Below are 135,518 nucleotides of genomic sequence, written 5' to 3'. Positions count from 1 at the left end.
TCAGGATGGTAAGGGCTAGAGACCTGGTGCAAGATAGACAGATTCCTTAACACAGCAGAGAACAACTTGGACATGAAGTTTGTCCCTTGGTCAGTCTGGACCACTGTAGGAAGTCCAAACGTGGAAAAGAACTTAACCAACGCCTTAACCACGGTCTTAGCCGTGATGTTACGAAGTGGGACAGCCTCTGGGTACCTAGTGGCACAACACATGATGGTGAGCAGATATTGGTTACCTGACCGAATTTTTGGTAGCGGACCAACACAATCGAGGATCACTCGCTCAAACAGTTCCCCGACTACAGGAATCGGATGAAGTGGCACACGAGGAACAGGCTGGTTTGCTTGTCCTGCAAGCCGGCACACATGACACGTCTTACAGTACTGTACAACATCAGATTTTAAACCCGGCCAGAAAAAATTTCGGAGGACCCTGTTGTATGTCTTAGTTATCCCTAAGTGTCCAGACCAAGCAGGGTCATGAGCCAGGGACAGCACCTGCTGTCGTAACGGGGTAGGAACAACCACTTGCCTAACCGTATCCCAGTCCTGACCTGTTGTTAAGATGATTTTCTGTCGGAGGTCGGAGGATGGGCCAAGGAATGCACCACAATGAAAAAGAGTTGACTTCGTTTATTAATCGAGCTGCTCGGATCAGGTCACCACGACAGTCAAAGTGGTTGGCATGACTGACAAACATGTCTCTCAGATGAACATTATATGCATGAGCTGGACCATACAAATATAGTAACCACCAAAACATATCCTTAAACAGTAGACATTCCACAACTTAAGGCATAGGAAGAACAACACACAGGTGGTGCAGTCATCACTCATCGTTTATACTATTTTCTGCAGGTTGCTCTTTCCAAAGGTTAAAGTGCACATTCTCCTATCTATATGTGTATTGTCTGAGACCTGCTGCTTGACCTCTTGACCACAGCAAGAGACAACCTCACACATGTATAGAAAACCCGCGTATCACCTGTTCTATGCGCGGCCCATCTACGCATTAACACACCCGCGTCTACGAAGTACGAAGCGTCCCTCTGTTCTGTTTCAGAGGAGACAACTGCGTCAAAACACTGGCGAAGGCTAAGGTCTTCTTTTCGCCATTTAATCAGCTTGTCTAGGGTGATCGACAACTGGGTGTCGTGCAACAGGGGTGCGACTCCGCATTCCACACCCGTTTGTTGCACTCGAGAAGACTGTTCCTGCGACAGATGAAGGTGCCTTTAGGGCTGGCTCAACAAAAAACGAATCGGACAAGTCCACCACGTCTCCCAGCTTACGAGACTGTGCCCTTGTTAGGACACAGGCCGGAAAAACATGGGGAAAAGCTTGAATCATTTTGTCGTTGGCTGTTTCGGGCTTTGTGCTGTCTACAACCTCCAACACTGGAGACACATTTCCACCTGCAATATCGTTCCCCAGCAACAGGGTGACTCCTTCCACCGGCAACCGAGGCACCACACCAACTCGGAAACGTCCCGACACCGTGTCTGACGCTAAATGGACCCAGTGTAACGGAACAGACACCGTTTTCATTTCGAAACCCTGTAGGACAGGGGTGTCGAACTCCGGTCCTCGAGGGCCGCTGTCCTGCATGTTTTAGATGTTTCCCTGCTCCAACACACCTGATTCAATTAAAAGGGTTGTTATAACGACCATTCATTCGAATCAGGTGAGCTGGATCAGGGAAACATCTAAAACATGCAGGACAGCGGCCCTCGAGGACCGGAGTTCGACACCCCTGCTGTAGGAGGACACGCGAGCCACAGTACCCCTTACGGAAGGAAAATATATTGCAGTATAATGGAAAATATCATGTGATATATTAGGCAATATATGTCCATATATGGGATGTAATATTTATATTGTATGGAAATACATATATAATATATTGATGATAAATATATAACTAATATATTATAAACTATAATATATATTCATGTAATATATTGCAATATACTGCAGAATACAGCAATGATTGCCGTTTTCCATATATTGCAACATATTCAACATGAATATATAATATATGTGTTTATATATCCCAAAATATATGCAATTTTATATCTATAAATACTACCATAATGTATTCCGATTTATATGGGAAAATGTATTGGTAATATATGTAAAGATATAGTGTCACATGTATGTTTAATATATGGTAGAATATATTTGAATTATATGTAAAAAATATAGCTGCAAGCAGCAATGGCGAATTCCTCCTTCAAAATGGCAAAATATTGTAAAATTGACATAATAGATGGTTACTCCGGGATTACCCAGAAAACCAAAAACTGTTTTGTAAAAAAAAAAAAAAGCCTATGTCTGGAGTTGAACCTGGAACCCTTCGTTTACCAGCACAACCTCTCATATAATTGAGCCATTCCAAGATCTAGATTATGCAGTGTTCAGTTACTGAACAATAAAATAAGACGTTTCTCCTATGGCAATCATAGTCACATTTGGTCCAAGCTCAAACAGCTCAAATTCAGTCATATTTTCACATATTAAGGTGAAACTTTGCAGGGTACTTCAGGCGGAAGTCACCTTAAAGCCTATTCCTGACGGGGGAATCCTAATTATATGGAAAGATATACATGAAATAAATGTACAGATATGTGTTCAATATATTGTGGAATACATTTTTTATATACTTAAAATTACATGGAAAAATATTTAAAATATATAATGACAATGATTGCTTCCAGCAAACTTCTTTTGAATTAGCCATTTCCCACTAAATAAATGTCGATCTTACGGTATTTATGTTTTTGGGGGCACATTTTCAGTTAGCAGGTGGTACTGTTTGAATCGGGATTCCATTCGCAATACTGCCGTTGACAACCTTCTTAGAATACCTTCTAGATCTATTAATCAGAAGGTTGCCGGTTCGATTCCCGGAACCGCAAAAATGAAGCTATTTCCTTGGGCAAGGCAATTCACCCTACTTGCCTCGGGGTATGTCCCTGTACTTACTGTAACTTACCTGTAAGTCACTGTGGATAAGATTGTCTGCTAAAGGACTAAATGTAAATATCACCATATATGTCTGTACATTGTATGGGCATGTTCTCATTTATATACACATGCATTGTACAATATATCTTTCCATATAATTTTACATATATTTAAAATAAATTCTACCATATATGAAGCATACATGTGACACTATATCTTTAGATATATTACCCATACATGTTCCCATATAAAGCGGGATATAAATTGCATATATTTTGGGATATATGACCACATATATTATATATTAATGTTCCATATATTGCAATATATGGAAAATGGCAATCAATGTATTCTGCAATATATTGCAATATATTACATGAATATATATTATAGTTTATAATATATTAGCAATATATTTATCATCAATATATTATCCCATGTATTTCCATACATTATATATTGGTCAATGTAATGGAAAATAATATATTACAATATATTAAAATGTATTTCAAATCATATATTGGTATATATATTTTCTTTCCGTAAGGGTTAGTTCAACAAAAAACTGAAAATGTCATTAATTACTCAAACACATTACTTAATACCTCCGTTCAGCTTCGGAAAGGCAGATGAAGATATTTCTGATGGAATCAGAGCTTTCTGAACCATCCATAGGCAGCTACATCATGCAACTTTCAAGGCCTAGTGCTGTGCTGCCCTATACTAATTAGATGGTGTAATGGAAAGTCATGGGAATGATATTGTTGAATAAAGTAGTTATTTTAGCCCACTGAAAGTATTCCTGTCACTTCTTAACATTAAAGTTGAACCACTGGAGTCACACGGACTATTTTAATGTCTTTACTACTTTTCTGTGCCTTGAAAGTGGTAATTATGTTGCTGCACATGATCTCGGATTTCATCAAAAATCTCTTCATTTGTGTTCTGAAGATGAACGAAGGTTTTACGGGTTTGGAACAACATGAGGGTGAGTAATTAATGACATTTTCATTTTTGGGTGAACTAACCCTTAAAAAATATATTTTTTAAGATACACCCTTGTAAGTTCTCATTCTGCTATATCTAGCTGCAGTGATACCAGATCTTTTTGTCCACTTTTTCATCACTGGATCTCAAACTCAAGTTCCCTGTTTTATATAATAACCCAAACAAATCTGTGACAATATTTATTAACTGCTAAAAACTCATAAGTGAGCACTTAATCAAATCAAATGTATTTGTATAGCCCTTTTTGCACGCAGGCATGTCACAGAGGGCTTCACATGCACCCATAGAACTGCCCCTCAACCAACCTAAACCCTCAAGGAAGACAAGGAAAAACTCCCAGAAAAACTCCCAACGGGAGAAAAAATTTAAGAAACCTTGGGAGGAGCAATTCAGAGAGGGATCACCTCCTCCACAGACGGTTGGTAGGAGAGAGGAGCAGAACACAAGCTAAACATAGTCATACAGTGTAAATGGGTTTTGAAACACCAAAACCCATTGTTTGCCTTTATAGACGTTGGATGGGACCGGGAAACTCGCTGTTGGCCGTCATGGAGACTGGATTCTGGGTGACGACCTGGTTCAACGTTGGCAGACCGACGACCAAGCAGGTCCTGACAGCTCAAACCCCCCACACCACAGGGAATGTGTGGGGGGGGACAGAGAGAGGAGAGCAGGGATTAGAGAATGCCAGGAGCAGCTAACAGTTACAGTCATAATAGAATGAGATCCCCACCGGTCAAGTGTGGACTAGTGCAGCAATTTAACAGAGCTAAAAAGGGTATTTGATGCAGCCCCACACACCAAAACAGCGACAGCCCCCCTCGGTTGGAATATGAAATCTGTTCCAGGGGAAAGAACTCTAAAATAGGTTATACTTATACGAATAAGGATGAAAACAACCAGTCCCCCGTTGTCTCCAACTAGTAATAAAAACTATAATAGTAACAAGATACAGTAACCGGTTTACTTTAATTGTAACATCTAGATGGGCAATGTGAACATAAGCTATAATTACAATTTAAAAGTGACATGTGATACACACATAGGCAAGCACACACCCCAGGTTTACATAGAAAGTACACACATAGAAAGTACACACATACTTGTACAGTCATAGAATTGACTAAACAAGAACGTTTTTAATATAGTTTTAAATGTCGAAACAGTATCAGCCTCCTTAATTGAGATGGGTAATTTGTTCCAGAGAAGAGGTGCTCTATATGAGAACGCCCTACCTCCAGCTGTTTTTTTCTTAACTTTGGGTATTACCAGATAGCCGGCATCTTGAGATCTTAGAGTCCTAGCGGGGCAATAGGGTGCAAGGAGACCAGAGAGGTACAGTGGTGCCAATCCATGCAGAGATTTGTAAGTTAGTAGTAAAACTTTGAAATCAGCTCTGGCTTGGATAGGGAGCCAGTGTAAAGAGATAAGAGTATATGTTATATGATCAAACTTTCTTGTTTTAGTCAATAGTCTAGCAGCAGCATTTTGCACCCGCTGTAAATTTTTTAGATAGGTAATTGGGAGGCCAGAGAACAACACATTGCAGTAGTCCAATCTGGATGTAACAAAAGCATGTATTAGTTTTTCAGCATCATCCTTTGAGAGGAATTTTCGTATTTTGGCAATATTACGTAGATGGAAAAATGCGGTTCTGGTGATTTGCTTAATATGGTACTCAAACGAAAGGTCTGGGTCCAATGTGACTCTTAGATTTTTTACCAGCTGGCTTTGAGATACATTGACACCGTCTAAGTCTAATGTCAGATTGGATAAATTATTTCTGTGCTTTTTTGGGCCAAAAATTTGAACCTCGGTTTTATCCGAATGAAGAAGAAGGAAATTTGCTGTCATCCAAGTTTTCAAAAGAAACACATTTTTCCATAGCATGTGGAAATTCTCCAGGCTTTATAGACATGTATAGCTGAGTATCATCTGCATAACAGTGAAAATTTACCCCAAAACTTCTAATTATGTTTCCTAAAGGCAACATATAGAGTGAAAATAACAGAGGGCCTAGAACTGAACCCTGTGGTACTCCGTATTTTACAGTGGAGCTCCTGGATGAGCAACCATCATAGTGGACATATTGTGATCTATCAGATAGATAAGATCTAAACCACTGAAGTGAAGTACCAGAAATCCCAACATAGTTCTCCATACGTTCCAGGAGAATCTCATGATCCACAGTGTCAAAAGCTGCACTTAGGTCTAGAAGAACCAGGACAGAGCTGAAGCCCGCATCAGAGGCTAATAATAGATCATTGACTACCTTGGCTAATGCAGTTTCAGTGCTGTGGTGAAGACGAAATCCAGACTGGAGAGGTTCATAGATCTGATTTGAGGAGAGGTGCTCAGTAAGCTGTTTTGCCACAGCTTTTTCTAAGATTTTGGAGAGAAATGGCAAATTTGAAATTGGCCTGTAATTGCTAAGACAACCTGGATCCAGGTTTGTTTTTTTAAGAAGGGGCTTAATAATAGCTTGTTTGAAATCGTCAGGGACTTGTCCAGTTACAATAGATTTATTGGGGTGTGCTTGCCTTCGGCGAGCACAAACCATTGTAATCTCACATATATATTATTATTATTATTATTATTGTTTCTCTTCACACCCCTAAAACTCAGTAAATATTTGGACTACATAGACAACCTAGATGTCAAAAGTTTCGTCTTGGTAGCGATTGAGTTGCTTGTACGTTCCGTTGCACGGTTTAAGTAGACATTAAGAATTTGTGGCGAAAGGTGAAGCTAATGGTGGCTAACTTGCTAGCCACAGTCACTGACGCCACTAACGTCACGAGAGCTCGCGTGACTATCTCTAGCAGAACATTAGTTTAGCAGCTTGTTAACTTATGGGAGATGGCTAAGCTAACTGCTTTACTGCAAGGCAGCTGCAGAAACGCCACAAGCAAAGAGGTAGGGATGGGCGAACGATGCCTTGTGAAGCTTTGGTGGTTTCTTCCGGATTGTGCCGGCCCAAAGAGCCGAACTATCGGCGCTTTGAAAATGAACAGCGTCATCTAGCAGCCGTTTAAACTTGCTGAATGAGGCGTAGTGGTTGTCTCCGACGGTAGACTACCCTACGTTATTCAATATTTAATTAAGGCTACATGTGTTCATTTTGATTTGATATTAGTGCTCACACATTAAAATGTTGTGATACATCTGTAGGCCTTTAGAATTATGTCATTTTCTCACAGTAAAAGTTTAAGAATATCGTACGAGATTCACTGGACTGGGGCGCGAACTTGGGATCCCAGATTCGCATTAACAATATGTAGTCGTACAACGCTTTAACCAACTACACCACCGAAGAGATCATTACTTGTTAAAGCGGTTGGACGGACTTTATACGATATGGTCTTTATATCAATTAAACTAGATAACACAGATTTTTTCTTAACATTTGTTATATGTAGGTCTATTGTGAACTGGGGGAACTTTATTTTTACAAATTATTATTACTGTTGACAATGTTGACGAATCATCAACATTTGTTTTCTGGGCACTGTATAGACCTACCTAGTCCTATCATGTGACGTTTCATTTCAATAAAATAACACAACACAAATGCACGGATTTATAATTATTACTATACGGATTTGGCTAAATAATAATGACTGATGGAAGAAACTCTAGCGATGCCTGGTGCTGCTTCTCTGACAATGTGAGATTTGTCTTTAACAAGAAACGGTGGCTTCGTTCCTTCCATGGCTCTGGTTCAGAAGAGCGGCAAAACTTCGAACCAGTTCGTGACGTTTGAAGCATTGAACGTCATCTGTCACGTGGTTTCGTAATTTGATACAAGCTCCAAAACACTTTTTCGAAACTGTGCGTATTGGTTTTGCGACACAAGCATCGATGCGTCAGTGCCATACGTCCCATCCCTACAAAGAGGCCTGGGTGATAACTATTTGCTCATTTTACTTTGTGATACACAGTTGTAATGTGTAATGTACAATATAAGCTAATATTATTAAGGAAGTACATCTACTTTCGGAAACAGTCTACAATTTCACTGAAGCATTAGCATCATGACATTAGCCTCTGTTGCCCGGGAAACACATACTACAGCTGTCTATGATGCATCTGTTTTCAATCGTTAAAATAAACATTCCTCACACGGATATATTATGACAATAGATTACAAGTAAACGATTTGTGGGTGAAATTATCATTACCAGTGGTTTCAAACCAGTATAGCTCACGACACTGCAACGCTGTAGCCTAGTCTACTAACGCTAGCTAACAAAAACATCTCCACAGCTGTTTACAGTAGGAATTCAAACAGCGGCACATCCATTGCCACAACCTAAACTTTGTCAATCGGTTCATGAAAATAATTCATTTCAGCCTAGACCGTACAACGGATGTAACGTTAAATCGAATTCAACCAACGCAATCGCTACAGTACCAAGACAAACAGTCTAGTATGTAGTACAATCTACCGGGGCAGCTTCTCCACACAGGGCTTATCGCATTCTGCCTTGTGACTGACAATGATCGCTACCACTGACACTTTTATGAATGCAGGATTTCCCCCTAAATAAATGTCAAGCTTATTTACGTTTTGGGGGGCATATTTTCAGTTAGCAGATGGTACTATTTGAATCGCGATTCCATCTGAGATAGCTACTGCTGGTACAGTACAGTACAGTAACGTTTTTTAAAAGAAGCTTATGAATCAATGCAATGAGTAGGCTACTAATGCCTGAAAATATCACGAGAAGGGAAAAAAATGATGTTTAAATCATAGAGATTACGTCATTTTTTACACCGGTATATTTAGCCAATTTAAAACCTGCATGTAATAGCCTAATGTGTCACATTAAAGAGTTGTCTTAATAACAAATAGCCAGCTAGACCATATACTAGACGCCCAGCAGAAGTTTGTAGCCATATAAGGCCTATCTATATATATAGGCTACTTGATTTGGCTGCAAGATTCGCTGATTTTGGGTGTCCAAGATATGAAGGATTCTAATCTGTAGCAACAGTCTAGCCATGTAGCTAGCCTTCTCTGGGAAGAGTGGATTTTCGAAGTCTGGAAGCGAAATTTAGGCTAGTGCTACTTGCCCCACTGCACTGGACAAGTTATTAATACTCAAATAAAATGAAATGCAATGTTAGGCCTACTTCACGTTATGTGCCACTCATTAGGCTACGTCTATCGATTTTATATGACCGAATTCTGCATCAGTAAAACACCAAAAAAGTGGCTTTGTCCCAAGATCTCTACAGACCGGCTAATTCAATCAAGCAGCGCTGCAAGACCCAGTGAAATGTATATCCTAGCGGTTTAGGCTGAAATGAAGTATTTTCATGAACAGACAGTTTTGACATTGACAAAGTTGAGGCTGTGGCAATGAAGTTAAGTAACAACTTTGTTGCAGGAGCATTCTTTGTCTACGTTGCGAGCTAACAGTGTCCGGTAGGCTTCTTCGCTATAAATAATGATGTCGCTATAAATAATGATGTTAAACCGAGACCATAAGCCCTCAAAGAAAATGTAAGGTCAAAGAAACAAAAGAAAGGTTTGAGGTTACTCAAAAATTATCAACACAATAGGCTAATGTAATAATACAACTCCTAAATCCTTTTCTAACTAGACTCCTCTATCTTGCATAATGAAACATAATGTTTTTTAAGTAGTCTAATCAATAAGCCTGCGCTTGCCATCATTACTCAAATGATGCCATTCAGGGCGGTAAAATTACAAAATAGGACACAAGTGTCTCAGAAATAATAGAGAGCTATTTGTCTTCTAGGCCAACCAATGGGAATATTGTGAATAAAAACAACACAGACACAGGGAGCAAATAAACAGGCAGATGTTAGCCTTGCATTGTTTGAAAAAGAAGAAGCGGGAAGCCAGCTAGTATATAATAGGCAGATGTTGGATGTTGGATCATATCACACCATGGAAAACCAAAGTCGTCCCCACGTCTGGATCGTTGGCAGCTCGTTGATCTACTGGCTTGCGCGGCACGCGGAGGAGGTCGGACTGTACCCCGACCTTGCACTGGAGTGCCATATTGAATGGGTAGGGGTGAGGGGCATGAGGTGGGCAGACCTTGTGCCTAAGCTCCCTGAGAAGCGTGGCATGCTTCCCAGCCCGAACATAATGGTGCTCCACGTCGGGGGAAATGACCTCAGCCAAGTGACCGGGCTGGACCTGACGAGGCGGATGAAGCGAGACCTGGGGGCCATCATGGAGATGTTCCCAAACACTCTGCTGGTGTTTTCGGATATCCTGGAACGCTGCGTCTGGAGGTATCAGAGGAGCACCAGCGCTTCTGGTATCGACAGGGCAAGACGTCGAGTCAACGCAGCGGTGTCTAGCTTCCTGGCCGACCGTGGGATGGGGAGCATTCAACACCCCCAAATACGACACGGTTTCGTGGGGATGTACCGACCCGACAGTGTCCAGCTTGATCACGTTGGAAACAATGTGTTCTTGGGAAACATCCAAGACAGTCTCCGACGACTCCTGTGCTAGCCAAAGAGCAATTAGACCGTTCAAAGTGCCGTTGTAATTTTACAAACATGGGGTCTTACAGGGTTAAATGGTACCACATCTTTGAAGTGTGTCATAAAAAGTGGCGTCACGTAGGCTAGGCATTGCGAGCTCAGCTCACGGTGTAGGCTATACGGTAGGCTACTCCATATAGCGACCAACTCTACATTCATACGTCTCTGAGCTTGCTTTAAAATAACAGAAAACATTAATATATTGACGTTGATAGGCTACATTTAGATGCTCTTATGAATCAAAACATCCTACCACTTGAGAAATACGGTCCTACACATAATTAGACAAATGCAATATTAGATGTCCCATAGCCTACAACCTCATAACCAGGTGCAACAGTTGCCTCGAGAGGTTTAAGGAGTAGAAGAAGCAAATGCTGTGTCTTCCTCTTGTTGGGCAACCAACAAGTTGTTTATATCTGATTACAATTTAATAAGTTACCTAGCGCTGCATCTTCATGAGCTACATTTGGCCTCCTCCTTACCAGTATCACCTCTCCTCCATCTGAGTGATACATGTAATTTTTACAAAATTATCATCAAGGGAACACAATGGTCAGAACTGCAGTCATACATTTAAATGCTTTTTTAAATATTTAAACACCAGGAGACTATGGGCAGCTGGGGCAGCCGCAAGCACACCCTCACAATTTCCCCAGAAATTGTATGCTCTCTAGTTAATAATACTAAGCATGGGTGGTCCAATAATTAATAACTTAATTGTATGCTGGACTATTTTAGACAATATTTACATGACTAGCACCTCATGTTACTGCCGACTTGTGATGAATCCCTTGCTGTATTGGCGTCTGCTAAAGGTAAATGCGTTTTTGACCCCAGGATAATTACACTTGAGTCCTCGAACTTATGTCTCAAGGGTTATTACAGACTTACCCTCAAACAAACCAGCAATATTTTCCGGAGATCTTACAGTTAGGCATAAATGTGGACTGCCTTCGATCAATTCATGGAAGATGTCCTCTTCCACATTGGTGTCAGTGTCATCAAAGACTTGGTGTTCATGTTCATTAACAAGTAACATTTTCTAATACATTATTAAAATCAAAAGTTGTAGGCTTATCTGTAAACATAAATGCACTATGAAAAAAAAAGGTTGTATTTTTTGTAACTAATTCTAAAGTTAGTTAATGGTAAAGAAACACATAAAATTCTATGCTTTTTGGCGTAAACGTCATACCCAAATTAAGTGGTACAGCTCCCATATACTTTGACACTCTAGGGTGTTCCTGACATCATTGGAAAGGTAACATTCTCAATTTTTTTCACAAAAGTGTCATGGTGAGTCTAGGACTTAATGACAGAGAAACAGAGGCTTGGATGTCTAGAATAACTCTATAACAGATTAGAAATACCATATTTTGATTAAAAGTTATGACCATTCTAGTGACTAGTGGAGACATAGGGGAAACCGGAATTATCCTGTCCCAAAAGTAGCTAGCGCTATGGCTGGATACTCCTCTCTATGACTAAAAAACGTTCGAGTTTCTTCCACAATCGACTGAATTGATCAAACAAGGCATGTACATTTAGCTTACAGTGTACATATTCTACCCAGTTAATGTTGGATGTCCAAGTTTTTTAGAAATCTGCTCAAATCGAAGCTAAACAGTGCTACTACCATCATAGCTGCCTGTCACAAACGGCCAAGCCGGACACGTCATTCTTTCCTGAAAAAACTCGCTTCACTCCCACAAACAAATTCTTCGTAAGGAAAAAGTTTAGACTTTTAATTGACAATATTGACAACACATCTTAAGAAACTTGTCTTTACTCATAATATCGTCTCCGATTTCAATTCGAAGCTTAAATCTAACACTGTAGGCAATCTCTCATGGTCCCCGCTTTGGCTCCGCCTCGGAAAACAATGGCTGCCGTTGCTGACAACATTTTTTCCCCCCCTCCCAGTAACCCCTTAACCAATGATATGTACTTTGAGCTTAAGTTGTCATGAGTATCTGGCAGTTTCCAGAAATAAAATCGGTGATTGGACAGCGAAGATATTAAGGCGGGAACCATGGGAACAAAAGTTCCCATATTTGAATGGTCCGGCAGGAAAGGGTTTTAACCAGCATGATGAAAGCTCGATAAAAAAAACTTATTATGACGTTGTTAATAGCAAAGAAGTTCCCGTGAGCCCCCCAAAAATGTTACATTAAAGTGAAATTAGAGCAAATTAATTTGTATCTACTATCATGTAATTGTAGTAGCCTACATATTGAAGATAAAGTATGCACGTGGTCTCATATGATGAGCACATGTTAACTTAAGTCATACTGGCAGAGAGTTCAGCTAAACGCTTCTTGCTTGATTAATGGATAAATGATCTCCGCTGCCTTTTACATTCCAGAGAAGTATAATCGCTGTAGGTATAGACTTTGCTATACTTGTAAAATATTGACCATCCGAAGCTGCGCGTTTTAGGTGCACGTAAAAATAAATAAAGATTTGCGCGTTACTGCTGCTCACTTAAAAAGTCAAATAACGTTCAGTCATACTATAATATTGTATTAAAAACGCCTTATTTTAGCAGCACAACTAACGAGAGCACCGAGAAAGGAATGTGGGTGCTGTTATTTGCCTCATTAACCTGTTAAATTATTTAGCGTCACACATATGTGATCGTTCGAAAGCGGGCCCCACAGAGTCCCGTCACGTGTGATTCTAAACATTCCAACTGACTATTTTTCTATAGACAAAAACTATATGACAAACGCTGTATTATGGCTTTAAAATTTACAATTAGGAGGCTAACAAGCAGCACTAGTAGGTAGTAGCATAGCTACGAGTATTATGCTAGGTAACGGAACCTACCTAAAGCTAGCTAGCTTTCGTTTTGCAAAAATAACTCACTCTGGTGGAAGCGTCGGAAATATTTAGAACTCACTCATTAACAGGTTAAACAGTTAACATTAAGCTAAATCACAGACTTTATCCTGTTATTTATCACAGATTCTAAGATACAAGAAGAGTTCAAAACTGCTAGCTCAAATAAACTATGCAACTCTTACCTCAGTTTGCCTGCGAATTGTGGAGCTAGAAAGCTGACAAAAGTATCTGAATTTGAATATGAAAAATCTGAAATATATCTGAATTATTTGTATGCCGAATTTAATAAAACTGAATTATTTTGATCCAAAAATACAAATTTCTAAAATTCAGATTGCAGGAATTCAGATTCTTGAAATTCAGATTGCTGAAATTCAGATTCTTGAAATTCAGATTCTTGAAATTCAGATAGCTGAAATTCAGATTGCGGAAATTCAGATTCAGATTTTGTCTGAACTAGGCCAAAGGTGAAACAGCTTTCTTTCACAGGGAAAAGTAGACGATTTCAGAACGCCCGAATTTTACCTCAGAACAAACTGAGTTGCTAGTTGGAGGAATACCCAGATCACACATACGTATCTGGGATAGCACACATACGTCCCGATGTGTAGAAGATACGTCGGCAAGATCTAGTATGGAGATCGTTGGCATTTGATCGAAACTGACTTCCAGACAATGTGTGGACGATGAATCCAATCACACCCGGCCGCACTACAGATATATCCTGTTAACCATGGATAACTTTATGCTGTTAAATAATATGTCCGATCTCTCAGACAGCAAATATTTCACTATTCATAACCGATCTGAAATATCACTTAGGAAATGAACATAGCCTATAGGCTGAACATTGACTTTGATAGGAATAAGGAGACGATGAAAAATATGCTTGACCATCCAAAATTGGCTATTAGTAATACAGTAGCTAGCTAGCGTGACTTGATTCAACCTGGATTTTCTGTGTGGGTATTATAATTAAGAGACACAATTGAAGTTCATGATTTTATATCAGGCTGGATGTTGATGCCATCAAGCTCTTAAAAGAACTCCAACACAGAAAAGAGAACAACGGAAGATAAATATATAGGCTATAGCTTTGCCAGTTGTTCCGCGTCTTCCATCGGTCTCCGCCACCCTCTGACTCTATCTCGACGCACTTGGTAACAGTAACTGCCGATTTTGGCAGAGGAGAAGACACAAGTTTTAACAAGTTTCATAAGCACTTGCTCCATACTCTTCCTCCAACGAGCAACTCTTAGCGTTTGTTCTGGGGTAAAATTCGGTCAGAGAATGTCTAGATTCGTTCGTTCTGAAATTGTCTACTTTTCCCTGTGAAGGCAAGCTGTTTCACCTTTGGCCTAGTTCAGACAAAATCTGAATCTGAATTTCCGCAATCTGAATTTGAAGAATCTGAATTTCAGCAATCTGAATTTGAAGAATCTGAATTCCTGCAATCTGAATTTTAGAAATGTGTATTTTTGGATCAGAATAATTGTTTTATTAAATTCGCCAAACAAATAATTCAGATATATATTCAACAGCAAAATATTTCTGTTTTATGAAATTCGACACACAAATATTTCAGATCTTTCATATTCAAATTCAGATACTTTTGTCAGCTTTCTAGCTCCATAGCGAACTAGCAAAACGGCCTCAAGATCCTATTGATGGTCTGTCGTCGTACATGAAAGGAAATAAAGTTAGCACTCGGACAATGTTGAGAAACGTACTACTAATATTATTCTGAATTGTGAGAAATGTAAATGAAACATGAAAATGTGTAAAAACTTAAGTGGTTATCAAATATTATACCTGTTTGAACTCTCCTCTCCTCGTGGTTGCGTCCGCCATTAATCAAAAAGGAAACGATGTGCAAGAACCGGAAATCAGATCAACTCATCACCAGTGTCAATTATGTCAACTCGCTGTAATTACGCTGACTCCGACCACTGATTCACTCTGCAAGTGTTGATGCCATTCAAATCAACACCAGAATCAACACCTTTTTACTCTGAAAAATTAACACCATAAAAACAACTCTAAACAACACTGGATATTTTGGGTTAGGGTTAGTGTGTATGTTCATTTTACCCACTGAACTGTTGTTATTCAACTATGACAAGATAAAATCGGTTTTGCAATCAATCGCCCCTTTAAAGGGATGTAGCTAATAGAGCAAAATAAACATTTAGGGTGAGTTCAGGTAATGTGGGACATCAGGTACAGTGGGACAGTTAAGCATTTTGATGATTTAATATGTGCAAAACCAACATCCAATCACCAGATCTGATCTTCACTCGTAAATACAACACTAGTCACTATGCAGTGGTTTTTATTTATCTGACATCATCAGAGTAGGCGTGATCTGGCTGGACAAGAGGTCTATACAGAAAAAACGCATAAAAAGTTCAGCGGCATATTACATTATATTTCTCAATGATAAGGCTGGCAAAGGAATTTAAATTAAGTTACAATGAGTACTATTGCAGCATATTGAAGGGGTTTAACCACTGATTGAAACACACAAAAATGCGTAAAATAATGCTTTGTTAGAAGAAAAAAAACGTATATGACTGTCCCACATTACCTGATCATGTCAGTTAATATGGGACAGCATCTTTCAGGTAAAGTGGGACATCTAGTAATGCTGTGTTTATGCTATAAAAGTAATTTAATTCGACAGTTCTCAAATGTTTAATACCAATGCATCATACTGCACTTAAGTTCCCAACTAAATAACAACTTACACTGTCATCGAACCAGCGCTTTCAGACTTGTAAGCGTGACCGCTAACGCTAGTCCAACAAAATTCTAACGCAGCGGGTCTAGCTAGCTAGCACATAGTCTGCAGTTCACTAAGGTTTACATCAGTTACACTTTATGCCTATTGTCAGGGCCGGCCCAAGCCTTTATGGGGCCTTAAGCAGAATTGATTTAGGGGCTCCCCTGTGACGCAAATATTATTGATTATTTTTAATAGGGTTAGGGTTATTCGCACAGGGTTAGGGTTAACCCTAGGGTTATTAACCCTGATTATTCGCACACTATTAATCTAGTGCACTAATTAGCAATGTTATTAGTTGTGTTGCTTACATCATAACATTGATTTTACCCTTATACAGTTTTTAATTTGAACAGGAGCAAACCCACAAGATTGGTCAGGTGATGATTGGAACTTTTAAGTATTCAAAGTCTTACTTACTTACTAAGTGGTGTACTTAATGTGGCGTTGGTTGTGACCCAGTTCCAAAATATTTAAACAGTGCTCCCAGGGAAGATTCATGAATACATTTACATTTATGCATTTAGCAGACGCTTTTATCCAAAGCGACTTCCAAGAGAGAGCTTTACAAAAGAGTCACTGATCATAACAACGAGGTAGTCCCAAACATTGCAAGCAGCAAAAACATGAAGCATACATTGTGAAAAACTAAACAAGTGCCAAAAGGGAAGACCCATAAGAGCATGCAGTTATACAAGTTTACAAATTAAAACAACATGAACCACAAAAAGTGCAGGACTGTACCTATGGAAGAACAATCAATAGTAAAATATTTTACAGCGAGTACAAGACCTAACTTCGTTATAACTAACCTACAAGAACAACAAGTCACTCAATAAGAGTCATTGTGATCCTGGAGGAAACTAGCAACAGGTCCAAGCATTCCTAAGTGCCGTTGTACTCCCGGAGCAAGTGTGTCTTGAGCCTTTTCTTGAAGGTGGGGAGACAGTCGGTGTCCCTGATGGAGGTGGGGAGCTGGTTCCACCATTGGGGGGCCAGGCAGGAGAAGAGCTTGTGTTGGGACCTGGCAGTCTTGAGCGGTGGGACCACCAGACGGTTGTCTGAGGAAGACCGTAGGTGACGGGTGGGGGTGTAAGGTTGCGGGAAAGACTTGATGTAGTCAGGTGCAGTCCCGTTCACTGCTCGGAAGGTCAGTACCAGGGTCGTGAATCTGATACGGGCGTTGATGGGTAGCCAGTGGAGAGAGATGAGGAGCGGGGTAACATGGGAGCGTCTGGGTAGATTGTAGACCAGGCGGGCCGCTGCGTTCTGAATCCTCTGAAGAGGGCGGGTTGCACATGCTGGGAGACCAGCGAGCAGCGAGTTGCAGTATTCCAACTTGGAGAGGACCATTGCTTGGACTAGCAGCTGGGTGGAGTGCTCAGACAGGTATCTCCTGATCTACATAGGAGACGGATCAGAATATTAATTTAACAACTTAAATAATTTTACACAGCAGCAAGCCATATGTATACTTGAAACCACAACTCCTTATCTATAACTAGCAAATTGAGGCATAATGATATTAGAATATTATAACAATGACCCCAAAAGGGTAGGATCTAAGCAAGCTACTCTAGGCTAGCTTTGTTTCAGCTTAACTGTCAACTAGCCAGCTTATGTTAGCCCACAACGTAGCCTAGTAGTTAGCAAACCTACCTTGCAGCAAAGTTCAATGGCAATCGAAAAATTGGATTGCGATTGTAGACTGTTCTTTTCTGTTCTTGAACAATTGACAACGTTGTTGCTGCATGAGTGAGGACAAAGGCAGGCCCCCAAAATAATTTATTAAACCAGTAGTAGTAGGCTATTATCTTCCTTGCCAGCCGGTCAACATAATAATGAGTTTATTGCAAATTTGTACAATTACCATTAACATAATTTTAAAATTAAGCTGTATCTTAATGTGCTCTTTGGGGCCCCCTGGTTGCGATGGGGGCCCCAAGCAGCCGCTTAGTTCGCTTATGCCTTGGGTCGGCCCTGCCTATTGTATAAGTCAAACTGTTACGGACCCGTGTCCTTCATGTGTCTGTGTTGATATTGTGTCCGTGTGGGAATGTTTTGTGTGTCTGTTCTCCTCTGTTTTCCCCAGTGCAAGCGGGGTGTGTTTGTCCGGTGAGTCGGTGGTTGGACATCGGCGGACCAGCGGCCAGCCCCCATATCGGCCCACCTCCAATCAGCAGTCAGGCTGCCCACATAAAAGACCGACGCGGTTCGCTGTGGAAGGAGGGCGTTCTTTCGATTTTATCGCAAACTGTTGATTTTTGGGTGTTTGAGGAGTAAGAGATGTCACGGCCTGTGAGACCTTAGCTGTGTTTGCGGTCTATGAGACCTTAGTTGTTTTTCGTTTAGTCCTGTTACAAAGTAGCGCTGAAACCTTGTTGTTTTTTTTTGTTCTGTCAGAGACTCTGTATCATGTATTTTCTGTTTCGCCAGTTGTTCACTTGAACAGGGGGGGGGCTCTGGGATAGGCAAGCTGCCCATGGGTTTACACACCATCATGCAGTAAACCTCCTGTTAAACACACTAGGTAAGGAACGGGTCCCACCCCATGTATGTTTAGATAGGGATAATTATGGTTTTGTAGACAGGGCCCTTTTCTGGTTTTTCTTTGGCACCGTTCGTTGTTCCATTGTTTCTCCCCTGTGACGAAATAAATATATCTGTTTCCATTACCGCTGCGCTTCGTTTTATCCTCCCCACCAGTCCCTCTGTGTTAGGCCAGAAGGGTCGTAACATAAATGGGGGCTTGTCCGGGATCCCTTTGGATCTGTTGAGGTATAGTTAATGGGATTGGTGTAGTGCGGTGCAGCTGTTGGAATGGCTACCTCATTAGTGCAGCGTTTTTTCTGGACTGCCGTCGTTGGACCTCCTTGACCAGTGTCGTAAGGTAGACCTGTTTGCTGTAGCGGATCACTACGGCATTTCGGCGCCTAAAGTCATCGTCAAAGAGGAGCTCAAGCAGCTAGTGTTGACTGGGCTGGTCGCAGCCCAGGTTCTGGAGGCGCCAGTAAAGCCAGGTACTCCCGTCCCTAGTGTGCCGGGTAGTCCTCGCGGGTCTGTGTGTGACGAGGGAGTTTCTCCTCCTACCTTACCGCGGTTCGACCCTGGTTCTCCGTCTGCGTCTGTTGTTGGTTCAGGTGATGCTGCACGTATTCGAGTAAGGCTAGCTCGTCTCCAACAGGAAAGGGAGGAGAGAGAGCGTCAGATGGATATCGACTTTCGCCTAGAAGTCAAGCGCTTAAAACTAAATGAATCTTGCCACACCCTTGCACCTAGCATTGTTGTATATAAACAAATTATTATTATATTAGCAGACTAGGCTGAGAGACGATGACTGTCCCACTTTACCAGACAAGTTGTCCCACATTACCTGAAAATGCTGCCTGAGTGAGAGAGGGGGTCATGTTGTGTTTGAAAGTGTGTAGCTTCTAAAGTATTGTGTATTCCCATTTCATTCCAACATGAAAATGTTCCTAAGCCCTAAAACGATTTACAGAAACACCACTGGGGCGAATATTTTACTCAAGTAATTAAATTCTTCTAAATTATATTTTGATTGATAATGTGAGCTCAGTTGGACAGTAGTGTATTGCCGTTCGCCTCAGTCAGGCTCTTTCACTGGCAGTCTGATTCATTATTTACTGTCAAAGGTAATGGTATTCGTTTGCTAAATGTGTCAATTCAACCATTTGAAGCTAAATACTTTTGTCAGACACGGGGATTGAACTAGTGATAATTGTGAACTACAGAGGCATCCATCAGATGATCCACCAAATGAACAATTTGATTAATGTTGAACTAGTGCAACTATACTTACAAGCTAAAACTATCATTTGTATCACGTGTAGATGGAAACAGTTTGTTTCAAAGGGGGTTATTTATCAATGAATGAAGGCAACATGAGTAAATGCTTAAAAAGTTTAAGTCATATAGCCTAGGATAATTTTACACAAGATTGCCCAATTTCTTTGTTTTGATGTGTAACATACGTGGCTGCTCTCCTGTCAGAGGTACACTCGGCCGACGTTTGCTCGCAACTGGGATCAAACCCGCCACATCTGACATCCCAAGCGGGACCATTTCCAGCTACGTCAACGAAAAGCTAGCAATTTACAGGTGCGGGTGGCCTGTTACTTATCTGAGGAGTGAGATTAACTGATCTACACCGGCTTCACCAATGTAACATAAGTGGCCTCGCCCCCATCGGAGGTACACTCGGCCGACAATCACCCGCCACATCTGACATCCCGAGCGCTACACCAACATAAAGCGTACCTGAGGAGCAGTGGAGGCTCGTCAGGATCATCCTCCTCCTCATTGAAATGTCAATTAAAAAAACACATTTGAAACTTTTAAAAGTTGGAATTTTTAGATCAACCCATACTTAATATTAATATGTAACTATATATATATATTATACATAATATTGAACTGAAGGTCAAGCAATGGCGGTCAAAGGATTCTGTTCGTCCTGCTATCACGGCAACCCCGCCCCTACCCCTGACGCAAGCGGTACTTAATACTGACCAATCACAGCCAAGGGGGTCTCCGTAGCTGTCCGTCAGCCCTCGTAGAGCTTGGCGTGCACCTCCTTAATTAACTCCTTAACTATCCGTCGTAGCTACGGAGAGCTACAGAGACCCCCTTGGCTGTGATTGGTCAGTCAAAACCAAAAACACGGCTGTGGCCGTGACACTGCTAGAGCATTCCAGGTCTACCAACATTCAGGCGTATCATACATTTCAATGTAGTATGACACATCATTTGAAACCTTACAATCTGCACTTTCATAATCTGTAAGAAAACTGAGAAATTACCTGGGCCGATATCTGCACCTTTTCATCAGATAGTGTTGCATATTTAACTTTTGGTGGCAAAAAGTGCTGCTAACACTAGCTGTCTACTTAACCACAGACCCAAACATCCCAACGTCACATGACACGGCCTGTACACTGCAAGTCTAAAGTCATTTTGTTACCTGCTTAGCTAGCTACAGTTGACAAAAAACACAGACCAAGGTGATGTTATCGCAGGAAACAAGGCTGCCAACATCTGCAATGTTGCTTTTTGTTTTGCAGCTGTTTCTCACTTTTGTTAGCTAGCTAGTCAGTTTTCTGCCATGGCCATCTCCCCTGATCTAAATCCCATTGAAAACCTGTGGCCTGAGCTGAAGAGGAAAGTGCCTTGGTAGGTCCCTAGGACCATGGATTATCTAGAAAGAGTCAGTTATAGCAAAAATTGCTGAAACAGAAGTGGGTTCTCTTATTCTTCTAGTTAGCAATCCCACAGTAGTTTGAAGAACATTTTACTTTACTTTTTAGTCATTTAGCAGACGCTCTTATCCAGAGCGACTTACAGTAAGTACAGGGACATTCTCCCCAAGGCAAGTAGGGTGAAGTGCCTTGCCCAAGGACACAACATCATTTGGCACAGCCAGGAATCGAACCAACAACCTTCTGATTAATAGCCCGACTCCCTAACCGCTCAGCCATCTGACCCCTGATGCCGTGCTGTTAAGTTTGAATCAAACTAGGAAAGAGTTACAAACAGGATTCAGCATACTATGAGAGAGCCACAGCTTGGTGGAAGATTGGACATGAAAGCTGGATTGGAGACGGAGAGCATCAAGGCCGATTTATACTTCTGCGTCTCCGTTAACGGACAGATGTACGCACAGAGTCGGACGGAGTCAGACGGATTGGTTGAATTTATACTACTCCGACGGCTCTGCGTGCTGAAAGCAATTCACCGCCAGAACCGTAGATGGCGCTGCACTGCGATGCTAGCTAGGTTATCGAAAAGTCGGAGCAAATTTCACCATGAACTGTTTCATCAATAAAATAAGCACATTTTCAGCAACTACACTGCCCATTTATCGTTACATTTGAATTCAGATGCTGATTTACATGTACTGTTTAGCTGAAATATGAATTGTAAAAATTACAACAATGGCAGTCAAAGGACTCTGTTCTCTTGTTGGTCACGGCAACCCCGCCCCCACCCCTGACGCAAGCGGTTCTTAATACGGACCAATCACAGCCAAGGGGTATCCGTAAAATGACGGACGGACAGACGGATAGTCAGGAAAATCAGGAGGTGCACACAGAGCTCTGCGAGGGGCTCGGAGAGGACACGCAGAGGGCGTTTCTTGACGGAGAGGGCGTTCCCCGTGTGCGTGTGCGTTAAAACGCACAGCTGCGCTGTAGTGCCAAGAAACCTTGATTTAATGCAAGATGGCCTCATTTTGGTTGGTAGGAACAGAGCCATAGAGAAATGGTCTGGGTAGGACAAACCCATTTAAGCGATTTTTCAGAAAAACGGTTTGATAGTTATTCCTGGTGGAAATTATGGAATTACATTACAGATTAACTATCACAAAAACACATATTTAACACATTATAACATTTACAACATTTGCCATTTCATGCGTTTCTCTCAGACGCAGATGGCCAGACTTTGACTTTTAGTGTTGTCATCTACTCATACATTTTTGTGGAATAGCAGGTCCGTGTGAAATATTTCTGTAGTTAAATCAACAACCTCAATTCACTGTGTCATAGTCTATAATAAAATGTTAAACATATATTAAAATAAGTAGTCGCAAAACGTGAAATGCTTCAAACTTAGATTTTTGTTGGGCATCCCTGAAACTCTGGGAATTCCAAGACGTTATCCTATGGCGTTCAATGACTGTTAAAGTTTGAGTCTGTCTACATTCACTAACTACTTTAGTTGCTAAGTGTGTGTTTGTGTATTTGCGTAAAGAGGGATCCTGCATCTCTGTTGTGTAGTCTCAAATATGCCTTTTAGTTATCTTAGAAAACATAAATATGACTCATATGTCTCATTTACACTTTAAATTACACACTAGATAGACTCCAGTATAACGGCAGTGATGGTAAGTGACAGCTTCAGTATACATTTGTAAGGTGTAAAGGTAGTACCTCTTGTAAGGCACAAGACAGGTGTTGTCAACATCTGCACTATACAGCATTGGTAGTGATCTTTTGAGATAGATTAACTAAATCAAAGTTGTGATGAGTAATAATTTAAATAGGTTTGGAGGTAGAGGTTAAAAACACTGCCCCAGCACACCTCACAATTTCCCCAGAAAAGGGTACCCTCTGTAGTTAACTGTACACCTTAGCGGCACTCAAAGCTCTTGACATTTTTTGCCTCTCAGTCACCCATTCACACACCAACGCAAGACACTAGACTGCCCATCAGGAGAAACTTGGGGTTCAGAGTTTTGCTCAAGGACACTTGAGCACATGGCCTGGGGGAGTTGGGTATCGAACAGCCAACCTTGCAGTTAACAAAGACCCTCTCTGCCCCCTGAGCCACAGCGGCCCTGTGTAAACCGGTATGTGCTAGACAGTACTGTATATGTAACAGGGGGTAGTCGCACTGCTTGTCAGTCCTCCCAATCTTTCCCCTCACCGGTACTTGATCCAGGGACCTCTGACTCGCAAGACCAACCTTTACCAGCTACTCAAGTAAATAAATACATTTGGATCATGATGAACAATCAAGCACTGCATTTACAAAAATTTAGTTTAGTTTGGATCAAGGCATTCATATGGCCTATTTATAAGATGTGTCTAGATAATTTGTTCACAGTGTGATGATAGTGTGAAGAGAAGGTATATAAAAATCTGTCTTATTATCTGAAAATCTCAAAAAGGGGGCAATTTTTCAGTATTCTTGCCAATGCTAATTGCCCAGTTAATTTTTGGTGGGGCACTTGCACCAAGAATGAATTACGCTTCCTGACTAATTCTAAAGAGTCAGAGTTACAAATCATGGAAATGAAATGACGGAATGAAAAATAAAAAGTCACTCATAGCTATATCATCCAGAATCCAGAGTGGTCCCTTATAATGATCTGGAAATGTGCCAAAGCCTGAGCTGTTTGGCCTCTTGAGTGGTAGAATGTAATTCCTAACCACCTAAAACAGCATGCTACCCTAGAGAAACTAGCTTTTAGTGGATCCCAGTCTGTGTTGCTTGTCCATTAACAGAATGAACGTTAATATGGAAAATTTGAGTGATATCACATGAATTGTCAATCAATTCATATCAATATCAATATCAATTATGTCTCATTGGTTTTATGATATATTTTAGACCAAATAACTGTTCTCTTTGTAGTTGTTCAGCCTGGAGTATGTAACTGCAAAACATCAATCTTTCCACATACTATATACAAATCTGAATTTTGAATATGTTTCTTCCATGTTTGTCACTTTTAAATTGTTAGACATTATGCAGGGGTTTTAGATCATGACAACATTGATTAATGTTGGACATAGAATTGCCTATAGTTATGTTGGAGGTGATTTGACCTTGACTTTGTTTCACACAATGAGCACACACAGTTCCATTGGCCAAGACTCCTACAGTTTCACACATTTACCTCCTCGCATGATTGCTCTGCCTTGACTTGAAAGGAAGGAAGTGCAAACTAAATGACATACCTGTGCTTTTTATGACTCAAGGATTGTAGACCTCATTGTCTTGCCAAAACTGCAGGACACACCAATTGTATACAGTATATAGAAACGACTACACATTTCTAATAGTTTCTCCTTTATGTTTTCTCTTTACATACAATACCCTCTTACATGCTCTATGCCCAAGTGGACTTAGCATTATGTAATTTAATTTAGACCTGTGTGTATTAATATGTATGTGTAGGTGTACAGAGACAGGCAGGCAGGCACACTGTGTACCTGTGTAGTCAAGGGGCTAGGCGGAGTGTTAGTCGGGGCGACACCTGACAGTGGTGGGGTGGATGTGCCCTGGCAGTTCTGTGCATTGTTGTCACAGGGGATTAAGTCAGTGTCTTCGAGAGAAGGTGCTACAGGGGTGCTGCCATTGAGTGCTCACTGCAGGCCTAGCAGAGGAAGGAACTGTTCTGTTCTAGTGTCCTTCTATGTCTCACCCCTCAGTTTCCTGACCGGAATGGGCAGGTGGTGTGCACACGGGCTGACTGGCAATTTAGTCTTCATTTATTTATATATTTTAAAAACGGTATTAGAGTTTTGTATTGGAGGGAAGTGCACCAGGATTCCCACATAATCCTTGGAAAAGGAAGGTAGGACACCAACCATATTTTGTGCTCCTCTGAAGTTGTGCTCACTGTCCCATGTAAATAGAATGTGAAGACCTACACACAGCCAAAACAGTTGGAACTAAAGGGCCCCTGGTTGTTAACAAGGTCAGCAAACTTAACAGTTGAAGATTATTGAGTGAAAAGCGAAGGAATTTTCTCTTTCAAAGCGATCCAAAATCAGGCTTTCAGTAACAACCATAGCTAGATACCGACACCTGGTGGCTAATACATACTGTAGGTGTGAATAGGGTATCAAACCTCATGTTCCTATAGAAATAGATTTAGCAGATTTAGACCAAATTGGATCAAGTATATTTTTAGATATAGAAATGTAAAGCTTGTGAAAGTTTGCAATTTAAGTTAGTTGGTAAAAATCTGCTGCTGGCTGAAACTTTTTCACAACCCATGATATATAGCGTAAAAGAGAAGCCATTGTCTGTAGCATATGTTGTTTTTGCTTCTACACAGTAATGAAAATGAGGACTTCCCCAAACCTAATGCTGTAAGCAAATATAAACCACATCCAGATCTGTGGTTACACGGTGTGGAAAAACTCACCTTTAGTACAAGGGGAGGGGTGTGCAGGCATGAGTAGGAATGAGAGCACATATGCTGTGAATTAGGCCTTTGCGATGCAGGCTTCTGGTGGGAGTAACCTTGGAAACCAGTGTGGGTGTTTCTGCATGGCTGCAACACCCTGAGGTCTTACTGACCCGGGTGTAAGGGGGCTGAGAGTTACGCCCTCTCTTTTTCTTCTCTCTTTCATTCCCCTGCGGAGCCCTCGCACGCACCTACAGTAAGGTCTCTCCATGTGTGTCCTTATACAAGTTATCCCTCATTCCCCCACTACATGTTCGTGAGGCCCTCTATTATTCTCCCTTAGTCACTTAGGCCTTCCTCTTTAAGTGTTGGTCCTCCCTCTCTCATGCAGGACCGTGCACAAACATGCATCTGTTCCTCATGTACACTTAACTACAGATATATTCACACAGTGAAAGTATAAATGTTTTTTTTCTTCACACATTCCAATATTGTGACAAAAGAACAATTCAAAAGAATGCATTAATTTGAGCAAATTTATTTAACAGCACATACTACAGTGGGTTAAGTATGAAGAACATTGTGTACAGTCCAGAAACTAAAGCCTTGGAATCCAACTGTCTGCAGTATTAAAAAAAAAGTGTTGCTATAAAAATAGAACAGCTAAATGATCAGAGTTGAGGAATAGAGTTGACACAGCTAAGAAAAGGGGACTGCTAAAGTATGATAACTAGGCCTAAAGGTTTTTAATTTTTTTGCAGTTAGGCAGAGAGTGAAAAATAAGCATTAAGACGACAGAAATATTAACTGAAAGACAGAAGGGATGTAGATCAATTCATGTCTGTCGCTTTGCATTTACATCAAACATCACTAGGTTGTCAAAAACACCCAACATTTAAGAACAAAAACTTACTATGAGGGTATAATCCTCTTTATAAATTGGTCTCCAAATGTATTTTACTCTTAATACAGTGAATATCTGTATTATAGTTGAACTGTTTTCATAGTTTCTGGTTGTATTTCTATTAAGATTTGTTTATCACAGCTTTTGAAATGTTACAATATAAAAAAGAGGTATGGGGTTATGAGGTGTTCACTGTTGTATTTCTAAAACACTTACTCCCTCTAGTGTAATAAAACAGCAGCCCTCTTGTACACACATTGCTTCACCTAAACGGAGTAGGAGAAACCCACCCTTAGACAATTAACTCAAACCAGTTGTTTGTTTGTTTCTTTTTGGTTGAAGTTGGATTATTGGGAGGCTAAACTGATTGTAGTTCAGTGCCTTCACTAATTATTGAAATGAATAAGGTTAATTTGATCTACCCTTCAAGAAATGTATATATTTTAGAAGAAACTTTGGCTTATATAATAGTAGATCAGTACTTTTAATATTAATTGCATGCATATTTCTGTAATATTTCTCATTGCCAACAATGGCATTTTTCCTAGTCCATTTATAATAACTAAAGTTATAAAATTGTCCCTACACTATGCTTGTATAGTAATGGAATGGCTATATAGTATGACTATATCATTGTCTGAAAGGACATTTCAGACAATTTCCTTTTCCAAAAATTCCCAAATTAATCATGCACCAGTCATCCCCCTCAAAAAAGGTTAAAAAGTGGGATGTAAAAATGTGAAATCGCAGTCACTGGCCATAAAATTGTATATAGGTTCTCAAATAACAAAAATCATTACAACAGTCCTCAATCAGATAAATCAATCAATGTTTAAAAGAAAAGAATAAGGTGGGTAAAAACCTAGCAAATAAAACATGACCAAAAAGCACATTAAAATAAATCCAGTGCATTAGTTAAAATTATTAAAACAACAATAAAAGTATATTTCTTTTGAGTATTTGCTTGTGAAAAGTTCAACTATTTCCACATTCAAATAAAAAAAGACCAATAAATAACAGGCAAATATTTGATTAATAACGTTTGGACTCAGGCACAGTACAAACATGGTTTGACAGCTTTGGTCGAAATGAGCAACAGTTATACATAGATCCCATCAAATCATCTCAGACAAATTGAGTACAGTGTACATTACAGACTTGATGGTATGGCATCACTGACCAAAAGTCCATCCGAAACTAAATGTTATCCTCAGAGGGATCTGTCTCAAATGAGGAAAATTGATTAAATTCACAGTTTATTTGAATGCTAGTCAGTACTGTAAGTAAAGACATTAAATTAACTATACTTTAATGGGTCAGAGAGAGAAACCTGAAAAATTGTGAGTAAGCTTGATATTATTTTAAAATGTAAGAAAATTATAATTTACATTAAAACAGACAATAAGTTAAAACATTTTGTTAACATCAATAACCAAGCTATGTTAAGAAGATAAATTAGGTTATTATCCAGTTGGTACCAGACAGTACGTAACTGATCAAAACTTTGGATGAGTGTTCTATGGACATTCCTGTTCCAGACAAAAGCTTAACCTTGCATTGTACAATACAGCAATGGTTAGATACACTCCATTAAGCCATGGGAAAATGTAGTTAATAATCCCATCGGATGAACATTGGTTTAGATTTGGTTAGTTAGGCCATATTGGAACGGAGAAAGATTAGTTTATTCATCTCCTCAGGTGTGACAAGATGTCTCCTCTTCATGGCTAAGCTTTGCTCACACACACTAACACACTCGTTCCGCACACCCACAGCAGGCACTGCTAGCAGCCACAGCGCTAGACGTGCCAGTCTGGGGTACTTGTCTCCCACAGCCGAGCTCCAATACTGGAAAAGGTCTGGGGAGCCCTGTAGGAGGGGCTCGGCCAGGTACTGGAACATCTCCTGTCTGATCTGGGTCTGGCTGTCATCGCTATCTGAAACTGCACATGGCAACAACCCTGAGGGTACCTGGGCAATGCCACCAACACTACTTCCCTCTGTGCCCTCAACCCGGCTTCTTTTGGGTTTGGACGGATATTCACCATCCCGCTCCTCACCCCCAGACCCTCCACAGCTACCAGTGCCACTGAGGTTGGCATCTCGGAATTCTGTAGACATCTCACAGGCCCGAGCAATAATGTCCTCGTGTTGGTAAGCAGGGACGGCGCGCAGCTTTAGCTGGGGATCCAGAACCATGGCTACCTGGTGGGCTCGCTCCACCTAAGAGGTCAAGTTTCTTTGTGGTTAGACCCTGGTCAAACAACTTCATGAATGATTCATTCCAGTGTTGTATTTGTACATAGCTAACCGACATAAAGCTGAGGGGTAGAGTAGTCCCCAGATGGAAATTGCATTTTTACAATACAACTGCACAAGTACAATACAAAATCTACACAAACCCAAAGAAGTAAAAAACAAAGTGACAGAATATTAAAATGAATAGTACAATGTACATTAGTGCAAATACAAAGTGGTTAACAGTAGTCATTGGCATGCCTAGAAAGTGCAAAACATGCCCCTGGTGTGCAACATGGTGTCTGTAAATTAATCTGTAAATCCATGGTATAAATCCTAGTCCCTTTCATTAAGATTACGGTCCACTGTGTCTGGGTAGTGAGATGCAACAGTAAAACAGACTTTCAGAACGCACAATCCAACATAGTCTCTAAAATGACTTCAAGGACAGAGACTGCCCTTCATTAGTTTGTCAATCCTGTAGCCTGCTTTCATACTACTACCTCAGCACACAACAGCGTAGAGATGGCACTCGCAGACTGGTAGAACATTATGAATTTAGTGTACTCAGTAAGAAGTCAACTTTGGCCCTTCTTGCATAAGGCATCAATGTTTCTTGCCCACTCCAGCCTATCAACCCCTGGGGAGACCTCGTACTTCTGACCACTCACTCAAGCATGCATCCCTCAAGTCTTACAAATTGTGGTAGATTGCAATGGACTGGACAAATCAAGGAAAGTTTTAATGCAAAATGTTATTATAAATGTATTATTTAATTAATGTTGTTAAATAAACGTTTAAAAAGACTTGACACTTTTAACCTTGGAAACTACAGTAAAAAGGTAATTTGAGTTCTCAGTGAAGCCCCATTTAATGGAAATCCATTAGAACTGAAATTCAGTGCTCTGAGCATGTAACTTGACTCGCCAGATGTTTTGTTACCAGGGATGCACAATCTATTATTTGTACATTGGTATTGGACAATATTTAGCATGTTGACAGTGACGAGTGACGTGTGGTTTGACATGTTTGAATGATTCAATTAGAATGTGTCTTTATCATTCAAAAATGAGATAGAACTTTATTCATCCCTGAATGGAAAGTGCTGTGAAAAAGGTTGGCATTCTTCAAATCGCGAAATTATATATAATCATTATATATTTAAATTATATATTTCTATGTTTAACCTATTTTTTCATGTTACGAAGTTAGTGTTGAAGAAGTCACTCAATTGGTGGGGGGGGGGGGATCACTGAGCAATCTGTCAGCAAAGTAGGCTTGTTAAAGGGGCGATTGATTGCAAAACCGATTTTACCTTGTCATAGTTGAATAACGACAGTTCGGTGGGTAAAATGAACATACAGTGAATATCAAAGTCCATTGACACCTATTTCCTATGCAAATCTCAAAAAGAAAAAATGTGGCTGTAAAACGCTAGCTTTTCAACAAAGCCACCAGTGTGACGGAGGACCGGCCTTTGTGGCTCTGGTCTGTATCTTTGTCACGCCCCAAAATTTACATCCAGACCAGCCTGAGGTAGCGTCTATCTCTGATACTAGTTTAGCTGCGCGCTTCTCTGTGTAGGCTACTTATAAGGAATTACAAAGAAGAACGTTTTGAATTATAACAAGGATATTGAAAATGGACCACAGTCGTAAATGCTGTGTTCCAGGCTGTACAGGGAAGGCTAACACTCAAAGTCTTCCCAAGGAGCCAAACATTCGACAGGCATGGCTGCTGTTGTCTATGAGAAGATCCCGGCGAAGTTCAACACTCAATCATTCATTTGCTCTGAACATTTCACCCAAGACAGTTTTGACAACCTTGGATAATTTCAAGCAGGATTTGCTAGGAAGCTGAACCTGGAAAGAGGTGCTTTTCCGACCGTATGCTCATTGCAACCGCAAACTATAAGGACAGTATGATGTTGTGCTAACAGTTATTAGCAATACTAACGTATCTTGTATATAGCATACCATGTAGAATGCCAAATACGTTTCTACACATATCAAATGACTCTAGCTAGACTAGCTGTAGTCGGCATTATAAGGGAAGCTTCCGAAAAAATAGCCAGAAAACGAACAGCAGTCTGGCTTATGCTAACGCCTGTCTAGATAATCTATTTGAAAGAACTGGAGAAAGGCAGGTGCTAGATACAGGATACGTTAGCATTGCTAGTAACTGTTACTAATAACACCCAGACTGTAGACATGTAAACTAGTTTAGCTTGCTAACGCAAGAGCATAGGTAGAATGTGTGATAATTTAGCCTAGTTTATTGGCAATGGGGCTAACGTTGTTTCAAGTTCCTGATTGTGTTTCATTCAAATAAATAACCTGTGTTATGTAAATCTACAATTCATGATGCATGTTTGTCCAGATCTTTGTCATGTTATTTTTCAGCAAGATATCTAGAGCTAGCTAACTGAAGCCGAGTAGAATCACAATATGGTTTGGTTGCTAAGCTGTAGCCTAACGTTCTACCCACCTTTTACATTTGGCTCTCAACGAAGGCAGTCGCATTTTCTTTCCCTCTCCTCCCCCTGACCTTCCCTGCTTGCTTCCCTGCTTGGCTTCTATCCTATTGTTTAGTCATTCACGGAGAAATGCTCTGAAGTTTTCAATCATTTGGATAGTTTTTTATTATATTACTCAAAATCAAATACTTCTGATTGGAGCAAAGTGGATTGACTACAACCACTAAAAGGAACAACCTGAGGGACTGAAGCCCAAGGTGAGCAGAAGTATTTTGGGCTACTCTCCCAGACTGACCACAGGCAAGCAAAGCTAAAGCTTGTTCCCTGTAGAACTATGGCTTGCAACGACTGCAAACAACTTACTCAGAGGATAGTCGAACTGGAGTTAAGAGTCAGAACCCTCATAGATATCAGAGAGACCGAAGACTTTATAGATTCCTTGCTACCTAGCCAGGAGGCTAAGCTACCGGCTAATGAGCCACCCTTGGAACCAGCTTTCTTTCCACCAGCCGGTGGACCGGATGAGTCATGGCCTGCTATGGCGCTAAATCAAAGAGGCCCAGCGCCGCTTCTACTTTCATCGGAGATGGGACTGTCACCAAGGATAAAAAGCGAGGCAGAAACTCTTCCCACATCACCTCTCCTCCTGTCCCACTCAGAAACAGATTCGAAACACTGGGAACTTCCTTGTGTGTGGAATCCAAGGCGAAGAGGCACAGGAGTGCTACCCTCGCAGCTTACAAACATGAAGGGCCCAGATCACCGACACACCATGATGGTAGCTACTACACACATGCAAATCCATCACATCATCGTCTGCTGCGACCGGGAGTCCCCCATTTCACTCCAAGCCCCTCTCGGACCATTCGGGGCGCTGTTCGACCCCCCATCAGGCCTAATCAGACAACAATACCACAGGATTATCAACTTCCAAGGTATGCTAAGACTACCCACAACCCATCAGCACTTAGAGGAGCTAACGCTGCTAGCACTTTAGAATCTACTGCTAGCACTGACACAATGGCTGACCTTGGTCTAGCAAAAGGTCCCATCATTTCTAACCCAAATAAGCTAAGAACTGGCTCCGCAGCTACTGATAAGGCAAACGTTAGAAATGCAAACACAATACCACATATGGCCACCATCTTGATTGGAGATGCCATGACAGCACATGTTAAACTGGCAAAGACAGAAAATATTTGTCTTAGCAACACATCTGTCGAGGAACTGTCGTCAGAGGTACAAACAATCCTCAACAATAAACCAAACAACCCTAAGATTATCATCCACACTGGCTCGTTTGATATCCTACACAAGAAAACTGGCACTGAGATACTTAAAAAACATTTCACCCAGCTACTGAACACACTCAACAGATATCAAGATGTATTCATCAGTGGACCGATTGCATGCTTTCGCAGAGGAAAAGAAGCCTTCAGTCGACTACTATCTTTCAACACATGGTTGGCATCTGTCTGTCTGGCACACAAACTGAGATTTATCGATAATTTCAATGTGTTCTGGAACTGTGCAGACCGTTTTCAAGCTGACGGACTCCACCCAAACCGTAGAGGATCTCGACTACTAACAGCAAACATCAGTCACGTGCTCCTGACCACAAATCAAGTTGCTCCCCCTATCCCTGTTATGTCTAAGCTGACTGACTCATCCCAAACAACCTCCCATGGAACAGAACAGAACATTCAAACAGCCTCCTGCAAGGACATGGGCCTTGCACAGATCTGCACCCCCCGGATGAATTCCCTTGTGATGGAACAGCTCAGTGACATAGACTTTCCCAAAGAAAAGCTACGCTAGGACAGCCACCATGCTATTTCATTAGACATACCGGTCATCATCACAAACAGAAAATGGCACATTTTCACAGAACTATCCATATTCTTCCAACAGATTTATCAACCCCTGTTTTATCTGTTAATACCCCACAGATGAAACTGGCCCTTCTCAATGTTAGATCACTAAATAACAAAACATTTCTAGTTAATGATCTGATCAAAGAAAACAACTTAGACTGCATCTGTCTAACAGAAACCTGGCTAAACAATGACACGGCAACAGCAACTCTGATAGAAGCGTGTCCGCCCGATTACAGCTTTCACCAAGTTTCTAGGAAATCAAAAAAAGGTGGAGGAGTCGCAGCAATTTTCTCCTCTAAACTGTTGTTCAAAATTACTGAGCTAGGTGAATTCACATCATATGAATATCTTGCTATAGAGCTCAAAACCGAATCAATACTTTTTGTTATTATATGTCGGCCACCCAAGCACTCGCCAATATTCATACAAGAATTCTCTGAACTATTATCACTATGTGTCACTAGATATGACAAAGTAGTTTTAAACGGAGACTTAAATATCCAAGTAAATAAAAAAGCAGACCCAAGAACTATTGAGCTCTTAAATCTCCTCGACAGCTTCGATCTAACTCAACACATAACAGACCCAACACACCAGCACGGAAACACACTAGATCTAGTGATAACAACTGGACTAAATATCAATAATATTTTGATAACTGATCTACCCCTCTCAGACCATCATTATATACTTTTTAATGTGGAAATCATCCTAACAAAAAACACAAAAGAATTCTTAGTCCAAAGAAGAAATTTAGACGATTCAGCTATGATGAAATTTTCTGAACAATTCGCTCTATATGAGCCAAATAATCATGATTGCTCTCTGAATGAAATGGTAGAGAACCTCAATGATGCACTATTAACTGTGTTAGACTCTGTTGCACCACTAAAAACCAAAAAGAAGTGCACAAGCAGAACCTCCCCATGGCTGAGAAATAAAAATGTTAGTGAAACGAAAAGAAAATGCCGTGCAGCAGAGAGAAAATGGAGGAAAACAAAGATCACTATCCACTACAATATCTACAAAGATACACTAACCACCTATAACAAGACCACCCGTCTAGCAAGGAGAGAATATTTCTCCAACATTATAACAGAAAACGCCAGAAATTCCAGAGTTCTTTTCTCCACCGTTGACCAGCTGTTGACCAGCTGCTGTATACACTGTCCCTGTCCCACCCCCATCCTCAGCAGTTAAATGTGGAGCTTGCTTTGTTCTTCAAGAACAAAATAACTCTGATCAGAGATAGTATAATTAATAGTGGGGTCGAAACTGACATCAGTAGATTCTGCAACATAACCATGAGCACATTTACCTGTATCACACTTAGTGAACTTTCCAAAATTGTCAGCGAATCTAACTCCACAACCTCAGATATTTATCCTATACCCACAACATAATTTAAGCGAGTGTTTGATAGTGTCTCAGGTCCGGTGCTAGAGATTATAAACACATCCCTTAGAACTGGCGTCTTCCCAGATGCATTCAAAACAGCTGTTGTAAAGCCCCTATTAAAGAAACTCAAATTGGATAACAGTCTACTTGCAAATTACAGACCAATATCAAACCTTCCATTTATTAGTAAAGTACTGAAAAAGATAGTTTTAGTCCAATTAAATTATTTTCTCGAAGAAAATAACATTCTGGAAGTCTCGCAGTCAGGTTTCAGGAAATATTACAGTACTGAAACTGCTCTCACCAAAATAATTAGCGACCTCAGATTAAACTCTGATGCAAATAAAGTCTCTATCCTTATCCTGCTAGATCTTAGTGCAGCATTTGATACCATTGATCACAACATCCTAATCAATAGACTGGAAAAGCTTATTGGGTTCACGGATAGTGTATTGAACTGGATAAAATCATATATCACAGGAAGGAAGTTTTATGTTAGTTTAGGAGACCATAGGTCTAAGAAACATGAGAACTGCAATGGGGTTGCTCAAGGAAGCTGCCTAGGTCCATTACTTTTTTCTCTTTATATGTTACCACTCTGCGACATAATCAGAGAACATAACATAGATTTCCATAGCTATGCGGATGACACACAACTATATATATATCCACTGAACCCAACGATGCAACGGCCATCAATTCCATTACCAACTGCCTGTTGGCAATAAACAAATGGATGAATGATAACTTTCTTAAATTAAATGAAGACAAAACCGAAGTCCTACTATGTGGCCCCAAATCCAAAAGAGAGATGCTTACTAAGAATCTAGGAGGCTTAACCCCCTGTCTTAAACCAGAGGTGACGAGTCTCGTTGTAATCCTGGACTCAGATTTGAATTTCAACTCTCACATAAATAAAGTGACCAAAACAGCTTTCTTTCACCTGAGGAATATAGCAAAGGTACGACCATTCATGAACCAAAATGATGCAGAAAAGTGAATTCATGCTTTTATATCCAGCCGGCTGGACTACTGTAACGCACTTTTCACTGATCTTCCCAAGAAAACCACTGAAAGATTACAGCTCATTCAAAATTCTGCAGCTAGATTATTAACCAAAACTTAAAGGAGAGAACACATTAGTCCTGTCCTAGCTACTTTACACTGGCTCCCTGTTACCTTCAGAATTGACTTTAAGGTCCTTTTCCTCATATAAAAAGCTCTACACGGAAAAGGACCTAGCTACATTGCTAACTCCCTTATAAACTACACACCAGCTAGAACACTGCGATCATCAAATGCAGGCCTATTAGAGGTCACCAGAAGCAGTCATAAGAAGATTGGTGATTCCGCCTTTGCTAATTATGCCCCAAAACTATGGAACAAATTACCCATAAATATTAGGGAAGCAAACACGCTAGACATTTTTTAAAGACAGCTTAAAACCTACCTTTTTACCAAAGCATTTAAGTAATTTTATCTCAGCAGGGTTTTACTACTTTTATTAGTTATATTATTGTTGCTATTTTAATTATAATTTTTATCCCTTGTATTATTGTTTTTATTGATTTTATGTAAAGCACCTTGAGCTACAATTCTTGTATGAAATGTGCTATATAAATAAAGTCTTACTTACTTACTTACTTACCTAACTCAATCCAGTTTGCTTCAACAACAGAAGTGGAAACAAGTAATGTTATCATTTCAAATGATATGTAGTCAATCTGTTGAAAACAGTGTTGTGTAGACACAATAGATTTATTTGCGCGTTTTTATTTCAAGTCTCCACCTTCGGTGTTTCAGTGAGTGCTGCTGTTGGCCGTGTTGCGTTTTTGCTCCCCAGCTTCACTCGTTGAAACCCAACCAATCAGCGCGCAGCTTATCTAAATATTAATGAGCATACCATAAAAGGAGAAAAGCTAGTGGTTTTTCCCGGGAACATTTCAGAGGATCTATCAGGGGGCATAGAACAGCACCCGGGCCATTTTCAACCCAACCAATGTTACATACCCTTTTCGGAGACCTTAAGGAACAGTGTGAAATACCCCAAAAACCCAGTCAATCGCCCCTTTAAGGCATCATTTCTAGTCACATTGTGGGAGTTGAGTTGGCTATACTAGTTTTGGTCAGACCACCACCAACAAACAAAGTACCTTGGTATACCTTAATTATGCAATAAAATAGCCACTGCTGTTAACAAACATATCGCTGCTGGTAAGAAAATTAACAATGAATATTGTTTTTCTTGGAGTACATGCAGGATGGAAATTAAACGATGTACACGATTAACAACACGCCATGAAACTGTCTGTTTTGCAATTTGGTACATTTAATATCTCCTATTTAGTGAATGTGTGAATGTCTAGCTTTATGGAGGAAAGCATGATCATGTTTTCCTGTTGTGTGCTAAACTTCCAGAGAATTTACAACCATGTGTTTGCATGGCAAACAGTTGTTAGGAATGTTACCTAACTAGCGTAGTTACAATGTTGATGTCCATATGGTTGGAGGTGGAGTTAAGCAACTATTGTTCCCATCCATTGCCTGCTTGGGGGAAGAGTGGACAAGTTCCAAATCTTTCAAGGAGTTTCTATACCAGTGGTTTTAAGGGATACCACCATTCAACTAAACATATATATTTCAAATATTTTCAATGGATGTTATATGATTTGAAAGCTTACAATCTGCACTTTCATGACCTGTAAAGAACTGAGACTTGACCATGACCTACAGTACATGCAGACCAAAATACTAGCACTTCACAAATGTGACAGCTATCCCATTAAATTTGACATCAAAAGGAGTGTGAATCATCGGGATTGGCATTGGCTATCTGCAAAACTGTTATTGCAAACATAGTGAGGGAAAACATTTTTTTGATTCACTACTGATTTTGTACATTTGCCCACTGACAAAGAAATGATCAGTCTATCATTTTAATGGTAGGTTTATTTGAACAGTGAGAGACAGAATAAGAAGAAAAAAATCAAGAAAAACGCATGTCACAATTGTTATAAATTGATTAGCATTTTAAAGAGTGAAATACGTATTTGACCCCCTCTCAATCAGAAACATTTCTGGCTCCAGGGATTCTTTTATACAGGTAACAAGCTGAGATCCGGAGCACACTCTTAACACTACAAATGATGAGCAATTTTTACAAGGGCTGAACGATTTAGGAAAATATGCTAATTGCGATTATTTGGACTAATATCGCAATTGCGATTTTAAATGTGATTATTATATGATTTATTAATGAATATAGATGTATACTGATCTCCAGTCAGCAACATAACACACAAAGTTCAAAAAATTAAGGAAAACATACCGCCTGTACCTCTTCGAAAATATTTGGGTAAATCAACGCTAAATGTAGGATAATAACATGTGCATTGCACTTTCTTAACTAAAGCTAGCTAGCTAGCTACCATTTTGGGGAAAAAACTTGCGCTGTGGGGACCGTCGGAAATATAGAACTCATGCATCTTAAGGTTAAATCTTAAAAGAAAAAGAAACACTGTCTGAACATTTCTGATCCAGTCAGTAGCCTAACGGAAACAGTATTGCACTGACAGCCTTAGTGATCCTACTGTATGTGTATCACCGAGGGGCATCATATCTTTTGTGATAAACGCCGTTACTGCTTGAGTAATGTCGTACATGAATATGGAGTTAGGCTTTGAAACATTTCGATATATGATCCTGTCGGGTGTTATTTGGCTTATTTGACACACTGGTGTTCAGCATTTTAGCTATGCATTGTACATGGCTTTGTGGTGTTTTTTTAGGGCCAAATTAGGTTGGTGGTGTTGCCCCCTGACGTAGCAATGTTAGCCAGGCAGGTTTTGCACAATATTTGACACTGCGCAGCATCTTTTTTAAAGGCAAAATTGGCAAAGTGTCTGTAATGTCAGGTTCTTTCAAGCCTGAGGCCATTGTACAGGTCAAGGTAAAGTGTAACATGCAAAGTTGATCCTTCGTCTGTGAACTGCGTTACTCTCATGTGTCATGTGACCAAAGTAAAATCGCAACCTTTGCGATTACAAAATCTTGTTGTTACATCGCGACATTAACGCAAATGCAATTAATTGTTCAGCCCTAATTTTTACCTTAGAATTGACCCATAAGTTGAAGACATGGACGTTATTACTGACATGTAACAGATGGTTAAGCGGTTAGGGAATCGTGCTATTAATCAGAAGGTTGCTGGTTCGATTCCTAGCCGTGCAAAATGATGTGTCCTTGGGCAAGGCACTTCACCCTTTTCACATGCTGTTGCAACAACTAGTGACGTTAGTCACTAGTCAGTAAAACTACAATACCACACCAGATGTAGAGTTTTACTCACAAGACCGGAAACAAAACAACAAGCACGCCACACACACTTGTTTGGGCTTGCGAGCCGGCTAAAAAGTAGGCTAACGTTACGTTTTGAGTGGAAGGTGAAATGCCGAAATGGATGCCAATAAAATTCTGAATGGAAAGTTTACTTTGAAAAAGTTGCTAAATGGTTCCATTGACAAGACCAAAGTGATATGTGTGTTTTTTCGTTGTGAACTGAGCTATCATCACAGCACGTCCAGTCTGAAATACCACTTGATGGCCAAGCACACAGCTGATGCGAATTGTCCGCCACCTCGTCAAAGCTAGGCGATTGCAATAAAAAAAATATTGCGATCGCGATTTTTCAATAAAAAAACAACATTTGCACCAAGCAATCCCATCCACTTATCCATGTTGAAAAGAGCATTAAAATGAGAAAAAATAATTGGGCAAAAAGAAATCAAGGGGACATTTAGAATAGATTAAAATTAGTTAACTATACCATTTATGCGATTAATCGCAATGTAATATTTTAATCGTTTGACACTAGTAACTGGATAATAAAATAAGATGTTTCTCCTATGGCAAAAATTGTCAGATTAGGTCCAAGCTCAAACAGCTTTAATTCAGCAATTAATTTTGACATATCAAGGTGAATCTTTGCACGGTACTTCAGGGGAGTGTCACCTTAAAGCCTATTTGTTATGTTCTGTCTTGTCCAGTCCTGGTTTTGTGTGTCTGTCCAGTCTATGTTCCAGGTCACATACCCCAATACTCCGGTTCACATCTTCCAGTTCACCTCCCAACCAGACGCACTTGTTGCCCATCTATCGTTACCTGCACAGTTCATCTACCCTGGCTTCCCACAGACTCATTTCCAGTTCAACTATGCTACTTTGACGGTAGTTGGTCGTTGCCTTGCCTTGCCTGCCTTGAAGATACTAACCTGCTGTCCCTGTGTGCTACAGACACCACCACCTACGGCTCCAAGCCCGCTTCCTCCTGTCTGGAATCCACGGCCCTCACCATCATTACCCTCTGTCTGGCTAAAATAAACCTGGTTCATATCTCCATCAGCATCTGAGTGTTGCATTTAGGCTAGATCACAGTTGGTCATTCTATAGTCGGCTGACAAGATTGTGTTGTTGTCCCCAGTCAAAAGTATAAACAAACACACAGGGTTATCATAAACATTCAATGGTCTAATTAGATCCAGTTATATTGGCAAAACATGTAATGTTTATTGTCAGAAGGACTGTGTTCTGACAATAAACATTACATGTTTTGCCAATACTTTGCCAAGTATTGCAAAAACTAGAGCTATTTGTTTGGGAAATGCTAAGCTATAGGGCTAACAGATCATTTAGAATAGCCTACGTTTTGTTCCCTTTACATCTACGGATTAAATAGAATAAATAGGATAATCTTGGGTAGTTTACTGCATTGTGCACAGGATTTTTTATTTTTTTTGCTGGTAACCCGTGGATGCAGCTTTCAAAGATGTGATCCCATCCCCCTTAATGATCGATCGCGTAGTGAATCAATGCATTTGGTCGAAACAGTTCCTTTCAACGGTGTAGCTCTAGCTTACTCGCATCCAGTTACCCAACATTCCAAGAATTACAATCTGATAGGCCTACTTACAGCTCAAGAACACATTTAATTTAGCTTACTGAATGCGGGCAACAGCATAATAGAGATAAGGTTTTATGAGCCTACCCGAAGTTGTCGTAACTATAATGGATTCCAAGTTAATGTTTAAGTTAATTCATAGGGGTGCAAAACTGAACCGAAAAAACCCTGAACCGAACACTACCCACGGTTCGGTTTTAACATGTAACCGCGGTTTTTCGGATCTACTTGAAGATCATCTTTTTTTGGGGGGGGGGGGGGGGGGGGGGGGGGGGTTGCTGGAGAGAGGCTAATCATACGAAGCTAGGCAAGTGTAAAGTATGCTAACCAGGGATATTCCAGAACCTTTTTTATTGGATACGGCACCTTTGTCACCATGGAAAAGGATTTGCCTTAATGAAAAAAAAAGAAATCCTGTTTGTGTAGTGTTCAATGTTGTTATATGTCTTGTTAGTCTTTATCCCCTATAGAAGTTTCATAAAAATATTGTGTTGGCATTTTCAATGCGTTTTGAGGTGAATTTTCAGGTTAAGACAGAGGGGGAGGCACTTCAAGTGACACTTGCGCTTGTGCTGGTTGAGTAGGCTTGCCTCGTTTCCCTCAGGGGAAAAAATGTCAGACAACAGACAACAATATGTCCTTAACTTTTTTAAATAAGTCCCACAAGTAGCCTGTGCTGTTTACATGGTCATGGTCACATCATGGACTGTTTGTCTCATCCAGAGCGTTTTTTGGTTAATTTAATCCGATGGATAATTGCTGCTTTTAAAAACGATTGTTGCAGTGTTTATTTTTAACGTTTCACACTCATGCAGTGCATGTTCTGAAATAAAAATATACATTGCCCTGATGTACAAGCAGGTTTTTTTTGTCAGAAAAGCTATGTAGGCAGTGTATTTTTTTGTGTTCGGTTTTTCGGTTTCCTCCAACCCCCGTTTTGAGTCGCCGGGTCGGATCCACCCCCCTTCTGCGCTTCGGGACCTCCCACTTCGCCGGATATACAGAAAATACACAGAAAATACAGAGAGAACACTGAAATTGTAGTTTTTTTCTTCCCCCTAATTTGTTAAACAAAACCGAACCAAAACCGAAACCATGACCCAAAAAACCGAACCGAGCCGTGGGCTTGTTGAATTGTTGCACCCCTAGTATCTAAAGATATATTATTTAGAGTTATTTACATATGTAATTGTATTACAATTTGTGTGTTGATGATTGAGAGAACCACATCCATATTGCATCTACATCCATATTGCATCTAAGGGTGTGTTCACACTTGGCAGGTTTGGTTAGATGAAAACGAACTTTTATGCAATTGCTCTGTCAGCCAAGACTATCTACTATAATTCATTGTTTTGGTCTGGACCAAGAGATCCGAGAGAACCGAACTACAAGTGTGAACAGGAGTCAAAAACTCCTCCAGTGATGAGCAGTAGCCTAATTAGAAACTAGCATAGAGTTTTAGCCCCATTTCGTGTTGATGTACACAAGCCACAGTCAATTTATTGTTCAGGGAGCAAACAATTGATAGCATATTATCAGACCCTTGAATGTTTATGAGACAATTTCAATAGCTCCTTCTATGGACCTACTGATTGCAAACTATAGTTTGTGAATCCACTAATTTGCCTTACATACATAGATTTTCATTGGTGATTTTATCGTCTAATGATTTGTTAGATCCATGTTTAAAGGGGTGATTGACTGGGTTTTTGGGGTATTTCACACTGTTCTTTAAGGTCTCCGAATAGGATATGTAACATTGGTTGGGCCGAAAATGGCCCGGGTGCTGTTCTATGCCCCCTGATAGATCCTCTGAAATGTACCTGGGAAAAAACACTAGCTTTTCTCCTTTTATGGTATGCTCATTAATATTTAGATAAGCTGCGCGCTGATTGGTTGGTTTTCAACGAGTGAAGCTGGGGAGCAAAAACGCAACACAGCCAACAGCAGCACTCGCCGAAACACCGAAGTTGGAGACTTGAAATATTACATTTACATTACATTTATTCCTTTAGCAGACGCTTTTATCCAAAGCGACTTCCAAGAGAGAGGTTTACAAAGTGCATAGGTCACTGATAATAACAACAAGATAGCCCCACAGCATTGCGGGTAGTCAAAAACAAGAAGTACATATTGTGAACAACCAAAAAATAGTGCTAAAGGGAAGAAACCATAAGAGCATGTAGTTAAACAAGTTAAATTACACAACATTAATCTCTAAGTGCAGGTGTACCTGTAGGAAAGCAATAAAAATAGGATTAACTAAAATAGAATACAACAGTTTAAACCAGCTACCACTAACCAACAAGAGCAACAGTCTAAGCAAGAGTCATTGTGATCCTTGAGGAAACTAGCGTTGGGTTCAGCAAACCATTCCTAAGTACCATTGTACTCCCGGAACAAGTGCGTCTTGAGCCTTCTCTTGAAGGTGGAGAGACAGTCGGTGTCTCTGATGGAGGTGGGGAGTTGATTCCACCACTGGGGTGCCAGGCAGGAGAAGAGCTTGTGCTGGGACCGGGCGGTCTTGAGAGGTGGGACCACCAGGCGGTTGTCTGAAGAAGACCGTAGGTGGCGGGTGGGGGTGTAGGGCTGCAGGAGAGACTTGATGTAGTCGGGCGCAGTCCCTTTCACTGCTCGGAAGGTCAGTACAAGGGTCTTGAATCTGATGCGGGCCGTTATGGGTAGCCAGTGGAGGGAGATGAGGAGCGGGGTAACGTGGGAGCGTATTTCTAAATATAAATGCGCAAATAAATCTATTGTGTCTAAACAACACTGTTTTCAACAGATTGACTACATATCATTTGAAATGATAACATTACTTGTTTCCACTTCTGTTGTTGAAGCAAACTGGATTGAGTTAGGTGGGTAGAACGTTAGGCTACAGCTTAGCAACCAAACCATATCGTGATTCAACTCGGCTTCAGTTAGCTAGCTAGCTCTAGATATCTTGCTGAAAAATAACATGACAAAGATCTGAACAAAAATGCATTGTGAATTGTAGATTTACATTACACAGGTTATTTATTTGAATGAAACACAGTCAGGAACATGAATCAACGTTAGCCCCATTGCCAATAAACTAGGCTAAATTATCACACATTCTACCTATGCTCTTGCGTTAGCAAGCTAAACTTGTTTACATGCCTACAGTCTAGGTGTTACTAGGAACAGTTACTAGCAATGCTAACGTATCCTGTATCTAGCACTTGCCTTTCTCCAGTTCTTTCAAATAGATTAACTAGTCAGGCGTTAGCAATAAGCCAGACTGCTGTTCGTTTTCTGGCTATTTTTCGGAAGCTTCCCTTCTAATGCCGACCACAGCTAGTCTAGCTAGAGTAATTTGATGTGTGTAGAAATGTATTTAGCATTCTACATGGTATGCCATATACAGGACACGTTGGCATTGCTAATAACTGTTAGCACAACATCATACTGTCCTTATAGCTTGCGGTTGCAATGAGCATACGGTCCGAACAGCACCTCTTTCCAGGTTCAGCTTCCTAGCAAATCCTGCTTGAAATTGTCCAAGGTTGTCAACATGTGAAATGTTCAGAGCAAATGAATGATTGAGTGTCGAACTTCGCCGGGATTTTCTAATAGACAACAGCAGCCATGCCTGTCGAATGTTTGGCTCCTTGGGAAGACTGTTAGTGTTAGCCTTCCCTATACAGCCTGGAACACAGCATTTACGACCGTGGTCCATTTTCAATATCCTTGTTATAATTCAAAACGTTCTTCTTTGTAATTCCTTATAAGTAGCCTACACAGAGCAGCGCGCAGCTAAACTAGTATTGGATATCGACGGAACCTCACCTGCTTCAAGAGGACCACCATCATCCCTGTGCCCACCATCATCCCTGTGCCCAAGAACACCAAGGTCACATGTCTGAACGACTATCGCCCAATAGCACTGACCTCTATCATCATGAAGTGCTTCGAGCGGCTAGTCAAATCATTCATCTGCTCCTCGCTGCCCCCCACACTGGACCCTATGCAGTTTGCATACCGGTCCAATAGGTCTACAGACGATGCCATCGCTCTGACCATGCACACCGCTCTCTCCCACCTGGACAAGGGGAATACTTATGTGAGGATGCTGTTCATTGACTACAGCTCTGCATTCAACACCATCATCCCCTCCAGACTGGTCTCCAAGCTTGTGGACCTGGGACTAAGCACCTCCCTCTGCAAGTGGATCTTCCACTTCCTGACGGGGAGGCCACAGGTGGTGAGAATCGGTGACCGCACCTCATCTGTACTGATCACCAACACAGGCACCCCCCAGGGCTGTGTGCTCAGCCCTCTCCTGTTCTCCTTGTTCACCCACGACTGTGCGTCTACGCACAGCTCCAACCTCCTCGTTAAGTTTGCTGACGACACAACCATCGTGGGCCTCATCTCTGACAGTGACGAGTCAGCCTACAGAGAGGAGGTTGACACCCTGACATCATGGTGTCAGGACAACAACCTCTCTCTTAACATCAGCAAGACCAAGGAGATGATTGTGGACTTTAGGAGGCGGCAGGAGGAGGAGCATGCACCCCTATTCATCAATGGATCGGAAGTGGAGAAGGTCAGCTGCTTCAAGTTCCTCGGGGTGAACATCAGCAATGACCTCACCTGGTCTGTTCACACGGACAAGGTGGTCAAAACGGCCCGTAAGCGCCTCTTCTTCCTGAGGAGACTGAAGAAGTTTGGTATGGACTCAGTCATCCTTACTAACTTTTACAGATGCACTATAGAAAGCATTCTGACTGGTTGTATCACAGTGTGGTATGGGAGCTGCACAGACCGGGACCGCAAGGCCCTACGAAGTGTGGTCCGTTCTGCTGAGTTCATCATCGGCAGGAAGCTCCCAGCCCTACAGGACACCTACCACACACGTTGCCTAAGGAAAGCCAGCAGGATTCTAAGAGACTGTTCCCACCCATCCTTCAGTCTCTTTACCCCGTTGCCTTCTGGCAGGCGTTACCGCAGCATCCGGTCGCGCACACGCAGACTGGACAACAGTTTCTACCCAAGGGTCATCAGGCTTCTCAATGGACACTGATATGGACATTTTTACTGCACACTAGTCACTTATACAATGTTACTTTCAGCTACTGGTTGCTCTTTCAGTAACATTGCACTACTGTACCTCGCCACCAGGCTCCTGTTTGGTCATTGACATAGTCACTGATCTGTAAATTTGCACTACTGCACTGTACTCCATTTAGGTTAGATTAGTTTATAGGGTTGTAACAGTTTTTTTTTTTTTGTGTATTAGGGTTAGTATAGCGTACTATTTATTGTTATCTGTAATTTAGGAAGTTTTAGTGTTAGGGTTAGTATAGTCGTTTATTTATTGCTATCTGTATATTTAGGAAGTTCACTTATCTAAGCTCAGCATAGATGTAAATTTGTTCTGTGTACTTATATGTTATGTTATGCCAGGTGCTTGCGTTGTCTTGTCTTAAGAATTTCAGTGCCCAGTCTAACCTTGTGTTGCTCTGTGCACCTGACAAATAAAAGACTTGAACTTGAACCTCGGGCTGGTCTGGATGTATATTTTGGGGCATGACAAAGATAGAGACCAGAGCCAAAAATGGCGGTCCCCCTTCCTACGTCACACCGGTGGCTTTGTTGAAAAGTTAGCGTTTTACAGACAATTTTTTTCTTTTTGAGATTTGCATAGGAAAGAGGTGTCAATGGACTTTGATATTCACTGTATGTTCATTTTATCCACCGAACTGTCGTTATTCAACTAGGACAAGGTAAAATCGGTTTTGCAATCAATCGCCCCTTTAATAATCGGTGCATCTCTATTTGCTACACATACCCATCCATACACCATTGTCAAATACTCTATTTCAATTAAATAATTTGTATTGTTTCAGTATTGAGTACCGCAATACTACACTTGGTATCAGTATTGAAGTACACATTTTGGTATCTTGACAATAATAGTGACGGGTTCCAAAGAATGAACCTCTGATTTAGTTTTTCACCCTTCTAGAGGAAGACTTTTCTGTTCTTTTTTGTGTTTGTGCATTAAATGCACGAGTGTGCACATCTGCGGCTGCCTTGTGTGCTCCTGATATATATACGGCTCCCTTCAAACCCTCCCAGTGGTTACCACATTCTGCATATGTCATGTAAAAAAATGCCCAAATGCCCCCAGTCACTTAAAGTTTCCCTTTCGGAATATTGCAACTCTATATTGTGGTGTCAGGCAATCCTTGATCCATGTCACCAGGGGAGCCTCCATCTGCAGCTTCTTTCGCAGGAGTAAGGGCTGTAGGGCAACTGGAGAAATTAAAGCAATCAAAGCTGTCCTGTTCAGATAAGAGTGGGACATATGTAAAAGGTAGATTTCAGTGTTTTCTAGTCCTATCCGAGGTTGGTGAAGATACTGCAGGGGGTCCTGGGGCCTGTTCCATAAAGGCCACTTAAAACATCTGGGATTTAAGTCCCAAACCTGAGTTGAATTAACCTTACAAGTCAGCCAGGGCTAAAGCGGTTATAGAATATAAAGTCTAGTTTTCTATGGAGCTAGAAATCTGACAAAAGTATCTGAATTTGAATATGAAAGATCTGAAATATTTTGGTGTCAAATTTCATAAAACTGAAATATTTTGCTGTTGAATATATAATATCTGAATTATTTGTATGCCGAATTTAATAAAACAATTATTTTGATCCAAAAATACACATTTCTAAAATTCAGATTGCAGAAATTCAGATTCTTGAAATTCAGATTGCTGAAATTCAGATTACGGAAATTCAGATTTTGTCTGAACTAGGCCAAAGGTGAAACAACGTGCTTTCACAGGAAAAAGTAGACGATTTCAGGACGACCGAACTTTACCTCAGAACAAACTGAGTAGCTAGTTGGAGGAAGACCCAGATCACACATACGTATCTGGGATAGCACACATACGTCCCGATGTGTAGAAGATACGTCGGCAAGATCTGGTATGGAGATCGTTGGCATTTGATCGAAACTGACTTCCAGACGATGACGTGTGGACAATGAATCAAATCACACCCGGCCGCACTCCAGATATATCCTGTTAACCATAGATAACTCCTTATTTCTAGGCTGTTAAATACTATGTCCGATCTCAGCAAATATATCACTATCCATAACCGATCTGAAATGTCACTTAGCAAATGAATCTGCCGCCCTCCGACTCACTTGGTAACAGTAACTGCCGATTTTGGCAGAGGAGAAGTTTTTACAAGTTTCATAAGCACTTGCTCCATACTCTACCTCCAACGAGCAACTCTTAGCTTTTGTTCTGAGATAAAATTCGGTCAGAGAATGTCTAGATTCGGTCGTTCTGAAATCGTCTACTTTTGCCTGTGAAAGCAAGCTGTTTCACCTCTGGCCAAGTTCAGACAAAATCTGAATTTCCGCAATCTGAATTTCCGCAATCTGAATTCACGCAATCTGAATTTCAAAAATCGGAATTCATACAATCTTAATAAAAAAAAAAATGTATTTCTGGATTAAAATAATTCAGTTTTGTTAAATTCGGCATACAAATAATTCAGATATTATATATTCAACAGTAACATATTTCAGTTTTATGAAATTCGACATACAAATATTTCAGATCTTTCACATTCAAATTCAGATACTTTTGTCAGCTTACTAGCTCCATAGTTTAGCAACAAATTGCTAATAATTGTCTGGGAGTCAGGTGGCTGAGCAGTTAGGGAATCGGGCTAGTAAACTGAAGGTTGCCAGATCGATTCCCGGCCAAGTGCCAAATGACATTGTGTCCTTGGGCAAGGCACTTCATGTAAATGTTAATATCAATCCACCACGGCAAAACATGTTCACGACCATGTGACTTCTTCCCAAAAGAACATTCTGTTTAAGCCATGTACTATGACAGCTCATCCACCATTTCATAAAAAAAATATGACACGCCATAATTGACATGAACGATAGGCTACGTAGGTTGAGGTCCTTTTTTATAGACCTTACTTCATTGATTAAAAAAACATACACCCACTGACACATCTAAATTGACTTTTTTGACATTGTTTTAAATAAATAGTATTAACCAATACATTATCCAGTAGCCAGACTTTTTAACATGTTTTTTGTGCTGGGAAAATGGAGGATAGATGAATGGATTTAGGTTTGTTTTGCAATTGCAGGCTACTGTTAACTATTATAGCATCAGCCTAAAAATTTTATATCCAAAACTACCATATAGCCACAAGTTTAAAGTAGGCTATGTAGGTTTGTATCATTATGAAATAATTGCTCCTCATTGTGTAATGCATACATTTTTATTTTATTTAAGTTGATTATCTATAAATGTACATATTGAACTGATTATGGTAAAAAAAAGGCATCCCGCCAGAAAGTCTGTGGTGAATCATCAATTTCCGGTTGGGTCAGTGTTACAGAAACATTTGGTTAAGCAACAACACATGCTAAGCCTGACAGTTAGTCTGCCCCGGACCAGGTTAGTTTTGCAGCATAAGTTGCCATAGTAACTGAGTTCAAACTACATAGGTGAAAAGAACGTTGTAAAAGCATGTGGTTTTCATCATGCGGTTTTCATCATGCTTTCTCTGAGATCCCAAATAACGGAGACAAAAAAGGTCCAAGCTTAAAAGCAGAACACCAAACTATACTAGAACACAGTATAATACATTTCATGCATCCAGACATATATGTGTGGTACATACCTTGAAATTTTCCTTGAGTGCCTCCAGAAAGTAGTGGCAGAGCTTGCTTGCCGTGCCCGTCCCAGCCTCGCCGGCCTTTGATGTAAAGAGCTTTTCCAGGCGCAGGTAGACAGGCAGCACCTGCTGCAGGGTGGGCCTTCTCTGGCTGCTCAGTTCCAGGGCTGCTAAGCGCAGGGGAGCTAACAGGAATGCTAAGGTGCCCAACAGGTGCTTGTTGAGGCCCTGCAGTAGTGGGGCGGTGGCCTTGCTGCGGCCATAAGCCTCACAGATCTGCTCAAAGTGGGCATGTACTTGGAGTAGAGCCTCAGCCGTGCGGTCCCAGCATGGGGGTGTGGGGCACTGAGCTGGAATACTGGAACCAGAGATTGAATCTTCAGTTGAGGACCTCTGAGTGATGTTGGAAGAGGGGTCTTCACATAGTGAAAGGCTAACGGATGTGGCGATGTCTCGGCAGGTAGCAAGGAGCTCGGCAAGCTCATGGAGCCCACGTGCTTGGAGGCTCCGTTCCCTAACACGGCCTGGACAACAGCACCTAGTGAGCAGCCAGCACACTGCAGACACACCCTCCCTCGTCCACCACTACCCAAAGTTAATCCCCCAACTCCTGTGGCCCATACCCTAGGTTCTATCACGTACACTGTGCGGATATCTGACATCACAAATTCCGACAGCACGTTCTGTACCCACTGATGGACCTGCTCTGGACCTTCCCTCAGTTCTGCTTCCTTCACACCCAGCACGTAGCGCTTTAGTCGTACCCCCTCAGCCTGGTAGGCAGTCAAGATGTAGCAGGCGTCTGGTCCAACTGTCTGGGAATGACAGGTGATAGCAATACCCAGAGAGCAGTTGGAGCCCAGAGCACATGTGACCTTTACCTTGACCTGGTTGAACATGCGGGGCAGCTGGCAAAGTGCTAGTGTACTCATGTTTCCCAGAGTATCACGGGTGGAGTATGCACCATGGCGGGCACCACTGTCAACCAGGGTCTGGGCCAGTTTCCAGAAGTCCTTGCTATTGAGCACATTAAGCAGGTTAAGATCAGAGCACATTACCCTAAGGAGACGCTCAGCCACCTGCTGTTTCTCCTTCTCAGGTAAAGTATTGTTCTCTGCAGAAGGAAGAGAGGGAAAGACAAAATGAGAAATGGAACATTCATTAAAAGAATAGATGAGAATGTGGAAGGACAAGGAGAGAAAGTGGAATAGCAGTGGAAGACACAAGACATGAGTTAGGAGGTAGTTCTCCCGAATAAAGTTCAATGAGTTCAAATGTAATACTAACGATTGAAGAGGTTTCGTTGTGTTGGCTGAGGTTGACTGTGAGGCTGGACTTGTACTTGAGTTTGGACCGGGGCTTGGAGCTGAGTTGAATTCCATTGCTGGTCCAGTGATGCCTGGCCTGGAGATATCTTTGGAGAATCCACTTTGGTGTGGTTCTCATTATCGGCTGTTGGGACAGAAAGATGAATTGTGCTAAAAGATAAATAAACCAGTTACTGTAAACTGAGAGCCAATGGGTTGTTGGAGCCACAATTAACTTTACATTTGCGGCTCTCTATATCCATGCTGACCAAGGAGGCTAAAGTATACCCCAAAAAACGTATTTGTGAATTGCCAATTGAAAGGTTGTCCAGCAAGTACGCCCTCGTTTGATGACGCTTATAGCAGTGTTCATCATTACATGTTTCGCCAAGCTTTCATTTGTGGCTCGCATGGCAGCAAATAATATGGTCATTTGACCTAACGTAAAAATAGGTGGGGCAGCCAGAAATCTGTCCCTATGACTCTTTGAGAGCATGTTGCAGTTCCATCTTTCACCACGGATTTACATCAGAAAGTGCTGTAGAGCTAGGGAGAGCTCAGAGACAGGCTCAACCTGGCACTTCATACTCACATTATAATAACATCGTCAGCTTAGCTAAGGTTATTTCCAGATTATATATAGTGTTATATACAGACTGAAAATGGAGTCTGTCTGTATATAAGCGACAAGCAACAAATACAACATGAAGAAAGTAAAGGAAATGCATGCACGCTTCCGCTCATCCCAGCATTAAGGTGATCCTTATTTATTGTCACAAAAATTACAAATTACAAGTCTGTTACAAATTTGACTGGTGAATGGTAAAGAATGATACCCCCCCCCCCCCCCCAATGTTCAGGGATGACAGATTGATAAGCAAACAGACATGCTATTTATGACTGGATGTAACTTTTGAAACTTTGCAGTAAAAGTGGCTCTCTTAACTTTGTCCTATCAATTACTGTGGTTACATGGATTCAAATTACTATTATGACTGAAATAGAATCATCCTTTTCTTGTAAACACCTTTCGAATAATTGCGGTCCAACTACGATCCGATCGACACCCCGAGATAACTCGGTCCGAGTCGGTTGATAATTCGGACATCGCATGCTTGTAAACGGTGAATTGGGCTATTAACTGGACTCTGCGTTTTTGCGCATGCTTGAGATCCCGCCGCCCATCCCCTGCCTCCCTCCCTCCCTCCCTCCCAGGTCGTGACCTGGAAGTCAAAAGAAACGATAAGTTGTCGCTGCTGGGAGCCGGCCCAGCAGAAACAAACAAACGCAAGCCAATGGCGCCGTTTGCATTTGCAGTACTCCTATTGTCATCATGCACGAAATGTAGAGGGACGTAGCTTCACCTTGCTCTCCGTTCGCCGTCTTTTTCGAAATGTTGATGTTGTTGTTGTTGGTAGTGGTGAAGAAGTCAAGCGGAAAGGGCTGTCTCACCACTACTTGATGTGAAAATTAAAACAGCGCCACGTATCGTACTGGGATATGACATGCTTTCGGCCAAAGAATCGGTTTATTCACTGCCATATATATTAAGATAATAGCAGTTGCCCCCAGAAATGCAGTGACTTTGGCTCTCATTAAAAAGATAGTGAAGACCACTGGCCTAAAGCAATGGAAATCAGGCTAAACCGTAATGAGATGTTTTTGTAAGCCTAGTCTTCACAGCAACAATTGTAGCTAATAACCTTCCAGGTGTATATACTGAATAAAATATCCACTTAAATAATGTATTTCTCCTAGATAGCTGGCCAGCATTTCACCAAAACAGAAAACCATGCTCACCTGGCCGTATTATTGGCGTCCGCAATCTTTTACAGAGTCCGCTTGTATTTAATGAGTTTGTCATAGAAAGTGGTGCACTTTGTAAAACTATAACATTTTCACAAACCACTCATCAGATACACAGCATTTCAACTCCTCACAGTGGCGCGAAAGTGAACTGAAAGTGCATTGTAGCTAATAACATTCCAGCTACACTGAAAAAAAGTATCCACTTTCAATATTATCTTTCTATTAGTTAGCTAGCCAGCATTTCATCTATGAAGACAAACCAGTTGTTCAAGAGCTTCGTGGACTATAGGCTAAATGGCAAAGCGCTATTTAGCCTATAGTGCAGCTCAACACTATGTGCAGTGCCACCTCAACATGGCTGAAAGAGTTTCATCATAAAACATCATAAACATTTTGGGGTATTTTGAAGAGCTTATCCAAACAACCTGAAACGCGGAACTGTTCTCCCTTGGGTTCTGACACAAACACCAGCAACATTTGAACTTTGCAGAGTGCCTGGTTCTCAAGACACACTGAGCACACCGGCGACCCACAAGGCAGGCCAACAGCTAGACCTCATCTTGACATGTAACTGTATCACTGACTTAACCTCTGTAACCCCACTGCACATTTCTGATCACTACTTTTTCCAATTCTCTGTCTCTCTCCCTCCAACTCCTCCTACCTCACCTCCCTTCTTAACTTTCCGGCGCAACCTCCGCTCCCTTTCACCCCTCCCATTTCTCCTCCCTCCCATTGACGAGTTCTCGTCCTATCCCACTGACACTGCCACTAACACCCTGTTAACCACTTTGACTGCATCACTTGACTCTCTCTGTCCCCTGTCAACTAGGCATGCACGATCTTCTCCCTCCTGCACATGGCTTACGGATGTTATTTGTGAAGAACAGTCCACCCTTCGGGCAGCTGAGAGGAGATGGCGCAAGTCCAAAGACGGTCTGGACCTTGATAAGTATCACTCCCTCCTTAAATCCTTATCTTCTCACATAACTTGTGCTAAAACCCACTACTTTCTGAACAAAGTTAACTCTGCTTCAAACCCCCACAAACTTTTTTCTACCTTCTCCACCCTTCTTAACCCCCCCCCCCCCCCCCCCCCCCCCCCCCCCCACCCTGACAGCAGATGACTTCTCCTACTTCTTTGAGAAAATAGTCACCGACATTAGCAGTCGGTTCCCTAAACCAACCTTTCCTACCCTCTCACCTTCCTTGACTGACCCAACTAAATGTCTAAACTCTTTCTCTCTCATCGCCTCACCTCCTGTCCCCTTGATCCTATCCCCTCCCCTCTCTTTCAAAACATCTCCCCCTCCATCATAACTTTTCTTCTCCATGTCCTAAACTCCTCACTTACCTCCAGCACCTTTCCCTCTGCCTTCAAACAGGCCAGAGTTACTTCTCTACTCTAAAAAACCCTCCCTTAACCCTGCCGTCCTCCAGAACTACAAACGGTATCACTGTTACCTTTCTTTTCAAAAACAATTGAACGTGCTGTATCTAACCAACTGTCAAACTTTCTTTCTCAGAACAACCTACTTGACCCCAACCAATCGGGCTTCAAGACTGGCCACTCCACAGAGACTGCCCTCTTTTCAGTCACCACTGCCCTCCAGTCTGCCAGAGCGGCTTCAAGGTCATCCATCATAATTCTGCTGGACCTTTCTGCAGCATTTGATACGGTTAACAACCAGATCCTGCTCTCCAGACATTCTGGGATGGGCATCACTGGCACTGCACTCCAGTGGATCTCATCCTACCTGTTGGGAAGATACTACCAGGTCTCCTGGGGAGGCAAACTGTCAGACTCTCGCCAGCTCTCCACTGGTGTCCCACAGGGCTCCGTCCTTGGACCCCTCCTCTTCTCTCTGTACACCACCCCACTTGGACCAATCATCACCTCCCATGGCTTCTCCTACCACTGCTACAGTGACAACAAACAGATCTCAGCTAGGATTGAGGCCTGCCTTACAGAAATCTCCGCCTGGATGACCAAGCACCACGTCCAGCTGAACCTCGCCAAAACAGAACTTCTCATCATCCCGGCCACATCCTCTATCTCCCATGATCTCTCAATCACCTTGGGATCTGCGACAGTGACCCCTTCATACTCTGCCAGGAACATTGGGGTTACCACGGATGACAAGCTCTCCCTCACGGCCCACATTGCTGCAGTCTCCCGGTCGTGTAGATTCACCCTCTACAACATCCGGAAGATCAGGAGATACCTGTCTGAGCACTCCACCCACTACTGCAACTCGCTGCTCGCCGATCTCCCAGCATGCGCAACCCGCTTCTCATCTCCCTCCACTGGCTACCCATCACAGCCCGCATCAGATTCAAGACCCTGGTACTGACCTTCTGAGCAGTGAATGGGACTGCACCCGACTACATCAAGTCTCTCCTGCAGCCTTACACCCCCACCCGCTACCTACGGTTTTCTTCAGACAACCGCCTGGTGGTCCCACCGCTCAAGACCGCCCGGTCCCAACACAAGCGCTTCTGTCTGGCCCCCCAGTGGTGGAATCAACTCCACCTCCATCAGAGACACTGAGGGCCTCATTTACTAACATTGCGACCGCAGCTTAATCTGCGCCTTTGCCCAACCGCAAATAGCTGACGGTGTATTTCCCCATTTTGCGTGGTATTTATCAAACCGGATCCTCGTCGGGCAGTCATTGCCCATTAGTGTTAATTAGCGCGCCGTTAAAAGACGGGGAAAATCGCCTACACCCTCCCAGCAGCGGTAATCTGCGTTTTTACTCGAGTGCGCTGCCTTTGTAAATACAGTGTTATGTTTTTACCCACTATTTCACGACTGAAATGGGCGCAATCCTGTTAGTAAATGAGGCCCTGACTGTCTCTCCACCTTCAATAAAAGGCTCAAGACGCACTTGTTCTGGGAGTACAACAGTACTTAGGAATGGTTTGCTGGACCCAATGTTAGCTTCCTCAAGGATCACAATGACTCTTGCTTAGAGACTTGTTGCTCTTGTTGGTTAGTGGTAACTGATTGATATTGTTGTACTCGCTGTGAAATATTTCTTTCTTTTTTTTACTGTTGCTTGCTTTTCTACAGGTACACTTGCACTTATAGCGATTCATGTTGTTTAATTGTAACCTGTTTAACTACATGCTCTTATGGTTTTTCCCTTTGGCACTTATTTTGGTTGTTCACGATATGTGCTTAATGTTTTGGATACCCGCAATGTTTTTGGGGCTATCTTGTTGTTGTTATCAGTGACCTATGCACTTTGTAAAGCTCTCTCTTGGAAGTCGCTTTGGATAAAAGCGTCTGCTAAATGAATAAATGTAAAATCCCATTCAAACAATACACAGGCAGATATTCTAATACCTATGTATTATAAGAGTGGTAAATAATTGTTTTCCAACATCACATTACAGTGTTTCCACTATATGCACCGAACAGCATTCGGTCCATGATTATAATAAGGACGGGGTTTGAGAGCGCACAACAAACAGCACAAAAGCACAATTACCATCTAAACAAAAAAATTCCTGGTGAAAACCCTGTACACTGTAGTAAATTTCATTCAATAACATTAATATGATTTTATTATTATTTTAACTACAACCCCAATTCCAATTAAGATGGGGCGTGTAAAATAAAATAAGGCACCCCCATACCACCAGAAATGCAGGCTTCTGAACTGAGCGCTGATAACAAGCCGGATGGTCACTCTGTAGTCCAAAGGACGCAGCATTCATGGTTTCCAAAAATAATGTCAAATTTCAATTTGTGTGACCACAGAAATGTATTCCCACTTTGCCTCAGTCCATTTTAAATTAGCTTTAGCCCATATAAGATGGCAGTGTTTCTGGATCATGTTCACATTTGACTTCTTCTTTGTATGATACAGTGTTAACCTGAATTTGTGGATGGCATGGCAAACTGTGTTCACAGACAATAGGTTCTGGAGGTGTTTCTGAGCCCATGCAATGATTTCCATTTTCAGAATCGTGCCTGGAGATCATGCATGTGTAGTACAGAGTCAAACCTTCCACACGGTCATAATCTGATCAACTCAGTAAGACTGCCGACCACATGAGCACCAGAACCCCTGACTTTGCATTATATGACGCCTCATAAAATGCCACTATTTTTCTGGATGAGCCTCAAAGGGTTGATACCACAAAGCGAGTTTTACGAATAAGCCAGGCTTATTTCAGTCAGTCAGACTAATTTCTAGTTCATTCGGTACCATAAAGCCAGCTCAACGTAGTTCGAACTCAATTACTAATAATATGGCAACTTATGACCCCACTCCCCGTTGCAAGTGTCTGTGTAAATGTTGGGCTTATGTGCTGAGGTTTTTGCCTGTTCCCATACTGTACTCCTCTAGGAGCATTGTCTGGGGGTTGCCTTTTTCTCTCCTCCTCTCTCCTCATGTTATGCTGTAACTTTTCTTGTTGGCGCCGAAAATGGCTGCCTAGGTAGGCTCTCCTGCCAAAGTAAATTCCTTGTCTGTGCAAACTTTCATGGCGAATAAACACCAATTCTGATTCTGATGCTTCCAAACTAGCTGTCACGCCTCCGTACTCTGTGCAGCCTGCAAGGAGGCTGCGCTCTACTTCCCCTGGGTTTTGATTATTGATTTCACCTGTTGCTTGTTTGACCCATTTTAGTTTCCTATTTAAACCCGTGTTTAGTAGCTTCTTTGCAAAGTCTTACTAGTTTCTTGCTAGTCAGTCTGAGCCTTGTTACTCTGTTTTTGTCCGTTTCGCCGATCAACCACTTGCCTGTCTTTGACCAAGAATTAGAATTACCTATATTGCCCTGTTTGCCTGTGTACCGAATTTTGCCTATTCCTGGACTATTCCATTGAAATAAAAGCCTCTGCCTTTGGATCCGAGTCGGTCTTGGTTACACTAGCCTTGTCCAGTGCAGGCTAACTGTCAGGCTTAGCCCGTGTTGTTGCTTAACCAGACGTTCCTGTAACACTGACCAAATGGGAAAACGATGATTTACCACAGACACTCATTTTCTCATTCTCCCTCAGTTCAATATGTAGGCTACATTTATAGAAAATCAACTTAAATACATAGGCAACAACATTTAGCCTAATGTATTAAATGTATCGCTACAGGTAATTTGTGATTTCAAATGTTTTGCATTAGGCATATAGGCTGATACCTCAATCTAAATTATCCCAGTATAATTTTCTAATCGACATTATTGTTAACAGTAGCCTACAATTGCAAAACAAACCTAAATCCTAACATCTATCTTTCATTTTCCCAACACAAAAACCATGTAAACATTTTCAAAAAAGTCAATTTAGATGTGTTTAGAGGGTGTGTTTTTTAAATCAATGAAGTAAAGGTCTATAAAAGAGGACCTCGACCTAAGTAGCCTATCGTTCACGTTAGTCATGGTGTGTCATTTGTTTTTGATGTAGTGGTGGATGAGGGAGATGCTTAAAGGGAACATTCTTTCTGGAAGAAGTCACGTGGCCATGAACATTGGGTTTTGCCATGTTCTACCTCTCTGGCTGCTTAAAAACAGGGCCCATGCGCAATTAGCTTGACTACTTAAATCTGACTCGAATTAGTAGGATTGCGTGAGCTGAAATTGACCTTTATGGAACCGCTTGAGCCCCACTTGACTGGTTAAGCTAATTCAAATCAGGTTTGGGACTTTAAGTCCCGCTTTTTTGAGCGGCCTTTATGGAACAGTCATCTGGTGTCTCCTTCTCCCCATGGGAGGGAGAAGGCCCAGCCATGTGCCCCACCTTCCTCAGCCTCTCTTTACTCCAGAGAGACTCTGAAACAAACAAAGGAATCAATTAAAACAGACGTTTTTACCAACATTTCTCAAGGACTACACTGTTTCTGGACACTAGAAAGATTATTGGAATTTATGTGTGACAATTTATGCTTTCCCTTTAATGTTGTGTTGATTTAATTTGATGTTTTAATGTACTTCCTTTCCTGTTATAAGTCAGTCAACCTTGGTATCAAATTTATTGTACTCTACGAACCAAACCATTTATGAATGTTGTGAAGATATATTATGAAGTATATGCAAGGTATGAAAATGTTAAGGACACCATCCAAAAGTTACCCCTTCACACCTATCTGTGAACCAGTTTGGACCAAACCCGGGCCAAGGACCTGACCAATGAACTATCTTACTTGCCTCAAGACACTTCCCCTTTATTCGGATTATAAATACCAACAACAAATAATCACTCGCTGAGTCCATTGATACAGTAAGTCCAGACAATGGATAGGCATTCAAAAAGGATCTCGCCAAGCTCTTGAGGTTCAACATGATGAGTCAATGATCAGATTAGCCTCTGACGTAGGCTTTATCTCTGTCCTGGTTCTCCTGGACCCAGCATTTGACACTGTGGATCATTCAATCCTCATACAAACATATGGAGAATCTCTGGTACGAGACTCCAGTGGTTTAGATCGTATCTATCTGACAGATCACAATTGTCCACTATGACGGCTGCTCATCCAGGAGCTCCACTGTAAAATACGGAGTACCACAGGGTTCTGTCCTAGCCCCTCTGCTATTTTCTCTCTACATGCTGCCTTTAGGAAACATAATTAGAAGCTCTGGAGTACATTTTCAATGCTATGCAGATGACATCCAGCTATACATATCTCTAAAGCCTGGAGAAACTACCACACGCTCTGGAAACATGTGTTTCTGGGATAAGAACTTGGATGACAGCAAATGTCCTGCTTCTCAATTTGGATAAAACAGAGGTGCACATTTTTGGAACTAAAAAATACAGAAATAATTTATCCAATCTCACCTTAGACCTAAACGGCATCCAAGTCTCCCAAAGATAGCTAGTCAAAAATGTAGGAGTCACAATGGACCCAGACCTCTAGTTCGAGTACCATATTATGCATATTACCAAAATCACATTTTTACTAGTGCTGTCAAACGATTAAAATATTTAATCGCGATTAATCGCATTAATGTCATAGTTAACTCGCGATTAATCAATTAATCGCACATTTTTATCTATTCTAAATGTCCCTTGATTTCTTTTTGTCCCATTCTTTTTTCAAATTTTAAAGCTCTTATCAACATGGAAAAGTGGTTCGTATTGCTTTGTGCAAATATTTTTTTTATTAAAAACAACATTGCAATCGCCTGGCTTTGACGAGGGGGCGGAGAATTCGCATGAATCGCATCAGCTGTGTGCTTGGCCATCAAGTGGTATTTCAGACTGGACGTGCTGCGATGATAGCTCAGTTAACAACGACAAAACACACAGATCACTTTGGTCTTGTCAATGGAACCATTTGGCAACTTTTTAAAAGTAAACTTTCCATTCAGAATCTTATTGGCATCCATTTCGGCGTCTCGCGCTCGCCATCCACTCAAAACGTAACGTTAGCCTACTACCAGAGAATGTCTAATATCCATAAACGGGCTCTGCTACTACTCTTTAGCCAGCTCGCAAGCCAAACAAGTGTGTGTAGCATGCCTGTTGTTTTATTTCCGGTCTAGCTAGATCCGCAGTGGTGTTGTAGTCTTTCTAACGTCGGTAATTGTTGCAACATCATGTGAAAAAAACTAAAAAGTTTGCTAGGCCAAAGAGAGCGTTAATCGCGCAATAAAAAAATTGACGCCGTTAATTTGGGTTTGCGTTAACGCCGTTAATAACGCGTTAAACTGACAGCACTAATTTTTACATCTACGTAACATAAGAAATTTCCTCTCAAATTATAATGCTGAAAAACTAATATATGCATTTGTTACATGCCGATTGGACTACTGCAATGTATTATTCTCTGGCCTCCCAAGCACCTACATAACACATGTACACCTGGTGCAAAATGGTGCTGCTAGACTACTGACCAGAACCAGAAAATATGATCATATAACATCTACTCTCTTCTCTGTACACTGGCTCCCAATCCAAGCCAGATCAGATTTCAAAATCATACTACTAACCTACAAATCTCTCCATGGATTAGCTTTATTTACAAATAAAGCATCTATATGTCTGCATAGGTATCATATAACTTGAATTTACAAATAAAGTAAAGCTGTGACTGTATATTTTTACTATTATTGTTTCTGTTTCTAGTTGGAGACGACGGGGGATGGGCCATTCTTTTTCGTATTTTAGAGTTTCTCATCCCTGGAACAGATTTCATGTTACAACCGAGGGGGGCTGGCGCTGTCTTAGTGTCTAGGGCTGCATCAAATACCCTTTTTGGTCTGCTAAATTGCAGCACTACTTCTAGTTCTCCTTGCATTTTCTAATTCTTGTTCCCTGTGGTGTGGGGGAGCTTTCAGCATCTGCCTGGTCGTCGGTCTGCTAGGGCTACCTCTGCTTAAACTGACATTTACCAACTCTGACCACAGTTGAACACTGGATTTTGGTGTTTCAACACCAATTGACACTTCCCTGTTGTATGACTATGTTTAGCCTGTGTTCTGTACCTCTCTTTCACCAACCGTCTCTGGAGTAGGGGGTCCCTCACTGAATTGCTCCTCCCAAGGTTTCCTAAATGTTTTCTCCTCTAGTGAGTTTTTCTGGGAGTCTTTCTTGAGGGTTTAGGTTTGTTTGAGGGGCAGTTCTATGGGCGTACGTGAAGCCCTCTGTGACATTGCTTGTAAAAAGGGCTATATAACTACATTTACATTATGTTTTTTGTTGAGCATTATAGTGATTGCAACACTTTCTGGATGATTCTTCAGAAGTAAACAAATGCAATTCTAATTGCGACACTGAGATAACCAAACTCAGTCTTATCGCGGATTAATAGGAATACTTTCACGAAAGAACCTTTTGATTGTATTACACAGATTTGTTTACTACAGCCAAGATTCAAAGGTCCCATGACATTATGTTCTTGGATGCTTTATATAGGCCATAGTGGTCCCCTAATACTGTATCTGAAGTCTCTTTTCCAAAATTCAGCCTTGGTGCAGAATTACAGCCACTACGAGCAGTCCCACGATGAGCTTTCCTTAGGACGTGCCATTTCTGTGTCTGTAGCTTTAAAGGGGACTGCACCCGACTACATCAAGTCTCTCCTGCAGCCTTACACCCCCACCCGCCACCTACGGTCTTCTTCAGACAACCGCCTGGTGGTCCCACCGCTCAAGACCGCCCGGTCCCAACACAAGCTCTTCTCCTGCCTGGCCCCCCAGTGGTGGAATCAACTCCCCACCTCCATCAGAGACACTGACAGTCTCTCCACCTTCAAGAGAAGTCTCAAGACGCACTTGTTCCGGGAGTACAACGGTACTTAGGAATGGTTTGCTGAACCCAATGCTAGTTTCCTCAAGGATCACAATGACTCTTGCTTAGAGACTTGTTGCTCTTGTTGGTTAGTGGTAACTGATTTAAACTGTTGTATTCGCTGCTAAATATTCTATTTTAGTTAATCTTATATTTATTTTTACTGTTGCTTGCTTTTTCTACAGGTACACTTGCACTTAGAGATTCATGTTGTTTAATTGTAACTTGCTTAACTACATACTCTTATGGTTCTTCCCTTTGGCACTTATTTTTTGGCTGTTCACAATGTGTGCTTCTTGTTTTGGCTTGTTGTTATTATCAGTGACCTATGCACTTTGTAAAGCTCTGTCTTGGAAGTCGCTTTGGATAAAAGCGTCTGCTAAATTAATAAATGTAAATGTAATGTAAATGCTATGAGGAGGAGAGTGTCTGACTGCCATGCTTCAGTCATTTGCAAGCCATGTTGTCTGTCGAGGAAAAATATATTTAATTAATATCGCGTTTGCAGGTCGTAGCTCATTTTCTCATTGGCTGGCCTAATTCTCTGGACGGGCAAGCAGAGAAAGGCGAGGTAACCTTTCCTCTTATGACAACATAAGAGGAACATTTTCAAATCGGAGCATTTGAGCTTTTATTTTCTCAAAGGCGGAGAATAATATCCAGGGCTTGGTTTACACTTTCTAGCCACTGGAGGACCAAAGGTAGGCTAGGGGAACTCATTAATATTAAATAACCTCCTAAAGTGACATTTTCATGTCATGGGACCTTTAAATGGTGCTTTTGACCCACAACTTCGACACACCGGCGACTAGCTATATTTCTTACTTGTAACATTGACATGAAGTAATCGATATTGTGTTTGTTTTGATTAGACTACACGTAAAACTAACTCCTGTTAGTTTACCACCAGACATTCCCGTTATAAGATAAAGGCCTTGATTCTTTCTCCTTCCCCCTTCCCGCTCTTTCCATCTGACACATTATATGTTTTGTTTCATGTGTCAGCCCATCAAACTCTTACTGAAGCGAATAACATATCGCCATTACTGTTAATTATATTTCAAGAAAACATTGTGTAAAATGTTTACTTGCGTATTCTGATCCCTCATGTTATTTGATCCGCTCTACACTTTGAACAAATTCATTCCTTCAGACGAGATTGTTTATTGCATATTAAACCTGGGTTTCCATAGTGTCCTAACTCAATATCAGGGTTGTGCCCCCCTCTAACTAAATAACTGATAATAGATCAAGTATATTTATTCTTAAACGAGCAAACCCCGCTACACATGCAGAATTTATTTTCTCCATTGTCCCTTACATGTAGATATTTCTCCAGATTCTCAGAATTATTTTAATATATTATGCACTGTAGATGAGATATTCAAAATCTTCACAATTTTATGTTTTATAGATAAAGGTTTTGTGAACCTTCAACCAGATTGGTGAACCTCTGTCCATCTTTACTTCTGAGAGACTCTGTCTAAGATACTCTTTTTATACCCAATTATGTTACTGACCTGTTTGCATTTTACCTAGTTAATTGCAAATGTTCCTCCAGCTGTGTTTTTTTGTAACACTTTCTTTTTCCAGCCTTACCTGCCCCGTCCCAACTTTTGAGACGTGTTGCAGTCATCAAACTGCAAATGACCTTGTTTTTTTAAACACTTGATGTTCTCAATGATCTATTGGGAATGACATATGAGATCAATCTAATCATTGCATTCTGTTTATATTTATATTTTACACAGCGTCCCAATGGAGATTTGGGGTTGTATAATGTCACGATAATTTATGGTAGCATCGGGTCACATTGTCCCTCCATGCCTCCCTACAACTACCTACTGCCAACCAGTACTTTTAGATAACTACGTTTGCTAATGTTTCTGTGGATACTAAACCTGCGCATCAAGACAATTCATGATCCCGTCTATCTTGACAAGAGCTCCTGACCCAGCTGAAGAGTAGCAGCCCCAAAGTATGATGATACCACCACCATGCTTCACAGTCGGTGAAGTATGGTGTTCCACGGATGATGAGCTGTATTTTCTTTTAGAATCTTTTACAAAAATGTAAACCTTTGTCTCATCAGACTATTTTTACCACATGGTTTGGAGTGACTGAATGCATCTTTTGGCGTTCAGGCGGATCAAAACATTTTACATGGGAATCAAAGGACACTGAATGGCTACTATTTCCAAGTATATATTGAGCAATTAGCCAGCCATGCTAGAACCCTAACTAGCATTTCAAAAAAGAACCAGACTAAACAATACAAATCACACCCTTTGACTTTTTTACTTTATATTTGTAACTCTTATATAGTAAATTTCTCTTTCCAGGTGCTCTTCACTCACCAGCGTGGGACTGCATGTGCTCCAGTAGGTTGTTGTAGAACTGAAACTGGATGCCACAGGCTCCACATGTGTATGGTTCTAAAAACACAAGACCCAGAATAGTGTGGCTAGTTTAACAGCTTAAAACACAAGGCGTCAGTGGACCTGCCCATGTCAACACCCCACAGATCTAAGACCATGCCTTTACCAGGTATAGAAGAAGAAAGAAATGCCTGCTAATAAATACAACCAAACCTACTTTATAAAACACTTTCACTGATGTTCATAGGTATAGTTTTACACTCTATTTTTATAGTAATGGAGTTTGAACTCTTGTAGTAAGCTTTGGTGTAAAAATAGATTGTGATTGTTGTAATACATTTGTCTTTACTGATACATTTTCTCCATACTTTGGTATGCCTTATGCTCTGTTTAAGTATTAGTCACCGAATACTGAGTGTTTTGTAAGGAATTGCTGTTATAACAAAACTAAAGCTTGATTTATACTTCAATGTAAAGGGTCCGCGGACACTGCAGAGAGCCCCACAGGGCCGCACAGCCAGGCCACAAAGACTGCCTGCACCAGCTAAAAAGTGTGTAACTAGTGCGTATGTCAACCGGAGAGCCACACATGATAATTGGTTGGATAGCGGAGGGAGGGTTTACACAGTATTCAAAATTAGACTTCATGTATCAACAAAGACGAGACATCATTTAATTTCACTAGTTCTCTCAAATGCGTCATTCCACAAAGTTTTTGGCATTGTCCAAGATGACTACATAGCTACTTCTTCTGTGATGTTTTTCCTGCTCTACAAGCACACACACCATCATTTAGCATCACCTAGTGCAAAAGACATCATGGCTAGCTACACCAAAAAGCTGCACAACTATAAATGCTGAGCAAGTCTCCGGACACCAGCACATTACATTAAAAACGCAGACCAGCAAAAGTATAAACCAAGCTTTACTCTTAACATGCCAATATTCAAGGGGTCCAAATCTAGCTTCCCTAATCAAATATTACTGTCTCAGCAAAGAATGCATGTTCAAAAAAGAAATGCAGACTAGAAAACAATGACAATTGAGGTCCAAAATAATGAATTAATTTGAACTAGCCATAAATGTTTCATGGGAATAACAAACTACAAAAAAATGATGGAATTGAATGTGTGAAGAAGCCAGCATGGGGTATCAGACTCACTCTGTGATGCAGAGAAAGAACCAGCCACCAGGGGGCTTGGAGTACCTGAGAGAGAAAGAGAGAGAGGGAGGTTCAGAAGAAGCAAGGTTTCAATTATTTTTCACATACCGTATTTCTTCTATTAAACACCACCCTCAAATAAGCGCAGCACCAAAAATGAACATTGTGTAATAAATGCTGCCCTCGATTAAATGCCCCACCAAAAAATTAAAAAACGGTTATTTAATTGGTTAAATCAAAACACAGTATTTATTACACAAGTAAATCACAAGTGTACAATATAGCAGGGTAGCTGACTTCGCCCTTCGCGAACTCGCCTTTAATCAACCCAAAGTTTGCGTGCTACAGATCTGTTGCGGCTGGTGAGTACTTTCTGCACAGCTTTCAGTTTGAAAGCTAAAGTGTAAGAATGTTTCGGCTGCTGCTTCAGATTTCTACACAATGTAGACCCAAGCAGCTTAAATTTTACACTAGGCTTTGTGTTTGACCTCCTCATCTATTCTTTGTTTGTCTATGGCCGCACTGCAGCTACAACACACTAAATCTCTCTTACTAATTAAACGCCGTCCTTGAATAAACGCCGCAGCGTTTAATCGAAGAAATACGGTACATTCAAACATGTTACCTACTGTAATCCTCACCACTTGAATTCTGTGAACTGGTGATGTCTACCAAGCTGGATTGCATTGTGCTCTCCATTTTTCGGAGGAAGGGACCATCTGTAAGCAACGGACAGAACAGCCAAGATTAAAGTTTAGTGTGAAATGTGTATATCAAATCCCAGTTAAGGTTTTAAAAATCCATAAAGGTATGAAAATGCTGCCAATTTATGAATTTGTAGGAAACCCAGGCATCCTCCATAGGTTGCCTGAGTGTGGACTTTAGGTGCAACAATAAAAAAGATTTGATTGACAGAATTGGCGGCTTCAGGAGAAGAGATACATGCTTTCTAAGTGACGATTTGGATATGGGCTGTAGAGAACAAACTTTATGATTTTTATGAGATTTGTTTTTAATGATGTTGCCACTGTCAGTATCTTAGCTGGAATTGCGATTCCAACAGTACAATCTGTAAACTAAAAATATGTCCGCAAAAACTTATACAAGTTTAAAATGTATTTCTGGAAAACTGACTAATATAACAAGTTTACTAGAAGTGATCTTTATGTGTCAGTAACAACGTCCCTGTCTGAAGACAAGGGGGTCATGTGACCGGCTATCTGCACTAGAACTAAGGAAAACCGCCTTGTGCTAATCCACTCCAATTGTTTGGACATTTGAATGGGAGAGAGACTTTATTAATCCCATAGGGACATTTTTGAGACATGGGAGAAGCCAGCTCTGCTCCGTTTTGCTTTCTTCAGACCTGACCCCCGGACTGATAAGTAGTGATTGGGGAAACAAAGCTATTTGACACAATTGTGTCGAAAAAGTATCGCTTTTTCAAAGCCTTCGATGCATCTTCTCCATAGGGACATCTGCTGGTCAGTTTATGGTATGGCGACTGTTTCGAGCGATGGAAGGAATCAAGTGACGTCAAGTCCTCGAGACGTCAGTCTCACAATCGTCATTGACAACTGGATAAATAAAGGTTATGTGACAAATGTGTCGATTTGTTAGTTGAAAATATGTTAGCATATATCTTGTTGTATTATGGGATGCCTGGGAGTACAACGGTACTTAGGATTGGTTTGCTTGACCCGATGTTAGTTTCCTCAAGGATCAAAATGACTCTTGCTTAGAGAATTGTTGTTCTTGTGGTAGTGGTTGGCTTGTGGTTGTCTTGTGGAGTTAACTGATTTACATTTTTGGACTTGCTGTGATATATTGTTTTTATTGTTGCTTGTTTTTTCTACAGGTACACTTGCACTTATAGCGGTTCATGTTGTTTAATTGTAACTTTTTTAACTACATGCTCTTATGGTTCTTCCCTTTGGCACTTATTTAGGTTGTTCACAATGTGTGCTTAATGTTTTGGCTACTCGCAATGTTTTTGGGGCTATCTTGTTGTTATTATCAGTGACCTATGCACTTTGTAAAGCTCTCTCTTGGAAGTCGCTTTGGATAAAAGCATCTGCTAAATGAATAAATGTAAATGTATTATAAAGAACTTAATAAATAGTCTTTGCTATTTTACATTCATAATATTTTTGTTACGGTTCTTATATTCTCGAAAACAGTTACGTTCAGTATGGCCTCGTGATAAAAGCTCTGCCTTATAGACTGATCTTGCGAGTTCCAATCTCGGGGACCTCGTTTTAAAGGAAGTATATGTATAAATATGCTAAATGAATAGATTATAGTTTGATAATGTAGACCAGAGGTCTTCAACCCTGGTCCTCAGGGACCCCCTGTCCTGCATGTTTTAGATGTTTCTCTGCTCCAACACACCTGATTCAAATGAATGGGTCGTTGTCTAGTTATGCAGAAGCCTGTTAACGACCATTCATTTGAATCCGGTGTGTTGGAGCAGGGAACCATCAGCTCAGGTTTTGGAACATGCTTTTGCAACTGGGAAAGGCCACATTTGAAGGTAAAACTAGAGAAAGATGTATGTGCTTGTGTACACCTACTCTCTCACATCTCACACCTGTATCAATCTCTGTGTCTATCTAGCACTGGTAATCTATCTGTATCTCTGGCTCTGTCAATGAATATATTCTATAACGTCCGTAAATAGGCCTATGTCTCCTCTGTATGACCTACGAATATTAGTGATTTCTAATGTCTTTTTAAGCGTTTGAATAAAACGCTGTTTGTCTCAGCTGCTCGTGTGACGTCCGAAGCTTCGGACGTCACTTCGACACGTAATCACATGGTTTTTGCCCATTTGAAGCCACGCTTGACACGTTTGAGTCGGTACAAATTGTTTCGAAAGGTCGATATCACTTCGTGAGCACGGTATCAAGCATTACATTGCTACTGATAAGTAAGTTGTAGAGCTGAGCTAACTAGACTACCGCTGTGTGGGATTGCAGGAGCTAACGAGTACGAAGGGTGTATAAAAATACAGGGGGTTGATATCACAGCCTGGAAACATAACTAGTTACATGTTATCAGCCTGGCCTTTGCCTGTGGTGTTTCTGCAGCTGTCTTGCTGTTTTAGGTATCTCCCAGAAGTTAACAAGATACTAACCTGATGTTCTACTATAGGTAATCACAAGCAGGTTTGTGACGTTAGTGACTTCTGTGACTGTGGCTAGCTAGTTACCGTTAGCTTCAATTATGCCTAAACGAGATACAAGCAACGCAATCGGGACCAAAAATGTACACAGACTTTATAGTGCAGAATAAATTAATAATAATAACAATTATTCCATTTTAACAACTTGTGTTGGGAAATTGTAGGGTGTGCTTGCTTGCAGATGGATCCGTTTATAGAACTGTAATTTTTACAACTGATATTTCTGTATATTTTATATAAAAAGTAGGGCTGTGAAAAATAACGCGTTAACGCGTTATGATTAAATTACAGGATTAATTCGTTATTTTTGTTTAACGCATTTAACGTAATATACCCACAATTCCACCCAATCTGCAACTTCTGTTCGTGTTCCAAAAAAACTAAGATGCAACATCAAATAAACCCAAAGTGATATGCACACTGCCGGAAGACGTTATCGCTCAGGATAAGAGCGTCTGCTAAATGACTGAATGCTTAATGAATGTCATCGTTTCACCGAAGCAATACCAGCCTTAAGTAACCTACACCATCTCAACGCGAAGCATGCGTTGGTCGGCAAGGGGAGTTCAAGTAGAATATATCCACCCTCACTGAACAGCGTAAGGCCCTCACTTAGTCTGCCTGTGAAAAGGTGACTAGCACAGTTGCCAAATGTATTGCAAAAAGCTGTAGACCGATTGATATTGTTGAGGACGAGGGGTTCACCAAAATTTTTGCGAGTGGCAACGGGTGACTCGAGCATCAAGGTACCGCAAAATCGAGGACGCACACTAATGACAAAAATTCTGAAAATCGGTAATATGTAATTAATCATGATTAATCCACAGAAACCTGTGATTAATTTGATAAAAAATGTTAATCATTTCACAGCCCTAATAAAAAGGACTACTTATTATTTATGAAGATTGCATAGATTTAAAAGCATACATTTGTTGCTGCTCTTTACAATTCAAAACACTAAAAGTTAAGTGTAGAATAAAACGGTTGTCTAATTTCCCCTGCAAGAGGGAATAGTGATAAGCTATAGCCTCAGTTGAAAAGTTGGATCAAATTAAGACATTGGGCAATACGGTGTAAAAATTTTCCTAACCTCTATGACTGTAACATCAACTTACGTTTAGTGATATTTTCAAGTTTTTAGCCTACTAACATTGCATTCATTCATTAGGAACCCCCTTTGAAACAAGCTGAACCCCCTTTGAAACAAGCTATTCAAACAACGTTGTCACCAGCAGTATTTCAAATGGAATCGCGATTCAAACAGTACCATCTGCAAACTGAAAATATGCCCCCAAAAATTTAAATAAGCAGGACATTTGTTTATGGGGAAATGGCAAATTCACTGAGGGGATTGTTTGAATGCACCAGAAATGAAAAACCTTTCTTTTGACAATGACATTAAGTTTAGGCTGTGGCATTTAAGACAGCGACACACAAGCTCGAGTTTAAATACATTATTTAATGTGACATACTGTACATGCAAGTTGTAAATTGCTTTTACAACGATACAATACTTGCTGTGCAACAGTCTTACTAGCACATCTATGCACGTTGTATCTATGTGTCGTTGCTAACATGTGCTGACGTTGTGACGTTAGCTAACACTATGTTCCCTTTGTGCACACAAGGCACTTTTTGCCACAAAAACGTTGTAAGCTCCTAAACCGTGCAACGGAACGTAAATAAAAATACAAGCAACGCAATCACTAACAAGACAAACCTTTTGACACCGGCGTTGTCTATGTAGTCCAAATATTGAGGGATCCTTAGGGGAAGGAAAATAAATGATAATAATAATAAATAAATTAAAAAATATATATAGAGAGAGAACAATGGTTGTGCTTGCCGAAGGCTTGAGCACACCCAATAAACATATAGGAGAGAGAATATAGGTTGTGCTTTTCTAAAGGCAGGTACACCCAATAAATATAGCTGCAAGCATCAATGGCGGATTCCTCCTCAACACTGAGAACCATTTTAAAATGGACATGATACAGTCATGTATTTCATACATGTACACAACGGGTCAAGACAATTGGAGCATTGGCTGATTTCAAGCAATTTTTTTGATTCTTCACAAATTGTGACTGTAAAGAAAACATTTAGTCAACTGACTAAATGTAAATGTAAAGGAAAATCCGTGCTGCGGACAGTATGGGCTCTTGAGACTTTTTTGTTCCGCATGAGCAGTAAGGCATGCTTACCAATTTTCAGACAGTGAAGGTGACAACTTTGAGGTGTGGTCTGAAGGGCTACTTATGCTCTGGTCAGGCCCATGCTTTTTTATAAGTGTAAGGCCGAATCCCAATACTCCCCCTTACCCCTTCCCCTTAATTTACCCCTAGCCCTTGGCCCTTGAAAGTAAGGGGTAAGGGCTACATGGCCCTAGGAAATGGGACGCCACTTGGTTACAGGTACGTAATCTAGCACGTATCGATATCTCCAAAGCAAGTAGTGTTATGCACTGTTATTAAACGGAATTCGGTGCTAATGGAGTTTACTTAGAACTGTAGACATGCTAGTCAAAGAAATGCGGGACTGTTGTGCAATTCAGAACTGTAACATTACCGTACCAAACTAGCGATTATTTGAAACGTTTCAATTAGGAAAATGTTTGCAAATATATATGTTCATGACTGTATATAACACAAAACAAGACTGTCATAATTTTTTTATCAATTAATTAAGACGAAAATATACATTTATCGGACTCTCTGGATGATTTGGTCGCCATTGTTGCCGGTCGCGCAGTTTTCACATAGCCCTAGGTTTCAAGTAAGCTCCCGATCTTACTTGGTTTTAAGGGGTGTACACCCCTTAGTCTCCAAGCTTGTGGACCTGGGACTAAGCACCTCCCTCTGCAAGTGGATCTTCCACTTCCTGACGGGGAGGCCACAGGTGGTGAGAATCGGTGACCGCACTTCATCTGTACTGATCACCAACACAGGCACCCCCCAGGGCTGTGTGCTCAGCCCTCTCCTGTTCTCCTTGTTCACCCACGACTGTGCGGCTACGCACAGCTCCAACCTCCTCGTTAAGTTTGCTGACGACACAACCATCGTGGGCCTCATCTCTGACAGTGACGAGTCAGGCTACAGAGAGGAGGTTGACACCCTGACATCATGGTGTCAGGACAACAACCTCTCTCTTAACATCAGCAAGACCAAGGAGATGATTGTGGACTTTAGGAGGCGGCAGGAGGAGGAGCATGCACCCCTATTCATCAATGGATCGGAAGTGGAGAAGGTCAGCTGCTTCAAGTTCCTCGGGGTGAACATCAGCAATGACCTCACCTGGTCTGTTCACACGGACAAGGTGGTCAAAACGGCCCGTAAGCGCCTCTTCTTCCTGAGGAGACTGAAGAAGTTTGGTATGGACTCAGTCATCCTTACTAACTTTTACAGATGCACTATAGAAAGCATTCTGACTGGTTGTATCACAGTGTGGTATGGGAGCTGCACAGACCGGGACCGCAAGGCCCTACGAAGTGTGGTCCGTTCTGCTGAGTTCATCATCGGCAGGAAGCTCCCAGCCCTACAGGACACCTACCACACACGTTGCCTTAGGAAAGCCAGCAGGATTCTAAGAGACTGTTCCCACCCATCCTTCAGTCTCTTTACCCCGTTGCCTTCTGGCAGGCGTTACCGCAGCATCCGGTCGCGCACACGCAGACTGGACAACAGTTTCTACCCAAGGGTCATCAGGCTTCTCAATGGACACTGATATGGACATTTTTACTGCACACTAGTCACTTATACACTGTCACTTTCAGCTACTGGTTGCTCTTTCAGTAACATTGCACTACTGTACCTCGCCACCAGGCTCCTGTTTGGTCATTGACAAAGTCACTGATCTGTAAATTTGCACTACTGCACTGTACTCCATTTAGGTTAGATTAGTTTATAGGGTTGTAACAGGTTTTTTTTTTTTTTTTTTTTTGTGTATTAGGGTTAGTATAGCGTACCATTTATTGTTATCTGTAATTTAGGAAGTTTTAGTGTTAGGGTTAGTATAGTCGTTTATTTATTGCTATCTGTATATTTAGGAAGTTCACTTATCTAAGCTCAGCATAGATGTAAATTTGTTCTGTGTACTTATATGTTATGTTATGCCAAGTGCTTGCGTTGTCTTGTCTTAAGAATTTCAGTGCCCAGTCTAACCTTGTGTTGCTCTGTGCACCTGACAAATAAAAGACTTGAACTTGAACTAGTCTTAGCCCTTCCCCTAGCTCCAAAAGAGTATTGGGACACCACTAGCTCTCACGGGAACGCGCAAAACTAAGGGGAAGGGGTAAGGGGAAGGGGTAAGGGGGAGTATTGGGATTCGGCCTAAGTCTAATCTTTAGTTTCAATGTAGCAAATAAGAAGAAAAAATTAACATGCTGTGTTTGTTTGATTAAACCTTATAGTTCTGGAGAAGAAGACCTTCTGTTTCTGTTAGCAGTAGCATTAGCTGTGGCCAAACTAGCCACAGAATGTTTTCAGTCAGCCCACTCTTCCCAGAAACCCTTGGATGTGTGTGTGTGTCCCCAAGCTTGCGCACATGTAAAGAGCCTCTGGAGTCAGTGAGCATTTGGATCGCATGCAAACTGTGGAGCAATGGAGACATCAACTATGAGAATCAACTAGCATAAATAAAAATTGATACCACTGCACCTTTTTCTTTCATTTAATAAAAAGTTGAGAAGGACAATTTTGAGTGAGGAATAGAAGGGTAAAATGTGCAGTGGCCTCTTAAATTGTACCCTTCTGTTCCTCACTCAAAATTGTCCATCTCAATTTTATTTTTAAAAGAAAAAAAATAGGCAGTTTTCCTTTTCTTGCATATTACAAAACTGTTAAAGAAGTCAATCAATATAATTAACAACATGTTTAGGATCACTAATACTCATTATTAGTTCTTGTTTACTTAAGCTTCCAGTTGAGTTGTGGGCGCGTCATAAATGATGTGTTTTGATTTGCATCATGGTGCAGCCGGTTTTCCCTGGGCTTCTTATTAGCGTGGATAAGGTGTCAATGGTCCTCTAATGATCGCTAGATTGCGCTTCTTGCACTCAGCCTAGGCAATGTCAGAAACTGAAGTGGCATTTATCCATCTGTGATTCATTTCTGTGTTGATAGTCGTTGACTATTTCATTCGAATGATTGTTGTCTAGCCCTTTAATCATTCCGAAAAATGTGTTTATTATAAAGGATGTCACACACTGTCACACATGTTAGACTAGATAGGGGGGTCCTCAGGGGAATGTCCTTGTACTTACTGTAAGTTGCTCTGAATAAGAGCGTCTGCTAAATGATTACATGTAAATATAATGTAAATGTAGACTGCAGATGGTCTATAAATGTGTAGCCCGACATCATCAACATTCTAATGTTGGCTGACACTGATCACGTCGTTGTCCCGAGTCAAAAGTATAAACACACAGGGACATTATAAACATTAAACGGTCTGATAGATCCAGTTATCCTGGCAAAATATGTATTGTTCATAATTTCTTACTGTTACATTGCAGGTCCCAGTATGGATCTCGGGTTATGCATGAGCAGTAGCGCACTGTGTGCAAACTGAATTCGCATTTGATTAATCAAATTGACGGCCTATCTATTACAACCAGAAGGTTGTAGACTAGATAGACAGATAGACTGTTATAACATTGTCATAACAGAAGCAATCTCTACCCCCATTTCCAAACTCCATTCAGTAGGCTATCTTAATAGCGCAGTTACTATAGAAGTCGATCAGCCAATAATAGATGTAATATTTCGTATGTAGGCTGTTTGTCTGTACAAAGTGCGATATTCCATCCCCCCTCCTAATCACCAGGTAGTTAATCGGCAGATTGGTGTCGGGTCAAGTAATAATAAGACTCAAAATAACCTCAGGCATTGCATTGTGGACAGGATTAATTTATCTTTGTTTGACCTGGTAAACCGTGAATACATCTTTTGGGCTGTTTGGAAGGTGAAATATCCGAACCCCTTTTAATAATTGATCAGGTAGTGTATCAATGGATTTGGTCCCTCAAGTTTCGTTCAACGTATAGTCTACTCAAGTCAACTCAAGTTGAATGCATCAACATTCCAAGCATTCCAATGCTTACACAACTCTTTCACCACCTCAAGAATCCTTTAGCTTTCTAAGGCTGTAAAATACTAAGAGAGTCGGGAGATTTCCCGAACGGCCGGTCAAACGGCCGTGGCATAATGCAAAAACTAAATACATATTATAATAATATATGGTCGTGGGCCGGTCTGCGTTTCAAAGTCCAGGGCCGTTTTTCAATCCCAGTCCAGGCCTGTTTACAAGATATAGGCTTTTACCATTACAATTACTGTTGAGTGATTGAAGCAATGATTGAACAAACGTTCTAATCAAATAGTCACTGACTATCAATACGGATATGAATGACAGATTGACAAAGGCCAGTTCAGTTTCTGACCTTGCTGCATGCAAGAAGCACCATCTAGCGATCATTGGGGGCCATTGACCCCCTAACCGCGTTATAAGTATCCTAGGGAAAACCAGCTGAACCGTGATGCAAATCAAATCTGATCACGCATGACACGCCCACAACTCTAACTATTTTTGGCCCAGGCGGCCCACACCCACCATGACTTGTCAGACACATTCCCTGCAGACAGTCCTTAAAATGTGCGTGCATTACCGCAATAATATGAGCTGCCTAGTGTTATGCTTTCATGTGATGGTTTTGGATCCTTCAAGAAGGGTTCAAGACTTATCTGTTGATCTTACACTTAAATCATTAATTAATTTGTAGAGTTATGATTTGTATATTTATGGTATAAAATAATATATACAAATTGATATTTGATATTGTATTTTTATTATTACTATGTTGCTTAATATTGGCTTAACAACTTTTAGAACAGTTTATTGTTCATTTTAATTATTTTAAGATTCATATGTTGTGGCTTTGGACAAAAGTGTCAAATACAATACAGGAACACACACACAGCCTCCCTCCCTTCCAGAGTCCTTTCCTGAGTTAACTTCGCCTACTCCTTACCACGTCAACTACTCTTTCTTCCATCTTTTCCTCACTCGCTCCCATGGCCCTGTCATGGTCACGCTCCTCCTCCTCGGCTTCTTCCCTGACCCTCTCAGTATATTTCTGCCTCTCTGAGCCAGCTACCTCTCCTCCTTCCTGTAAAGGTGCTGATGTGGCAGCAGCTAAAGCCCCTCCAAACATGTTCGAACTTTTTGCACATTTTGTGGCATTCGCCTGTAGATCTTTTTCTCCCTTAACGGTTCTGCGCTTTGGTGGTCATTTCTCCATTTAAGCGATGCTAAACTTTAACGATTCTAAACCAGCATACGCATTATCCATAAATAACATTTAAAAAGGCCTATAAATTATATCTACGATTCGGCCCAAAAATGCGTCGGCCAACCGGGCATATGCCCGATATGCCAGATGGCCAGTCCAGCACCGACTGGAAGCTTAGGTAAACAAGAACTTTACCATACTATAATAGAAAACTATATACTATATACTATAAAAAAAACTCCAACAGACCAGGACTGTAACAAGATCCTCTCACATGAATTTTTTAACAAAACTCTTTGTTCAAAACATTTTCGGCTCCTACCGGAAAATACAGAATTTTCATCAGATTGTGTCACATTTATGCATGCACTTTCATCACTTGCTGCAACTGTGTCGGCATTTCATACGGACTCAAAACCTTGCATGGGCATGGAGTCAGATGGCTGAGCGGTTAGGGAATCAGGCTATTTCTCAGAAGGTTGCTGGTTTGATTCCCGGCTGTGAAAAATTACATTGTGTCCTGAAAAGGCACTGCTTCCTACTTGCCTAGGGGGAATGTCCCTGTACTTATTGTAAGTCGCTCTGGATAAGGGCGTCTGCTAAATGACTAAATGTAAACTGCTCATTGACCTTTGCAGATTCTCATATCATTTTATTTGATAAAACTGGAATTCTGTGAAGTAACATATTCATTTTTGTAGGAAATTTCTTATTTTAATTTGTGCAGTTTGAACCCAGAAGTACATTTAAACCGAGAAGTAATGCATGGTACAGTCGGTGTACTCTCTCTTTTTCTTGTAAGGCTGCACTGCTATTTAAAAAAATATTTTGACAATAGCTTATAGCGGAGCTTATGTTCACATATTATTTGAATTGAAATCTGCTTCATCACCTAATGCTATCCAGTTTACCCAGCAGTGTGGGAGTATTAAACTTTGTATATATCTTCATAGCACACTTTCTGGCAGAGAGGGTGGTGGAGTGCCAAGTATCTCACTTAGCAGTGAGAGACACTGCCAAGAGTTATAGAGCTTCTTTTGAGAACATTTTCCATGATTGAAAATGAGTATTTAGTATAACGTGTGCAGGGCATGACATTAGCACCCGCCAAATGCGGGTAGAATTTGGCTGTGGCAGGTAAAGCAGTCACTCTTACTAGCCACTTTGGCAGGTGGAATTCTACATATCTCTCGCTATAAGATTTTTTATTGTAGTCTTCTCAAAACAAAATAATAAACTAATTGCAGGGTTCTCAAGCCTCACGCATTGACAGTGAGACACGCATTTCAACCAGAACGTATCGTTTCCCCCTGTGTTAAACAGTCTCGGCCACCGTACGTTCGTTGCTAAGCAACATAGACGCGCGAACACACGTGAAAGCTCGTCTCGTGGGGCTTTTGATAAAACTGGAGGATCCTGCTCAGTGCAAGGCAAGGATGTGGCGGTAGGCTACATAACTGGTGTAGGAAAACCCGGAGGGCAGACAAAAAAGAGAAAAACTGGTGATGAAAGTAAATGAAAATAAAGACTAAAATAATCGTGTTGTTTATAAATATTTAACTGGACCAAAAAAATTCTGGTTAGTTTATATATTTTCAATACATCTTTTCAACCCGTTATATGCAATGAGCTAACGCTACTCTTTGTCTTAATCGGTTGCATACTTTCATACAAAAGGAGCTTTACACACTTATAAGAGCTGAAGATTTGGCGACACATAGCCTACATTTTATGTTGTCTTGATTTTGGGTGTTTACAATGGTAATTTACATTTGAAAAGATTGTAAATTTAGTTCTTCAAGTAAATTGTAGCAAACCGTAGTCAACTTAGTCAAACGTAATTTCCCACAGCAAAATTGTGGCTAGTGAAATTGGTGAGTGGCTAGTAACCACTAGCCACAGTGGCTGGTGAGCAAAAATTTTAATGTCAAGCGCTGAACATATGTTAATACAGAGACAGGAGACATTTTTGGTCCCATTTGAAGGCCTTATGTTTTTCTTACCCATTTGACTGGAGTTGTATTTGTTGGTGTCAATGGTCCCACGCTGCATCAACCTTTGTTTTTTAATTTCAAATGAGCGACCTATTCGGAAGAAGGTGGTCAGAATAACAAGTAATGAAGATTGTTCTAGTGGTTTACTTACCTACTATTGCAAAAATATGTTATTTATCCAATAAAACATGTTTGATATATTGGCCCCCTTTCTTAAATATGAGCAAAGAAGGCTATGAAAATTTGTCTTTATTTTTAACCTTTTGATCTTTTTTTTTTATCACAAAAATGTGCTGCTCTCATTGACATCAAACAATTGCAAACACAACTCAGGTTTATCTAACACCAGAAATATTTGATATCTATATGTGTGGTAGTGATGTTACGCTCGAAACCGGGCTCATAAAGCGAAGCAATTTTTACAGATACAAACGTGTCAAGCGTGGCTTTAAATGGGCAAAAAACACGTGATCATCCGTCGAAGCTACGGACGCCACATTAGCAGCTGACAGTGTCGTGCTACAGGACATACATCTCTCTCTAGTTGACAACATTTTGGCGGCCTTCATATGTGGCCATCCCTTTCCCAGTTGCACAAGCATGTCCCAAAACATTAGCCCCTGGTCTACATTATCAGTAATCATTTATTCATTTAGCATACTTCCTCTAAACTTTAGTGATTGATTCCTTACTTTTGAGTTTAAAGAAAGGAATCAATCACACAATCTCTTAGCCTGTAGGACAGGGCTCTTACCACTAAGCCATAGGACTCAACCTAGTTGAAGATTTGAATAATGTTATCAGAACCTAAAACTAACCTAACTTATTGACCCTTTGCGAAAACACAGACAAGTTTTGTTAGGGGGCTATATTTATATTTACACACATCTATATATATATATATACACACATATATATATATATATATTCGAAAGGTCGATACCGCTATATATATATATATATATATTCGAAAGGTCGATACCGCTTCATGAGCCCGGTTTCGAGCGTAACATCACTACCACACATATAGATATATATATATATATATATATATATATATATATATATTAGTGGTGGGCATAGATTTGTTATTTTTAATCTAGATTAATTTCACTGTAATCTTGAAATTAATCTAGATTAATCTATATTGAAAGGGCTCATTTGAATTACACTGAAGGCATTCAGAATATGATAATATAATACGGGTTTCTCAAGCCAGGTGAACGAGGAGATTAGTTAGCTTGGCTGATAGAGCTGTGCTAACGGGCTTGCCTCGGTTGCACTCAAACAGTAGTTTGACGACGACTCTTCCCCTGTGCTACATCCGTGCTTGGCCCGGCATATACCGCATTAGCTAAGGGATGCTTTGCGTTTAGGTGGTATTTGAGACTGGAAGAACTCGTACAGTAAACTAATTCCGCATCGCACAAGGTGCAAACAACCTTAGTCTTGTCGAGGTTTCCATTGGGAAGCTTCTTAAAAATACATTTTCCCTGAAGCAAACCCGGCGGCTTCATATCTGCATCCATGTTAGCAGGTCACGTTTGATGTGGTAATTTCATACACAAGGCATACACACAGTTCGAAGACTCGCCCCCTACAGCACGGCTAGGTTGGCTGTACATCCACGCTAAAATATCAAGGTTAAAGTCATCATAGCTTGCGTAGTATAGACCCAGCTCCGAACCCAACTTTGAAAATAGATTAACGGTGATATTTTTTTAATCGCCCTATAAGAGTCTCACGTTAACGCAGCACGTTAACACAGATAACGGCCCACCACTAATATGTGTTTTGAATACAAGGAAGGTTTGAGAGAGAAATTCAAAATCGTTTCAAAGTATATATGGCGGCACCCTATTGTCGTCACGGCCTCACTTTGGGAAAGCATGCCCTAGTTGGCACATTGTAGGGGAGACTGTAGGGCACAGTATCTAATTTTGTCTTCTGGAAAGGGTACCATGACAATTCTTATGTCATGACATAGTGGGAACAGTCATTTTAATCGTAAAATGCCAATAAATGCATATACTAATAAATACAAATAAATGCATTTTGCATAGATACACACATGGGCAAAACGAATCATAGGCTATTATGTGACATTGATAGTTTGCAACAATTTTCCTAATGGTAGACTAAATAATTTTTGAATATAATAGTTAGGCCTAATAAAAGGAGATGACTGCATGGGGGGTTTGTGATGAACACTGGATTCATAATAGTGTAACGGATCGTTCATATAGGCTTATCATTTATAATCATTTGAGACACGGACAGACAACCGTATTTTTCTTGTGGCTGTACAGCTTATATTTTGAAGCGGCTTATAACCCGGTTTTAGAACAAAAAAGTGTCTTTGTCCCAAGATCTCTACAGACGTGCAACTAATTGAATGCTCAACACTTGAACGGGGGCTTATTACTTGAAAGAGGATTTATTTACTGTGTCGTCTCAGTTACACTATCAGGGCTTGGAAATATAGTGACTTGCTAAAGTAGGCAAATGGCTAGTAGAACATGACAATTCATAATCATTTCAATAAATCAAACAGCTGCAAGACCCAGTAAAATTGTAAATACATAACAGGGAGTCAGGTGGCTGAGCGGTGAGGGAGTTGGGTTAATAATCTGAAGGTTGGCAGTTCGATTCCCGGTCGGTGCACATGACGTTGTGTCCTTGGGCAAGGCACTTCACCCTACTTGCCTCGGGGAGAATGTCCCTGTACTTACTGTAAGTCGCTCTGGATAAGAGCGTCTGCTAAATGACTAAATGTCTAAATGTAATGTAATATACAGCTAACAAACCAATGTTAGCTAGCATTGCTAAGGACATTAGCTAATTCAATTTGGGTAGGCTATCCTCAGGATTGACAATATCAAAAATAATTTTGTAGACATAACAATGGATTTTGTCACGCATGGACATACAATCCACAACCGAAGTGTGTTACGGCATGCTGTAAGATCGCCTATACTCGTGCATTGCTTGGTTCTCGTAGTGCGGCATTTATTCCAGGGCGGGTTATAATCCGATTTACAAACACAAAGCTCCCATTCTGGTGGGGTTTAAAGAAAATGCGGCTTGTTTCCAGAAAATATGGTACAGGCCTCCGTGACTCCTTGAGGCGGCCAGCCACAATTTATTGTCTCCACTCTCTTCACGCACACATTTTTCCTTCACAATTAAAGTCACCCTTTTCCATACCCTGCCTAAGATAATAACAGGCCACTCAATAAAATAGCCTACAATAGTATTTCTGAAATATTGAGAGGTATAGATGAGTAAATGAGTATTTTACAACTTCTTACATCTGGCTGCAATGAATGCCCATATTCTGTACAGATTGCGTGAATGTAACAGTAAGCTAAATTAAATTAATTATTGAACTCTAAGTATCTGAATTGAATGCTTGGAATGTTGGGTGGTTGAGTAGACAACGTTGAAATGAACTGTTGAGAACAAATCCATTGATACACTATGCCCGGGGTTCCAAACATTTCATCCCACGCACCCTAAATTAATGGAGCCAGTGACTCGCGACCCCCGCATGCTAATGTATGCACATTCTGTGTTTGATGTGATGCTAGTTTCGGAGTTCGATAGTTAATGCGAGTGTGCGTAGCTCACGTGCCAATTTTTTGGGCCTTTATTTGAGTGCAAAATCGTTTTTTAACTTTGTGTAAAATAAACACAGCCGTTTTTCAATTGGTAGAACCTTGTCTAGTGAAGTTTTTTGTCCCTTAATTTTTCAGCCCCACCCTTACGTTTCTAAGTCTGGTTTTCCATAGTTATTCTTCTCTCGGTGTTCCCAATGGCCAGTCCGCTACTGTGCTGTGCCACAGTGGTGGATTTTCAAGTCATATTATTTTAGATTCTCATGCTGTCAAAGGGTGCTGCAGCAACCTCAGCACCACTAGTTCCCACGGCCATGGTATTCCCTCTCCACTAAAATCCAAAACTCAGCCAGTGTCTTGGCTGAGAACGCTGCCTTTAACGTTCGGTCGCTTGACAGTTCAACTAACGCATCCTCCTGGTCGGATGCCAGATGGTTAGCCGTACTTACAGTGAATGGAAAATCAAAAGGCTGATAGCTTTTTTATTTGCATGCATTAATTTAACTACTATTTTTAACTTGTTAACATTTTGGCTAAAATATGCTATTTCTAATTGTTTTAAAATGTTCCTTGATTTCTGGAAATCATTTCATGACCCCCCATTTGGGAATGTGAAAGACATTTTGGGCCTATGTACAATGAATGTGTTTTAAGAAAAGTTTACAGTTGGCTAAGAAGCTTGATACAATTAATGTTGATTCAACTCAATTTGGTAGAGATGCCATTTGCAGTTTTATGACACCTAACTAGGAGACGTGAAGTCTAGAGACGGGATGTCTGGGTGACCTGGGAAAGTTCTTGTCACCTGGGGGGAAGAAGCAGTTGGTCTGAAGACAATGTGGATTCAACTGTGTTGTTCTAAGGAGTTAACCAATGATAGAAAAGATTTGTTATAGCTGCATGTGTGTAGGATGGACCAATGACTTTTGAACTGTCGTATCTATAAAATGGTCTGTTGACGAATGTTTTGGGGGGGTTTAGCGCCATCAGCTGGGTAGTGCTGGTGGGCTGGATTCTCCCGGTTCCATTCTTCAATGCTAGATGGAGCTGTATGGAATTGTCTTTGCGTTATTGTCTTATGTTTGTGTGTAGATGATGTTATGTTGATAACGTTATTATGTTTACTTCACCTTTCAACTTAAACGATTGATTCTCTCAAAAACTTCCACGACAAGAACCACTGCACTATGCAATCGATCGTTACATGGGGGATGGGATATCGCACCTTTCAAACAGCCTGAAAGATGCATTCAAGGTTTACCAACTCAAAAAAGATCCTGTGCAAAATGTAATGACTGAGATTAGCCTATTTATTCTGTTCAGTCTGTGATGGAAAGTGAACCAAATGTATTCAAAATTATCTGTCTGGCTAGTTGTAGTAGAGAGGCCACCGACTTGATTGATCAAATGCTACTTTTGTTTTACACATAATGCGCTTCTGGTCTTGCATAACCCACTATCCACACTTGGAACTGGACTCCCAATGTTACACTAATAGCCTACAAACAACCACAATAGACATTCTCAACCAGTGTGATATTATCCACTGCCTATTATGCACTGCCCATCTTGTCATTCCGAAACTTGTTAAATTTAATAGGTTAAACATCAACATGTAGGCTAACATAAAGTAACTCTATAGCCTAGAATTTAATTAATTACACTTGGCTCTCTGTTTTGCAATATCCTACTTGGACCGTGTCCTGACAAGAAATGAAGAACATTTGTTTTGCCAGGATAACTGGATCTAATTAGACCGTTTAAAGTTTATGATGTCCCTGTGTGTTATATATACTATTGACTGGGGACAACAATGCGATCAGTCAGCTTACTATAAAATGTTGTTAATGTTGGGCTACTATAGACCAACTGCAGTCTAACCCGCAACATGTGTGACATCCTGACTCTGTGAAACTAACCTGCTCGCTAGCAGGTTTTCCATGCCAAACTCTGCGTTTCTACCGATCCCCTCCTACTTCCCGAGCTTGCTAGCATTGGCAGACATGGGATATCTTTTCCTGGTTCAGCCGAGCGATCTCTAACTAAATTTAATTCGCTTAGTTATACGCTGGGAGACGATTTTAAGACTGCGATTTGATGTGCTTTAATTCCCTGATGAATACCTAAGTTAACGTTACCGTTTCCCAGAATGGTCAAATTAAGGTTAAATAATATAATCATTTAATCATATTGCAAATGAATTAAATCAATGAAGGTCAACTCTTCCTACTCTACCATGATTATTGTAAACCAAAGACAGAAAGCAAGAGGTGAGGAAGAAGGAGTAGGACAAGCCAGAGCTGAGGAAAAGGTCTCAGGAGATCAAGAATCCACAGAACAAGGCTTCACAATTCCTTTTATACCCAAGAACAACTACAATCACACCACAATCTTGACCCTTACTTATCAACATGACTAGCAATGCAACAGTAAGTTACACAATGATGTGTGAAAGCCATCAATTTGAGACTCCATCCAGTAACTCCAGTAAGCCTTATTATTCTGCCCTAAGTACACCATCTCTTGGTCAAAATAGAAATTCTGAAAATTCTACAATTAATATGCATAGAGGTTATTGTTACTACTATTAGCATCACCTGGGACCATGCATCCTCCTGTAACTGGTGTTCCAGTAAATCTTTTTCAAGATTAGCCTTTATTCTTCTACCCTTAATAGGCCTACACCATCTCTTGGTCAGTTTTTGACACTTTCTTCATGAGATGCAATTTGTACAACTCATTTACTTGTAACTGGCAATACATGAGATTACATTACATTTCACAGTTCCACATGTGTAATTCACCTGCCATTAAATGAACATCTCACTATATACAGCATCAATGCTCTGTTGTCAGAATGTGCAAATCTTTTTTATAGTCATTATTCTCATAATGTCAGTGAAACTGACAATTCCACACAAGCCTGTAAATAAAAGTACATGGAAAGAGAACTATCAGTAGCTACCATTCATAATTCGCTGCATCCATTTCTGCAGCAGCAGTCATTAATGTCTCTTTCTCATCTTAATCATCATCATCCTTTGATGAAAAGCATTCTGTTGGGGAAAACTGGTACTACAAGTTGAAAAAGGCACCAATTAATATTTAGACTTTGTATCATGTCGAATATGATTAAAACCATAGTGACGTCGAGGCTACACTCACAAGTGTATAGCCTAAGTAAAATATGCAATACCTGTTAGAAGTATGTTTTTATATTTGATAAAACATTGAACATGCTATTTTATAAGTCCACCACCTTTTCCAATATTAACGGACAGTGGGGTTAACAATGTATGGACTGGCTATTGCCTTCAAATGTATGCATTGACTCGGCAGCAATTGTCTCCCACGCCACTTGTATACGCTGCTACAGCTGTGTTGCTTTTTTCCGGAATATGTGCTCGACCATAAACACAAAATAAAACTTGAATCTGCAGTTTGGTGAAGTAGGACGTTTTTTGTCGCCGGGTGCCATGGTGGATCCTAGTATTGGAACTCCATTGATGCTGGCTTTTAATAGTTCTCATGCCCATGCTAAACTCTGAGTCGACATACTCAGAGTTGAGTTAACAAATTCATATCAGCTTTTCTGGAACCAAATTTTCGGAGTTTCCCATTTTAGAGTAACTCAACTCAGAGTTCAGGGTTAATCTCAGAGCTTGTTAAACCCGCTACCTGGAATACCCCCCAGGGGTCTCATTTATAAAGCTTGCGTACGCACAAAATGGGGCTGAGAATGTGTGTACGCCACTTTCCACGCAAAGGTTGTGATTTATTCAAAACAAACTTGACGGGAGAATGTGCGGTCCTCCACGCAAACTCTGTCCTGTAGGCCTACGCACATTTTGGAAACAGTTGGAATTGGCGACGCAGATGACTGTACTGTAGTCAGACTGCAGAGAGTAAATGTGGGAAGAACAATTACTCGTAATATTTATATATTTTGTTTTCCTCACACACGTTTTTTAACTCGATTTCATTTCATTTTTTTGAAGATTACATCCAGCAGTGTTATTTGCGCTTGTATTGAGTGATGATTGTTCCATAAACACCTTGTACAATCCAACTCAAATTTGAAAGGTCACATGACATGCTGTTTTTGGATGCTTTTATATAGGCCTTAGTGGTTCCCTATTACTGTATCTGAAGTATCTTTCCTGAAATTCAGCCTTGGTGCATAATTACAGCCACTACCAGCAGTCCCACAATGAGCTTTCCTCAAAACGCACTGTTTCTGTGTCTGTAGCTTTAAATGCTAATGAGGAGGAGAGGGGCGGCAACATGCGCTAATGTTTACAATGGATGTATCGCAATGGCTTGTAGCTGTAAGATGCCTCGAATTTAGCCATTGTCATCTGATCACCCTGGTTTGCAGAGATGCACGTTCACAGTCATTTCAATGAGGAGAAAGGCGGATATGACACCGCCATAACACCAACAGCAGAACGGTTATCCAAATAACAAAGAAGTGTACAACACTCGCGTTACAGCGTTTGTATTCACACACACACTTGATCCCATCTACTTTTACATTAGCGACAGTAACTCAGCTGGCTCGTAGCCCCGTTGCTGTAAGATGCCTCGAATTTGCCCATTCTAACTAAACAAAAAAATACTTTTGTTTTGATATATAACATTCAAACACAGAGCAACTATTATGCTTCGTTAGTTTGCTAGCCATAATGTCTCTCCAGGAAAAACCAATATCGCACTTGCCTTTGCACGATCGTAGCTCAGTTTCTCATGGGCGGGCCAGATTATCTGGGCGGGCAAAGCCGAGAGAGGGGAGGTAACCTTCCTCCTTGTGACGTCAGGATATTTTCAAACAGAGCAATTGAGCCTTAATTTTCTCAAAGGCGGAGAAGAACACCCAGGGCTTGGTTTACACCTATAGAAAGTTTTAGCCACTGGGGGACCAAAGGCAGGCTAGGGGAACTCATATTAATGTTAAATAACCTCCTAAAGTTAAGTTTTCATGTCATGTGACCTTTAAATCAAAATTCAGCGTCACATTGTATAACTAAATATATTTCTTTAATACTGTGCATAGCCTATATCATCATATGTCGAAAACTGGAAATACAGTCGTTAAGCTTCCGCGCAATCGCTACAGTACGTCCTCATCAGTCCAAACATTAATTCATAACAAAACCGGCATGAAGAAACGTGTGTTAAGGCCTACATATTACGCTTTTTTCCAATCATATCTCGGGGTGGGGGATACCAGTAGCCCTAATTGATGCTGTGACTTTGCCAATGTGCTAACAATCACAAGAATTGTAGTCATATAAATACTGCGGGGACCCCCGCGCGTAATATTGCATGATGGCACTGTTGGCACTGCTGGAGGACTACGCCAATGGCAGAATCAGGAGAGAAAGAGTATTCAGGGACCATAATGATTTACTGGCCCATGATGATGAGTGGCTAATAAGCCGATTTAGATTCCCTAAGCTTTGCTCTTGGATCTATGTACTGAATTGGGTCAAGTATTAAAGAGAGCAACACGCCGAAACCATGCCATCCCAGTCCAAACATAGGTCCTCACCACTCTGGGGTTCCTGGCAACCGGCTGTTTCCAGTGGGAATTGGTAGACAGGTAAGTGTTTTATATCATCTTCAACTCAAACACTAAGGCTTGTCTGGATATAATCTAATTGTATATCATCCTATAGGTCTGGTATATCGCAGCCATCCCTGAGTGCCATAATGGTGGCCGTTTTGGAAGGCATTATTAATATGCGTAGTCGATACATTAAGTTTTCCCAAATGTAATCGGCGCAATTGACTGCACTCATATTGCCATAAGGGCTCCATTTGTAAATGAATATGCTTACGTTAATAAAAAGCATGTCCATATGTGACATAAGTCATATGTGACTCCAAAATGGTCCTCAGTAAAATTGTGGCTCGCTGCCCTGGCTTCACACATGATTCCTTTATACTGACAAATAGCAGTGTAGGGAACAGACTACAGGCAGGCGCAGGTTGTGGTGGCTGGCTTATTGGTGAGCTAGCATTTAGAAATGGTAACCATTTGTCTTGATGTTGACTATAATTATGTATTAATTATAACCTATAGGTGACAGTGGCTACCCCCTCAGAAGCTGGCTCCTTACCCCATTTTTTAACCCACGGAGCACAGAGGAATTGCGCTACAACGAGGTCCACGCTCGTGCGCGCTCGGTCATGGAGCGTGCCATCAGCCTCCTGAAATGCCGATGGCGTGCTTTGGATGCCTCAGGTGGCAGACTGCTGTACCACCCGGCAAAGGTGTGCGCCATAATCAGGGCGTGTGTTGTTCTGCACAATGTGGCACTGAGGAACGGTCTCCCTCTCGACCTCCCTCCCTCCCAGCATTGTGACCCCGAACCACTGCCCCTTGCCTGACAAGAGGCACATCAGCATGGGGCAAGAATACGTGAGGATGTCATGCGGCGTTTGTAAGAAAGACAACTATCAAGTTTTATTTTGCAACAAAACATTTTAATACTTGAGGAATTTCTTCCAGTACTTTCCTCATTTGCTGTAGCTCGCTTGACACGTTCTTAATTGCGTTGATCGTGTCTTGCTGCAGCTGAAAGACAGCGTCAGTGAGCAGCCGACCACTGCCATGTGCACGAGGTGCACCGCTGACTGGAGCCGAACGCTGGTCTGCCGGGGACCCCTCACTCTCCTCGATGGGAACCTCCTGCCCACCCACTGCTCCAGACTCTGGAAGGACTGGGGAAAAACATTTGATTAGCTGGATTCATGCTTTAGGCCTACAATAAAACTGTTTCCCTTGTTCCTAAGTGGTCGCGTGCGTCTCCCTCCGTCTCCGACACAATCCCACACACCCTGACTTCGCCAATTATGGCAGCAATTTTTTCATTAATTGGCGATAGGTCAGGTGTGCTTGGGCCTCCACCAGTTGCAGCCACACTCTGGCGGTGGGAGGACAGTTTCCTCTTTGCCTCCACCTGGAATGAATGAATTAGATTATTTATTTTGCACAAATGAGCACATTTAACTAAAACCTCTTCAATTACACACGCAACAAATTAAATAAATGCCAGTAAAGGAATACAAAGATGTAGTATACTTTACCTTCAGATCGGACCACTTTTTTTTTTTGTTCTGCCACTGTGCGCTCTGTCCCACTGGCACCGTTGACGGAAGCCGCAATATGCTGCCACTCGCATAGTTTTTTTATATTTGTGATTCCACTGCTGTGTCCACCAAATAATGTTGGTTTTTGGGCCTCCACCTCGCCTATAAGAACCTCAATCTCTGTATACGAGAACTTTCTCTTTTTTGTTTGCCATGATTCAAGAACAATCGCTACCAGGGTCATGAGATTAGGGCCATTAATATAGTAGATTAGTATTCATGAGGTGCTTTGCATTGACCATTTATGGTTAAAAAGGGCGGGGTACAATCCTGATTCACGTACGTGGGTAATCTGTGATTTATAAATGGAACATTGCGCACAGGTGTGCGTACACACGGTTTTATAAATCAGAATTTTTGTGTGTGTACGCCATTTTAGGCTTTTGGGCGTACGTACACTTTTAGTAAGAATCCTACGCACAGTTTTATAAAAGAGACCCCACACCTTGTCACATTTGAGATTTTGTTTTACAAAAGGTCAAGGTTAAACAATAAACACATTTTCACAGCTTTTTTTGCTTAGATTTACCAATATTAGTGTAGGGCACTGTATGTATATGCAGCACTGAATTCAACCAAGGTAGCAATATGTGGTAATTTCTGACAGCTAAATGAGTCAGTAAACATACCCATTGGGGTGTGGAGAGCAACATGCTCCTGGTAAGGGTTGAAGTACTTGTACTGTTTACCGCAGAATTCGCACACATAGCTTCCAGTTTCTGCAAATAAATAAATACAATGTTAACATTTTGACAGACATGGTGTAAAAGTAAAAGACATCACAGAGAAAATAATTTTCCTTAAACACCAAGTCCTGAAAATAGAGTAAATTATACAATATATTATCCATGCATCATGCTAAATGAGGACACTAACAAAGTGGCATTACTGATCTGTCAAGAGAGCAGAAGGTCCATTACATTTTTTTACTGTTTGAATATCTCTCATATGGATCTAATTCCTCAACATTAGCAGTCCACCACGCGGTGCATTCTTACTTGGTCCTAATTTTTGATAGGGTTCCACTCGATCCTCCTCCTTGAGGTCGTCTATAGGTAAGATCACCGCCTCATATGGGTCTATAGAAATACAAGAGAGAAAAATAATCAAAAAAGTATAGATTGTTCAATGACAGCCTGAGGGGTAATGTACCCTTATCTACGGTGGCCCTGAAGTGCAAAACACACCCACTAATATGAGTACATCCCACAAATGAACACATGCCCCCACCAACTACGACTAATCTTCCCCCACATATGAACCCACTCCCCCTGAATATGAGTAAACTCCCTCCAAATACTAAGACACGCTCCCACAAATGTGAAACTCACTACAGAAAGGGTAGGTACAACACTTTCATTGCTGATTCAATGCCTGATATGTCTTTGAAAGAGCCTGGAGAGAAAATAATTGCACTGTATAGAAAAAGGACATTGTATGTTTACTTGCTGATGTTAGCGCAAACTTGTGCAGTGCGCATTCTATGTCATGGAGCCCATAGGAGATCTGCTCCTATTGGTTTACCCCTCTACGTTGATATAGCCAATCAATATAAGCCAAAATGTATGCACCCTATATAAGGGGACGTCAGTCCCACGTTGATTTTCAAAAAAACTTTAGAACGGGTTGTCAGTTTTCTGAATCCACTACGAACCGCCGAGATTCTTTATGCCAAGAGAAACCCGCTGGCATTTACGCGTACCAATAATGTTGGCTCATTCTCCACCACCAAAAGCCCTTGTCATTGACATTACATTTAGTCTTTTAGCAGACACTCTTATCCAGAGCAATTTACAGTAAGCACGGGGACAGTCCCCCTGAGGCAAGTAGGGTGAAGTGCCTTGCCCAAGGACACAACGTCACACACAACCTTCTGATTAATAGCCCGATTCCCTAACCGCTCAGCCATCTGACCCCCAACAGGGCATCTGACCATCTCAGGGCTCACTGCCACTGCCGTGACATGAACGACAGTCTGGACAGCCACAACTTTGTGTGTCTCGGCCCACGTCACGCCAAGGATGGCTTGCTGAATTCCCAATGCTTGCCTGCATTATGCTTGCCTCTCCCTCGGACTACGACAGAGCCGCTTTGCATTCTTTAGGGAAGAGGATCCCCTCAAAGTGGTGGTCTCTGCGATGCTCTCTGAAGAGAGAGGTCAGTCACAGATTACGCCACCAAGGACCCTTTGGAGGAAGACTGGGCAAGCCCCTCCAGCAGAGGCCGCTTTCCACTCCCCAAACCTTCCTCATTTCTCATCAGGGCACACCTCTTCGGACAAAAATGGCAAGCCCTTGCATGACCCTCTGCTGCCCCGGTGTCGGTGCGGGGAGATCTCCCTGAGATGGTCCTCCATGCCGCCATCATTGTGGGCGATCCCGTACCAGGTTCCCCTCCAGAGGAGGAAGACAACCTATGGTTCTGGGGGCCCAACGCCAAGAAGACAAAGACCCCTAAACCTTTTGTCCCTTCCATGCCCAAACTACGGGACTACACGGAAGGTAGTGCACCCTCCTCCACCCCATGCATCCGTGCAAGCGTTACTAACGTTCACATGGACAGAGGAGTATGCCACATTGATGATGGAAGGCATTCCCCCACTAGAACCAGCTCTGGCTGTTTATCTGGTGCTGGGATATAGTGCATGAGCTTTGGGGAAGAAGACTCGTCTGACCTCAATTTCTCTGGCAGAGAAGGCCTTCATGCTGGGTGCACACTGAACAGTGGGAGGCCGCAGAGGGCCAGGATGTCCTGCTCTCTGTGGCAATCGCAAAACTGACCACAGACCGTCCTGAGAGCCATCTGTGCAGGCCAAGTGATAACCACTGCCACGGTCGTCCAGCAACATCTCTGGCTCGCCCTCACGCCATAGAGGAAGGAGACAAGGTCGCCCTGCTCAATGCCCCCCCATCTCCCCCACTGGGCTTTTCGGCGAGGCTGTGACAAAGTCCTCCTAGCTAGAGGAGGGGAATAAGCTCTTGGACGCTCATATACAACAACTGCGAGTGACAGGTACGTGCACACCTGCCTTTTGTTCGGCTACGCGCTGGCTCCCACAACGTTTTCCAAGTGTGTAAAGATGTCCCTGGAGCCTTTACGCCACAATGGCATACACGTTCTCGGTTACCTCAACAATCTCCTTATCCTGGCTCGGTCTCCAGATTTAACCACCAAGAACACAATCACACTGGTGAAAAACCTCACCCAGTTGTTGTCAACTGGAAAAAGAGTGCTCCTTGGCCTTCCCGACAGTTATACTTGGGGTTTCAACTGGACATTGTCGAGATCAGAGTCAGGCTCATTGCACCATGAAGGGAGGCCCTGTCCTCCGCTCTCCGCCCCTTCAGAACCTCCTGCACTGTCTCTGCACTGTCGGCGATGTCCCTTTTAGGACTGATGACGGCTCATACCGTAGTGCCTCTCGGCTTGCTATACATGCGCCTGCTGCAACGGTGGTTCGCTCGCCTGTGCCTGGACCCTGTCAGGCATCGCCGCAGGCTGCTAGTGATCCCACGTTCTGTCGAACCAGACCTGGCCCATTGGAGGGACTCACAGATGGTTATTTGTGGAGTCTGCATGGGCAGGGTAACCTTCCATTACTCAGTCTTCACAGACGCTTCCCTAACCTTGCTTTGCTAGCCTTAATGAAATTAAGGCTTACTTGCTAGACAACCTTTAAATTGGCAATTCACAAATATGTGTTTTTGGCATACTGTGTCACTAGAAAGATCATTTTCATATTGCTATTACAGTGCAGATATGACCAGATGAACAGTGTTTACTGACAAGATTGGCAATGCTGGCTAGCTAATTGACAGCAACACTGTAATTAATGCCCACAGAGACAGGGATGGCTGGATCCAAGCACAGAGCGCAGGGGTATTTATAACCATCTGTGAGTCCCTCCACGAGGGTCGGGAAAAGACCTTACAAACACAATATGAAGCGGATACTTTATTTTCAGTATATTTTCAGTTACTTTGTGTTAGTGAAAATATTTGTTTACTAGTGACAAAAAACTCTGCCTGCATTAATGCGAATGCCCACAAACTCCAATTAAGCTAACACTGAATCAACTAACCAACATCTTAAAGGGGTCATTGACTGCAAAACCGAGTTTACCTTGTGATAGTTGAATAACGACAGTTCGGTGGGTAAAATGGACATACAGGGAACCTCAAAGTCCATCGACACCTCTTTCCTATGCAAATCTCACAATTTGCCGCTGTAAAACGGGTGGTTTCCAAAAAGCTACCGAATTGACACCAGGTTTTTGGCTCCACCTTTGCTCTGGTCTGTAACTTTGTCACGCCCCAAAATGTACGTGTACAGTGTGTACATCCGACCATATGTTCATCACAACCGCAAGCTGTAAGTATGAATTTGTCGCTAACAGTTATTAGCAATGCTAACGTATCCTGTATCTAGCATAGGTAGAATGTGTGATGATTTAGTTTATTGGCAATGGGGCTAACGTTATTTCATTTTCCTGACTGTGTTTAATTCCAATAAATAACCATCGTCGTCATGTAAATCTACAATTCACGATGCATGTTTGGCTATGTTGCGTCTTTGCTCCGCAGCTTCGCTTGTTGTAAACCAAACAATCAGCGTGCAGCTCATCTAAATATTTATTAGCATACCATAAAAGGGAGAAAACCTCGTTTCATTCTAGGGCTATTTCACAGGGTTGCATTAGGGTGCATAGAACAGCACCCGGGCCATTTTCAGCCCAAACAATGTTACATACCCTATTCGGAGACCTTAAGGAACAGTGTGAAATACCCTATAAAATCAGTCAATGAACCCTTTAATCGCTGTCTGCATCATGGGCACTATCTATACTTCCAGGAATCTCTGTGTCACTAAATCAACTAATGTGGGTTGATTCATCCTAATCACTGGCTGCTTCACAGGCATGGGCACTAAACAAGTACTTGTAGATCCTTTCAATTACCTATGTGTTACATTGACTCTGCCTGAAATGTCTGGTGTTAGCTTTTTTGTGATCAGCCCCTAGTTACATTTTGTGACATAGGAACAATTAGGCACAAATAATTTAAAGTATTAAAAATGTTCTTTGTTCTCGTAGTGAAAAGGAAAGACAAGTTACCATCAACAGCATGCAGGTCTCGGTGCTCCTGGAAACAGCTGTAGTACTTGTACTTCTTGCCACAAATATCACAAGAGTAGCGGAAACTATCTGCAGTGCACACACAGAGAGACCAGCACTGTGGCTGTGGGACACACGCACGGGCAACAAGTGACATCACTGCCTGGACATAAGACTCAATAACATCAGTTCAATAGTAAAATAAGATTATTAATAATATTTGTCTTAGTACAGGTCCACCATAACAGATCACAAAAAAGGGGCGGCAACACACTGTAATGGGCAATACATTATAAAGTAGTAATTAGCCTGTAGGGTTAGTTACTGTGACTGCAGAATCTTGTGATTATGGGTCACTTGATGCTTGGAGAGGAGGAGAGAACAATAACATTGTCTTTTGACATCTTCTTATTGTGTAAATACAGATGAAAGGCCTTGAGGCTTCAGAGGAGTATGTAGACTTGGTGTAACTGCAGGTTTCTTTACGCAGTGTTTTCACTTATTATATGCTTCTCAAGCCACCAAAAGCCATTGTTCCCTCCATTTTTGGAAACTGCAGAATCCTCACCAGAATCCAGACAATAATAATCCAGACCAAAATTGTGGCATCCCTAATACTCATGTGTTTTGTGTGTATGCTCATTTTCATATCCATTTACTCACTGTTGGGAGGCTGGAGTGTCACCTCTCCTATGGTGCCTTCAGAGTCTGCAGAGCAAGAGAATGAGAGAAAAAAAATTGGCCTGTTGGTATGCACAAAAAAAACCCTAAACAGACGAAGCACACGGGACGGCATATTGACAGTACTTTCCTATAAATACAATAGTATGAGTTGAAAAAAATAAGAAACTAAATTACTACAGTTTTTTTTGCTAAACACACAATGTTTCCCGCAGGATTGTGTAAGACCGGTGGTGGACCTCTTGGCCGGTAAAATGATATACATTTTAAAGTTAACCTAATCAATCTAGTGTACATTGGGCAAAATTAAGAGGAACGATCTATGAAGAACTTGTGCTCACAATTTTGTGCTATAATAATGATAAACATAATGGTTGAATGAATGGTGATGAAAAAAAGTTACACCCACAAACTTTTCAGGCAACGACATGCTCATGTGCATCCTATAGTATGAAACTTCATGCTCTGCAGTAATTTGCATAATGTCAAGAGTTTCTCAGGGAATTACAGAGGCTGACTCACATTTCGGAACAGCGCCACACCATTCCGCACAGAGACTCCCAAACTCAAATGATTAATGATTTCTGAATGAATGGATATACAGTGCATCCGGAAAGTATTCACAGCAATTCACTTTTTCCACATTTTGTTATGTTACAACTTTATTCCAAAATGGATTCAACATTCTACAACCCTCAACATTCTACATACAATACCCCATAATGACAAACTGAAAAAAGTTTGTTTCCCTTTTTTTTTTTTATATATAGATTTGCAAAAATTAAGAACCAAAATATAACATGTACATAAGTATTCACAAAGTATTCGCACCTTTGGCAGCAATTACAGCCTCAAGTCTTTTTGAGTTTGATGCTACAAGCTTGGCACACCTATTTTTGGGCAGTTTCTCCCATTCTTCTTTGCAGGACATCTTAAACTCCATCAGATTGGATGGGGAGGGTCGGTGCACAGCCATTTTCAGATCTCTCCAGAGCTGTTCAGTCAGGTTCAAGTCTGGGCTCTGGCTGGGACACTCAAGGACATTCACAGAGCTGTCCAGAAGCCACTCCTTTGATATTTTGGCTGTGTGCTTAGGGTCATTGTCCTGTTGGAAGATGAACCTTTGCCCCAGTGTGAGGTCCAGAGCGCCCCTGAGCAGGTTTTCATCAAGGATGTCTCTGTACATTGCTGCATTAATCTTTCCCTCAGTCCTGACTAGTCTTGCAGTTCCTGCCACTGAAAAACATCCCCACAGCATGATGCTGCCACCACCACGCTTCACTGTTGGGATGGTATTGGCCAGGTGATGAGCGGTGGCTGGTTTCCTCCAGACATGGCATTCAGGCCAAAGAGTTCAATCTTTGTTACATCAGGCCAGAGAATGTTGTTTCTCATGGCAATGGGCACTGAGAGTCCTTCAAGTGCCTTTTGGCAAATTCCAGGTGGCTGTAATGTGCCTTATACTGAGGAGTGGCTTATGTCTGGCCACTCTACCATACAGGCCTAATTGGTGGAGTGCTGCAGAAATGATAACCCAATCCTGTCTCGGAGGTCTACAACCAATTCCTTGGACTTCATGGCTTGGTTTGTGCTCTGACATGCACTGTCAACTGTGGGACCTTATGTAGACAGGTGTGTGCCTTTACAAATCATGTCTAATCAACTACATTTACCACAGGTGGACTCCAATCAAGTTGTACAAACATCTCAAGGATGATCAGTGGTAACGGGTTGCACCTGAGATCAATTATGAGTGTCATGGCAAAGGCTGTGAATACTTATGTGGAAGTGTTTTTCTTTTTTTTCTTTTTTTAATAGATTTGCAAAAATTTCTAAAAAACGTTCACGTCATCATAATGGGGGTTTGTGTGTAGAATTTTTAAGGAAAAAAGTAATGTAATCCATTTTGGAATACGGATTTAACATAACATGTTGAAAAAGTGAAGCGCTGTGAATACTTTCCGGATGCACTGTATGGCATTATTTTTGGCATACATTTTTGAGGGGGTCCTCGTAGGCCTGGTGGCCAGCCAAGGCTGTACAATTATAGGGGAAACACTGACACGTTCATAGAGGATTGAGTAAGAAGTCAAACAACATCCTGTCACCAAGCACCCTACTCAAAACATTTGGCGTACTTCACATCAAGACAATGGAAGTCAGGAGGAGGAATACTTGAATGTCAAGTTTATGCAAATAGATGATTGGAAATCCGATAATTTCTTGCATACATTTGATAAATATTACTTTGAATAGAGCAGCGTTTATTGCTTGCCTGTACACTAAAACTGTACACTGTTTGGATAGGAAGAGATTAAATGCCTTAGAATGAAGCCTTACCTCTGTGAGCGCGAACATGAGTCTGGAAGCAGTTGTAATACTTGTATTTCTTTCCACATACTCCACAAACATAGGAGCCTGTGTCAAAAATTGATTGAGCTTTAGAGGGAACTGGATAAAATACACATTGAGTATATACACAGTTACTCTGTATTAACACGACACCTGTGATGGAGGTGTTTGAAAAGTGCAGGTGTGTGAGTACAGTTGAACAGGGCTATTCCAGAAATAGGTGGAGTTGGGGCAGGAAACTTAAAAGTGAGTTAGGTAGATGAAGACAAGAGAACATGTTCTCTTAAAGAGGGAAATGTGTTAAAGAGAGTGGTGGCTTGGGCCCAGTGTGTACTTCTGAGTGAGCGTAAATATGGGTGTGTGTATACCTTGTGTCTGGGAATTGCGCGAACCTCCGCCTCCTCCTCCCCCACTACCACCAATAACCACACAGATTTCCGCAGGTTTGGAGTCACCAGCATTCCCATTGCTGATTGATGCGGTTCCTGGCTCCTTCTTCACTGTGATGTGGGCTTTGTTTTTGGCAGTGGTGTTTCTCGTTGCAGTAGGCGAGGAGCAGCCAGAACCTCCAACATCGTTGTCTACATGCTCCTGTCCAACTTTGGGCAACTCTGGCACACTCATTACTCAAGCGTTACTCTGCTGAAAGATTCAAAGGGGGAGAAATTACATTTAGCGTTGGCTGTATTTGACTTGAAGAGAATGATTAGATTAACGTTCTGTGTGCTTGCGATCAGCAAAGCTCACTATTGTTATTGATAGTATTATTATTATTATTATCGCTTATCTTCCTAAAGTGCCCAATAACTCAAGATCCCTTTGGTTAATTTGGCACATTGAAACTACAGACCACAAGTGACTCCCACACCACAAATGGCCCACATTTGCCCAGAGGTGGCGCTACAGGTCACACCCAAAGTCTACGTGATTTTACCTCCACCCCATAAGTACAAAATACGTGAAAATTGGTATGGATGCTTTATTTCTCATGGGGAATGAAAACCTAGCCTGACGTTGTCATACTCATAATTCTAGTCAGAATATGAGTCTGAGAACTCTCCGTTGGGCTTTGACTACAGGGCGTGTTTCAAACGAGCCTGGAAAACAAATGCCTCTTTGCTCAATTGGATAGATCTACAACCAATCAGAGCAACAGAGTATGTGACGTTTGTTAAGCACCGCATAGTTGTTGTCAACAGAACTAAACTACAAGCAGACTTGAAGTATGCTTGAAGAATGAATACAAACGATTTTTGCCGGTGTTGTAAAATTAATTTAAGGGTAGGGGGAGTAGCCTACTTGTTCACACGGTCAACCTTTTGAGCGAAACAATAAAGGGCAATGCATATACGAACAAGTTCTCTGTTTAGGATTACAACTCCACAAAAGAAAAGGAGAAACCACAATGGCCACTGGGTTTTCATTGTGTCCCATCTTCTTCGCGATCATCGGCGCCAGCTGATTAATTAAACTTTTACCAAATCCCGTAGGAAGGACGGCAAAAACATATTTCCATCGACAAATGCCTTGATTGCGTCTCTCTGTTCCTCTTTCAAAATTAATTAATTAATGCACTGTCGATGTCTTCTAAAACAGACTCGATGGCAGAATCATAACATCCCAGATCTCCAGCAGTAGCCATGTTTGTTCAAAACGAATTCAACTTAAGCGCTCTTTTGTGACGTGTGTGATTACGTTACTGTTGATCATCTGTCCATCATCGTATAAAGCCCGCCCTGGCAATTTCATTGGTTCGCCCAGATTCTGGTTTTCTGTAGTTGGTCCCCAATACGAGACCCTCCAGACCCAACTTCCCGACCAAATTTTTTTTGGGGCGGGGAGAAGTTGGGCTGGCAGCCAGGCTAATGAAAACCCTCAAGGACCCATCAATTCATTTTCATGGATTTTCCTTTACAGTCATAATTTGGAAAAAACGAATAAAAACTCTTCTCATGAACCATTGGTCCAATTGACTTTAATTATGGTACAATATGTGTAGGATACATGTTTTCCTATAGGGTTATAAGAAATAAGGAATAAAAGATAAAATGGTTGAAAGGTGCGCATTTATGTAAATGTGAACATGGTCTCAATATTTAGGTGTCCAGAAATCAAATTCCATTTTGAAACTGACTCTGTACTTCCATGCAAAGTTTCACCTTATGTGATACATGTGAAAGAATTACTGAATTAGAGATGTGTAAACTTGACCCAAATTTGGGGCTGCATGATTATAGCCAAAATTAATTATTTATTTATTTATTTTGATCATTTACCTGTTGTCATTTTGAAATTTAGCAGACGCTCTTATCCAGAGCAACTTACAGAAAGTACAGGGACATTCCCCCCCCCCTGACGCAAGTAGGGTGAAGTGCCATTCCCAAAGACACAACGTTATTTGGCACGGTGGGGATTCGAACCCGGCGATTAATTCTCACGATTATTTGTTGATTTTAACCAAAAGACATTTTATTGTCACAGGCTAATTATAACTGCTTTCACATACATATTTTGCAACATTCCTGCTAATGTACAGTGTTTCTTTCCCCCCCCAACCGAAACAAAGTTCACTATATTTCAGAGCAGGTTAATGTAATAGTCTACTGTCTGATAGCTGATGTAATATTGCACATATTTTTGTCCTATTTCCCCAAAAGCAATAAGGTTAGGCTACTTATACCCCTACATACGCCTTTCACTAAAGTATGTTCTAAATGGCATAAATAATGCCAATTAATAATTGAAGTAACAACTTATTGTAAATAGTCAGTAGCATAGCCTATGGATTAAGGTAGGCCACTCTAAAGCACATGTACACTGTCTGTTTAATTTGATCTTGACATATAGGCTAAGCATTCTGTAGAAAATAATCACAATAATCCCACTATTAATTACATCAGTGTTTCCCACACAGACTAATTTGTGGCGGTGCGCCACAGATTCAACACCGGCCGCCACACATAGCGTTTCGTAAAACATTTTCTGTTATCGCTATTTAGGTTAAAACACGCAGCGTATTCGTTCAGCTGCATTTCCTTTCCCCTGCTCTCCCTCCGTCTCTCTGTCACTCATGCGTCTTTCTCACATATGCACACCGTCACAACGTCAGCACACGCTAGCAACAATGCATACATATGCCGTTCTAGTAAGACCGACAGCTATATCAGCGAGCCTTCAGCATTAGTGCCGTAGCTAAAAGTCGAGGAAAGTTGAGGCTACTTTACGCTAGGTACCTTACTCACATTTACATTTAGTCATTTAGCAGACGCTCTTATCCAGAGCAACTTACAGTACTCGAAGTTTCCCCTTCGTTCTTTTGGTGAGAAGTCTCAAGAGCTAGCTACTTACCCGGCGTCATGGAGCCGACCAGTTAAATAGTTGTTTAGCACTAGCGTTGCTACATGCATAATGCACAAATGATATGTTAGTTGTTGTTAATTTGTGAAGGTGTGAATCATTTTGGATTAATATTTAATGTAACAAATTAACTGTGTAACGAATTATTAACGACCCCCCCCCCCCCGGTCTGACAACCCCCACCCCTCCCCGCCACAATTAGATTTCTAATCTGTGGGAAACACTGTACATTATCTTAATGCAGTGTAACTACTTCAGCATAATGATGCACCTGAAATACAAACGTGAGCAAGGGCGTTCAGCAATCGCTTTTGAAATCAACAGCCACGTGCAATTCAGTTAACTTAATTCAAATTTGCAAGAACTATAGACTAATACAATAACAGAGTGAATGTCTGAGAACAGCGTATAACTTATGTTGTCAGTTAAATTAAGCCTAACAATCACTGCTGATCAACATATAGGAAACACTGGTACAAATATGTGTATCAAAATAAAATAGGTCCTCTTATTCACCAAAATTCAGAGCATCTCACGGAGTCAGACTGAAGCAGTAAATTGTAAATAGGCAACTTATATTTTATTTTAATTGTATTCCACTTCGTACTGCTAGTTTATGTATCCTTAGTATAGTTAGAACACATATTTAAATTTAAGATTCCAATATGTTTACTGTATGCACCTTCCTGCCAAATCAAATTCCTTGTCTGTGCAAACTTTCATGGCGAACAAATCCCTTTCTGATTCTGAAGATCGATCAGTTCCAATTGCAGCTCCTGCGATGCTATTTCAGGGTCTTGACAAATCTGAGAACCGACGGCAAAATTCTCTGTGCAGGTCGTCCAGTGATTTGCTGTATTTCTTCACATTTCGGGAGGCCTCTTTCTGCGTGGCTAGTGTGGGGAAATTAGCAAAAGATTTGTATGAAATTTGTCTGAAGAATAGGGTCAGCTTGGATTTGAAGGCTCTCACATTTGTGTACATGTCGTGCACAAACTTGTCTTTCCCCTGTAGGTTCACGTTCAGCTCATTCATGTGTGAAAATATGTCCACAGCAAATGCAAAGTCACAAAGCCAGTTTGTGTCGCTCGGCTCAGGAAATGTGTTGGATTTTCCCATTAGCTCCAAAAATGAGCTAATCTCCTCTTTGAGCTCCCACACTCGTTGAAAAACTTTTCCCAAACTTAACCAGCGGACACGAGAGTGGTAAATTAAGTCCTGATGATCCGCATGGGTTACTTGCAGGAATGTAATAAACTGACGATGCTGAAGTCCCCTTGCTCGTATAAAGTTAACAAGTTTTACGACTGGATTCACAACATGATAAAGCTGCAATACAGACTTACACAGAGATTTCTGATGAATGATCCAGTGAAGGAAAATAACATCCTGGTCAGGGTTTTCCTCTTTCACTTGATCCTGGATTCTTTTCAGCAGCCCAACGTTTTTCCCAGTTAAATTTGGAAATCCTTCCATGGTGACATTGGCAAGTTTAGTCCAAGCTATCTTCATTCTCTCGATGACAGCAGACACCTGGTCATATAAGTCCTCTCCTCGCGTTTGCCCCTTCAAAGACTCCATGGTCAAAAACTCCTCCGTTAGGGCTGGGTGGTATGACGGTATATACCGTGCAACGGTAGAAATGTGTCTACCGGGAGAGACTTGGCTATACCGTTTCAAACGCGGTATACATATATTGTAATTAAAGTAAATTAAATGTCTGGTTGTTGTATTGTATATGAGCCATCATATACATCTAATTCTTGCGATATTTAGAATTGTTGTTTAACTTTTATTTGATTTGCTATTTTCGTTTGACCTTGAAGCACATTTGCGTTGGTCTGACCGAATTTTCAATGTGGAGTGTATTTTGTCTAAGCGGACCACATTCATGCCGATGCTAATTATGTATTTGATGACCCATTATTCAGGTAACTAATTCGATTTGTTGTTCAAGTTTTAAGTCTCGTGCAGTAAAATTATTGTTGTAAAATTACACTGGTGGCGTTGCTAGCATTCTTGATCTAGGATGACTAGTTAAGGTTAACTACTTACTGAGAGTGAGGTTATAACGGGAAATATCAAACTGAGGCTTTAACTCAGGGGTCCTCAAACTACGGCCCGCGGGCCGAATACGGGCCGCCAACGCATTTGGACCGGCCCTCTGAACAATGGCAGTTAAAAAAAAAAAATATGAAAGAAAAAAAGAAATATGCATTTTTATTGTTTATTTTTTATTAAGTAGATGTTTTGATTTCAATAGCAATAAATATGAAAAACGTTATTTACAATATTAATAATGCTCTTTTAATAGGCTGTATATATCCTTTGATATGAATCAAATGCACAGTACGAATGTACTGTGCATAACATAGTAATAAACTAATCTAGCATAATAAATACATTTAAAATCATAATAAAATCTCCACAATAATACTGGTAGTTACTCCGGCCCAAGTAATTTTCTGTTCCGACCCGGCCCCTCATTAAAGAAAGGAAAATTATCTGGCCCTCGCAGACAAAAGTTTGGGGACCCCTGCTTTAACTAATCGACCAAGCTTTAACGGGGTTGATACGCCAAAACCGAAGTTAGATATGGATAGTAAAAGTCAGACTGATCGCTTTCGCTCATTTAGAAATTTTCGTCGGAGGGCATTATTGATCCGTATTGAGCTGTGAGTAGGTCATCATGCAGATGGCATGACTGTGCATCAGCAAATCGGAACACTCGTACTGTCGTTGCCTTTAAATAATAGCCAGTAACGTCTTGTAGTACATGCACTACCATGATATATACCGTAACCGTGATATAAAATTACTCATACCACGATAGAAGATTTTGGCCATATCACCCACTCCTATCCTCCGTTATCTCAAAATTCTTGAATAGCAGTTTGTCGGTGAAAAAGATTTTGCTGAGTCTGTAAATTAGCCACCAACCTCTGAGCAGTAGCCGCCCGTTCATGCGTTGTCTGCTTGCTAGCGTAGTTAGCATGTTTTGTGGAAAAGTGACGGCTGATATTATATTCTTTAAAAGCTGCAACAGTTTCTTGGCATATCAGACATACAGCCGTTGATCGGACTACAGTGAAAAAATGATTTTGTTGTCCATTCTTCATTAAACACCCGGCACTCACGATCCACTTTTATTTGGTTCGTTCATTTTTACAGAAGAATTCCAACGGCAAAGGGAAAACGTGACGTAGAGAGTATAGTAGGCCTACACCACTCAAACAAAGGTCACTGTGTCTGGAATCTATTGGGAAAACGCGGGCATTGCAGGGAAAAGTCTGAATGAATTAGATTTGTACAATAATTTGGACAAGTTTGGCGGGCTGGATTAAAAAGCCTAATGGGCCGGATGTGGCCCGCGGGCCGTAGTTTGCCCATGCCTGGTTTAGACCATTTCTCAAGACTGTGTAGGTGTGGCTGATTCTGTTTTGATTGACATCTCGACAGCTCCGCCTATGTCCCACAATCTCTCATAGCAACAGTCATGCACAGCAATGGCGCAAACAAATCAGCTTAGTCCAGCTCTATAATATTAGGTGTGTTTGACTTGCAGTGTATGGTGGCGCCAACAGCCGGCTGACTTAAAGCAGTGGATGCCGGTTAGACTTTTTGTCCGACTTGAGATGGCGCAGAGGCTAGGTCAATGTGACGCATGCCATCAAAGAACCGTGAGATTGATTCGAGAACTGCCAGCTGGACAGCCAAGCACATTTTCGAGAGCACAGTCTGATGATGACACAGCGATTTTATGATTGGCCAGACTCACACACGACAACCATCATGTGTTTCATGTTCATTCTGATACTTTTAATTTCGCTAATGCTCAAATCCCTAACAAAAAGTTCAATTTAATTAAATATTTGCCTTTAATGACAGATTCAAATACTATTGTTTAAGAAAGTGTTTTAGTCCGCCTCTTCACTAACGGAAAGACTAAGTTTAGCTGAGTTCTGGTTGTATTAGCGCATGTATGAGCACATTGTGTCTTGCTGAGTGTACATCTTGACTGTCATCTTAAATCTAAGTAATCAGACTTTGTTTCATTTATTGCGTTTAGCTAAAACTTTGTCTCACAGGCAGAGCTTAAGGGGATAACAGCTAAAATAGGTCAATGGTAGCTAGCTAGTGAGCGAGTTTCGGGGTACTTGCAGTACCGAGACCCGGCTTTGTTGATTTAATTAGGGTTGTTGTCAGCTGTACCTTAGCATATTTAAGTCAGCTAGCACTGCAGTGACAGCAGTGCACGAAGACTCGGTCGAACAAAGACAGGGAGTCTACCTGTAGGAGTCCACCGAGGATTGCCGACGAGGCCGGATCACCTCTTCTGATAAGTATCACCCGATGTGTATTCAATTCTACCTAAAACATATTCATAGCTAGCATGTATTTCTTCAGCATTCCCTTTCATTACACCTCTCGCAGACGTAGATATGTTACAAAGTACGGTCCACTTCTAACCTTAGCTACCTATCCAGATCTTCTCCACCTGCCGCCTCTCTTTCTTTAGGGCTCTGGAACTGCCAGTCTGCTGTGAACAAGGCAGACTTTATCCCGGTGTTTGCATCCCATGCTTCTCTTCACCCCCTTGCGCTGACAGAGAGATTGATCCACCCAGAGAACACTGCAACTCCAGCTGCTATCTCCGTCAACCACATGTTCTCTTACTCAACCGGGCGAGGTGGTGGGACAGGTTTGCTTCTTTCCCTGCATATTAAATACACATCCACCCCACTCTCTGTCACTGCCAAATCATTTGAACACCATTATGTGATGCTAACTGATCCTATCAAAGCATTCTTAGTTGTCCTGACTGTCTCCCCACCTTCAAGACAAGGCTCAAGACGCACTTGTTCCGGGAGTACAACGGTGAAAATGATTTGCTGGACCTGATGTTAGTTTCCTTCAGGAACACAATGACTCTTTTTGATGGACTTGTTGGTTAGTTGTAACTGATTTAACTTTTGTACTCGCTTTAAATTATATCATTGTTGCTTGCTTTTCTACTGGTACAGTCTTGCACTTTTGAGGTTTAATTGTAACTTGTTTAACTGCATGCTCTTATGGTTATTCCCATTGGCACTTATTTGGTTTTTCACAATGTATGCTTCATGTTTTGGCTACCCGCAATGTTTTTGGGGATATCTCGTTGTTATGATCACTGACCTATGCACTTTTGTAAAGCTCTCCAGTGTTTCCCACACATAGACTAATTTGTGGCAGTGCGCCACAGAATCAACACTGGCCGCCACATATTGCGTTTTGTCCCAATTATTTTTTTACACTATTTAGGTTAAAACACGCAGCGTATTCGTTCAGCTGCATTCCCTTTCCCTGCTCTCCCTCCGTCTCTCTATCACTCACACATCTTTCTCACATACACACACAGTCACAACGTCAGCACACGTTAGCAACAATGCATACATACGCCGTTCTAGTAAGACACACAGCTATATCAGCGAGCCTTGAGCATTAGTGCCGTAGCTAAAGGTCTAGGAAAGTTGAGGCTACTTTTCGCTAGGTACCTATGAACATTTCTAAATCAAAGGTTCCCCTTCGTTCTTTTGGTGATAAGTCTCAGGAGCTAGCTACTTACCCGGCGTCTTGGAGCCGACCGGTTTAGTATTTATTTTGCACTAGTGTTGCTACCTGCATATGCAGGAATTATTTTTGTTGTTGATTTTGTGAAGGTGTGAATCATTTTGGATTAATATTTAATATAATACATTTCTGTGTACTAATGAATTATTTTGAACCCCCCCCCCCTGTCTGACATGAAACAACCCAAACCCCCCCCCCCACACACACACACACAAATAGCTTTTTAATCTGTGGGAAACACTGCTCTCTCTTGGAAGTCGCTCTGGATAAAAGCATCTGCTAAATTAACTAATGGAAATGTATTATCAATCTGCAGATTGGAGAGAGCCCAATACATAAAATGACAAATTTCAGTGCACTGGTTCGTGCAAGTTCTAATGCGAAAACTATTAAAGGGGTCATTGATTGCGAAATCGATTTTCCCTTGTCATAGTTGAATAACGACAGTTCAGTGGGTAAAATGGACATATAGGGAACCTCAAAGTCCATTGACACTTCTTTCGTTTCGAAAAAGCACCTTTGTCACACCCCAACATTTACCTACAGACCAGCCCTCTGGTGTTCTGGCCCAGCATATAAGACACTAGTTTAGGTGCGCGCTGCTCTGTGTACTTCCACGCAAACACAAAGGAGAAAGTTTGAAAGTTTATTGTATAAGTATATTGAAAATGGACCATAAATGCAATGTTCCCGGCTGTACTGGGAATGCTGACACTTTTCATAATCTTACCAAGGAACCAGACACTCGACAGGCATGGCTGATGTTTATGTATGGGAAGATCCCTATTACGTACAACACTAAATTATTACTGACAATGATTATTTTGAATAAAACCTTGGACAATTTAAAGAAGGATTTGCTAAGCCGCTGTTGCTGAAAAGAACGTATTAAGCTCTTTTATATGGAGAAAACGTAAACCCAAGCTAAAGATGTCTACCTTGCAATTACCAAGCTCAATTACCAAGCAGACTTATCAAACTTTGGACAGTATCAGTTGTGTGCGCATATGAGATATATTTATGATTGGGTATCACATCAGACAAGTTCGGTTTGGCTGAATATTGAAACCTCAACCTGTTACCCTTAAAGGGGCGATTGATTGCTAAACCGATTTTAACTCATCATAGTTGAATAACAACAGTTCGGTGGGTAAAATGAACATACAGTGGACCTCAAAGTCCATTGACATTGTCATTCCTATGCAAATCTCAAAATGAAAAAAATTGGCTGTAAAACACTAGCTTTTCAACAAAGCCACTGGACTGACGTCAGTCCGGGGACCGCCTTTTTTGTAACATGCAACAATGTCACGTAAACATAACATTGGACTGATATTGTTATTCTGTGCAGTCAGACATAAATTTGTAAGTTTGTTACATGTCTGTGATCCTCATCATGTCTCAAACCTTGTCAACTTTACAATGGTTGGGTAACAAGCTAGCTCTGACTAAAGCACCAGCTACAGTTTACACTTACCTACAGTTTGGCATTTAACGTAAACTATTATCATATCAACAGATGGCCTGCTCTGTCAATAAGTTGTGAATTATATTAGAAAAACAAATGTTGCAATGTTATGGATGATAATACAAAAATTACAGTGACCGCGAGGGTTGGAAAATGACAACCCAAAGTTATTTGAACCGAACATATTTGGTGCTTTGCGAAAACATTCAGGGCTCAAGCCCCAGAAGCCACCCCTCCGGGTAAATAGATAACGGTAGTTTGTAATCTTTAGCCGCACACGGTGCTTAATTTTTGGGGGGCGGGTTCGCACATATCTATTTTTAGGGGCAAATACGAGTGAAATACTCACACTGTGGAGCCCTGCAACCATATGGTGGCTAGCAACACTCTATCCATTCAGCCACACACTAACTGACGAGTCTGTCATTGATGTTGCTCATTAACACAACTGTATTAGCATGAGTCAGATTTAGTCAAAGTTCAAACCGCAATAATAGTCATATTTTCACATATCAAGGTGAAACTACGCACGGTACTAGAGTCATGTAATCTTGAGGCCTGTTAACTTTGAAAATGGTTAACACCCAAAATGGGCGACATTTTATATTTTTCGACTCGGTATGCCACATAGAATCAGAAGAGACCAGTCTTGTGATTTTTAGTCAAACTGTTCAGAAGTTATAAGTAAAAAAAGCATTTTGTCATATTTCCTGACCAGTAGGTGGAGCTACTGTTTACATTGCACTGTACCTGGCCCGATTATGGTTCAAGTTATGTGTTAAGTTGCTGGTGTAAAGTGAAAACAGCCTGAAAGATGTGTTCATGGTTTGCCAGGTCAATCAAAGAAAAATTAATCCTGTGCACAATGCAATGCCTGAGAGTAGCCTATTCATTCTATTTAGTCCGTGGATTTAGGCTAAAACAAACAAAAATAACAAACACAACAAAATAACAAAAACAACAAACAAAAATAGACTCCCATGGAATATTAATAATATTATTAAGAAAAATAATAGGTGCCTTCGCAGCTTTCCTGTTCAGGAAAGAACAGGAAAGGCCCCTCCAGGCCCCTAATAATAAAACCAACAATAACAATAGGGTTCATCCTGATGGAGGAACCCTAAAAACGCAAATCTTAATTGGCAAATCTTTAATTCTCTACTTTTAATGGCTGAAATGGTCTGCAGAAATGTATGTAGCTCCTTAAATTCCATCTACATGTATTCCGCCTACCCAAAAATTGATATGTTAACGTAACAAATTAAAATTAAAAACATATCATCACGCTGCCTTAAATTGTGGAAATAAAAGTTATTTTGAAAGACCACCAGCCCTAAAACTTGATATTCAGGCTGGCCCCCAATCTGTGCTAAACCCTTGTACACTGGCATATTACATTTGTTATGGAAATCTAAATTGCACTGCAGACTGAGGCAGGCACAGCTAGTAACATTTGTTGTGATTCATGGATTACTTATTACCAAAATGAGTCATCCCTCTTTCTCAGACAGATTTCTCAGGAAAGATTTAAACCTCAAACATTTTTAAGCATAAAGGGGACTACATTCCTGTGCTGCAGAAATGTATATGCCCATCTGTATTATTAATGAGACCAATAAGGTATGTTTTCAGAATAAAGGAGGAAGGAAATATCCACTGAATATCAAAATACCTTCCCCTGATCACCTAATAGGAAAATTATTTAGTTTCCTACTGTATATGGGACTATTTTCCACTAAACCTAGTGGCAACTTCAAGTTGAACACAAAGTACTCAATTTGTGATGGATATCTGTGATTTGCCTGTCACAGTATAAGTATTATAGGCTATGCTCTTCTTTAAAAAACATGGCGTTGGTTGCCTTTCTCGAATTTCCGAATGTAATTATAGTGCAACATTTCAATGACATTGAATGCAGAATGCCAGTATTTGTATTTAGAATTTGCATGCATAGCACAATTTAGTTTTCCACAAATTCTTTCAATTCAAAGGGTTCTGAAGGTTCAATTAGGAATAGCAAAACCTAAAATGGCTTCCATTACATCTTACAAAGACAGATCCAAAAGATGAGAAATGTTTTGTGTGTACAAAATGAAAGTCAACAGTTGGAAATTGGTTATGGCTGCTTATCTTTCAAGAAATATGACTGCAAGCTTTGTTTATAGGCTGTTTCCCTCTGTTTTGCTTGTGTGGTGTTGTTTATTTAATTATTTCATTTTAATATACTACCCATTTGTCCCCCACTCAAAATGGTCCTTCTCAACTTTTTTTCATGAAAGAAAAAGGTGCAGTGGTCTCTCAAGTTTCACCAAAGTTATTGGTGTAAATGAAGTTCATTACTGTACAGCATTTCCACAATGCTAGCTAAGAATTTTTGTTTTAGAAAATACCACAGATGTCAATTCACAACCATTAGCTTTACCACACGTTACATTTCTAATGATTCTGGAAATAAATACATTTCCATACAAATAAATCAATAACAACTGCTATGCCAAGCAGTGTCTAGCAGATACTGTGAAAAACTCTCCCTTTATAGGTTGCACCTTGGGGGTCCCCCGGTCATATATTTTTCAGAACTGTTAAGATACACATTTAATACCTTAGGTCAAATGCCAAGTCCGCATATGCATCTAAAACATCTAGTCAGAACCAGACAGTGAGTGTTTTGTCGTGCTTATTTATATAATCATCAACACAGGTTAGACTGCAATCAAAACATCAAATGAACTGGTAGAAAGGTTGAATATGATATGACCACTGCACAATTGCTGCCTTAATAAATAACACACCCAACAGAATATAGTTTAAAGGCATTAATATGGCTCAATTAAGTGGACAAATGAAATGCAATGTTAATTACATCTTTAAGAATTATCTTGCCTTATTGCATACCTGTATTGAATAGGGCAAATTACTTGTCCACTTAAACCACAGTAAGAGTCTAAACTACCCCAAATAAGATTTTACAGTATCAACCACTAGACTACACTGAACATTTTGCAATTATTAGGCTTAATTAAATTGAGTGCATGTGACACAAAATACATGAAATTTAAGAAATTCTTCGATTGTTGAAATTATTGCCGACAGATGGCGCCAATTTCATAGTGAAAATGAACTTAAACCATTTAGCAGAGCATAAAAGTAAAAAATAAATAATGTAACATGGAGCCAAATGACTAATTGGTGTGGTCACTTTTCATTGAAGTTATAACAATATCTCAGGAAAACACACCGCCATACGGGTCGAATAACATTACCGAATGTGGGGAATTTTCTCGCAAAATTCACAAAACATGGCTGCAAGAGGTTTTGTTTTCAGATAGTTCCTCCTCGTCCGTCATTCCCCACGTTTTGAAAATGTGCGCTACATAACTGTGCCAGTTCTTTTAACAGGAAGTCTTGATTTTTTTTATTAACGATTGTTACAGCACCAGACACATTATATCTTACTGTCAAACTCAACAGATTGTTCTGAGTCGTTTAAAGACAGGACCTTTATTTATTTATAATGTTTCTAGTCGTGCAATTGATAGCCTAACGTCAGACATCCTTGCTACTGCTAGTGCTAATTATAATGTAGGCTAGAAGACTAGCAACTGCGGCCCGTGGAATAAAAAAGATGTACATTTTATTTTACAAAACGAAAATAATACATGTATGAGTGGATTGACGTTACCTTTCAAAAACGATCCGAAACAGATTTCTTGAGCTCCGAAAGCCTCCTCCGCCAAAAGGTGACTGCACAACTGCTTCTTTTTAAGAATTGAAATTACTTAGGCTATAGTTTTCATTTGATGAAAACGAGTAACCTACAGTTTATTTCCGCATCACAACCATTACATCGTCGTATCAGTCGAAGCATTTGTTGGTTTGTTTTGACGAGGCTTTTACAATCCGTTAAGAGCTTTTTTTCTTTCTTTCTTTCTTTCTTTGCCGTATTCTGGGTAGGTTCAGGTTGCGGTTTCCGTTCACTGGAAATTTTCGTCAGCCATCATGCAAGGACGGATTCCAAAATTCCAGCGCCTGCTAGCTATAACATCTAAAATATTCTGGGAACTAAGGAAAAAAAGAACTAACAACTATAAAGTTGCGCAGGGAAATGTGGAGAGACTGGAAATCACTTGGCCTATAAAATATTCCACCTAATATAGGTGTAATGTTGTTTATTCCTCAAAACAGCCCTGGAGAATGAACTTTTTTTGTTAGTTAGTTTACATTGGCAAACTACTGTCAACCATTTATCCACCTATAGTATTTCTGAATGGTGTCTTATGACAATGTATAGTGAATATACTATAATTGGGCTGAATGTAGGCTTATTACATGCTTATTACAGTCATTGTATGAGATTACTGTTGTATGTGTAAGGTGAATCATTATTATATTATGTTGGCTGGATCACAAGAGTAGCCCATTTGAAGCTTACAGAGCTTGAAGCTGTCTAATCTAGGGCAAGTTTTTGTTGGTCCACCATAGAATTTGATTTCCTGCAGTTAATGGTTTATTTAAAAAAAAATCTCTGGAGAATTATGTGGTGTTCTGTCAATCCGTCTAAATGTAAAACAAGAATCTACTAATGGTTTTTAGTCCATAGCAGTATGTTTATATATTTGGTTCTTGATTTGAGAGGGCCAATTTGTTGAGCAGATTACTCACATAACATTTAAAAGCCAATCGTAAACGAAATCAAAGTTTGAATAGTTGGATGGCATTACACATGCAAGTTGTGTTCAATTTATAAAGTTAAAATAAAGGTTTTTAAACAACTATAATGCGTTCCAAACCCCCATGTTCAAAGGATTAAAAAAAGATACTGTACTGTTTTTTCCGGGTAATGGGGCTATAAGTGCTGGAACATCCTAAATACTTTTAGGAAAAAAAGCTCAAGCACCAGGGACTTATAATAGCATTTCTGTGTTACAGAAATAACACAGTGCATAGTTTATTTACAAAACAAAGTTAATTTACACACCCAAACAAAGGTAGCAGAAATCAAGCAGAAATGAACTTGAAAAATATAAATAACTTGGCGCCCAACCAAGCCAATAAAGCCAAGTCACTCATTTAGTGGCAGAATCCATTGTTATGTCTACAAACGTATTTTAGATATACTATAAGTTTAGCTAACTTGCAATTCCTGAGGATAACCTACTGTGGCAGACCTTTCTATGTGACAACGGACAACGGTGTTTTGTCCCTGGGGATTTGCCGTAGGCTTGATGCTGAACGCATTTGTGAAATCAGTGAGGGCTGTTCGAATAGCTATGTCAAGAAGAGCAGTGGTAAAATACAAGTTATGAAAAGAGACCGCGTCCGTGTCTTTTTGTCCACAGGATCATAAACAATTAGATCTAAAACGAACTTACAAAGAGATCGGGTACACTACCAAAGTTGAATTAGTAATGTTGTTAGCGATCCTAGCGTTATTTTGCTAAAGATAGCTAGCCCGTAACATTTCACTGGGTCTTGCAGCTGTTCGATACAGTAACTGAAATTATTATGAAATGTTATGTTCTACTAGCCATTTGCCCACTTTAGCAAGTCACTGTATTTCCAAGCCCTGATAGAGTAAGTGAGACAACACAGTAGCCTAAATAATTCCTCTTTCAAGTAATAAGCCCCCGTTCAAGTGTTGAGCATTAAATTAGCTGCACGGTCTGCAGTGGCGGAACTAGAGTTTTATACATGGGGTGGCCGAGGCTACTTCAGGGGGTCCAGAGTCTTGGGTCACTGTAATATATACAGTCAAATCTGGGTATATACATTTTGGAACATCCAAAATATTTTTGGGAAAAAAAGCTCAAGCACCAGAGACTTCTAATCTTCATTTCTTAATTTCTGTGTTACATAAATAACACAGTGCATAGTTTATTTACAAAACAAAATTCATTTACACACCCAAAAAAACACTGCAATTTGATTTGACAGGTAGCAGAAATCAAGCAGAAATGGACTTGAAAAATATAAATAACGGTGCCCAACAACATTACAAATTACAGTATACTATTTATGTTCATATTATGTTAACTAATAGCAAAGAAAAGTTTTGGAATTGGCCTAAACAAGACCAAAGTACATTTGTGTGATAAGAAACCCTTTGGATCATTTTAGAATTTTAGTTTACAAGCTATTACACAGTGCAGGTATAATTTATTATACCTACTAACAGATGTAAACACAATGTTAGGCTAAATTGGGAACCAAGCTTTTCAGCTTGCAGCAGGGCATTTTGGGTACCAAGAGCAATGCAGGAGTATAGGCGATCTTACAGCATTGTGTAACACACTTCGGTTGTGGATAGTATGTCCAGAAATAAAGCCAAGTCACTCATTTAGTGGCATAATCTAAAAATTATTTTTGATTTAGTATAAGTTTAGCTATCTTGCAAATCTTGAGAATAGCCTACTGTAGCAGACCTTTCGGACAAGGGTGTTTTGTCCCTCGGGAGTTTCCGTACTGGTAGGCTTGATGCTGAAATCATTAAGTGAAATCAGTGAGGGCTGTACGAATGGCGATGTCAGCAGAGCAGTTGTAAAATACAAGTTATGAAAAGAGACTGTGTCCGTGTCTTATTGTCCACACGATCATATACAATTATATCTAAAACGAATGTAGAAAGAGCTCGGTTGCACTACCAAAGTTGAATTGGTAATGTTGTGTAGGGCTGTTTTGGCAGCCCCTTTGTCACTGGTCACCAAGACAATCGTCTGGGACAGTTGTTGATTTGCATGAATGCTAAAATGACAATCACACCTTAATGACACACCTCTGGAGAGGTGGTCTCAACAGTTGAAGAGGAAGGTGGACAGAAGAAGACTCTGAAATTATCATTAAAAGTTGTGTTCTGGTAAATGTCGTTCTAAACAGCTTTTAATGTCATGTTTGATATGCTTTTGTTTCTTATTTTATGTATTACATGCTTGTAATAATTTTAATACTGTAACATGTACATGTACAAGGTTTACAGAGTTTGTGCCTACAGCAGACCAACATGTGTTTAACATATACCCTTGTCATGCTAGGTCACCACTTGGTCTACTGCAGCCTGGATTAATGATCCAATTTGAATTTGTATGCGTTAGACAACTTTTCAGTCATGTGACCGGCGTCCCCATTTTAGTCAGGTTTGGGTGTATATACGAAGAAGTTTTTACCAAACACTTCGAGTTTTGTTTACGATACAGCTCCGGTGCGTTAGGCGCCTAGTCTTCATTGTGACATACCTTTGTTAACCATTGCTCTGAAGGTATGTTTTGTATTTTATGATATTTCATTATCATTGTATTGATTATCTTACTATTTAGACAATAAACTATTAATGTGTGCATTTTGACGTTACTTGATCTCTTTGAAACTTATCTATCAGGCTACGGCGGTGAACACTTAGATCTAGTCTGGTTGATGCGGCTAACTGATTATAAACAGACTTTTGAGTAGGTTTTAACTTAAGGCCTCTGAGTCAATTACAGTGGATCTCCACGCTCCGAAGGAATTTACCGGGGCCTCTGAGTGATCGATTACATATCCTACTTGGTCTACTATGGTTAAATCTATATTATAGTAGAGATAAACGACTGTTTAGTGAACACGCATACTTAAGGGTCGGTGCTTTGATCAAGCAGACGATTTTTACCTACGTCAGAGTTTCATGTTATTAACTGTTTAGCACTCGAGGTTACAGGTAACGCACTTGTGCACGTGTTTTAAAATTGGAGTCAGATATTAACGAGTCAATTATCTCCCTGAGAATCTAACCTAAGGTGAATTGTGGTTCCCAAGCCAGGGACAAACACCAAGCGTCTCTGGCCTTTCGATTCAGAGACTACAATTTGGTGTACCCCTGCGACGTGATATGTTTCGAGCAATTCAGTTACAGTTAGGTAAACCGGCGTTTCAAACCATGGTGCAGTGAGTAAGCATTTACAAATGTACATTAATTGTGTTCCGCCTGGTTCTGTTGGTAAAAGCCTATAACTAGTTTCTGATATTAGCTCCTGCATAGAAATTAACAAAAATGGAATGGGAAACTGAAGTTAACAAATTACTTAACCTGTGGGAAAAAGTTAGCGTTAACAGAACGTTATCTGAATTGAGCAAGAAAGACAAGAACGGTCTTAAAACTGATTTTACGCTAGCTGAAATAATTGATCATTGGCGAACTGTAGGAGTCCATAAAAAGAAAACAGAAAAGAAACAAATATTGAAGATTACTGTACATCTAATTGGCAAATGTCTTAACTCTGTCCTCAAAGCAGCGACACCTTTTTGTGCCACAAGGCAACACACCGCTAACAAAAGCAGTGAAGAGACCAGCCATGCTGCCTCACATTCTACTACCGAGTGTTCAGACACAGACAGTGGAATTGGTGCGCAAATCACCAAACCGCGTTCTACAAAGAACCATCGTGCTCCTGATCCGCCACGCATTGCTGCCATAAAAATGGTGACAGAGGTAAAACCCAAGCCCCAGCAGTCCCCTCATATACAGTGTAACTTCTGTAAAAGACAAGGACATACCGAAATGCGATGTTGGGATCTTGGCAGAAATATGCCTATTCCGCCCACACGCATGTTTTATTCTAACAACAAAGTTAGATTTTGTCGTGCTTGTCTACGAAGTGGTCACACTGAGTCCAAATGTTGGGATCTGGGAAAGGGTAGGCCTCCTCTATTTTACATGCAGCAAACGCTGGGGATACATCGGGCAAAAATACCTTTGACTTAAGACGTGCAATTCTATCTCTTACTTTTACAATTCAGGTCCAAATTGTGATATTGCTACATTCCTACTGCTTTGTTGCTGCTCCAGTTACTGTAGCATATGCATAGTGCATATGGTTTGTCCATCCATGAGTTCATATGTTGGTTTATGTGGATAAGTATTGGGTATTGTGAATCAGTATGTACCTTTTGTGTTTTATAGGTAAATGTTCTAGGCTTTAGCTAAACTCACGATGGGTCCTGACCTGTAAATGTAAGGTGTTAGAACTTGTGTTTTATTATTGGTGTTTAATTTGAGTTTTGTTTATTTTGGACACAAGAACACTGTATTGTTTGAACAGCCATGGTCACTACTTTAATTTGTGTTCCCCTGAACCTTTCTGTGTTCCATGGGAACAAAAGGGGGAAACTGTAGGGCTGTTTTGGCAGCCCCTTTGTCACTGGTCACCAAGACAATCGTCTGGGACAGTTGTTGATTTGCATGAATGCTAAAATGACAATCACACCTTAATGACACACCTCTGGAGAGGTGGTGTCAACAGTTGAAGAGGAAGGTGGACAGAGGAATGAATGAAATTATCATTAAAAGTTGTGTTCTGGTAAATGTCGTTATAAACAGCTTTTAATGTCATGTTTGATATGCTTTTGTTTCTTATTTTATGTATTACATGCTTGAAATCATTTTAATACTGTAACATGTACATGTACAGGGTTTACAGAGTTTGTGCCTACAGCAGACCAACATGTGTTTAACATATTCCCTTGTCTTGCAAGGTCACCACTTAGTCTACTGCAGTCTGGATTAATGATCCAATTTGAATTTGTATGTGTTAGACAACTTTTCAGTCATGTGACCGGCGTCCCCATTTTAGTCAGGTTTGGGTGTATATAGGAAGAAGTTTTTACCAAACACTTCGAGTTTTGTTTACGATACAGCTCCGGTGCGTTAGGCGCCTAGTCTGCCCCTGCCCGTGGCTTACGGATATTATTCGTGAAGAACGGTCCACCCTTCGAGCAGCTGAGAGGAGATGGCGCAAGTCCAAAGACGGTCTGGACCTTGATAAGTATCACTCCCTCCTTAAATCCTTCCCTTCTCACATAACTGGTGCCAAAACCCTCTACTTCATTAACAAAATTAACTCCGCTTCAAACCCCCACAAACTTTTCTCTATCTTCTCCACCCTTCTTAACCCACCTCCCCCACCCCCTCCCTCCACCCTGACAGCAGACGACTTCTCCTCCTTCTTTGAGAAAAAAGTCGCCGACATTAGCAGTCGGTTCCCTAAACCCACCTTTCCTACCCCCTCACACTCCATTACTGACCCAACTAAATGTCTAAACTCCTTCTCTCCCCTGTCCGAGGCAGAGCTCTCTGACCTCATTCTCTCTCATCGCCCCACCTCCTGTCCCCTTGATCCTGTCCCCTCCCCTCTCTTTCAAACCATCTCCCCCTCTATCATAACTTTTCTGCTCCATGTTCTAAACTCCTCTCTTACCTCTGGCACCTTCCCCTCTGCCTTCAAACAGGCCAGAGTTACCCCTTTACTCAAAAAACCCTCCCTTAACCCTGCCGTCCTCCAGAACTACAGACCGGTATCATTGTTACCCTTCTTTTCTAAAACAATTGAACGTGCTGTATCTAACCAACTGTCTAACTTCCTTTCTCAGAACAACCTGCTCGACCCCAACCAATCGGGCTTCAAGACCGGCCACTCCACAGAGACTGCCCGCCTTTCAGTCACCACTGCCCTCCAGTCTGCCAGAGCAGCTTCCAGGTCATCCGTCATCATTCTGCTGGACCTTTCTGCGGCGTTTGATACGGTTAACCACCAGATCCTGCTCTCCAGACTTTCTGAGATGGGCATCACTGGCACTGCACTCCAGTGGATCTCATCCTACCTGTCGGGAAGATCCTACCAGGTCTCCTGAGGAGGCAAACTGTCAGGCCCTAGCCAGCTCTCCACTGGTGTCCCACAGGGCTCCGTCCTTGGTCCCCTCCTCTTCTCTCTGTACACCACCTCACTTGGACCAATCATCACCTCCCATGGCTTCTCCTACCACTGCTACGCTGACGACACGCAGCTGTACCTGTCGTTCCCTCCGACCGATCCGGGGATCTCAGCTAGGATTGAGGCCTGCCTCGCAGACATCTCCGCCTGGATGACTGAGCACCACCTCCAGCTGAACCTTGCCAAAACGGAACTTCTCATCATCCCGGCCAAACCCTCCATCTCCCATGACTTCTCAATCACCCTGGGATATGCGACGGTGACCCCCTCATCCTCTGCCAGGAACCTTGGGGTTACCATGGATGACGAGCTCTCCCTCACGGCCCACATTGCTGCGGTCTCCCGGTCGTGTAGATTCACCCTCTACAACATCCGGAAGATCAGGAGATACCTGTCTGAGCATTCCACCCAGCTGCTAATCCAAGCACTGGTCCTCTCCAAGTTGGACTACTGCAACTCGCTGCTCGCTGGTCTCCCAGCATGTGCAACCCGCCCTCTTCAGAGGATTCAGAACGCAGCGGCCCGCCTGGTCTACAATCTACCCAGACGCTCCCACGTTACCCCGCTCCTCATCTCCCTCCACTGGCTACCCATAACGGCCCGCATCAGATTCAAGACCCTGGTACTGACCTTCCGAGCAGTGAACGGGACTGCGCCCGACTACATCAAGTCTCTCCTGCAGCCTTACACCCCCACCCGCCACCTACGGTCTTCTTCAGACAACCGCCTGGTGGTCCCACCTCTCAAGACCGCCCAGTCCCAGCACAAGCTCTTCTCCTGCCTGGCACCCCAGTGGTGGAATCAACTCCCCACCTCCATCAGAGACACGGACTGTCTCTCCACCTTCAAGAGAAGGCTCAAGACGCACTTGTTCCGGGAGTACAATGGTACTTAGGAATGGTTTGCTGAACCCAACGCTAGTTTCCTCAAGGATCACAATGACTCTTGCTTAGACTGTTGCTCTTGTTGGTTAGTGGTAGCTGGTTTAAACTGTTGTATTCTATTTGAGTTAATCCTATTTTTTTGCTTTCCTACAGGTACACCTGCACTTAGAGATTAATGTTGTGTAATTTAACTTGTTTAACTACATGCTCTTATGGTTTCTTCCCTTTAGCACTATTCTTTTGGTTGTTCACAATATGTACTTCTTGTTTTTGACTACCCGCAATGCTGTGGGGCTATCTTGTTGTTATTATCAGTGACCTATGCACTTTGTAAAGCTCTCTCTTGGAAGTCGCTTTGGATAAAAGCGTCTGCTAAATGAATAAATGTAAATGTAGTCTTCATTGTGACATACCTTTGTTAACCATTGCTCTGAAGGTATGTTTTGTATTTGATGATATTTCATTATCATTGTATTGATTATCTTACTATTTAGATAATAAACTATTATTGTGCATTTTGACGTTACTTGTTCTCTTTGAAACGTATCTATCAGGCTACGGCGGTGAAAACTTAGATCTAGTCTGGTTGGTGCGGCTAACTGATTATAAACATAGACTTTTGAGTAGGTTTTAACTTAAGGCCTCTGAGTCACTTACAGTGGATCTCCACGCTCCGAAGGAATTTACCGGGGCCTCTGAGTGATCGAGTACATATCCTACTAGGTCTACCTTGGTTAAATCTATATTATAGTAGAGATAAACGACTGTTTAGTGAACACGCATACTTTAGGGTCGGTGCTCTGATCAAGCAGACGATTTTTTCCTACGTCAAAGTTTCATGTCATTAACTGTTTAGCACTCGAGGTTACAGGTAACGCACTTGTGCACGTGTCTTAAAATTGGAGTCAGATATTAACGAGTCAATTATCTCCCTGAGAATCTAACCTAAGGTAAATTGTGGTTCCCAAGCGTCTCTGGCCTTTCGATTCACCGACTACAGTTGTTAGTAGGGTTGCCAACTTTTTCAACCCCAAATGCGGGACACCCCCCCCAAAAAAAAGTATTCGTTTTTGGAGCTTGAAAACAAACGTTTGTCCAATTGGTAAAACGTTGTCTAGTGAAGGTAATTACGTTTACGTTTCTTAGCCTGGTTTTCCATCATTATATTGTCTCAAATGAGCTTTCAATCTGTCAGTGTCACTGTTGTGTGTAAGCGGCACCAAGGGCTGCATTGGAATTTTCCACCGGAGCTTTAGCTAGCTGTCAAGGTTGCGTTCTCTCCTCCTGTGTTCAATGACTCAATTCATCAAGCTGTAGCTAACGTTAGCTAAGTCTATGTCAACAGAGCTCCTGGGTAACTCCTGGGTAGCACAAATCGGATAGATGCCCCCCACCCAGACTCGGCGCCCTCTGCTGTGCAGCGTGTCCCATCGCAACGTTTGCGTGATTTTTGGTGCGTTTACAGTAGCATATTATTGGCCGGCGAGGCTGTGATTGGAAAACGGGACTGGAGCTGTCCCGGACAGGACAAATCAAAATCACCCATAAATTGGGATGTCCCGGACAAATCGGGACGGTTGGCAAACCTAGCGTTATTTTGCTAGCTAGCCTAGCTCTATAACATTTCACTGGGTTTTGCAGCTGTTTGATTAACTGAAATTATTATGAAATGTTATGTTCTACTAGCCATTTGCCTACTTTAGCAAGTCACTGTATTTCTAAGCCCTGATAGTGTAATTGAGATGCCACAGTAGCCTAAATAATTCTTCTTTCAAGTAATAAGCCCCCGTTCAAGTGTTGAGCATTAAATTAGCTGCACGGTGTGTAGAGATCTTGAGACGAAGACACTTTTTGTTTGCTTCTTTCAACAAGAGGTCAAATGAGATGTCAATCAGCATCAAATTTCCAGTAGCGAATTACATTTTGGGGTGGCACCCGGGGTGGCCAATCAGATGTCAGGGGTGTCCAGTGCCACCCCGGACACCCCTCTGGCTCTGCTACTGCCTACGGAGAGGGTTAAGGACTTCAAATTCCTGGGAACATTCCTCCAAATCTGAGGCCATGGTAATCGACCGGAAAAGGGTGGAGTGCCAACTCCTGGTCGGGGAGGAGATCTTGAACCAAGCGGAGGAGTTCAAGTATCTCGGGTCTTGTTCACGAGTGAGGGAAGAATGGAGCGCGAGATCGACAGGCGGATCGGTGCGGCGTCCGCAGTGATGCAGGCTCTGCATCGGTCCGTCGTGGTGAAGAAGGAGCTGAGACGAAAAGCGAAGCTCTCTTTACCAGTCGATCTACGTTCCTACCCTCACCTATGGTCACGAACTATGGGTAGTGACTGAAATAACGAGATCGCGAATACAAGCGGCCGAAATGAGCTTTCTCCGCAGGGTGTCCGGGCTCTCCCTTAGAGATAGGGTGAGAAGCTCGGTCATCCGGGAGGGGCTTAGAGTAGAACCGCTGCTCCTCCGCGTCGAGAGGAGACAGCTGAGGTGGCTCGGGCATCTGATTAGGATGCCTCCTGGACGCCTCCCTGGTGAGGTGTTCCAGGCACGTCCCACTGGGAAGAGGCCCCGGGGAAGACCCAGGACACGCTGGAGGGACTATGTCTCTCGGCTGGCCTGGGAACGCCTCGGGGTCCCCCAGGAAGAGCTGGTGGAAGTGGCCGGGGAGAGGGCAGTCTGGGCCTCCCTGCTTAGGTCGCTGCCCCCGCGAACCGATCCCCGGACAAGCGGCAGATGATGGACGGACTATATTGTCCTGTCATACTATGTGTCACCACCAGGAGAAGTGCAATTTTATTTTGTTGTTATGTGCGATGACAATGAAAGGCTTCATTGCTGAAACTGCTTTGGCACCAATACAGTCGAGATTCTTAAACTATATATGCTACAAGCCTAGCATAGTTATATTTAGGAAACTTCTCCCATGCTTCTTTGCAGATCCTCTCAACTTCTGTCAGGTTGGATAAGGAGTGTAGCTATTTTCAGGTTTCTCCAGAGATGTTCGATTGGGTTCAGGATCTGGGTCATTTTCCAGTCCTGAGCATTGTGGAGCAGGATTTCAACAAGAATCTGTCCTTACTATGTTTTGTTTTCTCTTTCAATCCTGTCTAGCCTCATTGTCTTTGTAACTAAAAAAAGATTTCCAAAGGATGATACTGCCACCATCATACTTTGCCTTCGGAATGGTATTTGCCAAATGATGGAGGGTGCCTGGTTTCCTCCAGAAGCGATGCTAGGCATTCAGCTAAAATTATTCAATTTTAGTTTCATCAGACCAATGAATTTTGAAACGATATTTGTTTTATTAGTTACCTATGCAGTATCCATCAGTGCTCCATAACCTGTTGTTGCAATATCAAACAGACTGTCATGTAACCATTTTGGTGATATCATAGTGATCTATCATGATGTATCTTGCTCAATGACCTGTGAGAAAATGTAAAATAATTTGTACTTAATACTATATCCAAGATAGTCTTATGTGTGACACACTGTATATGGACAGACGTGCCATCAAATAGACCTTGGGGGTCTGGCCCCCTATAGTTTAGTGTGCAATTTATTTATCTGTCTTTGATACTGATTAATTTAACATACAAATAAAATCATGACAATAGCAGTATATACTAGAATGAGCAATAAATGTTTAATGTACAAAATAACAACCACTGTTAACTAATGATTTAATAAATAAAATAAATAGAAAGGTCTGCTACAGTAGGTTATCCTCAGGAATTGCAAGTTAGCTAAACTTATAGTATATTTAAAATACTTTTGTAAACATAACAATGGATTCTGCCACTGAATGAGTGACTTGGCTTTATTGGCTTGGTTGGGCACCAAGTTATTTATATTTTTTAAGTCAATTTCCGCTTTATTTCTGCTACCTTTGTTTGGGTGTGTAAATTCACTTTGTTTTGTAAATAAACTATGCACTGTGTTATTTCTGTAACACAGAAATGCTATTATAAGTCCCTGGTGCTTGAGCTTTTTTTTAAAAAAATATTTAGGATGTTCCAGCACTTATAGACCCAGATTATACTGTAGATATTAATGAAAACAGTGACCCAAGACTCCAGAGTATGGACCCCCTGAAGTAGCCTTGGCCACCCCATGTATAAAACTCTAGTTCCGCCACTGTCCGTAGCGTCCCCATCGATGTAGACCGGGGCAAGGTCAGTCCTCTTCCTACGGAAGTCTACCACCACCACTTTGGTCTTAGAGGTGTTGAGAGACAGGTTGTTGGTGGAGCACTAGGTGGAGAGTTTTTAGATTTCATCCTTGTAGGCAGACTCATCATTGTTGTGAATAAGTCCTACCACAGTGGTCAACCGCAAACTTGAAAACAATATGACTGTCAAGAACTGGGGTGCAGTCGTGAGTGTATAAGGTGTATAGCAGGGGACTCAACACACAACCCTGGGGGGCCCCAGTGCTGAGTGTGAGGACAGAGGAAAGTTGGGAGCCTAGCCGGACTGACTGGGGACAGTCTGTTAAGAAGTCGTGAATCCATCTGCATATGTTAGTGCTGATGCCCAGACCGTGTAGCTTGGACACCAGTCTTCTGGGGATGATGCAGTTGAGTGGGTCCGCACACAGTGCAGGACTGAGTTAATGGCATCCGCGGTTGACCTGTTTGCTTTATAGGCGAACAGGTGCTGATCCAGTGTGGAGGGGAGGGAGGCTTTAATGTGATTTAGCACCAGTCTTTCAAAAACTTTGTGACCGTGGAAGTGTGGGCCACTGGTCTATAGTCATTGAGGCTATTTAGTAATGGTATGGCTGATGTTAACTCAGTCCTGGTCCCATTTGCCTTAAAGCGCGCAAAGAAATGGTTGAGCTCCTCGGCCAAATTGCTGCTGGCAATTGGGCTTGGGTCTTTTGAACCCTTAAAGTTCATGAAGTGTTGGATTCCCCCAGACGTGCCGGGGATCTCCCTCGTTGGAAGTGTCCCTCAATCTTCCTCCTGTGGGCCGCTTTTGCTTCCTTGATGCCTGTCTTTAAGTTGGATCTGGCAGTGCTGTATAGTTCCATGTCCCCGGGCCTGAAGGCTTTATCGCGTTTTTTCAACAGCAGCTTGACCGCCCTGTTCATCCATGGTTTGTTGTTTTGATAGCATTTGACCTGTCTCTCAACAGTGACATTCTCAATGCAGGTCTTAATGTAGTGCAAAACAGTGCAAGTGTAGCCCTCAGGACTCGGCTGTGAAAAAAGTGCCCAGTCAGTGCGCTCAAAACAGTTGTGGAATTGCAGTAGCAAGCCACAGTTTCATTAGTTTCACTGTGTGCACAGATCTCTTAAACACGGGTATGTACGCTGGTGCGAGAAAGAGAGTCAGATGGTCAGACTGCCCTAGAAGGGGTTGAGCAGAAACCTTGACAATGTGAGTTGAGAAAAAGGCTGTAATATAAAATTTGAAAAAAGTGAAGCTGTATTGAATGTGCACAAGTCCTTGTCAAGTGTTTTAAAACTATCTATAGATATGAGTAACTCAAGCATGGGCGGATCTACAGGGGGGCAAGGGGGGCAGCTGCCCCCCCACTTTAGAGCCTTGCCCCCCCAGCAGCCCCCCTAAATTTGGTGATCCAAAAACTGTACTTGTAAAAACAAACCGCCACTATGTCCAAAAGCTTCTCAAAACATTGAACTGAACAATACATTTACTGAAAGTGAACAATTACATTTTTCATTTTAAACGTATGCTTAGCCCCCTGCCCCTCAAATAGCTAAGTCCCTGCATCAAACGTGCAGAGCGGCTTTCACACACTCTGGCTCGCACACAGCGAGTCTGCTGCGGTGCAGTGGCACTGCATCCCGGCAAAGACTGGAGCAACTGAGCTGCCCCCAAGCCCCTGAAGATGAAGTCAGTTACCCCAGGTGAAGTTTAAACACAAATGTTCAACTTAAAGTTACATTGGTAATGAATGTAATGTATGCTAAAGACGATTCAGGATCAGCAAAAACAGCCAGTCTATTACGTTAGCCAAAACGCAAAGTCTCTTCATTTGTAAGAGCACTCTGCCCTTTGATTAGTTTTGATTTTAGTAAAGACAAGAACAGCTTAATGTATAATATAAACTCTTGTTTGCATCCATAACGTTTACTGATGGTCGCTGTTTTGCCGACCTTACATTACAACACAGAATAACACAGTGCCAGTTGGGAGATTGATCATTTATATGATTAGCTAAGCAGTCCTATAAAATCCACTTACTCTCACATATCATTTGTGAAATGTTAACTGCAAAGCACAACGACCGTCGCCTTAACCTTTCCTAAAAAAGCTGGGTGATCATGGTTCATTAGTGGACTGTCATGATATGTTTTTGATTATAATAAGTACTTGAGTATTGCCTGCTGTTTTATAGGCTACTTGTAGTCCATTGCATCTTGAACACAAATATTGTACTTAGAATTTACATTTAGATTTTTATACTTTGACCTGTTAAAAGATGCACAGTTTTGTTTGAACACTGGGCTCAGGCCCGGAGTGGCCATCGGGAGAAACGCTCATAAATTGGACCAGCAGATCGCCTGCTTTCTCTTTGTTTTTTCACACACCAAATAAAACGATATGTGTTAAGTTTGTTAAGTTACTATGTGACTAATAAGTAGGCCTAAGCTAATAGGCTATACTAGGTTTTAATTTAAATAAACGCATGATCAGACCGTGCATTGAAGTGCCGTTTTCAGTTGTCGCGCATGTTCTCTTTCTCAAACATAAGTGTGTGTACCAAGGTAAACCGTCATTTATTGTTGTGGAGGGAGTTAGCAAGATTAAGCTGATGCAAAAAGAATAAAATGGATGGGAAAAAGATGCCAGGAGGAACTGAAAAAGCAAGGTAAAAAAAATAAAGATCTGTCACTTCATATATCTAGGTTCCTGCAAGGGTGGGAAAAATATGTTTTCTCAAAAGCCCCGAATCTTTTAGGGGAAACATTTGGGTTGTTATTTACGGAAATATAACAATATGATTCCAACGTAATGTGCCTAATACATAAAGCAAAAAAAACTATTTTGCACTGACATTAATGCAAAAAAATGTGCTGGCGCGCTCGCATTAATGTGATGTTCCGATTTCAAATCAAAACCTTGCCTAGTTCCTAGGTTTGGGTTAAGCCCCGAATGTTCAACGTAGGGTATGGCTCGGCCCCTGGTGGGGATGGGCTGGTTTGGGCCATTACACTCAAATCAAATGTATTTGTATAGCCCTTTTTACACGCAAGCATGTCACAGAGGGATTCACATACGCCCATAGAACTGCCCCTCAACCAACCTAAACCCTCAAGGAAGAAAACGAAAAACTCCCAGAAAAACTCCCAACAGGAGAAAAATTTGAACCTTGGGAGGAGCAATTCAGAGAGGATCCCCTCCTCCAGAGACGGTTGGTGAGAAGGAGGAGCAGAACACAGGCTAAACATAGTCATACCGTGTCAATGGGTTTTGAAACACCAAAATCCATTGTTGAACTTGAGAGATGTATGACAGGACCGGGAGACTCGCTGTTGGCCATTATGGAGACTGGTTTCCGGTTGACGACCAGGTCCAGCGTTGGCAGACCCGACAACCAGGCAGGTGCTGACAGCTCAAACCCCCCACACCACAAGGGATGTGTGTGGGGAGGGACAGAGAGGGGAGAGCAGGGATTAGATAATGCCAGCCAGGAGCAGCTAACAGTTACAGTCATAATAGAATGAGATCCCCACCGGTCAAGTGTGGACAAGTGCAGCAATTTAACAGAGCAAAAAGGAGTATTTGATGCATCCCCACACATCAAGACAGCGACAGCCTCCCTCGGTTGGAACATGAAATCTGTTCCAGGGGAAATAACTATAAAATAAGTTATAATTATACGAATAAGGATGAAAACAACCCGTCCCCCGTTGTCTCCAACTAGTAACAGAAACTATAACAGTAACACTATACAGCAACGGAATCTATAACAGTAACAATATACAGTAACAGGTTTACTTTATTTGTAACATCTAGATGTAACATCTAGATGGGGCAATAAGAACGTATAAGCTATAATTACAATTTAAAATGTACAAGTGATACACACATACAAACACGCACCCAAGGTTTATAAATAAAGTACATACACACATACTTACCTTTAACAATCGTAGAATTGACTAAACAAGAATGTTTTTAACCAAATTTTAAACGTCGAAACAGTATCAGCCTCCTTAATTGAGACAGGTAATTTGTTCCAAAGAAGAGGTGCTCTATGTGAGAACGCCCTACCTCTAGCTGCATAGCATAACAGGCTTTATAGACATATATAGCATATATGTCAGATGGGGAGTCAGATGGCTGAGCGGTGAGGGAGTCGGGCTAGTAATCCGAAGGTTGCCAGATTGATTCCCCGCTGTGCCAAATGACGTTGTGTAGTTGGCAAGGCACTTCACCCTACTTGCCTTGGGGGGGATTGTCCCTGTACTTACTGTAAGTCGCTCTGGATAAGAGCGTCTGCTAAATGACTAAATGTAATATAGATATATATAGTATCATCTGCATAACAGTGAACATTTACCCCAGAGCTTTTAATTATGTTTCCTAAAGGAGAGTGATAATAACAGAGGGCCTAGAACTGAACCCTGTGGTACTCCGTATTTTACTGTGGAGCTCCTGGATGAGCAGCCATCATAGTGGACATATTGTGATCTATCAGATGGATACGATATAAACCACTGAAGTGAAGTACCAGAAATCCCAACATAGTTTTCCATACGTTCCAGGAGAATCTCATGATCCACAGTGTCAAAAGCTGCACTTAGGTTTAGAAGAACTAGGACAGAGATAGAGCCCGCGTCAGAGGCTAATAATAGATCATTGACTACCTTGGCTAATGCAGTTTCAGTGCTGTGGTGAAGACGAAATCCAGACTGGAGAGGTTCATAAAGCTGATTTGAGGAGAGGTGCTCAGTGAGCTGTTGTGCCACAGCTTTAAAAAAATGTGTTGAGGGAAATGGCAAATTTGAAATTGGCCTGTAGTTGCCAAGACAACTGCTGATAATTGGTCCCACTCTGTTGGCTCCACTCTCTCCGTGAAGGATTCTAATATAGAACTGATAATGTCATTAATCCCTGTATGTATAGAATGGTATGTTATAATCACTTAAGTGCCACTTTTCACTCTATTGCCCTCATCAATTGTAGTACCAATTAAGTCCATCAGAGGTATCAAGCTACAGCTATATCCATATGTCCACCACCCTTTTTTCATAGGCCGTTTGATAGTTTGATCCAGAGCCATAGAAAAAGAGAGTTGCGACACTTCCATAGACTCCCATTGTTATCGAGGAATGCGGAAGTAAAGTGTGTCACATGCGACCTATAGTTCCAAACATTGTATTTTCCACCATTCGACCGCATTCATTTTCAGTGTCTCGGAAGCAAGTTAGCTGGTAAATTGATTTACCACATTTTTTTCATATTTCTACCACCACATATCAATTGTTATTAGTATTATTTCATCTAGCTAGCTTTAGATAAAGTGTATCGTAAGATTATAGCTTTTTAGATTCTAAATGCAGTTAGAGCTAGACTGTAGGTCAATCCAACACAAGTAACACTTTTACTGAAGCTAGCTAGAGAGCACGTGTATCATAACCAGAAGTCAGTTGGTTTATAGTCTGTCAAATTAGTTCTAGTTATTGGTGTTCGTTGGCATACAAAGTAAGTCTTCTCTTATGAGCCTAGTTTGTAGAGCTAGCAACAATGAATTGCAGATTAAGGGGTCAGTAGCAAGTTAGCTGGTAAATTGATGAAAATCCTGAATTTTTTTCTATTTCAACCACCACATATCAATTGTTATTCGTAGTATTTGATATAGCCAGCTTAAGTTAAAGTTTATCGTAAGATATAGCCTGTAAGATTCTAAATGCATTTAGAGCTAGACTGTAGGTCTAGTATCTAACGTAAGCAACACTTTTACTGTAGCTAGCTAGAGAGTAGGCTACGTGTATCATAGCCAGAAGATCACCGGATCACTACAAACAAAAGGAGTGGAAGAACACTGGACAAATTGTTCAATAAAATGTTTTATTGAATGCAATTGGTTACCTTGTATATTCTGTTTTATTTACCAAACTCCTTTCTTGTCTTAAATTGAGCAGTTGCTGGTGATAATGGTTAGATTCAACTTGCATCAAGTACTACACATATAAGTGTTGTTAATATGGTAAATTGAAAGTGGGCTGATTAATAAAAAAACGTTTAACAAGTCCCATTTACTTCAACAGTCAAAGGTTAAACGTTAAGTGGAACAATAGTCCTCATTGGGCTACTGTTTGGTATGTACAGTTGGTACAGTATGGTAGCTAGCATAGCCATTTCTAGCTCTGCTTCACAATATTGCGTTGTGTATAAGTTAATGTAATATACATAAATGTTAATAAAGTATAAAGCAGTGGGGTTTTTGGAACTGCAGCAAGCTACCGGAACCTGGTGGAAAAAAGCTCTAGAATTACTACAATCCTAATGTATTTTTACTACAAATAGGTACGGTAAAAAACTAAATCACTATAAGTATCCTCATCTGCCTCCTCACCGACGAGACACCAGAGATGTCGCCTACTAATTAATAAACTGCTTTACGCAATTCCTGTGTTGTTCTTAATTACAAATGAAATATTAATAATAAAAGCTGCCTTCGTGTACACACCGCCCTCATCGAAACATGTAATAAAAAAAAGCTGTAGCATTTCATTGAAGAAATACAGTATAAAACATTATTTGTGTAAAAATATTGGGTGCCCAAGACTTATGCATAGTACTGTACAATAGCAGCTACAGGTGAGGAATGGACATTCGTCTGATATTCTGTTTAGGTTTCTTTGAAGCAATGCCTGTAAGTAATTATTTATGTTTGTAAAATATGTTCACTTATATCTATATTAGATCTATGATGTGTTGTTTTATGAACTGGATTTATGTTGATTTTACTGGATTTCAAGTTTTGTGAAGTTTATGCTAATTATTGTACCTTGTTGTGATTAGATTGTCATTAGTTGTAACATCTATGTGCTGTTTATCAGTAATAATTTGACTATTACGAATGTAGGTAATTTTGCTGACTAATTACTTGAATGGCATTTCTGGCCTTTTGCTTTCTTCCCAATTTCACTCAATTTTCACATGCTAATAAAGGAGGGAAAGGATAATCCTGACCCTTTGTGAAAGGAGTTTGGTTGCTGTAGAATTTTTGGTGTCGGGCACCACAATGAGAACAGAAAACACACAGAGATGATAGGTTTGGCAGCAGTTGCGGCTGTGGCGTGGAACGGAGGCGATTAGCAAATCACAAATTGACACCTGAATGGAAAAATGGGAGTGAGGTGTGAAACAGAGGAGACTTAGGGATAATCCCAATACACCCCCTTACCCCTTCCCCCAAGCCCTCAAAACTGAGGGGTAAGGGCTACATATCTCTAAGAAATGGGACGCCACTTGGTTACGGGTAAGTCATCTAGCACGGATCGATATCTCCAAACAAAATTTGCTGCTAATGGAATTTACTTAAAATTGTAGACATGCTAGTCAGAGAAATGCGAGACTGTTGTGCAAATCAGCACATTTCAATTAGGAAAATGGTTGCAATATATATGTACAGGACTGTATATACCACAAAACCAGACTGTCTTAATTTTTTTATCAATGAATTAAGCCCAAAATATTACATTTATCGGACTCTCTCAATTATCTGTCCGTCATTGTTGCTGGTCGTGCAGTGTTCACATAGCCCTAGGTGTCAAGTAAGCTCCCGATCTTACTTGGTTTTAAGGGGTGTATACCCCTTCGTCTTAGCCTTATCCCTAGTTCAAAAAGAGTTTTGGGACACCACTATCTTTCACGGGAACACCCAAAACTAAGGGGAATGGCTAAGGGGGAGTATTGGGATTTGGCCTAAATCACAACATACAAATATAGCTGCAAGCAGCAATGAGGGGGCCAATCAGTCTAATGAACCCAAAAGTTTTTTTAGGTTCTGAGTACCTATGGCAAGTTTGGTGTGATATCCCAAGATATCATGAGACAGGTGATCGGCTGCAATTTGCCATCCCTCGAGAACCTGCACGCCTCTTGGACCTTGAGGCAAGCAAGGAAGATTATGGCCAACTACTTCCACCCTGGACACAGACTGTTCCAGCCACTCCCCTTCAGCAGGAGGCTGCAGTCCATCAGGACCAAAACCTCACGCCACAAGAACAGTCTCTTTCTTTCTATCTGCACCTGGCCCCATAAACAAGGCCCAGGACCCCCAACTGACACAAAGTCACGTATAAAGTACTGAGCGTTACATTAACGCTGTGGCACACAGCCTTATTGCAGTCTTTTATGAATGAATGCCTATATTATCATTGCACATTACAACGAAATTCAATTGCACTTCTCCTGGTGGTGACACATAAAATGAAAGGACAATATAGTTAAACATGAATTAAGACAAAAAAGAAACCAGAACACAGTAATAAAAGTTAGAAAAATTAGTAAATAAATTATAAAAATTGATAAGTAGCTAAAAGAAGACAGTCCATTAAGTGCAGTGCGGCCCCTTCGGGTCATGAGTTCAGGTGTTTTATGGCACTTGGATAAAAATTATTCAAAAGTCTGGAAGTGCAACCCCGGAAAGATCTGTAACGCCTTCCAGATGGCAGCAGAGTGAAGAGGTTGTGACCTGGATGGGAACAATCCTTAAATACAGATGAAAGCAGCGATGCGGGTTCCTCCGCAAAATATTATAAAAATGTACAATGTAGAAGGTCGAGAGTTGGACAACAAGAGAGCAAATCGACTTCATGTTTGGCCAACAACAATAGGCTGAAAGGGGATTTGAACTCATGAGCATAAGGTTACAAGTCTGTCTGTCTATCCTCTCTGCTACACACTAACTGTTGACATTTTATGATTAGAAATGGCACAGTATTACCTTTGGTCAGCTTTGGGACAAAGGCTAAGAAACTGTTGACATTTCAATGTCAAATTGCATGAAATTGTACATGGTACTACTTCAGAATGATGTCATCGAAGTCAATAAGGTTTGAAAACCTCAAAATGATATTTGATTTATTGACACAAAGATATTGAGGCAATGTGTACATTAACATAACCCCTTTCAGCCATTTTGTATTGCATTTCTTATTCCATTTCACCCTACATAAAAGACACATCAGCCCACACATAACTTCCATGAATGCTGTTTCCCTCTCTCCCAATGCAGGTCATGCCAAGGCAGAAATACTTGGTGGCCACATAGCGTTTAAAAAATGCCACCCACAATCCGCAACACCGCTTACAGTATTTCTCTAAAATGGCTTGATAACCGTTTATAGTGACTGGCCCTGAGAAGATCTCTTTCCAGGACCGCAGTCAATCCACTATCTTTTACAGCCCGTGGAAAACTAAGCTTAGACACGTCCCACATTCAACTGCGTGCCAGTGTGGCTAATGATAGTTAAGGCCGATTTATATTTATCCGACTCCGTTACGGACAGACGCACGCACGGAGTCGGACGGATTGGTTGAATTTATACTACTCCGAAGGCTCTGCGTGCTGAAAGCAATTCACTGCCAGGACAGTAGATAGCGCTGCACTGCGAAGCTATCTAGGTTAACGAAAAGTCAGACCAAATTGACAAATTAGCCAATTCATCAATAAAATAAGCACATTTTCGGCAACTACACTGCCCATTTCTTGTCACATTTTAATTCAGATGCTGATTTACATTTTACACTGTTTAGCTGAAATATGATTTGTTAACACTTACAACAATGGCGGTCAAAGGATTCTGTTCTCTTGTTGGTCACGGCAACCCCGCCCCTGACTTAAGCAGTTCTTAATACGGACCAATCACAGCCAAAGGATATCCATAAAATGACGGACGGACGGACAGATCGTCAGGAAAATCAGGAGGTGCACGCAGAGCTCTCCGAGGGGTTCGGAGAGGGCACGGAGAGCGAGTTTCTTCACCTAGAGGGCGTTCCCCGTGTGCGAGTCCGTGGAAACGCTGAGATATAAATTGGTCAATAGATGGGCGACTCTCTGTTCCAATTAAACTACACAACATGCACACTCAGGGTGACCAACAAGATCACATTAACTGATAAACATTAACATTACAAACATCTAACTGAACGAAAACAACAACTGAAATCTCTCGCATGGCTGTTGTACCCTAGCCTGGTCCTAACCAGACCCTCGTACATTTCATTTGTACAGAGGGTCTGGGATCGCTCCATTGACAAGCGTTAATTTCCTTGAAGGCGGGTACTCTGTTGAAGTTTAAAACTATTGGATCTGCCCAGAGGCACTCTGATCTGCCATAACTAATCGCTAGCGTTCACCTTAGCCAACTCCTTCACCACTGCTGTAACGGAGCTAGCTGCCGTAGCTGGAAAATCACACTTTTCCCGAACCCTGTGGGGAGGAGGGCCACAACATCATGGCCACCAACAAAACTCAGTAAGAAATGTTCTTGCACCGGCTTTAACCTATGGATATTCGGCAGCGTTGCCACAACCGCAGAATCAAATCAAATCAAATTTATTTGTATAGCCCTTTTTACACGCAAGCATGTCACAGAGGGCTTCACATGCGCCCATAGAACTGCCCTTCAACCAACCTAAACCCTCAAGGAAGACAAGGAAAAACTCCCAGAAAAACTCCCAATGGGAGAAAAAATTGAAGAAACCTTGGGAGGAGCAATTCAGAGAGGGATCCCCTCCTCCAGAGACGGTTGGTAGGAGAGAGGAGCAGAACACAAGCTAAACATAGTCATACAGTGTCAATGGGTTTTGAAACACCAAAACCCATTGTTCGCCTTTATAGACGTTGGATGGGACCGGGAAACTCGCTGTTGGCCGTCATGGAGACTGGATTCCGGGTGACGACCTGGTCCAACGTTGGCAGACCGACGACCAAGCAGGTCCTGACAGCTCCAACCCCCCACACCACAGGGAATGTGTGGGGGGGGGGACAGAGAGAGGAGAGCAGGGATTAGAGAATGCCAGGAGCAGCTAACAGTTACAGTCATGATAGAATGAGATCCCCACCGGTCAAGTGTGGACTAGTGCAGCAATTTAACAGAGCTAAAAAGGGTATTTGATGCAGCCCCACACACCAAAACAGCGACAGCCCCCCTCGGTTGGAACATGAAATCTGTTCCAGGGGAAAGAACTCTAAAATAGGTTATACGAATAAGGATGAAAACAACCAGTCCCCTGTTGTCTCCAACTAGTAATAAAAACTATAATAGTAACAAGATACAGTAACCGGTTTACTTTATTTGTAACATCTAGATGGGCAATGTGAACATAAGCTATAATTACAATTTAAAAGTGACATGTGATACACACATAGGCAAGCACACACCCCAGGTTTACATAGAAAGTACACACATACTTCCTTTTAACAGTCATAGAATTGACTAAACAAGAACGTTTTTAATATAGTTTTAAATGTCGAAACAGTATCAGCCTCCTTAATTGAGATGGGTAATTTGTTCCAGAGAAGAGGTGCTCTCTATGAGAACGCCCTACCTCCAGCTGTTTTTTTCTTAACTATGGGTATTACCAGATAGCCGGCATCATGAGATCTTAGAGTCCTAGCGGGGCAATAGGGTGCAAGGAGACCGGAGAGGTACAGTGGTGCCGATCCATGCAGAGATTTGTAAGTTAGTAGTAAAACTTTGAAATCAGCTCTGGCTTGGATAGGGAGCCAGTGTAAAGAGATAAGAGTATGTTATATGATCAAACTTTCTTGTTTTAGTCAATAGTCTAGCAGCAGCATTTTGCACCCACTGTAAATTTTTTAGGTAAGTAATTGGGAGGCCAGAGAACAACACATTGCAGTAGTCTAATCGGGTATATGTATGTATGTAACAAAAGCATGTATTAGTTTTTCAGCATCATCCTTCGAGAGGAATTTTCGTATTTTGGCAATATTACGTAGATGGAAAAATGCGGTTCTGGTGATTTGCTTAATATGGTACTCAAACGAAAGGTCTGGGTCCAATGTGACTCCTAGATTTTTTACCAGCTGGCTTTGAGATACATTGACTTTGTCTAAGTCTAAGACGAAATCCAGACTGGAGAGGTTCATAGATATGATTTGAGGAGAGGTGCTCAGTAAGCTGTTTGGCCACAGCTTTTTCTAAGATTTTGGAGAGAAATGGCAAATTTGAAATTGGCCTGTAATTGCTAAGACAACCTGGATCCAGGTTTGGTTTTTTAAGAAGGGGCTTAATAATAGCTTGTTTGAAATCGTCAGGGACTTGTCCAGTTACAATAGATTCATTAATAATACTAAGCATGGGTGGTCCAATAATAGGGAGAAGCTCCCTACAAAGTTTGGCAGGGAGGGGATCGAGAAGGCAGCTAGTGGGTTTCGAGGAATCTATCAGCTTGATGAACGCTTCCATAGAAATAGGGTTAAAGTGAGTGAGAGCCTCAACATGCAGCATGCTGGGTACAGAGGGAAAATCAGTGGTGATGGCCACTCCTCCAGGACTAGTCTGTAGTTTGTCCCTTATTGCATAGGTTTTTGGTCAAAGAAATCTAAGAAATCATTGGGAGAGAGATCTGAACTGACACAGAGTGTACTTTTCTTAGTGAGTTTTGCAACAGTATCAAATAAGAACTTAGTGTTGTGTTTGTTCTTACTAATCAACTTAGAGAAATATTCTGATCTGGACCTGATGAGGACTTGCTTGTACTCTATTTGGCTGTCCTTCCAGGCCAGGCGGAAAACCTCCAGAATAGCTTTGGGCGCATCTTTCTCCGCCGCCATTACTGAACTACAACTCAAACTAGTGCACGACCTTAGTGTCATCGTTCTCAGCCACTCC

At 41.2% G+C, this 135,518-nt stretch overlaps 1 protein-coding gene across 5 annotated transcripts; it reads right to left on the bottom strand.

Annotated features, from left to right (window-relative positions):
- Positions 1-26,314: 26,314 nt before the first annotated feature.
- znf618 (zinc finger protein 618) lies at positions 26,315-111,092 on the bottom strand. 5 transcript variants are annotated; one of them, XM_047017388.1, is made up of 14 exons: positions 110,728-111,092; positions 96,979-97,252; positions 96,599-96,676; positions 94,241-94,285; positions 93,578-93,667; positions 89,463-89,543; positions 89,094-89,183; positions 77,702-77,782; positions 65,856-65,945; positions 65,227-65,271; positions 64,044-64,121; positions 50,616-50,780; positions 49,335-50,442; positions 26,315-28,919 (listed from the first exon to the last, which is right to left on the bottom strand). In XM_047017388.1, exons 2-13 carry the CDS (start codon positions 97,232-97,234, stop codon positions 49,526-49,528), a joined length of 2,016 nt encoding a protein of 671 aa, XP_046873344.1. In that variant the 5' UTR covers positions 97,235-97,252; positions 110,728-111,092; the 3' UTR covers positions 26,315-28,919; positions 49,335-49,525. The 5 variants fall into 5 exon arrangements, with proteins under 5 accessions (XP_046873344.1, XP_046873347.1, XP_046873345.1 ...); XM_047017391.1 differs by having other exon boundaries at positions 65,868-65,945; XM_047017389.1 differs by having other exon boundaries at positions 96,979-97,249; positions 110,728-111,006.
- Positions 111,093-135,518: the final 24,426 nt, after the last annotated feature.

The sequence above is a fragment of the Hypomesus transpacificus genome, unplaced genomic scaffold (assembly GCF_021917145.1).
Source record: "Hypomesus transpacificus isolate Combined female unplaced genomic scaffold, fHypTra1 scaffold_55, whole genome shotgun sequence".
In the NCBI taxonomy this organism is placed as follows: domain Eukaryota; kingdom Metazoa; phylum Chordata; class Actinopteri; order Osmeriformes; family Osmeridae; genus Hypomesus; species Hypomesus transpacificus.
Note: the sequence above shows the minus strand (reverse complement) of the source record. Positions and strands in the feature narration are given on the sequence as shown.

Excerpts from the sequence above, each read along its gene's own strand:
- znf618 (XM_047017388.1), bottom strand. The coding sequence starts at position 97,234 with ATGAGTGTGCCAGAGTTGCCCAAAGTTGGACAGGAGCATGTAGACAAC. Across the intron at positions 89,544-93,577 it reads AGACCTGCATGCTGTTGATG|ACCCATATGAGGCGGTGATC; the intron begins GTAACTTGTCTT and ends GTATTTCTATAG. Across the intron at positions 50,781-64,043 it reads GCACATGCAGTCCCACGCTG|CCGATAATGAGAACCACACC; the intron begins GTGAGTGAAGAG and ends CTGTCCCAACAG.